The sequence below is a fragment of the Solanum verrucosum genome, unplaced genomic scaffold (genome assembly GCF_900185275.1).
Source record: "Solanum verrucosum unplaced genomic scaffold, falcon-dt-bn FXZP01000183.1, whole genome shotgun sequence".
NCBI lineage: Eukaryota > Viridiplantae > Streptophyta > Magnoliopsida > Solanales > Solanaceae > Solanum > Solanum verrucosum.
The window spans coordinates 1,654,713-1,772,885 of NW_026020430.1; the positions used below are offsets into that span (position 1 = coordinate 1,654,713).

The 118,173-nt window shown below is 31.1% G+C and overlaps 11 protein-coding genes and 1 pseudogene across 12 annotated transcripts in view; 8 read left to right on the forward strand and 4 right to left on the reverse strand.

Annotated features, from left to right (window-relative positions):
- LOC125807454 (zinc finger protein WIP3-like) overlaps positions 1 to 746 on the forward strand; it is a 3,165-nt gene extending 2,419 nt beyond the window's left edge. Inside the window, exon 2 of the mRNA XM_049487174.1 lies at positions 1 to 746. This exon is cut by the window's left edge and continues 331 nt beyond it. Within this exon, the coding sequence (XP_049343131.1) occupies positions 1 to 122 (122 nt within the window). The 3' untranslated portion in view covers positions 123 to 746.
- Positions 747 to 6,053: 5,307 nt separating this feature from the next.
- Positions 6,054 to 7,646, reverse strand: LOC125807444 (beta-1,6-galactosyltransferase GALT29A). The gene has a single exon (XM_049487160.1). The coding sequence runs from the start codon at positions 7,421 to 7,423 to the stop codon at positions 6,254 to 6,256; it is 1,170 nt and encodes a 389-aa protein (XP_049343117.1). The 5' UTR covers positions 7,424 to 7,646; the 3' UTR covers positions 6,054 to 6,253.
- Positions 7,647 to 11,531: 3,885 nt separating this feature from the next.
- On the reverse strand, positions 11,532 to 15,229 carry LOC125807449 (uncharacterized). Its single transcript, XM_049487168.1, has 5 exons — positions 14,948 to 15,229; positions 14,754 to 14,860; positions 13,185 to 13,641; positions 12,030 to 12,148; positions 11,532 to 11,916 (listed from the first exon to the last, which is right to left on the reverse strand). Exons 1-5 carry the CDS (start codon positions 15,152 to 15,154, stop codon positions 11,718 to 11,720), a joined length of 1,089 nt encoding a protein of 362 aa, XP_049343125.1. The 5' UTR covers positions 15,155 to 15,229; the 3' UTR covers positions 11,532 to 11,717.
- Positions 15,230 to 25,771: 10,542 nt separating this feature from the next.
- LOC125807434 (fatty acyl-CoA reductase 3) lies at positions 25,772 to 30,648 on the forward strand. Its single transcript, XM_049487150.1, has 10 exons — positions 25,772 to 25,956; positions 26,050 to 26,153; positions 28,271 to 28,473; positions 28,584 to 28,684; positions 28,873 to 29,065; positions 29,298 to 29,459; positions 29,538 to 29,619; positions 29,709 to 29,978; positions 30,058 to 30,185; positions 30,314 to 30,648. Exons 1-10 carry the CDS (start codon positions 25,878 to 25,880, stop codon positions 30,465 to 30,467), a joined length of 1,476 nt encoding a protein of 491 aa, XP_049343107.1. The 5' UTR covers positions 25,772 to 25,877; the 3' UTR covers positions 30,468 to 30,648.
- A 488-nt stretch (positions 30,649 to 31,136) lies between these two features.
- Positions 31,137 to 38,438, reverse strand: LOC125807428 (proteinaceous RNase P 2). Its single transcript, XM_049487143.1, has 7 exons — positions 37,902 to 38,438; positions 37,172 to 37,564; positions 36,935 to 37,036; positions 36,654 to 36,826; positions 36,191 to 36,311; positions 32,680 to 32,748; positions 31,137 to 31,666 (listed from the first exon to the last, which is right to left on the reverse strand). The coding sequence occupies exons 1-7, from the start codon at positions 38,406 to 38,408 to the stop codon at positions 31,373 to 31,375; spliced, it is 1,659 nt and encodes a 552-aa protein (XP_049343100.1). The 5' UTR covers positions 38,409 to 38,438; the 3' UTR covers positions 31,137 to 31,372.
- A 3,651-nt stretch (positions 38,439 to 42,089) lies between these two features.
- LOC125807682 (fatty acyl-CoA reductase 3-like) lies at positions 42,090 to 46,321 on the forward strand. The gene is made up of 10 exons (XM_049487417.1): positions 42,090 to 42,237; positions 42,419 to 42,522; positions 43,901 to 44,106; positions 44,197 to 44,297; positions 44,516 to 44,708; positions 44,821 to 44,982; positions 45,129 to 45,210; positions 45,568 to 45,846; positions 45,949 to 46,076; positions 46,174 to 46,321. Exons 1-10 carry the CDS (start codon positions 42,090 to 42,092, stop codon positions 46,319 to 46,321), a joined length of 1,551 nt encoding a protein of 516 aa, XP_049343374.1.
- A 2,412-nt stretch (positions 46,322 to 48,733) lies between these two features.
- LOC125807439 (fatty acyl-CoA reductase 3-like) lies at positions 48,734 to 51,802 on the forward strand. The gene is made up of 10 exons (XM_049487156.1): positions 48,734 to 48,809; positions 48,922 to 49,025; positions 49,120 to 49,319; positions 49,423 to 49,523; positions 49,799 to 49,991; positions 50,133 to 50,294; positions 50,452 to 50,533; positions 50,749 to 51,024; positions 51,319 to 51,446; positions 51,546 to 51,802. The coding sequence occupies exons 1-10, from the start codon at positions 48,734 to 48,736 to the stop codon at positions 51,691 to 51,693; spliced, it is 1,470 nt and encodes a 489-aa protein (XP_049343113.1). The 3' UTR covers positions 51,694 to 51,802.
- An 878-nt stretch (positions 51,803 to 52,680) lies between these two features.
- Positions 52,681 to 80,594, forward strand: LOC125807684 (fatty acyl-CoA reductase 3-like; annotated as a pseudogene).
- Positions 80,595 to 88,123: 7,529 nt separating this feature from the next.
- On the forward strand, positions 88,124 to 89,655 carry LOC125807791 (cytochrome P450 94C1-like). Its single transcript, XM_049487526.1, has one exon. It carries the CDS (start codon positions 88,163 to 88,165, stop codon positions 89,630 to 89,632), a length of 1,470 nt encoding a protein of 489 aa, XP_049343483.1. The 5' UTR covers positions 88,124 to 88,162; the 3' UTR covers positions 89,633 to 89,655.
- Positions 89,656 to 96,104: 6,449 nt separating this feature from the next.
- On the forward strand, positions 96,105 to 97,904 carry LOC125807897 (60S acidic ribosomal protein P2-like). The gene is made up of 3 exons (XM_049487645.1): positions 96,105 to 96,170; positions 96,272 to 96,369; positions 97,446 to 97,904. Exons 2-3 carry the CDS (start codon positions 96,282 to 96,284, stop codon positions 97,697 to 97,699), a joined length of 342 nt encoding a protein of 113 aa, XP_049343602.1. The 5' UTR covers positions 96,105 to 96,170; positions 96,272 to 96,281; the 3' UTR covers positions 97,700 to 97,904.
- A 2,611-nt stretch (positions 97,905 to 100,515) lies between these two features.
- On the forward strand, positions 100,516 to 102,846 carry LOC125807685 (uncharacterized). The gene has a single exon (XM_049487418.1). It carries the CDS (start codon positions 100,516 to 100,518, stop codon positions 102,844 to 102,846), a length of 2,331 nt encoding a protein of 776 aa, XP_049343375.1.
- Positions 102,847 to 105,441: 2,595 nt separating this feature from the next.
- LOC125807553 (peroxisome biogenesis protein 16-like) lies at positions 105,442 to 109,037 on the reverse strand. Of its 2 annotated transcripts, none has more exons than XM_049487281.1 (8): positions 108,812 to 109,037; positions 107,540 to 107,597; positions 106,993 to 107,209; positions 106,627 to 106,901; positions 106,268 to 106,536; positions 105,807 to 105,874; positions 105,638 to 105,699; positions 105,442 to 105,563 (listed from the first exon to the last, which is right to left on the reverse strand). In XM_049487281.1, the coding sequence occupies exons 1-8, from the start codon at positions 108,878 to 108,880 to the stop codon at positions 105,502 to 105,504; spliced, it is 1,080 nt and encodes a 359-aa protein (XP_049343238.1). In that variant the 5' UTR covers positions 108,881 to 109,037; the 3' UTR covers positions 105,442 to 105,501. The 2 variants fall into 2 exon arrangements, with proteins under 2 accessions (XP_049343238.1, XP_049343239.1); XM_049487282.1 differs by having other exon boundaries at positions 107,524 to 107,597; positions 108,812 to 108,946.
- Positions 109,038 to 118,173: the final 9,136 nt, after the last annotated feature.

A 118,173-nucleotide genomic window follows, 5' to 3' on the forward strand; every position in this document is an offset into this window, starting at 1 on the left:
ATATTAGGTCATTTGGTAAAGGCCATTCTCCTCACCCTTCACTTGATGGATTTCAAGATAAGTATTGCATTAATAGTAGTACTGGTGGATCTAGTGATGATGATGATGATGAAGTTAATTGAGGAATTTATTAAAATTATTCTTCAAGAGTAATTAAGAATTTCTCCCTTGCTAATTCAAATGAAATTCTTGACTACTCTTGGAGTTAACATAAGTTGGATATGTTTACTGCGTTTGAGTTTTATACATCCTCATCAGTATAAATACTTTTCACACCATCCGGTCATTCAAATCTAAAATAAGATATGTTACCTGCTACGACAGGTTAAAATGACCTGATTGTGTAAAAATTGTTTACATTGAAGAGTTATGTTACTTTTTTTTTTTTTTCTCTTTTTTTTTTGTGTGTGTGTGTGTTTGATGGATGGTGCAGCCCTGGCAATTGCTCAGCAACAAAAAAACCTCAGGAAGGGAGGGGTTTGTTGAGGAGCATTAGCATGGTGGTGATCATGAATAAGTAGTATTACTTAGATATATATGGTTTTATATATTACTTTTTTTTTTTTACTAATTTTGTGTATTTTGTAACAATAAGGGTGATGACCTTATAAAACATTAAAGTACATGAAGCAGGTGAATTTTCTCCTTGGCTGTGCTACTTAGCTAATAAGTTTATTGGAGAAAATTTATCAGCTTCATTGCTAACTTGTAATGTTTCATAGTGTAATGAGTTGAGTTTAATTGTGTCACAGATTTTTCTCGTCTAAAAGTATAAAGTGCTCGAAAGAGTCCACTTTTATTCAATAAATAATGTTATTTATTTTACTTTTATTTAATGAATTAGGTCTTCAAAAAAATAATTATCTAGATTTACACTAGTAGAGCCAAGGATAAAAACGAATGTATAACTCCATATCCTAATCATCACTATCACCACTACTACATTTTCGTTTTTAATCTTCATAAATTTATTTGATGATTTATGAACATAAAATGACTTAGGCGAATCAAAGCTTATAATCTAGTGGTATCAACGAAATTGTCAAGTGGGAAAGAGTAGTATCTTAGGTAAAGTGAAAGTCAGAACTTTTTGTCTGCATAATAGAGTTTGGGATACTACCAATTAAGTCCCAACCTGTATATATATCAGCCACTAGCTAGTGTGTACTTACTTTTTATCTTTTTCAGAATTTTCACACCTTAGTTGGGGAAGTTGAACAGATTATATATTTTCCTAGTCCAATTTAGAGGTCTCAACTAAAGAAATATATCCTCTCTTTTTTTGTGTAATTTTTACCCTATGTTAAGGGTTGAATCATATCATTAGAGTTGCTGGACCACAACTTTATGCAATAACATGATTACCCCAAAAGAAACTAACGACTGAATTGTTGATGATACAGTCTTTGCATACAAGACTTTCATTCTCCATATCAACTCCAATGGATTTTAAAAATTAAATAGTTGGCGTATATAGATAATATATATGTATAATATGTATATAACTAGTGAGTATGATCAGATATTAGGAACTTTATCATAACGATGTTGTCCGTAAATCAGATTGGATTTAATTTCACTTGATTGTCTAATGTATAGTTTATGTATATCGATTAGGAAAAACAAACCGTAAATTTGAGAGATATTTATATATACCATGTCCAAATTATCAAAGTAATAATATGTTCAATTGGAATGGGAAGACCGGAAAATGTTAATTTCTCATGGGGTGGATTTGACTAGATCAAATGAAACAAAACAAAATTGCTAAATATTAAAGTTTTTAAATTTATTTTTGGTTCTCTTTTTCTCTAAATTTGAAAATATTGGTCAAGAAGAAGGGGTTCTCCACTATGTTTTGTCGGAAGAAATATAAAAGAACCAGGTTCCCATTTCTCTAGTTTAATTAATTTCTTGGCTCGAGCTTATTGTACTGTATATTAGTAATTAATAATATTGGGTTTTTGTATACTTGGTACTAGAATTATATGTGACATTTCCTTAAAACATATGATGGAGTCGTTTGACAATACTTTTCTTCGAGAAAATTGTGTGCCAGATTACGGTGATGGATTATCTTGAACTTTTAGTTCCGCTTTAAAAAACTTTAAAAAAAATGACCTGCTTAACAAATTAATATATTGGAAAATTACCTTTTTACTATTCGAAATGTTTTAAAATTATCATTCGTTTTACTTTCAACCATTGATAACTTCCTCATTGATTGTGGTGCGCAGTGGTGAGAATGTTTCACCATTAATCGGAGGTCTCGGGTTTGAGGATAGAATTCTATTGGAAGCGCCACCACCAAATAATGAACATGAGTTTTTCCATTGTAAAATGATCCGGATTTAATCAGAAAAAAAAAAAAAAAAAAACTTCCTTATCATCAAGTAGTCTTGTGTTTGATCTTTTGATCCTATGGGAGGTCCAACGTGAATTGGAGAGTTCTGAATCCAATCTAAAACGTGTCACAATGGATATTTTATGTGTAAAAATACTTTATGAAAAGGTCCAAATTTGCCCCTTTAGTTTTTTTTCTTTTCTTTTAAAATTACTCAATGTTATACTACTTAGCTAAAATTTGGAAGCTTTATGGGAATTTTTTTTGGTTATTAAGTCAAGTAGATTACTCTACTTGTGAGTCTAGGAGACTAGGACGCAGCACCCTACGTTTCTTTATACGAAGTTCAAGTACTAGAATGTTAAGTGTGTCTTTCTTTTATACAAGTCCCTCTCAAATTCAATTGCTGATAGGAACAAATCATTTGCTTGTGGCCAAACTGTTCGCTTTTCTTTTGAATCAAAGTAGGATTTTGATTGTTGTATTTTAGTCTGTCAGAGAAGCGGTACCTTCATGCTTCACTTCTCATGCAAGCAAACCTTTCTTTTGAATCAAATTACAGAAGGTTGTGAGTGATGTATTTTAGTCAGTCGGGAAAGCGGTACCTTCATGCTTGACTTCTCATGCAAGCAAAGCCTTTCTTTTGAATCAAAGGAAGTTGTGATAGTTGTATTTTAGACGATTAGTGAAGCGGTAGCTTCATACTTAGCTTCTTTCACACTTGCTTTCGTGAGCTTAGAGCCCTTTTCGTTAGGTCCAAGAGATCTAATCCAACAAAATTCTAGCATTGAGCATAGCTAATATATATGAGCCTAAGGCTATAGAGGATCATATTATTCCATAAATATAAATAAAACGATACCTAAATATACAAATAAAGTAGATATTGATGGATTTTTGGGCTGAAAAAGCTTATTGATCCAAATGAATCATTCTTCTTAGTTCCCCACCCTTATCCTCTGTTCTTAGCAGATAAATCAACATTTTCCACCACTTCCATGAAACACTAAATCGATACAATTTTCAGATTATCAGAAGAAAAGCTCAGATTCTATCTCAAACAGCAATCGAAAGATGATAATGAAGCTAAAGAGATGCCTCATTTTTTATTATACAGAAATGAGTTGTATGTGATACAATAATGAATCTGATCAGTCTAAACTTAGAGAACTCAAATTCAATCATTCAAACTCAGAACAATTGATTCGCAAGCAAAAATTGACAGAGAACAAGAAGACGACCAGTACATATGAATCCCAATTATACTAGGATGCACTGACTCCATAGGGTCTGATACCGCATAAAATTGTCACAAAAACTGTGATGAACAGTAAATAGAAAGAGAGAGTAATATCATGGGATTGAAAGAGAAATGAGTGATTGTTTTCTTCATTCTCTTAATATCTTGTGCACAACAATCATTATGTATATACAAAGGCAAAATTGCTGCTAACTAACATAGTTGCAAGCACTCAACTCATCTATACAAACTTACACTAACTAATCTGATCTGGCACAAGTCCTTAGTCCTAACTAACTTCAACCAAATGATTTTACACATATACTTCAGCTGCTACATTTAGCTTCTTTCCTTGTGCATGAGATCTATGTAAGCTCCATCTGATACACTTGCGTGCCTGTGACCTGCATGAGGATGAAAGAAGTCTAACAGTAGTACAGAGCATTGTTATGTTTCTTAGTATACAATAATGTTTATGCATTCAGTTTGAAAGATTTGTAATCTTTTTAGATGGTCTAACGGAAGCTGCTAGATAAGGTCTCACAATTTTAGATAGGCCAGAAAGGTTTCTTTGTTTTCACTATTGCTTCAATTGGAGAAGAAATCAAGGAGTTATCACAACTTTGAGCAAAGGTTCCACAAGAAATACCTTATTGGTACCTAATGTTGGATAGATAACACCAAATACTCCGAAGAGAAGACAAAGGGAGCAAAGGTTCTATGAAGGATTAAACAAACTCATCGATTTGGGGAATTTTGTCTACATAGTTGGCTGATTTCGGCCGTATACAAAGATAATCCACTTGAATATGACAAATATGCAGTTCATGATCCAAAAAGATCTTTTAACAATGTTAAAGACAAAACTGTCTTATGGTTTTAAAGATTTTAAATTGGTCCATTAACCTTTTCCATATTCTGTTTTCTATAGGTGAGCATAAGGTTCTTGGTGGAAGTGAAGTTTGAGGAACAGGACTTAGAATACGATACAGTTGAGCCGGAGCATTCAGGACAAAACTGAATTCAAAACCAGAATAGTGTTTACATATATATTCGGCCGTCTCTTATTAGGGTTCTAAAGGGATTATAGTAGCTTTGTTTGGTTAAAGGATGCTATATGTTTGTTTTTGGTATCATACTTAAATGAGGCTGATGTATATCTGTTAAAGTTCTTGTGTAAAACTGAACAAACAATTGCAAGTATTTAGTGTTATGTAGTGGGGTGTTTCTTTCCTTCAAATATGCTCTTCCAAAATAGTAGAGTCAAATTTGTAGGAATGTGAATAGGGCATCTGTATCAAAGTTTTTTTCATGGATGACACAACCTGTTTGCTCGAGAAGTAAATAAAATAGAAAGAGAGACTAGATGCTAAAACAGAGATACAGAAGTAAAACCCTTTCATGCTTTGTCTCAACACTCGAAGAAGCCCGTGGGAGAGCATATGCTCTTGTGATTTTTCTCTTTCTTTGCCCCTTTTTTTTTTTGTGTGGGTGCTCACACTCTATACAGAGAAGTATAGAACAGCAGAACAGAGAACACAACCCAACAGATTCTTTGTCATTTCTTTAAGGCTAAGTTGTTTATGACAGGAAAATGACTTGATACTACGGAGAACAATGCAAAATGAAACATCCACTTCTCGGATTACTCCAATTTGATATCAGTTATAGACACTTTCAGAACAAGAGAAATTCTAATAAAGCAATCCTATTGTGGCCACATTCCATATACAACAAACAAAACAGAATATAGACAATTCCCATCAAAATGTAAAGCACCTACTCAGTACAAAAGACATAGTTAACAGCCAACTTAAGGACAACAGGGACAGAAGAGACAATTAGGCAACCTTCGAGAGAACAATGCACACCCAAACATAGGTATATGGTATCAAAATCCAGCATTATATGGTTGAACAGAGAAGAGTAAATGGTAGATTTTATTAGCTTATCAGCACAAATCTTTTTGGTGCATGGAATCCAACTTCTTTAACAGATCTCTACTATCTTAGAGCTGGTCTAACTTCTGCAATATAACTTTTACCTACCCTCTTAATAAAAATCCAGCAATAAATGGTTGGTCCCCATGAATGCTTTAATCAATCATTGCTCAATCTTGCCTTGTCTCTATGGAATCTTTGCAGCACATGGATCTAAGAAACGTGCTACTGATAGATTTTAGTGCTGAGTACATAAATTATCAATCAATTGGTAGCAATAAACCTTCATACTACAGTCTTTTCCAGCCAACATGAATAAGGAGACATATACCTTGACTTGAGTCTAGTTTGTACATAACAGTGTCCCAAGAACATGTTGCATAGAGTACACAACATTGCCATTGTTTGGCATTTAATATTGAAGCTAAGTACGTTTTTATTTGTGTGTCAATATGTTTTAAGAAAATCATGTAGTAGTAAAGACCAAATGGTGCAATTCATTGAACAATTTACTTAAATAACAAAGAAATACAACAAAGATTTCATTCATTGCTTGTGATTTAATTGTACAATTGAGCTGTATCCCAAACAACCTGCATAACCTACAATTACAATTTGACAACATTTTCTCCTTGTCTTACCCGTGGAAGAATACTGATACAAGATAAACAGAAAAGAGTGTACTTAACATATAATCAATCAATCTCTCACTTTAAAGGAGTGGAAAGGTCACTGGTATATAGAAACAGGAGGAAACTTGAACTTCTCCGAGATGAATGGTATTACCTGCTGTCTCTCCACCAAATCGCGGTAGAAATCATACTCCGCATCATAGTCATGTAACTTCAGCTCAGTCCTCTGATTTGTATGATAATGATGCTTAGCTGAAGCAGATTTCCCAAATCCAAAAATACTAACCTTCTCGCAAACACCTAAAGCAAGCATCACAGCTTGCAAACCAGAAGAGTAATGGAAATTAGCTCCATCATGAGCAGGAGCCCATTCTTGAAAAGGCTTCCCAGTTCCCTCCACAAATCGTTTCAACGAATAATACTTCACAATCCTAGCGCACAACATGTCAAAGCGTGGATCAGTGACAATTAATGGCACTTTGTGTGAAGAATTACACACCATGTAATCCAAGAAATGCACAGGCTGACATATATACATTACTAAAGCCACATTCACTCCATATGGATGGCAAAAACAACCTTCCCTCCTTGCACAAAGATGCAGAATGTTACTATTCACAAATGAAAGAGTAGTCTTTGAACCTACTCTATGTTCAAACCCCCTATTTCTTGCATTGTTCAGTCGAATTACAGCTTCATGACTATCAATCAACTCCCCATACTCACTCTTCAACAAAATCCCACTATTTCCTACAACAGCACATGATTTATACCTCTTCTCTGATCGTACTAAACCATTATGTCCATCAATAGGAGCCTTAACAGTACTCACCAAATCCATCATCACATCCTTAGGAAGCTTCCTATTTCTGAACCATTCTTGCAAATTCCTCCTAAAACTCTGCCAAAGGCGATAAAACTCCGGTGACCGGAGCTGCACCGATACCCCTCTAGCTGTCCTCGGACTTACATCAATACGATACTTCCCAGAAGACAGAAATGATCTATGACGGTTATGTCCTCTGAAATTCCCTTCCAATAACTCCTCAACCTCTTTCTTCAACCGCGGTTCCCCAATATCAATAGACGCATATTTCAAAAGTGTCTCATTCAGAACCGGTTTTTGAGCCTTCCCAGCAAATGGGTATTCATTTTTCAACTCAATAGAGCTATAACGAAGGGTAATTCGAAAAACAAGTGTAGCCGCCACTGCAATCAACAATAATACACTGAACAATGGCCGCATTGTCCGTTTCATCATACCCATATAGCATAATCAGATTAATTGCAGTAAAAAAAACAAAAAAGACAAGATTTTTATGAATGCTAGAGATTGTAGGTGCAAATGATATGTAAAGATCTAGAAGAAATTAAACGAGTACGATTCTGGTTCATATTGGGAAGTGAATGAAAAATCAAGAATATGAAGATTTATGAGTTGTTGGGTAGGGTTTAAATACAATAATAGATCTGTAACTTCCAAGAGATTTGAGGGGTGGTGGGGAAGAACCCTTATAGTGAGCTGAGGAAGAAGAGAGAAGAAGCCAAGAAGATGCTGATATACTTGGGGAAACTGCAATTTTTTTAGTGACAATGGGGTTTGGGTGTTTAACTGTTATGGGTTTCTGGGGGTTTTTAATTTTGTACCTGTAGTAATTAACTACTCTTAATTAAGTTTAGTTTCGCTTTAACGTTAATTACACCTGCTTTAATTCAACTACTAGTCCAGTAGTACCCAACAAAAAAAATATATCTTCCGGTCATAGTTTTAGAATGGAAAAATCTTTTTTGGTCGGAGGTCAGAATGATAAAATGATACTCCTCTGTCCCAATTTATGTGACACATTTTGGATTTTGAGATTCAAACAAGGCTATTTTTGACCGTAAGTTTTTCATATATCTTTTAAATATTTTGAATTATCAATTATTGTGACTTATAGTACTTTTTATGTAGTTTACAAATGTATAAATGTCATTTTAAAAAATTTGAAGATTTCATGAGCAAATTCTCGGTCAAACTTAAATTGTTTGACTCTCGAAAAGCGAAATGTGTCACATAAATTGGGACAGAGGGAGTATGTTATTTTATTTTTTTGAACATTTTTACTCTTTTAACTTTAATATATTTTCATCAGTTTATTTTAAAATAAAAAAGATATTATAGACTTTTTAAATTTCTGGCCAAATTCAGGCTAAATTTTCTGACCATTTAGCATTACCCGAATGGAAAAATTGTTTTCATCATTTCGAGAGCTCTGAAATCTTTCTTAGTTATATTATTTATTTATTTTACTTCTACTAGTCATAGATTTATATTTCTATTAATTGATTTATATTTCTAATAATTGATATTACGTTAAAAGTAAAATAGGAAAAAAAATAAAAAATTATATGTTAAAAATAATAAGTAAAGATTATGTTACGTTGTGCATTTCAATGTAGATACTCACAACAATTCATATTGATGTGATTAATTAAAATTTTAAACTATGATGTGATATTTATAATTAAAAAATAAACATGATATAAGATTAAATAAATTGAAGACGGCAAGTTTTGGGCGAAGTGCCTATGGATTTGCCGTCAACAACATGATATGGTGAAATTAATTTCTTGTTTCTTTGGAGAAATATATAAACTTAATTTTCAATAAATTTTTAGCAAAAATATAGTACATATAGTTTAATTTTTTTCTCATTAGGAAATTGTAGGTTTTTAAAATTAAATTCACCTTACAGTCTTACACTAAAGATTAAGTAATACAGGTTAGGTAGAATTTACTGATTTCTTATTAACCCTTGTTGCAATTTTAACTTTTCCATCGTCGAGAAATTTGAGAAAAAGGAGTTTGAATAATTTGCTTTTGTACTTATTATCACCCCAGGCGGCATGTTTGGTCATTATTTCAAATCACCTTGATTTGAAGTTGAAATTTTGTTTGAACAAGTAATTTTAATCACAAAAGTTTTTTTTTTCTCATAAACATAAAAATCCCACAATATGTAAAAAAAGATAGGAACTTTCTGATCAAAACATGTAATTTGAACTCCAAATTGCATGATCAAACGCCTACTAAGTTTTTCTTTCGTTTAAATATTCATCTTTAATGTAGCAGCATGCCTTCAACTTATTTTTTCAAAATATCACGCACAAGCAAACAGGTCATATTAATTATATTTTGTTTCGGTAGGTAATCACATGGTTGAGATGATCATCATGTTTCGTGTTAAAATAGTGTGAATTTGTGAAATGAAAACTTAGCTGGTTAACACCAAGAGCATGATGAGACAGATTTTTTTTAGAAAATTACCCTCAATTAAATATCTCATTTCGGTTTATGAAAATAAAAAAAATCTCGATAGAAAGTGTTTACATATCCTCTATTATCTGCATTTGAAATATTCGGACAGTCGAGTACGTACTAAGTACTATGAATCATATTTTCTTTATATATGCTAGATCTACGGACCATGTGCTTGTGGTTATTGGCGACAACCTTTTTGTTAGGACAGTGTAGCACTAAGAGACAAGATTTAGCTAGGTTGTTTACTGCATTTGTTTCAAATATTGTATTGTACTGGAAAATGGGAATGTTGTGAATAGAGCTATAGTTTGAAAAAGACTGAGAAACGAACTTTAATTATGGGTCAAAATGAGTAAGTGTTATATGATTACATATTTCGTAACTGAAAATAACAGTTTAATTGAAATCATAAAACCGCAGTAGATTAGAATTTAGAGCTATAAACTATTATACTACTAGTACATGGCTTTTAAGCTACTTTAGGCATTAATTAATCCACTTATGAATGAGGATCAATTTTTCTAATCCCTAGGTCCATATAGTATCCCTTCATTATAACGAAGAGATCTTTTACTTTGACACTTAATAAGTCAACACGCCACATAAATTTAGCTGATCAAAGTTTCTTTTTTCTTCATTTACCCGCATACCACTTTAGGCATAAAAGGTGGAGTTATAATTTTAAATACGATATTGACAATAATTTTGTATGAGTAGTAAAATTTATAAATGATTAATTCAAAACTCACTGGTGTCTTTTCTAGAATTTAAAGTCCATAATCTGCCCCCACGGCCTAGCTCGAGTGCAAAAGGTGGAGGATTTGTTGCTTAGGTCGCAGGTTCAAGCCCACACCATGCAAAGTGAAGCCCTGTATTTAAGTGGAGAAGGTTAGAGGGGCGGGCCCATTATCCACCGAGTTTAGAAGGCTATGATTGGTCCAAAGGGCGGGTTACTGACGGATTTCTCGGTTATCAAAAAAAAAAAAAGTCCATTTGGATGGATCATATTGCGGACTCGAATTATCACATATAATTTTGGAAGATAAAGTGTTTTTTTAACCAAAGACGAATCTGTTCTTAAGACTCACATTCGAAACTTTAATTAATGATGAAGAGGAATTTACCATCTTTGATGATAATATATAGTCAAGTCGTTAATAGTGAAGTGTAATCGTTTTTCGAAATTTTGAGCTTTAACAAAAAGTAGTATTCTTTTGATTTATTTACTTGTTTACCAAAAAAACAATTGGATGTTTGATTTTCAAATTAAAGGAACTTGTGTTTTCATTTTTTAACTTTAATCGAGCACGCTCAGCAGGAGGAATCCAATAATAATTTTTGATCCTTTCACCTATCAATTATCATTATTTTATCACTCAAAAAATACTACTGTAGTTTGTTCTGTACTACTACTTTTCAGTCAAGTGCACGCCTTTGGAATAAATAGATGATTACAGCAATGATGCAGTCAAAATTTATTTATCAATGACAATGACAATGCTTGTCTCGTCAGTTTGTTCAATTTGTAGAGTCAGATAAGATAAAATTATTCCTTCCTTAAAAATTAAATGTCTCGAAAACTAATACTGGAAGTAAGAATTTTCCTCATATCAAAACGAACGAAGAGTATGTTTAAACAAATAATTAGATATGATTTCCTATCCAAAATCAACTTGTTCGATTCTGGAATCAAGTTAATCTACAAACTATTTATGGTATGAATATGGGAACCTCCTACTCACTCACTGTTATTCCTTGTATCTCAAAGAATGCCTCTAAATTCTAATTACTAAAAGAAAAACTGGAATTAGCAATCGCTATTTCGCTCTTAGCTAACAAAAATCTGTCAGCTAAATAGGATTAGTTACAGATTTTTTGTTGTTTAACTACAAAATTTGTCTGCCACTAAAGCCAAATTCTTTTGGTAGTATATGGTAACAATTTTGCTTATGTTGATTGTTGGGGCCTCATTATCTAATTATCTGAGTAAACTGAAAGTCTTTATAATACTAAGAAGTTTATAAGCCTACTTCTCAATCAAGAACTGAGGCACTATATTCAGAGATAGCAGGGGGCTTAACTGAATTAATTCCCTTCCTAGTAAGAAAACTTATAGACAAGGGTACAACATTTTTTGTGCACTAAAATGTATCCAAAAAAAACACAAGTAATTTAATCTGCTGATCTAGCTTCAGACGAAACGAAGAATGACGTCTTACCTAAGCTCACTTTCATGAAAACAAGGCAGATATAGCAGCTATGCAACACCTACAATGTATGCGTTCCATGAATCTTGTTGTTGAAAACTTGTAACCTCTTCATATTTTATGTCTCGTCCAGCAGCAAGCCCATATGTGCTTCTAATATCTTCGCTGTCAGGCATATGTCGGATCCAGAAGTGGACTGACTGAAAACCAGATTCTTCCAAGCAGTCTTTGATCTCAGGCAGTGACCACCTATACGCAAGAAATACATTTCATGCTATTAAGTGAACAGCAGCAATAGAAAAAGTACCATAATAGAGTGAGGATGTGACCTTTTCTCTATAATAGAGGAGGAAGTGACTTACAGTCTCCAGCTATAAGAAAATGCATGGCGAATTTTCCTTTGCGGCTTGTGCAGATTAAAATGGAGGCTGATCCTCGTTTTCCGCTTAATGATGTCGAATTCAGCTTGCTCCCAAACATACTGTGAAACAGACAGCACAGTTTACAATTCAATCATTTAGTGAATGTCTCAAGGAAGTAACAGTTCTTACAAATAAAAGGGTTACTTATTACATAAGATAGCCGGCCCACAGGCTTGGTGATGGCTCACCGTCTGTATTTTCAGAGAAGGACCCCGTTCATCCAGATGCATCATAATATATCAATTTATGCCATAAAGAAACCTAATGCCAGCAATTCGCTACAAAAGCATACTTCTGGGCGTGCATGTTCTTTTCTAAGTGAAGCAATTAACCAAAGGAACTAAGCTCTAGCACATGACATCAACATTAGTAAGGATATCTTTCCTGTCCCCATTACATAACCAGTTGCAATTATATGTTAGGCCAGTTGTCAACAAGTAGTAAGCCATTTTGATGTAAATTTGTTTGTTTAAGATGACAGCCATATACAGTCTTGCCTTAAAACTCGTTTATTTAATATACAGTCTTTACCTTAAAATAAATGACAGCCAACAAAGATTATACAATTTATTTTTTCTTTGTAAAGATTATGATACTAAATTTCATGTACATGTAAGGTTTTATGTGTTTTATAATTAATAACACTGAAATAAGTTTTGCATGTCTATTACAGAGGAGGAGCTATGGGGTTGGATATGGTGGGGTTGGTGATAGCAGTCGAGGATGATAGATCATGGAGGGGTTTCCATTTTGGAACTGTTGGCTCTACTAGCGAGTTGACTAACTGTGTCATTGAAATAAATGGAGTTCTAATGCAATAAATGGTGAAAGAAATGGATCATAAGCAGGAACAACCCAAAAAATTAATGACGAAAAATGCATAGAAATGCGAGCATCCTCAGAATTGACATGTCGACATTGAAATTTTTTCATTATAGCACTGTTCCGAATTGTCTTGAAAAGGAAGTGAGAAGAAAAAATTTATATGCTGAAATCAAATAACAAAGAATATGGCAAGAAAGTGAAAATCCAGATTCTAGTACACATATTCCAATGAAAGAAGACAAAGATCATCTTTAGTTTGGATAGACATACTGTGAAGTTGGGAAATTTTCTCTGCATCCTTAGCTCATGCTCTGCTGATGTGCCTCCATATAGATCCATCACAAATATACCACCCTTCTTGTTCAGAGCACTTAAGGCATGTTTGAAGTATGAAACTAGTTCTTGGCGAGTATGAAGGCAACAACAACTGTAGTTAAAAGCACAAACTATATCTCTTGCAGGAAATTGAAAATCTTTCATCAATTTGTGATCAGGAGAATCATCTTCACTATCTCCTAGTGTTACATTTTGCATGAGATATTGAGTAGCGACGTTAACCAATTTGGCCGCAGGAGGTTGCAACACATTACCATGAAACAGAAATATTCTGGAAGAGACATCAGCACCAACTTTGTTCACATTGTTCTCCATGCACCAATCAAGTGCTTCAACGTCTAAATCTAATCCAATAGCAGTGCGCCTAGCATCACTATGGAGCCATTCAGTACTGCCAAAATGCATCAGGATAGGTGGTGTTACACAATAACAGTTGAGTTAGCTTATGAAGTTGCACAGGAAATGAGTTGTAACTATGCATTAATTATATTTTTTGATAACCATGGTGTCTGGGCCAATTTGCGCGCACCTCGACTAATTCCACGGGGTACGTGTGGTTAACTCTATCCACCATTACCAAAACTTGGATAGATGAGAAGAAATCATCTAGTGTTTGGTCTCAAGAACAAGTGTGACAAGTATGGCTAATAAGTATAAAACTATCATTAGTTCAACATGGAGACAAACTGATATAGAATTTGAGGAGTAAGCTTAAATATAAGTTTGAAAGAAATAACAATTGCAAAAATACTCTATTTCCAGAAAGAAAGACATCAATCAAGAGAATATATCATACTATATTCAGTGGGAATAAATGCTGGCTATCAACAACGTTAGTACCAAAAATTTCAAATCACTTTTTGGATAAAATGTGTTTTTGATAGGTGAAATTTAACTCCATTTGCAACATTATCAAGCTACTAGAAATTGTCACCCTACAAGTAAAATATAATTATAAAACAGACAGCCACGGAGAAGAACTAATTAAAGCAGATAATCTAAAATGACGAGCCTTCTGCTGCTGCATCACCTCAAAATCTTGGACATAAATCTAACCAGCTATCGGACAGCAGGCCAGCAGCCATGCTCTCCCTGGACTTGCAGCTTTATAATTGCTCAAATATCTAACTGAAATCAAGTCCCATAAGGACTTCAAAAGGATGACCACTCATTACCTACCATCCAGCAGCTAATTTTAGTGGCGCAAAGTACACCAAAGCCCATTTTAAATCACTAAGCTACATTAAATATTTTCAAGAATTGCATAAGAGAATGACTCAAATCTTGTAGTCTAAAGATATTAGCATGTAATTACATCAGCTTTAACTAAATCTTCAGCAATAATTTACTTGCCAAAATCCGCTCAATTTCCGGTTTCTTATATATACAAGCAACGTACAAATAGATAATGAAGAAACTTAAACATAAAGAGCATATGAGCAGCAAATAAGCTAAAATTGCCAATAATTTCCTCAAAAGTACACAGGGTAGTTCAAAGTATACCTCAAAAGAGCAGTTCCGCAGAAATCTTCCTGGAAATGAAGGGGCACCCTCCCACCTACGTACATCAAGAAGAATTTCTGCAGATAACTTATATCCCCTTTTGGTGACTGCAATAATAAAGAGACACTAATCAAGTTACTCCAGTTTGTCTAATTAGTTAAAAAGAAAAGATTTTGGCAAATGGGTATTCTTGCCTGCACAGATTGTTGGTATAATGAAAACTTTGAAGGGATATCGTTGGTTGAAATTGAAGAACTGAGATCATCTTGACTCTCTTCTTCATCTTCTTGAGTGGACTCAATAGTTGGGGCAACTGGGTATTCTGGTTCTTCCTGTTCAAGATAGTAAGCTCTATCTCTACGGTTCTGTTGGTGATTTTTCTTCTTCCCGTTCTTCCCCATTTTTCACGCCACCGTTTTTCTGCCGCCGACGAACTTTGTGGGACTAATGTAAAACCTTTGCGTTTTCATGGTCCCTTCTTTTCTTTTTCTCATTTGGAAACCTTTCTAAACTCTTTAATATGATGTTTCGACCACCTAACTTTTGAAAATTTTGTAAATTCCCTGTTAAGGTTTAATTACTAACGAAACAGTAGCAAAATAAATTTGGTGTTACTTTATTATAAGGAATATTCATTAATAATTTTAAAGGGTTCAACAATAATCCTTAAATAATAAAACTAGGGCTTAACGAGACTCTTAGATAAAACAATTCCCATTTTTTAACTTAGGGCCATATATAACCCCCTCTCATATTAGGCAAGATTTTTATTATTTGAACAATTAGAAATTGTCACTTCAATATGGGGATTAAGCATAACTGATTTATTTTTGTATTTCTTTTGATACTTGATTTTATTATGTATTGTTTGAGCTTATAAAAAATTAGCAAAAGTAATTTCTTTCTCTTTATAAAATAGGGTAAGTTTGCGTACATAGCACTCTTACATATCTATATTTATGAGATTGTAATATACTCAATATGTTGTTGTTAAATGGAGGTGTTAATTACGCTATTCTAGATAGAAAGAGATGTCCACCGTGAACTTGAGCAAATCACATACGCTTTCTCGTCAATTTTATCGATATCTAAGAAAAAAAATCTAGTGTTTGTTCCATGAAAACATTCATTTGTGTACACCTTCAATTTAAACACTCTTATCATTTAAGTATCATGAAGTTAATTTTACATTGAAGTAGTGTTTCGTCGCCCTACCAAATTGAAAGAGGTCACCATCAAACAACTATGAAAAGGAAAAAATCATTTTCTAAAATGAATACGGTAGACATTGTATTTTGTGGGATTTTAAAAAACGTCTTTAATTCGAGTAGGAACGCATTCTACAAGGTATGTTCAATTTCAATTAGATTTTTGGAGGCTACTAAATCCTAAATTCTAGTTCATGCCTATATAAAAATACGATATTCCCTTGAAAAAGTATTTCAAATATCTCGAATATTCCGCAAATTCATAGAATATTCATAAAGAAATCAAATCAAAGTCATCCTATTTCAAGAAATACGTCACTAAATGTCTTTGAATCATGGATAAATCTTATGAAAGAGGAATCAAAAGATCAACAGATTTGTACTCACAATCTCGATGAATAAAACTATGTTTCTTCATTTTTTTTTTGTGATTGTAATTTATTTTCTATCACTTTAAAATTTGTTACAAATAAATACATTATAAATAAATAAAAAATAAAGGCTTCATTCTAAAAATAATTGTTCTTTAGGCACACTTGGTTCAAAGAATACTTTGATTATTAAAGATAATTTACAAGCAAATACCCCGTAGTATATACTTGATGATGATGGAGGACAACAATCAATCTCTCCTAACGTTGAAGACTTATGTCTTATAACTCTTTTTTTATGACGTAGGTAGAATTATAAAATTTTGTTCTTAATTGGTGTATGTGCTTTGTTATTTTCAGTATACATAGTATATCATTTTCAGATGTCACTTATAATATTATATACTTAAACTGTTATTATTAAATATTATTTACACACAAGTTTTTATTTTATTGGAAAAATGAAAGGTTGGGACGATCAAAGGCATGATTATGGGATAAAGTTTTAAATTTTGCTTTATTTTATACACTCAAAAGGTAATTAGAGTTCATTCTATAAACGATGAAAAAATGATCTAAATAAAAATTGTCAGTATAAATTTTCTCAACTATATGTTACACTAGAATATTTATCCACACACAAAAATATAACTATAATCTTAAAAATAAGACAAATAACATCTTATAGATAAATACATATAGCCTGATTTTTTTCATGTATAATATATCAATAAATTGTCTTAAAATTTATCTATGCAAATGAACATATGATATATTTATTAAATAAAAAAAATATTTTATCTCATTAATATACATTATTTTATGTACTTCTATTTATACAGTACCATATATATTAGGTAAATAAGACTAATTCTATTTGAAATTTATTTTTGCTTATAATACTATTATATTGTTTTCTTGAATTTATTTTTAAAAAAATAATTAAACGTCTACAATAAAATTTAAAAAACAAATATTGAGTCCGTAAATAGACATTTTCTCATTTTTTTGGTTTCTTATTCAGTGTCTGGTACCCATATTAGAGACCAATTAAATTTGGATTCGCGCCGGAATGTCCTTCCCACATTGAACGATAAAGCAATCCCTAATAAAGACGGCTCCATATCTAAAGGAACACAAACTCAATCGAGATCTCTGATTATAGATGAAAAAGTACTTACCACTCCACCATAACCCTTGTTTATAGAGCTTTCCTCATTTAGTATATAAGAAATTATTTCTGTTGTTGTTGTTGATAAGGTGGTACGTAATGACAGTGACACCCTTTACTAAAGGGTCCATCTGCCATTACCTCTGGCCCTTTTTCTTCCTTTCTTTTTGGTTTTGGTTGCTGAATGGAAAATCAAGTTGCAAACGCTTGTAATTCAAGTGGATTGTCCTCTCTTTTTTCTTAGGGATGGTAATGGAGCGGGATGATTTAAGTTTTTTCGTGCTAAAATTTTATCTTGCTTAAATTCAGCTTCGCCTTGTTTTATTTAGTCCTAATTAACCCCGCTCTATATAGCTTCAATCAACATATTCATTTTTCTTTTCTCATTTGATGCAAAGACACTAATTTCCTTTTAAGTGATCATGAAAAACTATCAAAACATCATCAAATGGTTCTTTTCGCATGATGTTTGGGCTCCACTTAAATAATAAGCTTAGTTTGCATGATATTTGGGCTCAACAGATATATATTTATATGTGTGATACTTAATTAAGCTACAGATCACTTGATCTTTCTTACTTGAACAGTTGAAAAGTGAAATTTTCCTTAAAAATTGGATGTTGAATTGAAACTCAACACTATAAATGTCCTAATACAATACAACTAAGACAAAATAAATGACAGTCAACCTAATCAGAAAGATAACAAGTAACCTCGTGTTATTGAAGATCAAATAATGTTTATGTGGGTATTGTTTACGATAGATACAAGTATAGAAGTATTTAGAAGATTTAATCTAAAATGTATATTTGTTTAAAATTCATCCCTGTTTAATGTGAATTACTAAATAATGCATTTAAGATACAATACGTTATACGTCACAAATTAATATAAAGTAGATCGCGACATTTAATAATTTTAGGTGCTTTACTTGGGCAACTATCCAACCCGCCAAATTATCAACAAATACGTCTTACCTAATACTTATAAATATTCCTAAATTCCCACTACATTACATAACATCAACTTAGTCTAGATTTAATTGTTTGATTGACATCGATTTATACTTGACTTATTCTAAGATTTGTCCTAGTCAATTGTTAAAAAGCCTTTAATGCTATCAATTCTTTTCTTTTTTTTTCCAAATATTTTTATGAATACGCTTTTTATGTTGAAGTGTTTTGTTTGAAAATATTTATTATTTAGAAATTAAAAAAATCACACATTATTATATATGAATGTGAAAGACATTTATTGTTCAAGATGAATTATTTTTTATTATGTAGCATTGTTTTCCGAGTTAATAATGTCCTGAAATAAGACATTATCAAACTAGGCAAAAAGATATGAGATCACTGCATAGTACTTAGTAGTACTGAAAATCTTATCGCAAAGTTTTCAGTGTTTATTTTCGGACTTTTTATTACTCCCTTCATCTCTTTTTATATGTTATTTTTTTTACTTTCCATTTGCATTAAGAAATGATATAATTTTATCCTTCTATCCTTATTTAATTTTTTTGGAACTCAAGTTTTCAATCAATGAATATGAATTAATTTATTTTGATTAATTAATTTAACCAATGAACATGAATCATTTACTTAGCTTTTCTAAGTTGGTCAAATGTATGTTTTCAAAGCTAATAACTCACTAGGGTAAAAAAGGAACAATATGATCATTTATGCATTGATTTTATGAAATTACAAGTATTATGGACCAACTATTTATAGAAAATGATGACATATAAAATGAGACGGAGGGAGTATTTCATTGGAGTCTATGAATTTATCTAGAAAACTTAATGCTTGCATATTTAAGGTGCACCTTGAAAACATAAATAAAATAAAATAAAAGAGACAGTTATTCCATTAAGACTATAATTGTCAATAGTGTTTTAACTCCATTTTTAAACCTACCAAAAGAAAAGCAGTACTAGTTTATTGAAAATAAAATTAATATTTGAAGCCCTTCAATTATTCTTTGCAGTTTGCATTACTATTACCACACAATTGGTGTCCATCTAAATGTCGATGATTTTTTTTTAAAGAAATCGACTTAATTGATTAAATTAAATTATATCGAATTGATTATTAGATTTTTAAAATTAATTTTTTTATATATAAAAATTATATCTATATTGAATTACACAATAGATTTTAATTCTATAAAAATAAACCAGAAAAATATATCAAATAAATTTTTGCATACAAGTTATATTTTATAGGGAAAAATGTCTGAAATATATCTGAACTTTGGCCGAAATTGCTGTTACGATATCAAACTTTGGAAAGGACCTTTTACCCCTGCACTATTTAATAGTGTATTTTAAAGGTATTTATATACCCACGTGGACATCATAAATATTGCATAATTACAAATAGTAACGTGTCCACGTGGACATGCACATATATACATTTAAAATACACTATTAAATAGTGCAGGGGGTAAAAGGTCCTCCATAAAATTTGTTATCATAACAACAATTTCAACCAAAATTAAAATATTTTTCAAACCCTTTTCCCTATTTCATAACTAGACATTCAGATTTTTTTCTCATTTCGCCTGGGTCTGGGGTGGTGGAAACATTAATTAGCATTTAAAGTCCCAACTCTCCTAACTTTTTGTGCTATTTCTTGTCAAACTAGATTAGATTTAGGAACCGTTGATTATACTGTATGAAATCATGATATAAAATTATGGAACAAAATTAAAGTTTTGTTTAAATATGCGATTTGAACTTTTTATTTTGTATGAACATAAGAATCTCACAAGTTATAAAATTATTACTAAAATTGTTCCAATTCATTATACAATTTTACCAAATAAGTACAAGTTTATAAAATCGCATAATACACTATCACAAATATATTCTTAAGAAATATAACTTTTATTGATCAAACTTTAATTTAATAATAATAAAAAAAACATAAGTTGTGGTGTACTGTTTTTAATATAATCCTCCCACATTTGTATGAACAATCTTCTCAAGTTAAACTTTCTTTTGTCGTTTATATGTTTGAGAAGACGAACCAACATTGTTACTTTAAGTCATTTGTTGTTCAATTTGATTGGTAAATATATTTGATAAACATGTAATGAATTTGGTGAATATAATGGTAGAGTAGAAATTGAATTGAAGTAATAATAAATTCTATGTAAGTGAGAATAATCATTATATGAGATATAAATAGTTTAAAAAGTAGGAGTAGTTATATGAATTATAAATCTTATTACATATTAATAAATGATTAGTAGATGTATATGTGTGATTATTCTTTACAAAATATAAATTTATGGGTCAATTTTTGTATTTAAAAAATTTCAAACCATGATTTTTGAAGATTTGAGATTTCATCTCATGATATGAAATCATGAGATAAAATCACATCTCTAAATGTTGATTTCATCTCATAATTTCAATTGAATGGCCAAACACCTACTAATTACTGGTATTTTTAAATAGTAAGCTACAAAGATATTTTGGGTAGCAATTGTTGTAGGGTATTAGACATGTTTCTTTTTATATGATTGAAATGGATACTTAATTAAACTTAGTGACTTTTGATCCCTATTTTGATTAATTTCTTTTCGCCTTTTTCTAAGCAATTTCCCTAGGTAAAATACATCTAGGACTAGTTTTTTTATTAATAAAGAAAAAAGGGACAAGTACAATAAGGGGGTCCTGTACATTACTAATCCATAACGAACCTCTATTGATTACTTCTCACTAGTATTTATATATATATATATATATATTTTGATAACTTTGTTTTGCACTACTATAAAATAATAAAAATAGTGGGATGCATATTCATAATTCTTACATAATTTATTTTTTCATTATTCATTATCTTTTAAACAGTAGAAATATCTAGAGAATCTAATTTCTACTTATGTTTCTTCTATGACCTTTTTAAAAAAGTTATCAAAAATTAATCAAATCATATCGATATCAATGAAAATTCAAATTGAAATGCTGTGACAATTTTAAAAAGTTTAATTTTAATTTTTTTAAAAATAGATAGAACCTTTCATGCTCAATGATCAGTATATGAAGTAATTCTAAATCCATGACTCGTCTCATTTTGATCCTTTGTCTAGTTAGAAATTAGGTCTAATTAATCGTCTAGACTTTGTCCTTTATTAATTTTAGAAAATAACTGATCAAATCATAACATTGACCTCATTTTTTAAAAAGTTCAAAATTCCTTTATTAGGAAAAAAAATCCAAAAATTGCATAGAATTATTTATTCAACTCAGTCCAAATTGAGTAATCAAGTTGTTTTTTTCTTCTATAGTTAGCACGAGAATCCCTTTCAAGGCAAAACGAATTAAATTCGATCTCCAAACTTATAACCAACGCAAGAACAACGCTGTATTATTGTACAATTTGATATGAAGAAATAAAAGTACATAGTGCCAATGTATATAGTCTTACTGAACGTGGGACGTATATTAATTTTAATAAAATCACAAGAATTACGAGTAACATTTTCCTTTATTTGTTGGGCCACCTTCACCAACTTGGTAATATAGACTAATTACTACGTCCAGAGGGGATGCAACATTATAATCATGGACGAAGCTAGAAGTCAAGAGTGGCGGTATAAATCTAATAAACTTAATATCTTTATTTTAAATTTTTTAAAATTATATTTGTGATATATTTTATTTCTTGAGATTCAACTTTTTTGTTGTAATTATATTTGGATATAGGATCTTTAAATTTTTGAACATTTAATTTATATTTGTAGAAATTACGATATGAATAATTTGTTTAAACTATCGAAATTTAAATACCATCACATAACTTTATCTTTTTTAGTACTGTTTTTACATGAATTCAATACTTTCTACATAAAGTATAAATTTATATATAAAATTGACTAAAATTGCTATGAATAATATATATGAATTCACAATTTTAAATTTAATGCTAAAAAACTTTAAAATTGATAAATTCATAAAATTTAAATCTTAAATTATACTCGAACTAATTCTACTACCACTAGTCCATCACCACCCTATGATATCACTTTCGCCTTGTACTGTGTACACATGGATACATTAATTGAAACTTTAAATCTTGTATTTTTAGACACAAGTGTATAGACATACTTTCTTTGCTCATTATACTTATCACATTCAGATTTGACATGTTTATTGAAAAGATAATTATCGACACAATTATTTTATCACATTATTCACTATTAATTGATATATTTTTTTTAAATCATCTACTCCTTAATAAGAGTTTATATATAGTCTACTAAATATTTAAAGCAGACTTCAAATCACAAATTTTAATCTTTATTTTTTTTATATATTTAATCAAATGCTATATAAATAGAAATACATATCAAGCACTATGTTGGACTCCCTTTATTCTCATTTAGTTGTCAACTTGTCATGATAAAGTTGTATATATTAATTAAATAAGATCAGTTATTCGACATATTTATTCAATTTTTTCTTTTTATATATTAGTTAAGAAAATATTAATAAGAGGATAATTTGACTTATCAATTCCATTTTTTCTTTTATTTTTTATGTGGTTCGTGACTTTTAATAATAAAACAATTAATGCTACGAATTCTAAAAGTAGCTTCAAAAAAATAATTTATTTTCTCGTTACGTAATACGTACAACCATATATGTACACGATGATACAATATTATATGACCACAAAGATAATACTTAGGATCATAGGATGTATATTCAAAAATTAAAGACAGACAAAATAGGACCAAAAATATAATATGCAGAGTTATGAGCTTACCCTACTGATTAGAGGCGGTGGTTGGATCAGTGGCGGAGCTAACAATTTTAATAAGGGAATTCAAAATTTGAAGAAGTAAACACACGAACTAATCGAAGGGAATTTGACATCTACTATATATACATATAAAATAATTTTAATTATTTATAAATTGTAGTAATATTTTCCGTCGAAGCGGATTTAAATGAACCCCTAACAATATTGCTGGCTCCGCCCCTGAGTTGGATTATTTGGATTAGATATGAAAATTTTGATTGAGATTTTGGGCAAACAAAGAAAAAAGGCTAAATAAAATAATGTTTTAAAAAAGAAATATTTTTTTAAAGAAAGTGAAGAAAAATATTGTTAGATTTCATTTAGTTCTTTTTCGGAGCTGATAAATAAGATAATATTAGTAAATTTTGTTAGCTATGTGAGGCTTATAGTTACAGATTTATCATCCTATTTTGACAAATCTGTTAGGCATATGCAATAGACTCAAATGAACATCATTTGTTTATATTAAAGATTATTTGATATATTAAAGACTAAAATAAAGCAATATATATATATTAAGAACTATTTTGATTGTTTCCTCATGGCAAATAACTTTTTCACGGGACATAAGTTTATATTTTCGCATCATAATCTTTCACAAGTTATGTTTTGTGCCCTTAAAGAATTTATGTCCCTTTAGGCATATGTTTGATAGCTAAGGGCAAAAATTAAAAACCAACCCATTTAAAAGATAAAATTTTAGAATCAACTCATTTAAAGGATAAATTGATCAATTAAATATCACTCATATTGTGCAACTCCATATTGAACTTAATACTATAAGAAGTAAGAATATAGAATACTAATCTATTTGACCTTTTCTAATTTGACACATATAACATAAAATATAAGACATTGAAATTATTAAAAGAATGTAGACATAAGCCCGATATTCATAAATTTTAAAAATAGAAACCAAAAATCAATTGATAATTTAAAAAAGGCAATCAAATTTTCCAAACTACACTGACCCTACCGACTTGACAATTAATTAAATTGGAGCAACTACCACAATAACCCTCAAATTAAATATAAGTCAGAGGAGATTTAATTACTTGTGTACCTTCACGGAAACTCCACTTTTCTAAATTAAAAATAAAATAAAGATTGGATCACCAAATAAGTACTGCGTTTCAGAAAATTAAAATTGAAAGAGAAGGTAATTTTTTCTAATTAACATATGATTATCTGGAATAGTTGTACTATTTTAAATGTATATTTTCTTTTTGTATTACATATTTTTGTCCGTAGAATCACTTTCTATATTTATTATAATAATTATAAAGATGAAAAAAATAACAATTAGTTCTACTTTAATATTTTGAAATAAAAAATATTTAAAACCAATTATTTACAATTACCATGACAGCAAAATATTGAACCGGAGAGAGTACTATCTTTTCTCTTTCCTCTTTAAGATGTTGCTTTTATTTTTTTTTGGACACCAAGAAATTGTACGAAGTGGTAACTCCGCATAAATTTGAGTCAAGTAGAGCTTTACGCAACATAAATTCAATTATAAATAGGATTTAATATGGATATTGGGCAGGCGATGGACACCGGAAGGAAAAAAGAAAACTCTGCATGCAGCAGATCTTTAAATAATATTTTTCTGTATTTATTTTTATGTGAAAATAGATTATAGTTATTTATTATGCAAGATAATTGTTCGAATAACAAGTTGCGATTTCAATTTTTTTTTATTTTATATAAATGTAATATTTGACTCAAAAATTTATTGCAAAAAAAGAAGATTCGTTATTTTAAATTTTGGAAAAAAAAAAGGCTCATACTCGATATTGGAAAAATTATATTAAAGAATAGTTGGTTACTACTATTGATTTTTTGGATCAGGGAAAATTTGTAAATTATGTATTTGAAAGTTTATAATTATATGTAATCGTAAACATGTACTCATAAAAGAAAAAATATAAAGATATACAATTTATTAATGCGACGCCTTAAAATATTCTGATACCTTATTTATAAACTATATGATTTGTTCATATGATAAGATTGTATAAGCATTAAAAAAGCTTTGATAATTTTCACAATCGTAGGTATATATATATATACAACTTTAAAAATTCGAATAATAACGCAATGTAATTTCAAATCATATCCCAACAGGGTCAAACTACGCCGAATATTGATGTTGACCTCCCGCAAACAGAAAAAAATAGGGAGAAGCAAGGTGGGGAAAATCCGAAAATCTATAAATAGACACACTAAATTAGACTGAATTCATACAGTTAACTTTTCCCTGGACCATACATTGATATGTGAAAAAAAAAATATTAAAAAAATAATACTATATAGTAGCATTATTTTTTTCCAATCTACCAAAGAAATTATCAACAACTTTACTTTCGTGCACTCATTTCTATTTGTGTCATCTATGAGTGTCCCCCTTTTATTATAAAAATAAATGCACCCTATTTCTAAATTTGCTCTATTGTGCATTCTCCTGGCAACTTCTGTTTCCTTACTAATTGAAAAGTTATTTCTTGTCTTTTTATCTTATATTTCTTGATTTTTATTTCATCATACTAATACTAATGGAGTTAACAAGTGTTCTTAAGTTTCTTGAAAATCGATCCATTCTTGTTACTGGTGCTACTGGATTTCTTGCAAAAAGTAATTATTCTCTATTAATATCTTATCATTAATTTTTAATCTTAATTAATGGGGTGTTTAAAAAATTTAATTTTTTTTCCTTTTTGATTGTAGTTTTTGTGGAGAAGATACTTCGAGTACAACCAAATGTGAAGAAGCTGTATTTGCTTTTAAGAGCTCAAGATAACAACGCAGCCTTGCAGCGTTTCAACAATGAGGTACGTGCATATTTTTTTTTGGTTTTCGGCCACGTTAAGTTCGACTTATTTGAATTGATGTATGAGAATTTGACTTTAAAGGTAAAGTACTCCCTAACTACTAAAATCATATGTTTAATTTTTCATGAAAAATAAATTATTACAAGATATTTCTAACGATTTAGAAAATGGATGTTGCACTTAGTTCAACCTAAAAATAATGTTCATGAGATGATAATTATTCAACACCATGTAAAGGAGAATGAGACCATCGATCGGATGCAGAATTTCAAGAAGTGGATTCAGAATTTAAATTTGTTATATTTAACTTTTGAATTTATACCATTGAGCCTAATATTACTATAACCGTGGAGTGGTTTTTTGCAAAAAAAAATAGCGAAAAATATAGTAAAATGTCGGAGAAGTGAAATATTTGAGATCACAAAACGATTTTGCGAATAGGCTAAATATGAAAGCTTTTGAAATTATAAGTTCAAAACATTTTTTGCTTTAATTATGTTGAAAATGTTGTGATCACGAAATGATTGCTTGCGAATAGGCTAAATATGAAAACTTTTGAAATTATAAGTTCAAAACAAATTTTGCTTTAATTATGTTGAAAATGTTGTGATTTGAACTAATTGACTATACACTACATTCTCTCCTCTTCCTCCTCGTACTAGTTTTAATATAGATTTGTTGAAAAGATTACACAAAATTATTATCATTTTAATTTCCAACGTACCATTTCTTTTTCAATTAGAAATTTATGATCGTTGCTAGATGAAAACCTAAAACATTGCAAACTACATTAGTATTATTTGGTAAATATTTATTCGTACGCAGAAGTTATATATATCAAATTATATTAATTTAATTAAATGATTTAATGTGGTGAAAATTCATGTTATAATCATGATAAATGCTAAAAGTCGGTATATAAACACTTGTTATAAATTACCTTGGTATTTACTTATATAAATATCGAATACAGATAAATTTAAGTATTTAACACGAAGCAAGAAATGTAAAGAATCAAATGAAATATTCGTTTAATTTGAACTTTAAGAAAAGAAACTATTTTTAATAAAAAGGAATATCTAGTTATTACTCGGATTTTGAGGGTTGCCGTACTATATATATTTTTCATCAATTTCCTTTTATTTATTTCATCTTCTATTTTTTCTTGTGGTGCTACCAAGTTATCACCTAACTGGACGGACATTCATTTAATTAAATTTATTATATTCGTACAACAAGTCACAATACTTATCATAAGTTCGATTTGATCTTTTAAGTTATTCTCATTTTATGTAATGTTTCTTTTCTTCTTATTTTTTTGCATTTAACAATTGAAATATTGTTTAGTGAGGCATACGTATTTTACAATTTGAAGTTATATTTGGCATAATTGGAAGGACTATACCCTTATTTTGCGTTGGTCTTTGACATATACTTTACTATTTTTATTGTTACAAAACATGTAAGTCAAAGACCAACACAAAATAAGGGTATAAGTGCCCTGTCAATTTCTTCTCTTTGTGAGAGCCTATTTCACGAATTAAAGGACAAACCCCTTAAATATTTTTTTGACTTCCTTTGCCTCGCTCTTCAACAAAAAAAGGATTTTATGGTAACTATTTAATGCCAATAATATAATTGTCGATATGTTATATTTAACGACAATAATACAGTTGTTGCTATATTATATTTAGTGGCAATAATATAATATGAGTATGTATAATCATTACTTTATACAGTTGTCGATAAAGATTTTAACGAATCTGAATGCAATGACATTAACTCAAATGTTTTGCGGCAATAAATAGAACAAATTTTTTTTTACACTAAATATCTCTTTTGTTGTGTAGTGTGAGAAAGTTCGGAAACAATTGGAAAAATAAGAATATGATAAAATAAAATTAAAAAAGGATGAAAAAGGTAAAGTCCATTAGTACATGGTACAATTACTAAACGCAAAATTAAATAAGAATATGATAAAATAAAATAAAAAAAGGATGAAAAAGGTAAAGTCCATTAGTACATGGTACAATTACTAAACGCAAAATTAAATGGTATAGTAATATTTCTCTAGTACTTATTTGTATACATCAATTTCATCTTTTAATGATGAACAGGCAGTGGCAAAGGACTTGTTCAAGCTTCTAAGGGAAAAACATGGGGCAAATTTGAACAGTTTTATTTCAGAAAGGACCACGATTATACCTGGTGATATCACATTTGAAAACTTGGGGGTGAAAGACAGTAATTTGCTGGAAGAAATGTGGAGGGAAGTAGATGTTGTTGTTAACCTAGCTGCAACTACAAATTTCGATGAAAGGTCCGAATAACTAACTGTTCATAATAAGTGAAATACGATGTACAATTTGTTTTATAACGTATATCTAAATGCAAATTGATCACTGTTTTATTTTCTTCTTCAATTTTTAGGTATGATGTATCCTTGGGACTAAATACATTTGGAGCTATAAACGTTCTCAACTTTGCCAAAAAGTGTAGTAAATTAAAGGTTCTTCTTCACGTATCAACTGGTAATTGGTACCTTCTATTATTATTATTATTTTTACCAAATAATGATGTGATATTACTGAGGAACGTCTTTATTAGAATATTTTTGCTTCTCCATTGGGGCAATTAGCAATAATTTTTCTATGGACTTCCGAAATTATAATAACTCTTCTTCATGGTTGATTTTTATTTTGTATTTGTATTTGTTTAGCATATGTATCAGGGGAAAAAAGAGGGTTAATATTGGAAACACCCTATAATTTGGGTGAGACTTTGAATGGTACATCAGGACTAGATATTTATACAGAGAAGAAAGTTATGGAGGAAACATTGAAACAGCTCAGACTTGAGGGTTCTTCTCAAGAATCTATAACATCAGCCATGAAGGAGCTTGGCCTTCAAAGGTATTGTATTAATTTACTTGCACCCCGTATTTATATCAATCCAATGAATACAAGACACATATTATGCTCCTCACTAAACCATAGTTATGATTTAGTTATTGGCACCTTATAACATGAGATTGCTATAGAAACACAAAAACTTCAAATCCTGAATTTGTCTCGTCTGTTGTCACAAGATGAGATATATGTAAATTTGTGATGATAATAACAAGTGGAGCTTTGTTTTATGAAGAGCAAGGAAGTATGGATGGCCAAACCCCTATGTATTCACAAAGGCATTGGCTGAGATGATATTGGGAGACTTGAAAGAAGATGTACCTCTTGTCATTTTTCGTCCTACCATTGTTACTAGTACTCTCCAAGACCCTTTCCCAGGTTGGGTTGAAGGCATAAGGTATACATATTCAAATACTATATAGCTACCATATGGTTGAATGATTTTTATGTTTACACAAAAATGGTTGTTCTACAGAACCATTGATAGTTTAGCCGTTGGATATGGTAAAGGAAAACTCACATGCTTCCTCGGAGATCCTGAAGCCATCATTGATATAGTAAGTAGTAATATAATGATCTTCTCATTATAGCTGAGCATTCAACAACAGATAATGTTGAAATGTAAAACTTAATTATGTGCATGCAGATTCCAGCAGATATGGTGGTGAATGCAATGATAGTAACAATGATGGCTCATGCAGATCAAAGAGGAAGTCAAATAATATACCATGTTGGAACATCAGTTTCAAATCCAGTAACATTCGCATGTCCTCAGGATAGTGCCTTCCGTTACTTCAAAGAGCATCCATGGATTGACAAGCAAGGAAAACCAGTCATTGTTGGCAAAGTTAATGTTTTGAGTAGCATGGATAGCTTTGGCAGATACATGGCCCTTCATTACATGCTTCCTTTAAAGGTTTGTTCGAAACACAGTGATAAATGAACTATGTTCCTCCTCCTAATATTTTATTTAAACATCAAGTGTTGTTCTACAGGGATTAGAAATACTTAACACAATACTCTGCCAATTCTTTCAAGACAAATATTCAGAGCTTGACAGGAAAATCAAGTTTGTGATGCGGTTGATAGATCTTTATCAGCCTTATTTATTCTTCAAGGGAGTGTAAGTAAACTACTTACTTCTATAAGATCTAATTTACATACACAGTTTAGTATATAGAAGCTAAACTCGTCTTTATATTTTGTATGTAATATAATCAATCCCTCTCACCATGTAAAATTTTGTGACAGATATGATGACATGAACACAGAAAAGTTACGCAGAGCAGCCAAGGAGTCAGGAATTGAAACAGATGTGTTCAATTTTAATCCCAAGAGCATCAACTGGGAAGACTATTTTCTGAACACTCACATTCCTGGAGTGGTAAAATATGTATTCAAGTGAATGAAGTAGAAAAGAAATTTGTTATTTCCTAATAAATAATTGACATTTCTATGTGGGTGGTTATTAAGTACCATATATCCTTTGTTGCTTATTATTTTCAGTGTATCCATTTTAATTTGTTGTTCCTCTACAAGACTCTGTATTTCAATTGGAAGCACAAATATATGAAATTCTTTCCCAAGCTGTCTTCTTCTTTATGTGTCTTGTCTACAACCTCTTCAGAAACACCAGCACCAAGCGACGGACAGATGACTAACCTCAACATAGAAAAACTTGGGATGCCAAATTGCAAACACCACGACTAACCATCATTTTATAACTACCAACTATTTATTTCATATGTAAACAAAAATTTATAGTTGATATTATTACTCTTACCAACTTTTAAACCATTTATATCATATAATCATTACTCTAACCAACCAAATTTATGGTTGATATTATTACTCTTACAAATCTTTAAATCATTTATAGCTGATATTATTACTCTTACCAACCAAATTCAATCAATAAATGTTTGTGTTTTTTTTTAGAATAGTTTTGTGATAGTGTCATAAACTTCTGTTGTGAAGCTTGTTTGGTATAAAGAATTGGGGAAATTTTGATAGTTTTTACAAGTTCAGGATTTTTATGTTTATGAGCAAAAAATACAACTAAGAAATCCAAAGTGCATGCCCAAATAAAACTTCAACGTTATCTCATATGATTTCAGATCATAATTTCATCTTACATGGACAGAAAATCCCTTAACGTGTTCATTTGAGGAACATGCCGACCAGTAGATCTCCTCCAATTCATTAATTTAAAAAGAAAAAGAAAATGCTCCGCAACAAAACAGTTGAGCAACTTGACCAGGTAATGCATGCAGTTTGTAAGGTTCTGGAAAAGGTATCACCTTCAAATCTTCAAGATTGTAGACTGGAGTGAGATGGAGTTGGAGAAGGGGACCTCTCTTTCCTCTTACCAGCCAAACCAGAACATTTATTTAAGCTCCCGCCATTCTGACTTGTAAAACTACCTGAATGGCAAGAGGCTGCAATTTGATCAAGTTCACTAACTTGAGAAGCTTCAACTACGCTTGCATGTTGTTTATTGTCGGATTCACATGAAGCTTGTCTGGTGATGCAGAGCCAAGTCCTTGAAGACTCCTCAACCACCTCACCTGCCAGAGGCACATGCCATGACTCATTCTCGGATTCCTGAAATAGACATAGTAATATGGATGTAAATATCCAAAGACTAAAATACTAGAAAATTATCACATTAACTGAAAGCTGAAATTATAGATAGACATGTAACTACGAATCAATCAATAGGTCATAATAGATCTATTTTTTTAGTATAAGTTCATAATAGATCATTTTTGGTTTACCAGTCCAAACAATTTAAAGTTATGTCACGCAGAAACTTGTGATGGGATATCCAATATGTTGTAAGATGCAAGTTAAGGAAAAAGATCAAGCTCCCAAGAATAGACAGAAGTATTAATGCGCTTATGTGAGGTAACAATGGTTAGACATCTTGATCATTTTAACTCACTAATCAGCAACAAAAAAAAAAATCCGTCACCTTTATATTTTTTTGGTAAAAATACAATAAAAAACTGTATGGCTTCATCTGCATGATGTAACCCTTTCAAACCATTCTATCAAGCATCAATCACGTTGTTGGCTAGATCATGGCAGTGAGAACCTATATATATATGCTATAGATATCTCTTAGTTTTTTTTTATGACAAGGGAAACCCGCAGCCGCTACCCTTTGAGTGCGCACAGGGTAAAACCCCCGCTCCTATGCAATAGCTCGCAAACCACATAGGAGAGGTAACCCGCACTAGGCAAGCCCGGTGCGACGAGCTCGACCCAGAAGGCAAACCTCTTGCTTTCGCTGGCAAGGGGTTTCGAACTTGAGACCTCCAACATGGAAGTCCCAAGCCCAAACCACTGGGCCACCCCGAAGGGTATCTCTTAGTTTATCATCTGACATCAAGATCAGATGAAACCCAACATGCTCAATTTGTTCTTTCCCAAAATACCAAGAAAATACATATTGACATTAACTGAAAAATTGGAGACACGAAGAAAAAACATAATTGAGATGCTGACATAGTAATTAGTATTCGACAGTCATTTGTATAGTCAACTATGAACAAGAAACAAATTTCAAGGAAAGATCGCAGTTTAAAAGGGAATGAGAGCAAAACAGAATATACCTGAATGACAACAGAATATGTGGGTGGCATCAGAAGCTTAATCTCCCCTTTAACAAAAGTGTACTTGACCTACAATATTACCAAGATACATCAACTTGTCAAAATTATTTCTTTTTTTCCACGTTTATAATGAAGAAACATCATCTAATTAATCACCAAGACTGAAACACCATACAACAATTTACCACTAACTATAAGCATTATAAGAGGAGAGCGCATAAAAAGCCTACAAACAAATTATGAATAAAAGAGAGCCTAGAGACACACCCACCTAAAGGGTAATGAATGAATAAGTGCCTGAAACAGTTTTTGAAGTTTTTATGACATAGATAAGACCTTATCCAACAATCATTCATATGATCATTCATTGGTGAGTAAATGCTCCTGTTTTAGCCATTAAAGTGAACTTTTGACACTAAAGTTATCAAAAGACTGAAACTTAGTTGGCTAGCATTTGTCATACTCTCAGCTAAAACAGTAACCTAGTACTTGGAGACATTTTCACCTAAAGTAAAAGGTTTGGTCACCTCAACTGAATGAGGTGTAACCCAGCGAAAAAGAAAATGACCAAACCAGATGTGATTAATAATCTACCCAAGTAGAAATAAAAAGACTACTTTTTTTTAGAATTGTAAGAATGTCTTATGCATAAGAGCACAAACATAGTGCCAAAATTACAAACAACTCAGTTTTTCAATGTTCTATTTTTACAAACAAATAGAAAAACTACTCGGTGACAATTTGGAAGAAGCATGTTTGGAAAGGATTCTAAAATTAGCTTATTTTGGAAAGCATTTTTTTTCAAAAAAGTACTTTTATTGAGAAATAGTTTGTGTTTGGCCAAAAAATTAAAAAGGCTTGAGCATCAAATTAGTGTTTGGCAAAGATTCTTCTTTTTTGTGTATTCTGCTACATTCTGTTTATATGTGTTACTCTTGAGGATCATAACTCACAGGAACCTCAGCAGCATGATCCGCATAAGAACATACTGTTTATATGTGTTACTCTTGAGGATCATAACTCACAGGAACCTCAGCAGCATGATCCGCATAAGAACATAAGCTAATACACCACTTTACATGAAAATACGGATCAAAATTAATTGGCTCAAATAACTAATGTGTCTGCAAATAGCCTAATCATGCCACCAAATAAAGTTCTTTTGTTGACTTAGTCTATGAAAATGTTTTTGATAAACTTTTTCATTTCATTCGGCAAATTTATTTCATAAATAGTTTCTTATAAAAATTAAATATACAAATAAATATTTAATACTTAACCATTTTTATTTTATATCAAATAAATATCGTTCTTAAGGATTAAAATATTTTTTTTAAATATAATTTCTATCGTAGCAAATAAATATTTTTTGTATATTATTCAAAATTAGGAAACTTAAATAATTAATTAGTTACTAATTCATACAAATTTTATTTTAAGAATGACCAATTTTGTCAAAGAAGTTAATCTTGCAAACTGATTATTTTCAATTTAATTAATTCTTGCTATTTAATAAAGAGGTTGTAGCTTCTTTTTTTGACATAGGCAACTGTTTAAAGGGGTTGTAATTTAAATAGGCTAATTTGAGCAAAAACTTGGCAATCCAAAGTCCCATATAATCAGCCAATCCATGTGTGCCACGTAGGAAGCACATGGGTTGTGCGTTTCTTCATCTTTAATTTCAACCCTTCAATTCGATCTAATAGTCCTCATTAATTCAGCTTTTTACCCTTCATTTATATATATATATTGAGAATATTTCTTTTAAAAAAAAAAATTCCTGATTGTCCGATCAAACGGCCCAAATTAAATCAAACAATTTTTTCCTATAATCAATACACCTACCGACCCCTATACTCTCATTCTTCCCCAAAAAGAAACTCGTTCCTCTTTCTTCTCCAAACCCACACCCCTAATCTTTTCTACCTTTCCCATACCCCTAAATTCCTCCTTTCCCAAAAAAAAGATACACATCCATGTCCTACTCCCTCTTCCTTCAAATCGCCGCCCGTCACCTTGCCGCTCCCTCTCTTTTTCTTCTACCATCATCGGCAGGATTTTCGCGAAACCACAACTTTCCGATTAAATCAAGAAAAGGTGAGATTTTTTCAGCAAGATTGAGTTGTCTGATCGTTTGATCTGACGGTCAATATTAATCAGGAATTAAAAACAAGAAATATTATATATATGTAAAAAACTGAATTAATTAGGACCATTAGATCAAATTAAAGGGCTGAGATTAAAGATGAAGAAACACACAATCCATGTGTTTCCTACGTAACACACATGGTTTGACCGATTTTAGGGGACTTGGATTGCCAAGTTTTTGCTTAAATAGCTTATTTAAACTATAACACATTTCTTTATTAAATAACAATAATTAATTAAATTGAAAAAAAAAATCACTTTGCAAGATTAACTTATTTGACAAAATTGGTAATTCTTAAAATAAAATTGTATGAATTAGTAACTTATTAATTTTTTAAGCTTCTTAATTTTGAATAATATACAAAAAATATTTATTTGCAACGATAGAAATTCTATTTAATAAAAAAATTGATTTAACCATTAAGAATGATATTTACTTGATATAAATTTAAAAAATGGTAAAGTAGTAAATATTTATTTATATATTTAATTTTTATAAGAAACAATATTTATAAAATAAATTTGCCAAATGAAATGAAAAAGTTTATCAAAAATATATTCATATTGTTTCCATAAAATTTTTGTTATTTTTTATTATTATTACTCACGGAAGCTTAATTAATTAAATATGGAGAGCCAAAATTGAGTGTCAACAATAAGACTTCCTGTTAATTTGATTATGAATTACATTAACCTAATATTATTGATGAAGAATAAAAAAGAAAATGCAAGGCACCATGAAATATTTTCTGATCCCTTTTATTTGTCTGAAATTATAGATAACAATTCATTTTTGCCATCGAAGGTGGTTTGAGATAAATTTAATATTTTCACATTATTTTCAATACCAAGAACACAAGGATTTTAAAGACAGTTTATTACTTGTGAATTGATAGCATTTTTTATTTTTTTTTATGACAAGGGAAACCCGTAGCCGCTACCCTTTGGGTGCGCACAGGGTAAAACCCCCGCTCCTATGCAATAGCTCGCAAACCACATAGGTGAGGTAACCCGCACTAGGAAAGCCTGGTGCGACGAGCTCAACCCAGAAGGCAAACCTCTTGCTTTCGCTAGCAAGGGGATTCGAACTTGAGACCTCCAACATGAAAGTCCCAAGCCCAAACCACTGGGCCACCCCGAAGGGTGTGAATTGATAGCCTTTTTCAAAAGGAAGAAGAAGGAAGTAAAATGTAATTCACAATCCAAATCCTCAATTTCAATCAATCTATCATCTGAAGATGGAGTTCAATCATAGGAAAAATATGAAAACAAAAGTTACAAAAAAGTATATTTCAAGAATGCATAAAAATATGACTGTAAAGAATGAAACTATTATTAGAACAAATTCTTTAAGCAATTGAACCTGATGTCTTTCTTTCCATCGGGCAAAAAAGCTACTACCCAGGAGCTCAAAGATGTGATCTCTCATTTCATCATTTGTCACGAGCAAACACTTACGTTTCACTGCTGCATAAAGCCAGTACCTATATCATATTGCACGATGTCACACAGTATAGATTAACTGAGTATCCTCCAGGAAAATAATATTCAAATCATATGACCAGTTAAATGGATAAGAAAAAGAGGTATTTTATCACTTCCGGGGTAAAAAGTTCAGTGTTTCAAAATTATCACAGGAGCAACAAGGAAAGCAAGATAAATGATGACTACAAGAGGTCTCAACAATGTGGAAAGGATCAAGGTAATGGAAATCAAAAGTAATATAACACTGCTATATTCAAATTTTCTTTGATCATTAGAATATTTTTTAAAAAAAACTAGTGTAAGGGAGAAAGAGAGAAGTTCAAACGGTCTTCAGTTTTTACCAATCATCATTGGATCCAAAGGGTGTTCCGTAAAGTATCTTTTCATTTATCCACTCTTCAAGCAACTCTCTATAGCCAGCATTCTCAAGAAGTGTACGAACACGCTTTTTGTGTAATATAACCAGTGGCCACTTGTTGCTCCTGCTATGCAATTCCTTCACAACAGCAACAAGCTGCTCTATTGCAATACAGGATCGAACATTAGTCAAGTTGCTGCTTTAACAACATTAAATGGAAAAACCAAATGAAAGGCAATAAATAACAAACTTAATATTATCAACCTGTGCAATACTAAAGCCTCCCTCGGCAAAATTCTGCTGAAATAGCCCAACATTTGCTGCATCCACAACAACATCATAATCTGAATGCTTTTCCAACCAGTCCTAAACAATTCTTGGAGAAGTTAGGAAAAAAAAAACTCAGAAAAATACTTGAGGGACGCAGCATATATGTCGCATTTGAATAGAATAGTTGTGGCAAATCACATACAAAGAAATACCTAAAGATAACTTCCTCACCTGAAATTCCTTAAAATTGGAATGGACTTCCCTTTCCATAGCCAAAGAAGCAACTGACTCTGCAAATCTTTCTGTCTCTGCTCTGTCAATATCAACACAAACCAACTGTTCCCCACAAGTTAGACACCTCCCATCTGGAGCTATTTGGGACCTCTGTGCAAGCCATTTACCCTTTCCTAGCCATCCAAGACCATGCCACCCTCCACCATTTTGTAAAATTGTTTCTTTCACCTGACCCATATCCCAGTTGAATAACCCCACCTTAGTTGCCATTTCCCCTCCAAACCAACTCTGTATGATTTCTGCTGTCGTGTCACTTACGCTCCTGATTGACATTCTCAGTTTATGTAAATACTGATAGACCTTCTCTTCCCTTTCTTTCTCCACACTCACCTATAAGGTAAAAGTTCAATCAACAATTATGCCTCAATCCCAGATAGTCGGGTCATCATTAGGAATCCCAAATCTACATACTACAACTCGTTGAACTATTGATCAATTGACAAATTGGACTTCCCCGCAAACAAAACACATGGTGCATTTTTATTTGAGTAGTACAAATTTGCCCCCTCCCCACAACATAATAGCAAAAGTGCTGGCAACTCAAATCACTGAAAAAAGACTACATCTTGAACCACAAACTAAACAAAGTACAATTGAAATTACCTAAACACTCATCAATAAGTTAATTAGCAATAACTAGAACAATACAGAGACAAAAAGAACTCACCTTTAACAACCCAGCAAGCTCAGCTTCCTCAAGTTGCAACCCAAGAGACCGCATGTGTTCTTCCACTTGATAGGCCTTATCAGCCTCACCCATCTTACAAAAACAAAACAAAGCCGGTCCATAAGTCCTTAACTTCCCACAATTCCCCACCCCTTTAGCCAACTCAAATGCTCTATCACCATCGTCAGTTGCTGCCGCCAGCCGAGCAACAGCCGTGACAGTTGCCTCATTAGGGGTTATATTACACGAACCCATATGTTCAAAAACTCGAAACCCAAATTGAATAGCGTCATTTTTCGTTGATGGGTCTGAAAAGGAGTTGGAGCAGATGTAAAGAAAAGAATTGAAATGGTTATTGGAAAGGCGGATTATTGAGGGTTCTGAAATAGCGGATTCGTATAAGGAGATGGCTGTAGAAAGATCTTTCGTTTTCGAGCAATTGTCTAGGCTTAACCGGAATTGACCTTCTGGGGTTAGGTTTTTCTTCTTGTTTTTGGCTTTGTCCATTTTCCGGCAGTAATGGCGGCTGCGGCTGCAGAAGAAATAGTAGCTACACCTGAGTTTGGGTTTTGGAGTATAATTCGAGGGTTTAGTAATAGGAAAAATCTTTTTGTATTTTATCTATTATTTTAAATATTTTTATCCATTTAACTTTAATACATTTTAACTAAAAAAATAAAAATAAAATATTAATTTATTTTAAAATAAAAAAATAAAAAAAGATTATAATTTTTTAAATTTTCTGATCAAATTGTGTGATCTTAGTAATATATCAATGTTAAATACATTGCTTAATTGTCTTTAAGGGTCCAAATTTAATTAATTAATTTTTTTTTTAAAAAAAGGCTCTTAGAAAGACCTTTTATGTGGGCTATTTTCAATTTTTTCATACGTTAATACAAAATAATATAAAACTAAATATAAATTTGTAAAAGCATTACAAAATTTTGGATCAACTATTTCTTTTTGTCATATTTTATTGATATTACAAAAGAAATGAAAACTTTTTAACTGTGTGTTTATTTTAAAGGCATAATACATAAATTGGTCCTTAAACTTGGCTTCGAATTTTAAGTATGACCTCTAACTTTCAAAGTGCACAAGTAGGCACTTCAACTATCCAATTCTTAAACAAAAAAACACGCGAATCCAACCTGGCATAACGCGTGATTGAGATGCAATTCAGGCGCGTCAGGGGTATTTTTCGAGGCCCACAACAGTAAAAAAAAAAAGCGGAAATGACAATGACAATTTTACCCTTAATGAATCCCTTTTAAATATATCTTTATTTTTTTCAAATCAAAATCCCATTTTTCTTCTTCTTCTTCCTAATTCTAGTACTCAAGCTTTTTTTCTCTTTTTGTGCACAATTTCTGGTCGTTTTTTATGTGATGGCTTCTAATTTTTTTTGTCATTGTGTAAAAAGAACTATAATGAAGATTTCTTGGTCTGCAAATAATTCAGGTATAAAAAAAAGTGAATTTACATTCATGGTGACAGCTTCTACCAAAAATAAACTTTCAAAAAACAAAAATTAACATAACCAGACTAAATTGAGGAAGAACAACACATAAACATCCAAAAGATAAGAACTTTGACCACAAATCTTCACAATTTTACTTTGATTTGCAAAGAAATTAGGGCTAGGGCTCCGCTGATGTTGAGTGAAAATCGAGCAAATTGGGAAAAGAAAAAACGACCCTACCCTTTTGTATTTTAATTTCTTCTTTTTTTTAAATTATAAAATACGTGTAATTTTTTAATTACGTGGCAGTCACTGAGTGGCTCAATAAGCCACGTAGGAGCGTTTGTATATCACACAATTTGGTTGTTGGATTCGCGTGTTTTTTTTGTTTAAGAATTGGATAGTTAAAGTGCCTACTTGTGCACTATGAAAGTTAGAGGTCATACTTAAAATTTAAAGCTAAGTTTAGGGTCTAATTTATGTATTATGCCTATTTTAAAGAAAGAAATCTTTATATGGTAAAACTCAAAACTAGGTCGATAATGAGTTCTTTTCTCTAAAGTTTTGTACTTGCATATCATTTTTTTATAGGAGAGTTTAATATTGTACTACATGTCCAATTCATACATTATATGTTGCACTCTCATCACTAAATTTGTGCCTTGTTATCATTTGAATTTTATAAAAAAGTTTTAAGGAAATTTTAATATATTTGACTTAAGGTCATCAAATTTGATGAGTTGTTCCTGATTGGTTAATATTGATCAGTATTATTGCTCTGATTTTGTTTTTGAAATAATCCATTTAAAAATAAATTTATAATTAGCTTTTGTTGAAAGCTAAAATATAATTTACGCTATCATACAAAAATAAGATCGGATATTTATATGTATAATTTATATAAATTTCATAGTGTTAAGAGGTAACTGCATTACTTCCCTACTCCTTTTCAAATTACAAAAATCCCTTAAAATTTATGAATTTTGAATACATCACTAAACTTTCAGATACATCAGTGGACATTCGGATACATAGGTGAGGGATGTATCAGAGAAAGGATAGGACATCCGGATATATCAGCATACATACAGATCGATAGGTGAGGACGTATCAGAGAGGGGATAGGACATCAGGATACATCTAGACACATAGGTGAGGAATGTATCAGAGAAGGGACGGATGTATCCGAGAGGAGGATAGAGATGTATCAACTAGAGAAGAGTGATGTATCCGATAGAGGATTTTTGAAATTTTTTTAAATGATAGCAAATTTTAGATATTATGAAAAATAAGATGTGTATTTAATTAATTTTTCCTATTTTGATTCTCTAATACAAATATATATTACTATTTTAGAAAAATAAATACTTTTTGACTTTTTGGAAGGGTAAGTATACACAACCATTTGAATCTTTTGTTCATTTTGTGTAATGAAAGTTTGGCTAAGCTACGGTTTGGCCAAAATACTTTTAGGCCACGCCAAACTACTCTTTGTCCTAGACTAGATTGGTCACAATATATACTAGTCTTGAATTTCTCTTCTTTTCTTCTTTATTTCTTAACTTTTGGTTTATTTTTTTATCATCTGCCATGAACTTTTTTATTTGAAAGCTAAAAACTTGTAAAAGAGAAAAAGAAGAGTTGGAACTTAAATATTAATATCACACATTTTAGAGATATAAATTATCAACATTAATAGTACAAACAAAAACTTGAGTTATTTTTCTTTTTTTTTTTTCTTTCCTTAAAATATGCACTTGCTCAAAATATATCACATAATCTTGACACAAATAAATTCTTTTATTGCGTAGCTTAATATTTCACTACCCAATAAATTTTTAGAGAAAAAAATTAGGCAATGACATAATATCCACATGGACTGCATCCTTGAAAAATTAACCCTTCAAATTTTAGACCTCCTAACAAAAATGTGTGTGGGGTTAATCCACCAGAAATTATTTCTAAAAATAAACTAAATTCTTCATCTTAAATATTATGCAATTAACGGTATAAAAATAATTAACATTTTTGATCTTGATCTCCTAAATTACTGATAATTATTTTAGAACAATTTTTTGAAGCTAAAGTGATCGATATGTTTATCTGAGATAAAGAAATAATTTTTTTTGTAATCAATATGCTTTCTCTGACAAAGAATTACGAACTTGAACCTTCAACAAGAAAATTTCAAATCCAAACCACCAAGACACCCAAAGGGTATGGAAATAATTAAACTCTAGTAATCAGCTGAGTCACATGACTAAACACAGTAACAAGGGTGGTATTGCCTAGGTAATAATATAAAAAGACGTGTTAAAGAAGCAAATTAAAGTAATTAATGAGGGGCTTAAACACTTAGGCAAGGGTGAATCAAAGTTTAAAATCAAATGAAATTTGAATTCAACATAACTGTAATTTTAGTATTTTTCCGTTGGTTTTTACTTGTCATATTTGATCTTGACACACCCATTTATCAATAATAGTTGATTAATTATTTTATTTATAAAATAAAGAATTGTGATATATACTGTCATTTTCATGACTGACATATAATCAAAGTCTGTTGCAAATTTTACTGACATTAATAAATTCGATCATAATATCATCACAAATCAATTAGGAAATATTGTAATAAATTTATCCATCACAATTATTCCAATTGATAAATTTGTCTTTTTTTCTTCTTCTGGTAATAATAACGTACTCCACCTACTTTCCTTGGAATGCTCAACTTCCTCTATATAACAAGTCCAAAGATCCATATTATCAAGTACAAGAAACTAAATAAATTGTTGTCATCTGAATTGATTGAGGAGTTCATGGAAGGCAAGACTATTTTGATTACCGGTGCTACCGGTTTCCTCGCAAAGCGTACTTTCTTTCTCTTATTCTTTTCGTTATTTCATATTATATGACATATTTCTTTAAGTGTAAAATGTCATATCTATTTTTAGTATAAGGATCAAGTAAAATAAAACAGAGGATACTATATTAGTTCTTTCGAACTACTAATTAACATTGCATTTGTTTTTGATTAAATATACTTACATAGTTGTTATGGAGAAGATACTTCGTATTCAACCAAATGTGAGAAAACTATACCTTCTCATTAGAGCTCCCGACAATAACTCTGCCAAAGAACGCTTCACTAGTGAGGTAAGAACAACTTCATTTAAATGTGCTATACATGTCAATGTTATGCATGCAATCATGGGCGGAGCTACCCTTGCCCGAGGGGTGTCAAGCGACACCCCTTCGTCGGAAAATTATGTTGTCTAGGTAGGCTAAATTTTGATTTTATTCTATATATATTATAGTTGGCACTCTTTAAAACAAGATGAAGAGTTAGCTTAGTGGTTGAGGGGCCGCAGAATATCTCCTTAATCTTTGTTCTTGAACGTCAGGGGTTCGAACCTGGTTGGGATTTCTTATTTTTATAACGTCTTTTTTTATTAAAATTAAGACTTCAAGAAGCGTCTTTTGTTTTAAAATTTTAGAAAACTGAAGCTTTTTTTTTCCCGCCAATTTTTGAGCGATTGACTTAAATAAAGTTGACTTTACTATTTTATTTTTTAAAAGAAAAAATGTACTTTATAGATTAAACAAATCCCTAATTTCAAAAATTAAAGGGTTTGAGGAGGAAGAGCCCAAAAAAATCATTTTTGTTCGCTGCCTTCGATGTGACTCTTCGTCGGGAGTCGCCAAACGATTCTGATGATGTAATTATTTTTTGCTTTCATTAGTAAAATTTATTTTGTTGAATTTTATGTGTACTTACTACTTTGTATTTTGACACCCCACAATGTAAATTCTGGCTCCGCCACTGCATGCAATTACAATAAACCATAGGAGTACTTTTAGGCTAAAGGAGTAGATATTGATGTTTGAGCAAAACTAAAAGTAACCGTCAAAAATTGTGATCGAATAGATAGAGTCTCGTCTTCGAGTTATGAGAATTTAAAAATTCAATAAAAATGCCTTTCCCCTTTAATAGTTTTACCGGACAAGCGGACACAAAATCAAATTAGTTTGGACCTTAAAGTAAATATCGAATGAAATTTTCTTTTTTACTACTATAAACATTATTCCTTTTGTCTCGTTTTACACGACACTATTTTAATTTGGAAAGTCAAATAATTTTATTGTTGATGACTATGAGTTTATGAATAAATTAAAAATATTTTTAATCAAATTAGTATTGTTATATATAATCACTAAAAAGGCGAAAAACTTTATTAGTCTGGTTTACTAATTAAACAAATTATAAGATTATCAATAAATATGGTAAGAGATGGACAAATTAGGTTATGACTCATTATTTTGTCCGTTTTAACTCAGCTCAAGTAATGGAAAAGTTGTAGTATATATTATATGGGTATAAAGTATATACATAACCTATACATTTTGCACATGTTTTGCAAACTAGATGATCCAATGGTTCAGACTCATTAATTATTTATGTTAACTGACCAACTCATATTAATATGTTTATATTCAACTCAACTCGTTTATTTGACATTTCTAATTTACACAGGTCATGATGTCTGAATTATTCAATGTTGCAAGGGAAAAGATTGGTAGTGAAAACCTCAAATCTCTCATGGAGGAAAAAGTGTTTGCAATTTCAGGTGATATTTCATACGAAAATTTGGGAATTAAAAACTCCAAATTAAGAGAGGAAATGCACAAAGAAATAGATATAATAATAAACTCAGCTGCAGTGACCAATTTTTATGAGAGGTATATATACTAAGATGAATTTAAAATAATTTTTTTACAATTTCTCTCATTTTTTTCATCTAATTTTTCATTTATATTTTATTTGAATAGATACGATATTGCAATGAATGTCAACGTGGTTGGTGCCATGAATGTCCTTAAATTTGCCAAGAGTTGTATAAAATTAAAGATGCTTCTTCATGTGTCTACCGGTGAGTAATATAATTAATAGCTATCAATTTGCTTATTATTTATCTCCGGTTTAATAGAATAGTAGTTGGCCTAAAGTTGAATTTTGTAAAGTGACTTTAAATATAATTAATAGGATCTTTAATTTTTATATATATTAATTTAGATATATTATTTTATAAGTGATGTGATTATATTATATATTGTTGTTGCATAAAAACTTACTCTCTCTTTTTTATAGCTTATGTTTGTGGTAAAGCGATAGGAATTTTACCAGAAAAACCATTTGATATGGGTGAGACACTTAGTGAAAATACTTATTTGGATATTGATGTGGAACGAGGCGTGATAGCAAACAAATTAAAGGAACTTGAAACTCTAAATGCGACACCAAAGGAAGTTACAATAGCCATGAAAGAACTTGGCATGCAAAGGTCATTACAATATGCTATATATATATACTAGTTCTCGAACAAATTCTGATGTTTTTATTATTCTTATCATCAATTCACAACATTGATATAAAATTTTAATTGAAATAACTAGGGCAAGATTACATGGATGGCCAAACATATATAGCTTTACAAAAGCAATGGGAGAGATGATTTTGGGACATTTGAAGGAGAATTCACAGGTTGTTATCATACGTCCAACGATTATAACTAGTACCTACAAAGAGCCATTCCCCGGATGGATTGAAGGAGTGAGGTAACTGAATACTAGTAGATACAATCATATTGTTTGTTTTAGATTGTTGATTATATAATCAAGCAAATTATAACGTGTTTCTTCATCATTGTATATCCTTAGCTTGTCTCTTACATATATATTATAGTATTTTGTAATTATAACAGAACAGTGGATTCATTTATTGTTGCTTATGGAAAAGGTGTACTGAAATTCTACTATGGTAATCCTGACTCAAAACTTGATGTGGTAAGTAATTTTTATGTTTTCCTCTCCATTTTACGGTGTAGAATTTTTATAAGGCGTCATAACACTCTTTTTAAAAAACTTGCTAGTCTAGAAGTCTGTTAGTCCATCTCCTGGATCAACCTTCCATCACGATCATCAAATACATCTTCTAATTTTCCCCACTAGCTACCTGTCACGAAGATCCTCTCGACCATAGAAAATTAGTTGATAGAAAGAGCAAATAGAGTTTCATTAAAGCTTCGTGCGATACTTGACAACTTACTCACTAATCTTTCAAGATCGTGGCGGGACATGACATACCACACTGCAATAGTACATTGGCTTTGATTTTTTTTCTTCTTCTTATATTACATACAGATTCCAGGTGACGTGGTGGTGAATTCAATCGTTGCCGCGATTATAGCACATGAAAATCAATATTCTGAAGATGTAGTTATTTACCACATCAGTTCTTCTTCAAGAGATGACCCTCTAAAAAATTCAGATGTAATGTCTTCCACATTTCACTACTTCACGAAAAATCCATGGGCTAATAAAGATGGGAAAATTATCAAAGTGGAAACTCCATTGCGTCCATTTAGCAGCATCGATAGCTTCCACAAACACATTTCAACTCATTATTTGCCACTGTTAAAGGTTAGTAATATATTTTTTTTAAAAAAATTAGACTTTGCAATATATATACACACGATTTCAATAATAATACTAATTATCTCATGTGTTTAAATGCGAATTCAGATGTTAAAGTTTGTGAATATAGTGTCATGTCATTTCTTTGACAAAACGTATAAGAATATGGAAAGGAAGATGAATACGGCTATACGTTTATCTCAATTGTACGAACCCTACGTGTTTTTCTATGGAAGGTATGTACGTATGATTATTACACTATTAAGTAACATGTTCTCTCTTTTGACGTGCATTTTCTTCGATATTAATGCTAATTAAACACATATTTTACAGCTTCGATGATGTTAATACTGAAAAATTAAGATTGAGAATGAAGGAAATCAACATGGATGAAGTGCTCAATTTTGACCCTCGTTCTATCAAATGGGAAGATTACTTAATGAATATTCACATTCCTGGAGTTGTGAAGTACTTGTTCTAGGGATCTTATTTAAGCTTATGTTTTACATTAAATTTTAACTGAATAACTGTAAAAGTGAAAAGGAAGTCAATTGGCATGAGCCTCTGAGCCCCCAGTTGGATTGGACCAGAAATAAAGTTATTAATGGACAAATTTATGAACATTTCAGTTGGATCAATTAACACTTCACATTGCAGCCCAAGTCAACTTGGGCTGTAGGAAGAGATTTTGGAATATAAATTGCTACTTTTTTTTTTTTTGCTTTCCGGTATCTGCATTGAAGGAGGGAAACACTTCAATTTTTTCGGACTCGAATTCAAAATCTCTAATTAAGAAAAATTCACTCCACCATATTCTTTGGGAGTAAATACTTGCAACTAAAAATACATATTCCACAAAAAAACAGGCAAATGAAATTAATAAGAATTTTCATTCACAGAATTGAAGACAAGGTTTTATTAATCAATCTCATAATTAGTATTCTTGTCTTGAAAAAAAATCAAAAGCACTTATTTTTAGGAGAATCTATTTTACTTTTTTTAGCTTTTGCTTAAGAATCGAATTGAACAATTGTTTTTACTATATTTTATAAAGTATAACCAAACACCTTCATCAGCTCTAAAAAAAAAGTACTTTTTTTGAAAGTAAATACTTCTCATTATTGAGAAGTTTGGCCAAGCAATTATTATATATTCCACGTTTCTAATTTATTACTATTCTTTTATGTATTATAGGTTTGGTTAGCTAAGGGTTTGGCCAAAATATGTTTAGGCCATGCTAAGCTACTCTTTATCTAGAGTACTAGATGGTGAAATTAGCTATATGAATTTCTCTTCCTTATTTATTTCTTAGCTTTTGATTTTCACTACTTTTACTATCAATCTTTTTATGGATACCTACGTCACAAGTAATCTGACAGTACAACATTTTAAGGATATCAATCATAGGCTATTGTTTGTACACATGATTTATGATTTGCAGGCTACCTCATTTCAATTCGATTCATTTCAGTTCAACTAACTTTTTCACAAATCAATAACACATAATTTATTAATTTAGTTTATTTTAGTCCGTTCAAACTCAATCTAATCCGCTTTTTTAATACCTCTTATACCAAATAGTGCTTTGTGCGTTGTCAGTTTAATTTGGGTTCATACATACCATATTCAATCGAAGAAAAATCATTTTCTTCTGTTCAATTTGTCAGGTCCTCTCATTGAGGCTATTTGGTTGTTACTTGTTAGAATTATTTCTCTTCCGTATTTATTGAGAAGATCATGCTATTTAATAGCTATAACCGAATCAAAGTTTAAAGTCAAGAGAATTGAATTCAAAATAATTGTAATCTTATTATATATAGCAGATACATCTGAATATTTGTGTATCTATGGAGTATGGACCCAAAAAAAAAAATATGTCTATGATTTCTAATATGTAGAACCTAGGGAAGTAGATAGATATCAACGTAAACCTGCATTAAATGGATTAATTTTAGCATAAGATAAAGGCAGAGGTATATTTGTGTTCAATTTTTTTTCAAGACGTAATTGTAACCGGGAAAAATCCTTTTGATCAGAATGGTAAAATAACATATTTCACACTATTTTATGTTACCTTTTTGAACATTTTTACCCTTTTAACTTTAATACCTTTTAATTAAAAAATGGAAAAAAATTCAATTTATTTCAAAATAAAAAGGATATTATAAACTTTTTAAATTTCTGACCAAATTCTGAGGCTGTCCCAACAATCAGGGGTGTATTTCTTGGAAGACTCAATTCATTAGATAAGCCTAGTGCATAATCACTGATAGGATCATTCCTGAAATTAACAATAATTAATGGGCACACTTTGAAGCAAGTTGATCCTAGAAGACTAACTTCATAGCTCACTTAGATCAATCAGTTCAAGCATTGACAAACCCGGGGCTTTCACGAGTTCACGTGAATTTATGCTTCTCTTCCGAGATTATAGTAGTGTTATGAGATTAGAAACTAAAATCTTATATATTTTTCTTCTTCTCCTTTTTTCTTTTTAAAATTGGATAACACCTTTCTAAGTGATTCTTGCTAGCACTTTCGGTAATAGTGCATTGCATCCTCTCGAAATCCTTAATATCTCTTTGCTCTATAAACCTTTTGTACAAGAATCCCTCTTTTTGTTATATTTATAGCTTTCATTTTATGACGGAAAAAAAAAGGCTTCTACGTGTCTTGCATGAGTGAAAAACACGCGAACAATTAATTGTGTAAAAAATGTCAAAAGGATACAAATTAATTCAAGTGTCTAAGAGAAAATTGATACTAACTTCAAGAAGCTGACATGGTTCCGCCTATATAATAAGTACAAAAATCCATACATCAATTACAAGTTGCACTTTCATAGAACGAAATTGTAGTCATCTGAATTAGCCAAAAATAGTTAATCTCCCTAATGGAATCACGTACAATTGAGCAGTTCCAAGGCAAGACTATTTTGATTACCGGTGCTACCGGTTTCCTTTCAAAGCGTACTCTCTCTTCTCTCTTGTTATATCAAATCTGTTTAATTAAAGTACTAATTACTTAATTCCTCGGAATTAACTAAAGTTGCATTTGTTTTGATAATATTGACATATGCAGTTCTTGTGGAGAAGATACTTCGTATTCAACCAAATGTGAAGAAACTCTACCTTCTCATTAGAGCTTCTGACTACAACTCTGCCAGAAAACGCTTCACTAATGAGGTAATTAAGACGAGTTTCTTTTAAATTATATTTGATTGTTTAAATATATTTTACATCGCTAGTGAAAAGAAATTAAACTAACACGTACGTATAGGTCATGATATCTGAATTATTCAGTATTATAAGGGAAAAAATGGGTAGTGTGTACTTTTGCTCTCTCGTGGAGGAGAAAGTGTTTGCAATTTCAGGTGATATTTCACAAGAAGATATGGGAATTATAAATTCTCAATTGAGAAACGAGATGTACAATGAAATTGATATAATCATAAACTCAGCTTCAACCTTTGATGAAAGGTACAAATATAAAATTGTTAATATAGTTTTCAAGTTTTTTTTTAAAAATAATTAAAATAATTTTATTTTCTCTAATACTTCATTTAAATTTTGTTTAATATAGATATGATATTGCAATGAATGTCAATGTGGTGGGTGCCATGAATGTCCTCAAGTTTGCAAAGAATTGTACAAAAGTGAAAATGCTTCTTCATGTATCTACCGGTAAAGTTAATAGTACTGTTTAGTCAATTTGGTTATCAATTTTAGATTGGTTAAATTAAATATGTCAAAATGAATTGAGTTAATAAATAGGAGATTATTAACCTGTCCAAACTTAAACGAATTTTGCAGGTGGTCTTGTTTTGATGGGCTAATTTTGCTGCCCCAATTTATCAAATATATATACTAACATTATAATATTTTTTTTTGCATGATATCAATTTTATCGAATTAATAATTATCTTACATATTTTTTAAATTCTTCATTTTATATACAGCTTATGTTTGCAGCAAAACAACAGAAATTGTACGTGAAAAACCATTAGTTATGGGTGAAACATTTAACGAAAACTCTTATTTGGATATGGATGTGGAAAGAAGAGTGATATCAAACAAATTAAAGGAACTTGAAACTCAAAATAAAACACCAAAGGAAGTGACAACAACGATGAAAGAACTTGGCATTCAAAGGTTATTACTCCTAGATGATATATATATATATATATGAGATAAATTCAACAAAAGAAGTGCAACAAATTCTTAAGTTCATTATTCTCGTAAAATTGAAAATATTAGTATACAACTTACTCGAAATAATTGATACATAATTAGGGCAAAGTTACATGGATGGCTATACACATATAGCTTCACAAAAGCAATGGGAGAGATGATTTTGGGACACTTGAAGGAGAATTTACAGCTTGTTTTCATACGTCCAACAATTATAACTAGTACCTATAAAGAACCATTTCCAGGATGGATTGAAGGTGTAAGGTAACTAAATACTTATAGACACAACATTACTTTTCAATTTAGGTTGTTAAAAACATAATTAAACAAATTAAATCGTGTTATTGGTTTAATTTAATAAGATATATATATATCTTTTATACTATCTTTTATCTCTTCTTATATTGTTTTCTAATAACAGAACATTGGATGCATTTATTTTGGCTTATGGAAAAGGTGTTTTGAATTTCTTCTATGGTAATCCTAACTCAAAACTTGATACGGTAATTAAGTTATTTAATTTCCTACTTTTATAATTAATTTCAACTTGGTGATTATACCTCTATTTTAAGGCAATTTTTTACCTTTTAATTCCATCTATAAAATATAAAGGCCAAAGTAAATATATGAATAGCTCCTAAAGTTGATGCATTCTCTTTTTCTTTTAGACATTTCAACTGACAATTAAATATTTGACATATGCCTAAACGCTATACAGATTCCAGGTGATCTGGTGGTGAACGCAATTTTTGCAGCGATTTTAGCACATGAAAATAATCAATGTTCTCAACAAGTGCTTATTTATCACATCAGCTCTTCTTCAAGAGGCCCTCCAAGAAATTCAGATATAAAACATTTCATGTTTCACTACTTCACAAAGAATCCATGGATTAACAAAGATGGGAAAACTATCAAAGTGACAAAGCCTATATTATTTAGCAATATATCAAGCTTTCGAAGACACATTTCAATTCATTATTCCCTGCTGTTAAAGGTTTATTTTTCATATTAGTTGTTTACCTTTATTTAGTATCGTCCTTAATAATCATTTGGTTTATTATTAACAAAAATAATTGCACAATAAAATTTTGTACAAGTCATTTAACGTTTGATTTGTCATATGTATAAGAAAAAATCATATACCTTAATGTGGAGCTTGATAATCTTTATATAACTAGTATGTGAACAAAAATTGACGATACTTTTAAATTGTAATTATCAAATTATTTAGATTTTTTTCAAGTTGTCTTTCAATTGTATTGCTAATTCATGTTTTTAAATGTTTCAGATGCTAAAGTTTGTGAACCTAGTGTCATTTCATCGATTTGACAAAACATATGAAAATATGAAAATGAAGATGTGTAAGGCTATACGTCTATCTGAATTATACGAACCCTACATGTTTTTTTATGAAAGGTATGCATACGTTGTAACTTTTATTTTGTTCAATATTTAGCATTACATTCTATAACTAATAATCCAAGAATATTAATGCTAAACAATTATTTTTTTCAGCTTCGATGATGTTAATACTGAAAAATTAAGAATGACAGTGAAGGAAATCAACTTGGATGAAGTGCTTAATTTTGATCCACGATGCATTAATTGGGAGGATTACTTTATGAATACTCACATTCCTGGATCTGTGAGATATCTGTTTTAGGGATTATATATAAGCTTTTTCTATATGTATGCTTAATTATAAGATTTACTTTAGCGCTTTGATAATTAAGAAGGTTGTTTAATTTATGTGTACTCGTCATATATTTTCAATCAGGGGCGGAATTAGCATATATAATGCGTGTTTTTGGAAATCTAATAATTTTTGTGCGAATCTTGTATTTGTTTTTTTTTTATATTAATAATGTTAAGAATAGATAGTATTGAAGCTTATAATTAATGTCAACAAAAGGAATTGGAGTAGTACTTGTAATTTAATCAAATGTACATAAGAATGATTTTTTCATTCTTCTTTATATGTTTTGATTTGATTTTTTTCATTCGCCGGAAAAATTTGAGAGACTCTGTCTCTGATCTGATTTTTTTCCCAATGAATTCTCATATTTCCTTTTAGAACTAATAATTTTAATTTTAAATAAAATGTGTTTTGGTGGAAGAGAGGGGGGGAGAGAGAAAGAGAGTGACGATCAGGTGGATTTCCATCTTTTCCGTCGAGGTGGCGATGATAATTTTGAGATCTTGAAAAAAAAAAAAAAAAAAAAATTTTGTAGATGAATGTATGATTCTTTTTTATTTTTTTCAATGTATGGTTCTTTTTGTTTTATTCAAAATCAGTAGCATTATTATGTTTTTGTAAGATTTTCTCAAATTAATGTGGTGGTGGTTTGATGAATGGTGGTTGAAATTGAAAGAGAAGGAGGGAAGAAAAAAGAAGGGAAAAAAATGTTTTCCACGCTCTCAAAATTTTATTAACTTTTTTCAACTTTGAATAATTTACTTATTTTGAAGTATGAACTATAGAGGCCGTTACTGTTTTTTCTTAAGAAATATGTAAAGGAGGAATACGTCAAATAATTTGAGACAAAAGGGAGTACTAATTCACTGTTGTCATGTTCAATATAAAAGCAAGTCTTTTTGTTGTTATGGCTGTATACATAATTTCTGAAGCCAAAAACAAGTGTATAAGAAAATGAGTTCTCTTATTGCTACTTGTTGTAAAAAGCATGACCAAATTGCTATAGTTATGGTTCCATTCCAAGTTCAAGGACACCTCAATCAATTCCTCCATCTCTCTCGTCTTATTTCATCATACAATATACCAATTCATTATCTTGGTTTTACTACACAAATTACTCAGGCTAAGGCTCGAATCCATGGTTGGGATTTAGCCACTGCTGCTAATTACATTCATTTCCAGGAATTCCCAACCCCATCTTCTTTTATGTCCTCTTCCGAAAAAAATATGTCAAAACTCATAGTATCAATACTCGATGCATCTTTAACGTTGCGCGAGCCTGTGACTGCATTTATCAAGAATCTTTCGAGCACAACTCGTAGAGTTGTGGTCATTTATGATTCCATGATGGCTTACACTGTTCAAGACACTGTAAAAATTGTGGATGCCTATTGTTTCCATGCTATCTCTGCTTTTAGCAATAGTTCTCTATTTTGGGATGTCATCAAAAACCGCCTCCATCTCCCTTAATTCGTTTCAAAATTGGCTAAGAAATTTCTACTCCCATCTGGTGCTTACATTCCTGAAGGACTTCCAACTTTGAAAAGTAGTTTCACACCTGAATTCGCAGAATATCTGCGGTTACAATACAGTTGTAACAAATTCAGCTCCGGGAACTTATATGATACTTGCAAAGTTCTCGAGGGTCCTTATCTCGAGACACTTGCAAGATTCAATAAGTTACTCAGAATTCACAAGCAATGGGCTGTTGGCCCATTCAATCCAGTGACTATATCAGGGATAACTCATCACGAATGTTTAGAGTGGCTAGACAAACAATCTCCAAATTCAGTGATTCTTGTTTCTTTTGGAACAACAACCTCCTTATCTACTGAACAAATTAAAGAGATCGCGATCGGATTGGAGAAAAGTCAGCACAAGTTCATTTGGGTAGTGAGAGATGCTACAAAAGGAGAAGGGGAAGTCCAAATCCCAATAGGGTATGAAAACAGAGTAAAAGAAAAGGGAATTATCGTTAAAGATTGGGCGCCCCAATTGGAAATATTGGCACATACATCGACTGGTGGGTTCATGAGTCACTGTGGGTGGAATTCGTGCATGGAGAGCATTACTATGGGAGTGCCAATAGCAACATGGCCTATGCAATTTGATCAGCCAAGAAATGCGGTTTTTGTGACAGATGTTCTTAAAATTGGAGTTGTTGTGAAGCATTGGGATCGTCGTGATGACATAATTGATTCAACCACAATTAAAAACTGTGTTAAAAAATTAATGGCTTCTACAGAAGGAGATGAGATGAGAATGCGTGCCATTGAATTTGGTAAAAAAGTGAGAGAATCAATGAACAATGGTGGAAATCATCAAATGGAGATGGATTCTTTCATTGTTCATATTACTAGATAGATTACAAGCTGCTTCTGTTTCATCATCACACGTCTTTCTTTTCCTAATTAATAAAAGTCGGAAAGTCACCCTACTAAGAGTTGTTTTCAGAGAACCTTGCTCAACTTTGTTTTTATAATTATTGATATTTCACGTAAAAAGTATGTAATGACCTGGAAAGTCATTTAAATTTTTTTATAAAATTATCATTTTACCCATCTCGATAGTTGCCCTGAGTCACTTTTGATCAGTTTGTGAAGTTGGTTGGAAATTTTGAACTATTTGTTTAACTACGGTTACTTAGTTGATGGATATTTATTAAATAATTAATTTATTTAGTTGGGGTTAATGGGTCAGGTCCATAATTTACTTGGTACCCTTTATCACTTGACCCGTGTATATAAATAAAATTAGTGAGATTTAATCTTTCTAATTATTTTAGAAAATAAAAATAAAGAGAATAGGGAGAAACCCTAAGCGGCATCAATGAGCAGCGAGTGCTCTTCCTTCACGTAAGTATTTTGGCTGAGCTTTTATATATGATTGTTGTTTTTATACATAATTTCTAGTGAAAGAGTTTACACTAAATTGTCCCATTAGTTAACTAATATTTCCCACTAATAATCACATGCATGTGGCGTCAGTGCGACAGTCTTCTTAATGGTGGAAGGAAAAAGAGTGAACACTTAATTGTGTATGCTATTAGAATTGGGTCTTAAGGGGACAAAATGTGAGTGGCAAGTTATTACATATTGATACCAATTGATGAACGAATATAGGTTAGACATTTTTTATTGGCTTATGTCGTATTTTAATGATTATTATAACTGCAATGTTAGTTGTGAAAGAAAGTAAGAAAAATGAATAGGAAAAGTTGAAACAAAGTCAGTGGCGTATGTATTGAAGTTGGGTAGGAATATGGTTGATTTCTAATGCCTAATCATTGGCCAATGAGACCTAATCATTGGACAATGGCCTAATCATTGGATGTGACTAATAGTTTAGTGAATTAATGCTTATAGTTGAACATTAGAAATATGTTAATCTGCAAATTGTTTTGAGGCACATCACTAATAGTTGACATTAGTTAATGTGTAGTTATCACATTATGATTTAAGTTTTGATATATTAAGATGTGAAATTGAATATTGGGTATATTATATTATATGAAAACTCTCAAGGTTGTAGTGTTTGGAGAAATTATGACTTAACCTTAGACTTGAAATTTAGGAAATATGAGATTTGACCTATTGGTTGGAATCAATACTTAGGAACTTGATTATAAATTGAGTGAGTTTTTGGGTCTAGGCTAAACCTATAGTAAAATGGGTGTTGCTAGTTTCAAAATCTTATTGTGAATATGTACTTGATTAGATTTGCATTGATTTGGAAGCTCAGCGAAAGGGAAAGGCTGAAGTCCCAGAGTGATTGTTCGATTATTTGAGGCAAGTTGATTTCTAAACCCTTGTTAAGTGTATGGAATTCGTGTATTTCCTTGTGATATGTGTTTGGGGGTAATGAGATTTGGTGATGGGTTGACTTGTACATATTGATTATTTTCTAATGATGAAAAAGGGGTAATAAAAGGCAATGTGTTTAATTGTTGATGTGTGAAGTTCTCTATGTACTTGATTGTGTGATTGTGTTACATGGTTATTGAGGATTTTGAGGGGATCGAAACTACTATTTTTATAAGACAACATAGACTTACTAGGCATTTATCAGCAATTTCTATGAAGATTGGGTTTTACTATTTTTATAATTAGTTAGGTATACAATTAGCTAGGGTGATAAAAGTTAAATTAGATTAAAGGGAGGTTATTATTATTTCTATTCCAAAACAAATTATGTGCAGCACAAATCCTTAAAGGAGAGAACGACAAGACTATCGCAGGTAAACAAATTTCTATTGAAATCTATTCCTTGTCAATGTTGATGGTTGCATGAATATAGTATTATTATTATTTAGTTGAAAGGAGATTTGAAATTGGAAAATTGGTTTATGTGCAACATCGGTTTATTGAATTGGGTGTATTAAATTGTTAAGTAGTGGTCTTTCGTAATGATTGTAAACTAATTAAAGTTCATATTGGCAGGATAATGTTAAGGGGTATGAATGGATGGTTGTTTGGTTTTTTTTTAAATTCAAGTAACTGTATGTAACTTGATGACAATTTTGGGGTTTCGTATTTTATTGTTATAGTTGCTTTAAGAAATCAAGTGTTGATACTACTTTTTTTTATATATAACTAAATATATGAAACTAAGTCAGTTGATGTTTTAGTTCTAGGCTATACAATAGCATATTATTATATATTGAGTTGGACAGAAATGGTGTTTGGATTATTATTATTATTATCAATTTTTGTCTTACATTGGCCATATGTGTGGCATCAATTTTCGATTGGGATAAAACAGTGGGCAAAAATCATGAAATAATTATAAACTGGTAATTATGGACAAATAAGGTTCTGGATATTTCTTTGTATGCAGGTTAAGTATGGGTCACGTGTGATTTAGGTAGATTTTGGTTTATTTTCTTTAGTTGTCATATTATGATTCAAGTTTGATATATTGAGATATTTGATTAAACACCGAGTGTATTATATTATATGAAAGCTATTATGGTTATAGTGTTTGGGGAAATTATGACTTAACCCTAGGCTTGAATTTGAGAAATATGAGAGTTGATATGTTAATTGACATCGAGCTTAAGAACTTGATTATAAACTTGGGTGGATTTTTGGGTCAAAGCTAAACACATAGTAATATGAGTATTGTTAGTTTTGGAATCTTACTGTGGTCATTTATTTGAATAGATTGCTTTGAGTTGGAAGTTCAACGAAAAGGAAAGGCTCAAGTTCCGGAGTGAATTCTTGATTGATTGAGGCAAGTAGATTTCTAAACCCTTGTTAAGTGTATGGAATTAATGTATTTCCTTGTAATATGTGTTTAGGGTAATGAGGCTTGGTGATGGGTTGACTTGTCCACATTGATTAATTCTAATGATGAAAAAGGGATAATAAAAGGCAATATGATTAATTGTTTGTGTGATGTGTTGAGAATTGTTTGAAAGGCTTGTTGAATCATTGTTGATGTTGTATCCTGATTGTCTTGTTGTGAATTGTGCAATGTTATGAAAATGGTCATCTCCTCATTATCTGTGTGAACATGTCATTTGCATTGTTCTGAGACATGGTTGTGACAAGTGTTATGTGCATTGAGAAAGAATAAGAAAATAAAGAGGATGTACCATTTCGAGAGACGTATCGCGCGCCGCGATGGATATTATATTTCGAGGGACGTGTCACGCGCCGCAACAAATACTATATTTCGAGGGACGTATCGCGCGCCGCGATGGTTACTATTATCGAGGGTCGTATCGCGCGCCGCGATGGATGCATGGACAGATATATCCCCCATGGGTCCCGAACTGAGAGACAGCAGGTGTGTATCATTAGGTCAGACATGCATCACTATACTTGACATTACATTTCATTGCATTGCACTTCTTTATTATTGGTGAACTTGATATTGTGTGTAGCTGATCTTGTGAGTGCCTTTCTATGGAACTTGTGACTGATGAATATTGAGCTTGTTGTTGAAGATATGCAATTGTTAGAGTGTTGTAGTTGAGGATATGAAACTATTGTTGTTGTTGAGGATATGAAATTGTTAGAGTGTTGTGTTGAGCTATGTGCTTTGTAAATTGTGAACTGTTAGGTTGGGCTGGTTTTATACATAATGTAGTTATGAAGGTTTGGTTGGGGTGTAAGGAGTACTTATATTCTATCCCCTTAGCTCCTGTTTAGAGATTTACTTGCTGAGTACCGCGTGGTTTGGTACTCACCCCTTGCTTCTACAAATTTTTGTAGGTTACGAGCCTGGATTTTTGTGGTACTTGTTATTCTCTTCTTTTCCGAGGCTTCTGGGAGATTTGTAAGGTAGTCGTTTGTCTTCTCAGCGATCCTTCTTACTCCTGTTTATGATCTTGTTCTACTCTAGAAACAAAGTCATATGAGACTTGTATTTTTCTTTTGATTCAATTGTAATACTTTAGAGGCTTGTATACGTGACAACCAGATTTTGGGGTATATTTGAGTTTATTATAAAAATTCCGCATTTTATTGTAATGGTTGAGTTTTAGGCTGACTTGTCTTGGTGGGTTAAGACGAGTGACATCACGTCCATTTTTGGGTCGTGACTCCATTCATCTGGCTCCATTTCTCGATTTTTAGCCACCCACAATCAACCAGTATGATCCCTATTACAATATTACAATTACTCGATTCATCAAACCTCACATGATCTTCACAATACTCCATTAAAGTCAACACTCCTAGTATTAACAAACATCATAACTACACTAGCCATTTACCTTTCTTTCAAACTGTCACTAGTATCAAAGTCTTCTTAGCAAACACATTGTATCCTCTAAAAATTTCAAAATATGGCTCCCTCTCTTTCCATTTAAGCATTACATGACAAATATGGGTCACACCCAAGACTAATAGCACAAATTTCAAATCTAATAATACTTTTTCATCGAGGTACCATAATTGGATCACACCTAATGTCAACTTCACGCAATCATACACATGCCAAGTTTCAACTACTATTCAAATAATCATATACCTTACGCCAAAACTTAGAGAAATTCTTTGTCACCCCAATAATTCTATATACTATGAGCACATAACCTCTATTTACTATCAAGTGCCTATGTAACACATCATAGTAGTCTATGTTGTCTTATAAAAATAGTAGTTTCGATCCCCTCAAAATCCTCAATAACTATGTATACCTGTAGGTCCATACTTTTCCATATCCACAAGTCACCTACCATAATTTGAACAATTTAGACCACATAACAACACATAATCTTACACACCTCACAATTTTTCACTCAAATCAAAACCCAATCTTCATAGAAATTGCTGATAAATGCCTAGTAAGTCTATACCGAACTAATTCACAACCATAGTCATATTAGAACTTATAAATGAAAAACCATACATCCTCCAACTTTGAACTAAGAGTCTATATGAGAGGTCTTATTCCTCCACATTGATTAATTCTAATGATGAAAAAGGGATAATAAAAGGCAATGTGATCAATTATTTGTGTGATGTGTTGAGAGTTGTTTGAAAGGCTTGTTGAATCATTGTTGATGTTGTATCCTGATTGGCTTGTTGTGAATTGTGCAATGTTATGAAAATGGTCATCTCTTCATTATATGTGTGAACATGTCATTTGCATTATTCTGAGACAAGGTTGTGACAAGTGTTATGTGTATTGAGAAAGAAAAAGAAAATAAAGATGATGTACCATTTCAAGGGACGTATCGCGCGCCGCGATGGATACTATATTTCGAGGGACGTGTCGCGCGCCGCGACGGATACTATATTTTGAGGGATGTATCGCGCGCCGCGATGGTTACTATTATCGAGGGTCGTATCGCACGCCGCGATGGATGCATGGTCATATATGTCCCCCATGGGTCCCGGACTGAGAGACAGCGGGTGTGTATCATTAGGTCAGACATACATCACTATACTTGACATTGCATTGCACTTCTTTATTATTGGTGAACTTGATCTTGTGTGTTGCTGATCTTGTGTGTTGCTGATCTTGTGAGTGTCTTTTTATGGAACTTGTGACTTATGAATATTGAGCTTGTTGTTGAAGATATGCAATTGTTAGAGTGTTGTTGTTGAGGATATGAAACTATTGTTGTTGTTGAGGATATGAAATTGTTAGAGTGTTGTGTTGAGCTATGTGCTTTGTAAATTGTGAACTGTTAGATTGGGCTGGTTTTATACAGATTATAGTTGTGAATGTTCGGTTGGGGTGTAAGGAGTACTTGTATTCTATCACCTTAGCTCATGTTTAGAGGTTTACTTGCTGAGTACCGTATGGTTTGGTACTCACCCCTTGCTTCTACAATTTTTTGTAGGTTACGAGCCTGGATTTTTGTGGTACTTGTTATTCTCTTCTTTTCCGAGGCTTCTGGGAGATTTGTAAGGTAGTTGTTTGTCTTCTCAACAATCCTTCTTACTCCTGTTTATGATCTTGTTCTACTCTACAAACAATGTCATATGAGACTTGTATTTTTCTTTTGATTCAATTGTAATACTTTAGAGGCTTGTACACGTGACAACCAGATTTTAGGGGTATATTTGAGTTTATTATAAAAATTTCCGCATTTTATTGTAATTGTTGAGTTTTAGGCTAACTTGTTTTGGTGGGTTAAGACGAGTGCCATCACGTCCATTTTTGGGTCGTGAAAAATAAAAGGCAATGTGTTTAATTGTTGATGTGTGATGTTTGAGACTGGGTTGAAAGGCTTGTTGAATCATTGTTGATGTTGTATCACGGTTGTATTGTTGTGAATTGTATATTGTTATGAAAATGGTCATCTCCTCATTATTTGTGTGAACATGTCATTTGCATTGGTTTTGAGACATGGTTGTGATAAGAGGATTTACCATTTCGAGGGACGTATCGCGCGCCGTAATGGATATTATATTTCGATAGAAATATCGCGCACCGCGATGGATACTTTATATTGAGGAACGTATCGCGTGCCGCGATGGATGCATGGACAGATATGTCCACCATGGGTCCCGGACAGAGAGACAACGGGTGTATGTGACGACCCGCTAGGTCGTTTTGAAAACTAGGACTATTTTGACTCTTTTTGAAAAAAATAATAATTTAAATGGGTATTTTAAACTATTCGGTAACTATGAGTATCTAGTTGATGATTTTTTTTGTTAAATGAGTATTATAGTAGAATAGTTAGTGGGTCAGAATAGTTACCACTTGACCCATGTATTGAATTTAACTTAGGGAGAATTTTCACTTAATACCTAATTATATTTTGGAAAAAAAAGAAAACAAGAGGAATACAGGAGAAACTCTCCAGCGGCAACGAACGAAAAGGGCAAAAACAATAAATTTGGATCTCCAGGTAAGGAAAGAAAAAAATAGCTACAACATACTATTGTCGTTTATGTATGTATTGAATGATTAGATATTATATTTGGTTTATGGGGTAGGCATATGGGGTAGAAATTGTTGTCAAGGAATCACTGCTAGGTTAATAATTAACCATTAATGACTATTGACCAATGGTATAGTTTTCGGTTGATAGATCAAATAAATTTTTGGAGTTTAGTGTTACTGTACACGTGATGGTTGTTGATGTGGGGGTAATTAATTGTTAGCTATAGGAAATTAAATTAATTCTTGGCAAAACAAAGATAGTGTTATTGGAAATATGGGTACTTCCATTTTGTTAAGGTTACGGGCTGCGGAAGATTTGATTTTTATTATGGAAACTATCTGTAACGTTTTGGACATGGGAAGAGATGGTTATGGCTAATTCTGGTGATCATTAGACTAGGGATAAACTTTGGGTAATAGGTATTAGGAGTTTGTGATAAATGACTAATGATCTGGAAGTTCATTTTCTCGAGTTTGTATTGAAATTTAACTTTTAATAACATTGGTATATATATATATATATATATATATATATATATAATTACATTAAGTAAGGGTTGTATTGTATTGTACAAATATTATTAGATTGATGACACTTTGGGAAATCGAGACTTAACCTAGGCTTAAGAATATGAGACTTGACATGTATAGATAACACTAAGAATTCATGAACATGATTTTATATTTTGATGAGTTTTGAGTTAGGATAGACATATAGCATATGTGTGTCTATGGGTTTTGGTTACTTATAAATATTGCATAATTGGTAGATTGGGAACGTGCTGAAGCTTTACGAAAGGAAAAGGCGAAATATTGAGGATTCGTGACACGTGTTCGGCATTCAATGTATGTTAAGACTTTTAGATTTCATGGGAGGACGTTTTCCTAATTTAAAGATTAATAATCGAATGTACAATGGGTAAGGGCGAAAGATGAGGGTCTCGTACCAATGGTGTGCCGAGCATTGGTACGAGTACCGGGGTTATAAAGGGAAAGTTTATTACTATAGAATGAGGATTTTAATCCGAGAATGCCAAAGCATATAGGCATTAGCTGATATATTATGGACTGATTATTTTGTATGATTGTGTTCTTATTTGAACTTGTATACTTGTGATGGTTGAAGTGGTTATGTATTATGCTGATATTTGATTGATTGAGATGTATCATCATCCCCTTTATTTGAGATTATATTGTGCACATGCATTGACATGAGATTGAGTATAAGTTGGGCACGTGGAGATCGTCCGTGCTGTGGATGGTGAGATGTTAAGATTTTATTTTGGGCACGTGGAGACCGTCCGTGCAAAAATTGTTTGATTTTATGATAGTGCATTGAAATTGTCCGCACAGACACGTGGAGATCGTCCGTGTCGGTATATGGACCTCGCGAGTCCCCCATGTGTCATGAACTCTCGATGTATTTTCGAGGAGTATCATGTATATACGATTGAGATAGTACTTGGCATTCTGAGACATATTATTTCATGGTGTCACATTGCACTACATCTCATTACATCATTTATTATTGTTGATTACGTGCTTTATTGGTGGTTGTACAGTATGTAAAGTTTGTTTATCCTTATTTTGATGAAACTCGACTGGTAAGCGTACTATAGACTTGTATAAGTAAAAGACTTATTTTTATTATTTAAACTCCTGTCACTATTTCTTCGTTGTCGATCTATGAGATATACTGGATACACGTGGTTTCGTACTCATACTACACTTGTTGCACTCTTTTGTGGTGCATATTTGATTTCGAGTACGAGCACATCTCATGGATCTTTTTGAGTCCGAGCTTGGAGTATCTTGGAGTTGTGGTGAGCTGATTGGCTGTTCCGTGGCCCATACCTCCTTCTACTTTTTATTTATTCTGTTATTTTAGTATTCAAACAGAATACCCCTTATGTTTGGAGTTGTCATTTAGTTTCAGACTTGTATCATATTTAGAGGCTCTTGTACTTATGACACCAATTCTTGGGTAGTATTTTAGCTTTCCGCATTTCATATTTATAAAGAACTTAGTGTTGAAAATTTTACTCGTTGTTTACCTTTTTACCTCATTAGTTAATCATACTTGGTAAATATGTTGGGTTGGCTTACCTATTGGTTGGGAACATAAGTGTCATCACGACTTGTGAATTTGGGTCGTGACAGTATCACTAGGTCAGACATGCATCACTATACTTGACATTGCATTGCTCATATTTATCATCGGTGAACTCGATATTGTGTTTTGCTGATCTTGTGAGTGCCTTTCTGTGGAATTTCGATTGATGAATATTGAGCTTGTTGTTGAGGATATATAATTGTTAGAGTGTTGTTGTTGAGCTGTGTGCTATGTTAATTGTGAACTGTTAGGTTGGGCTGGTTTTATGCGGGTTGTAGTTGTGGAGGTTCGGTTGGGGTGTAAGGAGTACCCGTATTCTATCCCCTTAGCTTGTGTTTAGAGGTTTACTTGCTGAGTACCATGTGGTTTGGTACTCACCCCTTGCTTCTACAATTTTTTGTAGGTTACTATCCCGGAGCTTTGTGATATATTCTCTTCTTTTCCGAGGCTTCTTAGAGATTTGTGAGGTAGCTGCTTGTCAACTCAGCAGACCTTCTTACTCTTGCTTATGATTTTGTTCTACTCTAGAAACAATGTCATATGAGACTTGTATTTTTCTTTTGATTCAATTGTAATACTTTAGAGGCTTGTACACGTGACAACCAGATTTTGGGGGTATTTTTGAGTTTATTATAAATTTTTTTGCATTTTATTGTATTGGTTGAGTTTTAGGCTGAGTTGTCTTGGTGGGTTAAAACGAGTGTCATCACGTCCATTTTTGGGTCGTGACAAAGTAAGTCAACCAATTTAATTGTTTTCATTAAATTTGTTGAAATACAATTTTTTTTTAAAATTAATTTTAAAAAATAATAAGATATATATTTTAATTATTTTTATTAAATTTTATTGAAACACTTACTTGGATCTATGAAATACCTGCTTTAGGGATTATATTTAGGAAAAATGGTATAAAACAACAAACTATTAATTCAAATTAAATATTATAACCACAGTTTGATTTAATTGTAACCCGTTGCAAACTGTTGCCATTCACCTCTCTCCCTGAAATTCTCGTTCGCCACTCTCGTTTTGTCGCTGGCAGTCTCTCCATCGCTTCTCTCACTTTTATACAAACACAAATGTATAAAATGTGTTTGTGTTTGTATAAAGTGAGAGAAAACTGTATATATACATATCTTTTTCGTTCGTCTCTCTCCCCCAGAGTGTAGCGACCCTAAAAATAGATAGGTGAAACTAGAGCCTAACGTATGAATTTTTAAAGTTTAAGTATAAATTGGAAGTAGTCACTTTTGGAAAAAAAGTTCTGAATCTGGAAATTGGCTAAGTTCAAAACCTGGAAATTTGGTTAAGTGTGGGAAATCAGTGAGTTTTTGGCCAACTTTGAGCAGTCATAACTCCTAGCTCAGGATGATCCAGGAGTAGTTCCAGTTATGTTTGGAAAGCCCTTGGAACGATCTTTCCAACGCCACCGAGTTTGCTCGATTCCGAGTTCGTATGAGTGAGTTATTCCCTTTGAAAGTTGGGCAGTTGGCAAGGAGTCCGTCCGGAAATTTAAGGGCATTTTGGTCATTTCACAAATCTTTTCTTTTGAGGTTATATTATTGTGTTAGGCTGATTGTGGATCATTTTTGATCCATTTTAAAAGAGTAAGAGTTAGGGTTCTTGAGTGAAGAAGAGAAGAAGAGAGGAAGAAGAAGAAGAAGAAATTGGAGCTAGGGTTGAAGATTTTGAGTTCTTTCTTTTTCAATTTTTCGTGGGATTTAAACTTAGAGGTATGGTGACCCTTGATCCTTGATGACTTTTTCTTTCAAGGAGTCCAATCAAAAGGATTTCAAAAGTGTTTCAAAGAACAAAAATCTCAAATTCTAATCTAAACATGGGTTCATTGGCAAAACGTTTTCTAAGCCATTATATTGATGAATTAATATTTTTTTTAAGATGATTTCGTATGGAATTCCTTGAAGAACTCATGTTTTCCCTAAATTCCTAAATTTGCTTATGAAGTGGGTCTTTTGCTTATGATTCGAAGTTTATGAAATTGTGTTTGGATTGGATTGTATTAGTGACTCTTATGATTTTCTACATCTATCTATGATGAATTGATGATGTATGGATGAATTGAAAGTTGTGGCCTTATGGGCAAGTTATGGATGAATTCTCTTGTGGTAAGTAAAATGGTTGGGACTTGAGTGTTGTTGATTATGGCTTTGGAGGATGGTAAGTTGGCTTAATCTCTTATTATGGATAAAATTGTTCTTGCTTAGTTTGATCCACTTATGGTGGAGGTGTTTAATTATGGAATGTATTATGAACATGGACTTGAATGCATTATCTATTGAATTAAAGTGTTATCAAGTTATGAAATGTTATTGTACTATGTGAAGGTATTCTTATGGTTATAAGGTGATCTTGTACAAAGTGTTATTGTATTGTATATTATATATATAAATGAGGCTATATGTAAAGTCCTATATGAAGCTATATGTAAAGTTTTATGTGAAGCTTTATGTGTGAAGGTATGATGTGAATGAATTTATGTGATCTTGTGATGATCCTATGTAAAGTGGATAGCATTGTGATTTAAAGTATGATTTTTCTCATGATGTATATATGAAATGATGTTGGATTATGAAGTATCCTTAGATGATAATGTTGTGACTTGGTTGGTAGACTAAAGTGTCTCTCCTTGTTACTTAAAGTCTTGAATGCATGAATGTGTGAAGTGGGCTAGAACTAAGAAATGGTGCCCTTTCTATAAATGCTAAAAGAGGAATTCTAGGCCAAGACTTGAATCGGCAAAACTAAGAAATGGTGCCCTTTCATAAGTCTAGCTTTCCTAAGTAAATGTATAACCTTGAAGGATGGGCCTTAGGGCGAAGTTCCCTTCTTGAGTGAGATGATAGACTTAGAGATGGATGGAGCCGGAACGGCGTGAAAATCCTTATCTAAGAAAGTCAAATGAGCTATCCTTATGAACCTTGATCGGCCATGACTTAGAGATGGGGCCTTTCTTGGGAAGAGGTACTATGAGTTGGTTGAACTAGAAAAGGAACCCTCTCTAAGTACATATGTGATTGAATACTCTATAGAAAACAAGGCTAGCACCGAGTGGATGTGGTTAGGAAGGTGGCCTAGTTGAGTATGAGATTAGGCACAATGAACTTCCTTGGACATCCCCTAAACCATGTGCCTACATGAGTTGCTAACTAGTTCTACCTTTGGCAAGTAGAACAACCTCCACGGAGTAGGATAGACTCTGGATTCCATGCCTAGCTAGTATGGTCTATGTCGGTTATGCCTATTCCCATCATGTGGGATGTGCACTCTAGTTATTGGATAGGTTCTACAACGTGTAGGTAGTAGTATGGGATGCTATCTACATATGGCACGAGTAGGCTTTGAAAATACTAAAGTGAGTTCCCTAAGTCTAACGACTATTATGTGAAAGTCCCCTTATGTGCTTGAATGTCTCCTAAATGGTTTCTTAAAGAATGTTGGTCTATTGATGTTATGTTATAAAGGAAGTGTCCTTATCTAAGGTAATCTTGAGGAACACTTAAGTGTGCTTGAAGAGGTTGTATGGGCGGTCACTTCTTGTCTCACTCAAGTGTGTCTTAAGGTTATATTAGGTAGAGGTCCTACGGTAATGAAATGGCGTGTGTTCTTTTAAAGTTAAGCATGGGTTGTATATGAATATATGTTGAGTATGTATATGGTTGGCTATGGTTTTATATGTGAACATTGACTTGTATTATGTCTCTTATACTTGGGAAGTGAAGGTTTTATCAAAATAATATGAAAGCATTTATTCCTTGTAAATGTCCGTTTTGGCATGTTTTTGCATGGTCTCCATACTTAGTACTTAATTGTGCTAATTGCATATTTCTCTATTTTCTACAAATGTAGGTTCCGGAAAGTAAGCGGGTTCTATAGTAAGCTTGGAACTTGAAGTTCTTCCAAGATCTTGTGGTATGTCCTCATATGTCGAGGACAAGACTTTTTTATTCTAGTTTTATGATAAGGTTCTTGTAATAGACTTAATAGACTTCTTTTGATTGTAAAGGGCCGTGTCCCTAGTATGTTTTCACGTTTATGTCTAAGATGGCTAAGAGACTTAGTATTCCGCTTGTGTACTTTTGAATGATGTTTTAAAAGTGACCTTTGAGTCTTATGGGATTTTATTTAAAGAGTTTTTAATTCCGCACTATTTTACATATCTAATGTGATGAATGCTAAGGGCTTGTATGAGACCTCCGAGAGGTCGAATACGCATGTTACGACTTGGGGGTGCTCTCGGGTCGTGACACAGAGAATCTCATTCACCGCTCTCATTCACCACTCTCACTCTATACAAACACAAATGTATAGTTTGTGTTTGTGTTTGTAGAAAGCGAGAGAAAATTGTATATACAAATACAAATACATATATTTTCGTCCTATATACTTATAATTATACAAATACAGATCTTCCCCTGCCCAATTTTCTTTTGTCTTTCTCTCTTTCTCGCTTTATACAAACACATATTATACAATTTATTATTTTGTATATGTATACCAAAACAGATTATACACTTGATCTTCTGTATATGTATACCAAAATATACTTATTAATAGCCATAACAAACATAAAGTTTGTTATGGAGCGCAATTATACAAACTATAGTTATAATATACAAATATGATTTTTATGTTTGCTAAACCTAAAATTTACTCTTAAATTTAAGCTTTTATATATGTACTTAATTATAAGATTTACTTTAGCGCTTTGATTAGAAGGCTGTTTAATTTATGTGTACTCGCTATATGTTTTCAATCATGGGCGGATTTAGCAGGTATAATGTGTCTTTTCATGAACCCAATAACTTTTGCACGAATTTTGTATTTGTATTGAATAATATAGTAACTGTAGATATCACATTCGAGTTTCCCTCCAATGTGAGACTTTTTGACACAAACTCAAATTTTATCAGACTCCAATGCGAATATCGAATATTTGGAAACAAAATTCATGGTTCTTGTTGTTAATGAATATTAATGGAATATAAAGTAATCTGAATGTATAGTCTGGATTGTGATATAAAACTCTGATTTTTAATTGATAGTTAGATAATAAAGGAATATATTTAATGTGATAGAAAATATGATTATTAGTTGATAGTTAACATGATTAACAACAAAATGAAAGCACATTAACACATTTATAGGCATACATATTATTAATTAGATATTGAACTCTCAAGCAAAGAAAAATTTTAGCGTCTAAACCTTAAGATAATAAAACGCGGTTAATTTGAGTCTAAGTTGTCTTTGATGAAGCTAATTCTGGCAACGTTGAAACTTTTGCCTAATTTTTGGTGGCCGCTCCCTATTGCGTGTCATGTTTTTTTTTTAGTCACATAATTCCCTAAATGATCACCCAAGTTTAGGGAATTTCCCTAAAATATCATTTATGTTTCATTTAGGACCAAAATATCACTCAACTATCACTATTTTCCTCCAAATATACTTAAGACTTCAAAAGTTTCACTCTCTCCTAGTTGACATGCCATGTCATTGAAGTTTTTTTTTTAAAGAATAAACTTATTTAATTCATCAATCTCATTTAACTAAAATAGTGATCTTATTATTTTCTAAAAAGTATATATTAATTTATTAAGAAGAAATTTTCATGCTTAAGAATCTTTTATCTTATTTTTTTGTGCTATGAAGAATAGTTTTTTAAAACTTACTATAATGTCTTCAATTTTGAATACTTATAAACACATATATTCAAAATATATTGATATATAAATCACTCATGAATGTCAACTTACATCAATTAATCATATGTTATATAATCAGTGGCGGACCCAGGATTTTCGTTCAGGGGGTTCGAAAAATAAAAGTATAAACGTGAAATAAGCCTTTGGAAATGGAAACCTTGAATTCTTATGGGTTTAAAACCAAACTTTTAGCACATTTTTTAAAGTAAAAAAAAAAAACTAAAAAAACAGAACTGAAAATAAAAAATAAAAAACTGAAACTGAATAAGAAAAAAATAAAACGCTTTCACTAGGATTCGAACCAGTGACGTACATCATAATTTTGGGGTTACTTGCCACTGCGTCATCAGTTTCTCTTTGCTATTGAGGGGGTTCAAAATGTATATATTTACAGAAATACAGAAAATTTACCTTATATATACCGTGTAATTTTTTGCCGAGGGGGTTCGGGTGAACCCCCTGGATACAACGTGGTCCGCCCCTGTATATAATGGATCAATAATATTAAAATACAATTAACTATTAAAAAATAATTAATTGGGTACTTTGAAATCCATACTTACAATATCTTTTTTTTAAAAAGAAAATAGAAAGTGAATAATATTTATATTAGAAAATAAAATTTTGGTCTTTATTTATTAGTATATTAATCTCATATAATGTGTATATTATTTGAATTAAAATAGACAATTCAATTAAATATTGCTTGTATTTCATGAATTTGGGATGAAATAAGAATATGTATTGGTGTTTAATTGTATTATAAGTTAAAATATAATATAATATAATATAGCAATAAAAGAATAAAATAAAAAATTAAATAATAATTTTCTCTTTCTTACTAACTCTTTTGTCAACCTTACAAATTTATTTGAATACTTTTATAAAAAAAAATTGCTTATAATTTTCAAATAATTTACTTAGGGATTTTGAAAATTATCAAGTAATTATTGCACACAAAGTTTTTTTCTTTGAATTTTGTTTGGTAAAAAAATATAAGAAATTAGTTTTTTTTTTTTTTTATTTTATAATCTTCATAAATTCTCATGTAACTTATATATTTGTTTTTTAGAGACATAAGTTTGATGACTTAAATAAGTCTATTATTTTTTAAGTGATGATTTCAGAACATGATATATCAACTAGAATAGAAGGAGACATTTTAGATATTTAATATTTATTTATTTTTTGGATAAAAAATAGTAATAATATTATTCACTTTCTATTTTTTTTCAAGAAAAAAAATATTGTAAGCATGAATTTCAAAATACATAATTGATTTTATTGTAATAGTTAATTGACATTTAATATTATTGATTCATTATAAAATTTATGATTAATTGATGTAAGTTAGCATTCATGAGTGATTTGTGTATCGATTTTTTTTAATGTATATGTTTATAAGTATTCAAAATTGATGATAATATAATGCGTTTTAAAAACTTATTCTTCATAACATAAAAAAAAATAAAAAGTTTAATTATAATAAAAGATTCTATAAGTATGAAGGTTTATTCTTAATAAACTAGTGTGTATATATATATATATATATATATATATATTATTTATTTTAAAATAAAATAATATGATCATTATTTTAGTTAAATGGGTTTAATGAATCAAATTAGTTTATTATAAAAAAAGACTTTAATGACATGTCATGCCAACTAGGAGAGAGTGATGCTTTTGAAGTGTCAAGTATATTTGGAGGAAAATAGTGATAATTGAGTGATATTTTGGTCCTAAATGAAACATAAATGATATTTCATGGCAATTTCCTAAACTTGGGTGACCATCTAGGGAATTGACTCCTTAAGAAATCACTCTTCTAGCTTGTTTGCTAAATACTACTAGTACTTTTAGGCCATACTAAGCTACTTTTTATCTAGACTAGATGGTGAAATTGGCTATATGAATATCTCTTAATTATTTATTTTTGAACTTCTGATTTTCACTCACATGCTACACAAACTTTTAATATCAAACATTTTAGAGATATCAACTTATCAAAGTATCTAACAGTACATGACAAGGTTATTATATTTTTTGACATTATAATACTTCTCTTTTTTAACATTAAGTTAATTAGTGGCTACGTACAACGAATTCAAAACTTGAAGTATTTTAGTTTTTCTTTTCTTCTTTTAAGTTCCTGTACTATAGAAGAAGTTTCATTTTACTAGCCCACATAATTAGAAAAAAGATTTGCAAATGAATGTCCACTTGGACCACAACTTTGAAATATTAGTCCTTCAAATCTAGACCTCCCAACCCAAAATAAGCTATGTAGACAGTACATATCAATTTAGAGGTGGCAAATTAATAAAAACAAATGGGAAAATTTTCAAAATGTCAATATTTAGACATTTAATAGGTTTTCTTAGTTACACTTTCAATACTTATCTAAAATATCAATATTTTAGTTTGTTATGCATTTGATTTATATATTTTTTATTTGTTTGATTTTTAAGATTACAATTATTTAGAAAGGAGAAAATCAAGGGAGAATATTTTTTTAAAAAGGAACATATAACTTAAAATTCTCATCAGTTACAATTTCAAAAAAAATCCCTTTTTCATTCGATTGGATAAACTTTCCTTTTTATTATGTTTTCATTATAATTGTATTCCAATAATTTTTACATTTTATGTGCTCACTTTACCATTCAAATTAAAATTGATTTTTCTACTTTCATAGTGAAAACTACAAATTGTATTTCAGTGATCACAATTGTATTACATGACTATCAAATATATTTTTCTTTTATTTGTATTACGAAAATATTACCGATTGTATCTCAATATAATCTAATCATTACATATGAATATGATTTATGAAAGGATACAAGATTCTGGGGAAAAAAATAGCATACATGGTGGAAATAATACAATCTATTGAGGAAGGATATAATATTCTAAAAAAAAAATACAAATTGACTATGAAAGAAATAAGGATACAAGATTCTGGAAAACAAATAACATACATAGTTAAAATAATACAATCTGTTGAGGAAGGATACAATATTCTAAAAAAATACAAATTGACTGTTGAAAAAATAGGATACATATATGCTTAAGAAATACAAATCCATTTGACATACCTATTTGAATGACTACAAACTAAAAAAGAAATACAATGTTCTTAATAAAAATACAAATGATGAGTAAAAGAAAAACAATTATTGACAAACAAAAATTAATATGAATACAATTTTGCAACCTTCTTCTCTGACCCTCTCTTTCTTCCTCCTTCCTCCTACTATGTTCCTTTTTCCCGATTTTTTTCACCAAACTCAAATCTGAATTTGTATTCACTTGTGCATTAGTAACCCTATAAGCAAAATTTGAAATTATTAAATATGAATATATAAAAAAATCAAACAATATATTATGTATGCATGCTAATGTAGATTACTACAAATTACAATCTACTAAATCTAAAATATGAAAACAAAATCACAAAAAAATAGAACAATAGTGTTTAAAATACTAAAAGTCCGAAATGCATAAATATTTGATGAGTATGTTAACACACTCACATAAAAATAAAAAAAATGACAAAAAATTTGTAATACATACAATCCAAAATTCAACATAATTTGTAATTTTGAAAACAAAATCTCATGAAATCTCGCAAAATAAATGATGACTTCGAAAATACCTTTATCAATTGAGAGATTTCTTGAATTAATTGATAGATCTGAACAAATTGGAATGAACTTGAATAATTAGTTTTTCTTCAACAATGAGGGAGAGAATAATGGTGAAAATATGATGAAAGAGAAAAAAATGAGAAAACGTGAATGATGCGGACAATGGTGAAAACTGAAAAGTTGATGAAAGAGAAAATTTAAAAAACGTGAAATATGAAAAATAAATTTAATAGTATTAAAGCCTAGGAAGAAGTGTAAATGGAAAGTGGATGTATTTCATGTTGGACTGTTTTGAGAAATAAAAGGAAAGACAAATAATAATATTTGGATAGAAATTATTTTCTAAAATATTGACATATTGACATTTTAAATAATTATTTTAAAATGTAGATATTTTTATTAATTAAGTTAGGGATTGTGACTAGTTTGCTTATTTTCCCAAAACAAAATTAGTTTAATTTTTTCAAGTTTGGGCCCATTAACGACACTTTTATTTATTAGCTCAAACTTCTTTTAATTTGACTCAATTCAGCTTATAAAATTTACTAGATAATGTTGCCCGTGCTATGCACGGGCCCAATAATATAAATGGTATGTTTTGGGGCTAATAACCGAGTTTTTGAAACGATTGTTTGCGTGGATAAAGGAATAAGTTTTTTTTATCACAAACCTATACTTTCTTTGACGCTATTTAAGGCATAATAAGACTACCCACATACAACATTTTGTAAATATTTTATGTTGTCAATTATCATGATTTATAGTATTTTTACGATAGATCCACTTCAAGAATCAGTGGAATTTTTTGTATTTTTTCCAAAACATATTTTATGTTGTCAATTATCATGATTTATAATATTTTTACGCAATTTTTAAATATAAAAAAAATAAGACAAATAAATTAAAATGGACCCAATATATGTTATTTTTGTTGTCTCAATTTATGTGACACAAATGAAATTTGGAGAGTCATCCAAATTTTCATATTTTTTTTAAAAAATGTTTTAAGTTATTAATTATTGTGATTTATAATATTTTTATGTAACTTTGAAATAACGTATAGTACTGGTCACTTTGTCCTAATTTATGTGATATGGATAAAATTACAAAATTAACCCTTTTAAAATGACTTTCAGATATTTTAAGTTGTTAATTATTATTATTTATAATACTTTTTTTGTAATTTTAAAATGATATGTGTTATTTTTTCTGTCCCAATATATGCGAGCCTGATAGAATTCTGAGAGTCAACCTATTTTATTATATAACTTTTAAATATTTTAAATTGGTAATTATTGTAATTTTTAATGCTTTTTAAGTCATTTGTAAATGATATATGTTGCTTCCTTGATTAGGACTTTTCCATTTGACATATATATATTATTTTAAAAGGGAGTTTATGCCCAAGTTCTACTATATTTATTATATATTATACTTGGGCATAAACTCCCTTTTAAAAGTCCCACAAGTATAATATATAATATTCAAGATTGGGAAAAGTCCCAATCTTGAATATTATATATTATACTTGGCCCTAAACTCTCTTTTATAATATAGTAAAATATTGACATGTGGTTCAAATTGAGCAATGTAATTTTTTGTCAGATAACAGTTTTTACATTAACATATTTGATAAATTTCAAAACGTATGATGGCTAAATATAGTATTTAAGTTTAGGATAAATTATACATAATATTTATGTGTGTTTATTGAGAAAATCAATTCATTGAGGGGTGTAATGTATAAATATTGAATAAATAGAGTATATTTATTTATTTATTTTCTATATATTATAAGAGAGAGTTTGAGACAGTTTCAACATGTCAGTTTTCTGACATTAAATTAAAGTTTGGAGGTATTAAAGTCCTTTAAAAAAATTGCAAGATAAGTTTGCTTTAAAATATTATAACTTTTGCATTGTTATTTGAACCTAAGTCAGAACTCTTAAAAAGATCCTCCTTTTTCTATTTAATTACTCCCTCCGTCCACAATTGTTTGACAGCCAGGTATACTAAAAATAGATGTCCAAAATTAATTGTCAATTTAAACAATCAAGAAATAATTAGTCATTTTTTTCCAATTTTGCCCTTAATGATAGTGTAGTTCAATTGAAAAGTTATGTGGACTTTTGGTATTCTTGGTAATGTAGGGTTATATTAGTCAAATTACACCTTGTATTAAATTTTCCTTGAGGGATGTGCATGACCTTATCCTGACAAACAATTGTGGACGGAGAGAGTACAAACTATGCCCTGGCCATGGTGAATATGATGGGTCCCACTTACTTTCTATTTGCCATAAATGTTATTAAAGTCTTGCAAAAGATTTTGCAAGATAAACTTGCTTCAAAAAGTTGTATTTCTTTCTTTGTTTTTTGTACCTTAGCAAGAGCTTTAAGAAAAGTCCAATTTTTTTTATTTAATTACAAATCCTGCCCTGTCATTGAAGAATATGATGAACCTCACTTTTCTATTTGCCATAAGTATTATAAGACGTGAGCTTTGGTCCACTTCCGTTTTTTCCCTCTTCCATTTGGCATAAATTTCATAGATACTTTCTCTGTTTTTATTTATTTGTCAAATATATTTAACAAATCAAGAAAAAAATCTTTTTCTCCTATTATACCTTTAATTTATTAACATTAAATTAATATTTTTTTAAAATGTAGTGAGTAAATATGTTTAAAACGTTACCAATTAATAAGAGTAAAATGATAAACTCATTATAACAATCATTATTTTCTTAAGTGGTGTGTCAAGTCAAAATTTCACAAGTCAAAAGGCTCGGAGGGAGTACATACTTCATCCGTCTTTTACTTGTCCATTATTTACAAATAATTTTTTTTTTATTGTCAATTTTCATTTATTAGGAATAATTTTTTTAAAAAAATTATATTATATTTTTTTAATGAATATATAAGTCCAAATGTGACAAGTAAAAATGAGATGACATAACATATAATAAGAAGAGATGGTAGAAAGGATAAATAATAAGAAGAATCAATTATAGGAATCAAGGAAAATGTTATCCTCTTATTGGCTGAGAGTTTTCTCGAAAATCAATTCATATCCACTAATTATAATTAATAAAGTAAATAGTAAATGTTATCTTTAATTTGACTCTTATAATAATAAAATAATATTTTACTTGTTTATTTTAATAAATTAAGAAAATTCATTATTTTTTCCTGACTTTATGATTATCGTTAAGTAATTCTATAAAATACTAATAGTCAAGTTAAACTCCTAGATAATTGAGAGACTAAAATTATATTAATTAGTAGAGTATGCACATTTTCTTTATTTTTATCCTAATAACGAAAATTTATTAATTTGATTCTTATAATAATAAAATAATATTCTACTTGTTTATTTTAATAAATTAAGAAAATTCATTATTTTTGCCTGACTTTATCATTATCATTAAGTAATTCTATAAAATACTAATAGTCAAGTTAAACTCCTAGATAATTGAGAGTCTAAAATTAAATTAATTAGTAGAGTATGCACATTTTCTTTATTTTTATCCTAATTGTTATTTTAACAATGATATATTAATAATAAATTTTAAAATATAATTAATAAAACTATTCCGTAATATGTTTTTTAGTAAAAAAAACTAAAAATAAGAACATTGATGACTATTGAAAAAATGTATCATCTTTCGCTAATATATAAAGAGTAATACTCTAAATGTGTATAAAGTGTCGCTTTAAGTATCTGATGGTATAATGTTTCCATGAGTATAATAATTTATTATTTGACAATCAACATTTATTCATGGATCGAGAGCGTATTCAATTTTTAGTATGCAATACTATGAGTATATGATTAATAATTACTTAGGATGTGTTTGTTAAGATTAAAAATATTATTTAAGAAATGATTTCTAGGAAAATAAATATGTTTCTTATATATTTTCTTGTTTTTGATAGGTTGGCAAAAATTATTATCCTAAAAGCATTTTTATATAATTTAGACAAATACTATAAGAGGTGAAGGTAGAGGGTAGGATGTGTGTCGTGGTGGGGATGAAGATAGGGGGAGCTCCATATTATGGGGTAAAGATGAGGTGTGGTTGAAAACGGAGGAAGACATTATCAATGTAGAATATCATGTGTAACTTCTTCTTTTCATACGTCTATTATAGAAATCATTTCCCCATTTTAAAAGGAAAAAAAAATATTTTCTAGAGAAAATATATTGCAAAGATTTTAGCTGATCAAATATAGAAAAATTAATATTTTACATAACCAACACCACCTTACATCCATCAAATTTCTTTTCTTCAATTTCACGTAAAAAAAAACTTAACAAAAAAATAAATAATACTTAATAATATTGGGCCCTGCTGGCATGGGCAATTGCTTTCTAGTTTATATATATATATATGACAGTGATTCAAATTTTAAGAAATACCTTATATACTACGTAATATTTTTCTCGAGGAAATTGGAATGAATACCCTCACCCTTTATAGAACCTAGGGTAGAAGATAGATAATAACGTAAACATGTGTTAAATGGATTAATTTTAGCAAAAGACAATAATTTATTCAAAAAAAAATTTCGAGACGTAATTGTAATTGAGGTTATCCCTACACTATATTTATTTTCTCCGTAAACCTTTTGTATAGGAATTTATCTTCTGTTATTTTAGCCTCCATTATCAAATATATAAGATATGTTATCTCTTAGGATTATAGGATATATAACAATAACTAGATAGTATAAAAAAAAAGAAATATTCTTCGCATACATAAGTTAAGCTCAATATTAGATTTAACTTATATTCATCGAAATCATACAATTTATATATATATCACATATTTTCCGTCACAAATAGAACATGGACTAAAATTGGATGTATAAGTCTGTCACAAAGTTATATTTTATTTCAAAAATAAATCGTAACAAAAAATATAATAATATCCATAATACTAAATAGTTAATTCATTAATAATTTAATGAAAATTGTATCACTAAACGTAGCCATCTCAGGAAAATTTAAATAGCTCAATTGGTTGGCTATATGAACTCTCACCTTATTGGTGAGTATTCGATTCCCACACTTATCATAATAACCACTTACCTTACATGTTTCATTATCCGCTATATATAAGTGCTACTTTGCAAGGATCCATACATCAATTACAAGTTGTACTTTCACAGTACTTAATTTTGGTCTTCTAAATTAGCCACACAAAAAAAGAAGCTTAGGCGATGGAATCACGTACAATATAATAGAGCAGTTCCACGGCAAGTTTATTTTGATTAACGGTGCTACCGGTTTCCTTGCAAAGAGTACTCTCTCTCGACCTCGATCTACTATCTCCATATATCGATTTGTTTAATTAAATTAAAGTACTAATTAATTAGTTCCTTATAATTAACTTAATTTCATTTGTTTATACAAAATGTACATAGTTCTTGTGGAGAAGATACTTCGAGTTCAACCAAATGTGAAGAAACTCTACCTTCTCATAAGAGCTTCAGACAACAACTCTGTTAGACAACGCTTTACCAATGAGGTAATTAAGCTTATAAGGACCAATTTAGTTTGTGATTCCATTTCGTTTTTATTTGATCGATAATATAGATCATTTAATTGCAAGCATTTTTTTTTATTTTACTTTTTTACTCGCTCATTTAACACTCCTAATTCACACAGGTCGTAAAGTCTGGATTATTTAATGTTATAAGGGAAAGGATGGGTACAATATATCTCAGCTCTCTGGTGGAGGACAAGGTGCTACCAATTTCAGGTGACATTTAAAAAAAAAATATGGGAATTAAAAACTCTCAATTGAGAGAGCATATGTTCAAAGAAATTGATATAATCATAAACTCTGCTGCTACCACCAACTTTGATGAGAGGTACATATTTATACAAATTAATATATTTTTCTAGTTTATTTATAAAAAATATTTGTACACTTCTTTTCTTTTTTGCTAATTTTTCATTTCAATTCTGTTTGAATAGATATGATATCGCAATGAATATAAATGTAGTCGGGGCCAAGAATGTCCTCAAGTTTGCTAAGAGTTGTAAAAAAGTAAAAATGCTTCTTCATGTATCTACCGGTGAGTTTATGATTTTTCATCTCCGTTCTTATACAAATATTTTAATATATATCATCAATGCATGAAACATAAACTCTTGTACTTTTATATACAGCTTATGTTTGCGGCAAATCAACAGGAATTTTATCAGAAAAATCTTTTGTTATGGGTGAGACGCTCAACAAAAACTCTTATTTGGATATGGATAAGGAAAGGAGCGTGATAGCAATCAAATTTAAGGAACTTAGAGCTAAAAATGCGACAGCAAAAGAATTGACAATAGCTATGAAAGAACTCGGCCTACAAAGGTTATTACAAGATATATGTTCATGAAGTCATATATAAAAAAGAAATTAAATTCATAATATATACTTGTAGCATTTACAACAATGCATATGGTGTTAGAAAAAACATAAATCCGCTACTTCTAGAAATGCTTAGTCAGTTTCTTTCATTATACAAAAAAAATTGTTTCATTTAAAATTCAATAAGTAGACTTACTCTATTAAATGGGCTAGGCCTTAAAGGACGCTAAAGATTTCTTCTCCAACCAATCCCATTATATTACAACTATCCTAACATAACATATGGTATGAAATTTGATCTTAATAATTAATTAGGGCAAGGTTACATGGATGGCAAAACACATATTCTTTCACAAAAGCAATGGGAGAGATGGTTTTGGGACATTTGAAGGAGAATCTACAAATTGTTATCATACGTCCAACGATTATAACTAGTACCTACAAAGAGCCATTTCCTGGATGGATTGAAGGAGTGAAGTAAGTGTTATAATCGTCATTGCGCATATTTTACATATATTCTCCTCTTTTACTTTTATGTTATTTTTCTAATAACAACAGAACAGTGGATTCATTTCTTTTAGCTTATGGAAAAGGTGCACTGAAGTTCTACTATGGTGATCCTTACTCAAAACTTGATGTGGTAATAAGTGATTTTCCTACTTCTACTCGTAACTCATGATCATGAGCATCAAATACACCTCCTTAGGGACTAAACGTACTCGTTGAGGTTTGATCCACCAACGTACTTCATCATGAGTTTGACTCTGATTAATTCTTATTACTTACAGATTCCAGGGGATATGGTGGTGAACACAATCCTTGCCGCGGTTATAGCACATGAAAATCAATATTCTCAAGAAGTAGTTATTTATCACAGCAGCTCATCTTTGAACAATCCTCTAAAAATTTCAGACTTAATGCTTTACGCGTTTCACTACTTCACGAAAAATCCATGGGCTAATAAAGATGGGAAAACAATCAAAGTGAAGGCTCCTATGCGTCCATTTAGCAGCATGGCTAGTTATCGCAAACACATTTCAACTCATTATTTGCCATTGTTAAAGGTTGCAAAAAGTTTGTGTTATATTCGACACAATAAAAATCCATACATGATTATTTAAATTCTCCATAACTAGTACGTGAACGAAATTGATCGCTTTTTTTTTTTTCAAGCTACACTTTCAAATGCTAACTCAATCATGTTTTTAAATGCTTCAGATGTTAAAGTTTGTGAATCAAGTGTCATGTCATTGCTGCTTTGAAAAAACCTATATACTTATGAAAAAGAAGATATATAAGGCTATACGTCTGACTGAACTATACGAACCCTACGTGTTTTTCTATGGAAGGTATGTGTACGTACGTTATAATTAAGTTGCATACTCTATATATTTTCTCTCGTAATTCCAAGTGTATATTTTACAGTTTTGATGAGGTTAATACTGAAAAATTAAGATTGGCAATGAAGGAAATCAACATGGATGAAATGCTTAATTTTGACCCACGTTGCATCAAATGGGAGGATTACTTTATGAATGCTCAAATTCCTGGTGCTGTGAAGTACCTGTTCTAAGGAGTATGCTTAAGCTTTTAATTTGTGTGTACTTGTTATGCAATATTTTCGTGTATAAATTTAATAAAAGTGATATTAATTTGGGTTTATTATTTGAACCGACTTTCAATTTCAATATTTTCTCAAATGTTATATTATGAAGTTTTGATGATTTAACAAACTGTGGGATCCTACGTGAGACTGAGAGTTCCAGACAAAATGAAATGGATAGCTATAAAGTTGCCACCACTTGCACAACTGCAGTGGTTGGTCCGCGACAATAGAGGAACAGAGCCCTCAGCCAATGGCGTTGCACTAGGTTGTTTGTCCATCTTATTATTAGTCATTTTGACAAAGGACAAACCTAGTTTTTGCATTCGGGAATTTTCCAAGCAAAAGTCATTCTCTCTCAAGGAAAATATTCACATACTCACCAAGGAACCTGATCGAGCGATCTATTGTCGTCTTTTAGTTGATCATATGAGATTATTATCTTGCACTCTAAGTTGTAAGATCTATTCCTGTGTTATAAAGGAATCAAATCATTTCAGCGTTTTAAGCGTTGTTTGAAGTTGAGTTGTAGCTAGAGTTAGCTATATTAAGTTCTTGAAGTATATATCAACTAGGGTTAGTTGGTGTACTAGTGGGCAATAGAGTTATTGCATGCTTTGTTTCTACGTAACAGAGGTGTTACAAAGGGACGTGAATAAGAGTTCAATTCCTAGGTTGCAAGAGCTTGTAATCTGAACCTTGACTCGTTTGAAGTAATAGAATTGTTGTTGAAATCTGATGAGACATATCGTGGTTTTCTCCTTTCTTGAGCAGAAAATTTTCCACGTGTTTACGTGTTCGTTATTTTTAAATTTTACTTTCCGCATGTTCTTGCTATGTCTTGTGGTGGACGCATATTAGCCATCACCTATGTAGTAAAAACGTTTTACAGTCTGATGTTTAACGCTTAACGAAAGAAAGACAACAAAAATATTTTCTAGCCAGTCTTTCACTCAAATTATTGTAGAAGAATTGCATTTTTTAGTTTTTGTTAATGAGGCAGACTATATGCTAAATTTCGCAAACATTAACATAGAGAAGGGAACTGGGCCTATTAGCCCAATTAACTTACCATTTCTCTAGTGATGTATAAAGTTCACATATATCTATTTTAGCGTTAATAATTGAAAAATAGTCACATATTCACAAATAATTAAAAATTAAATTATCCCTTTTTAATACTCATAACATAAAATTTCAACATAAATATCTCACACTTAAAAAAGTGTAAAAAATCCCCTTGTCAGCTTTTTTGCTCTTTTTTTTAAAACTCCACGACTTATTTGTTGGAAGTTCGAATTCCATCATTTTTTCATCAAATTCACCGATTTTTTTCATGATCAACCCTAACAGGGTAAAATGATAATTTATTATGTCAATTATTTTCCTTTTTAATAGATTTGTTAAATAAAAAATAAACAAGTAAATAGGGACCGTGGGAGTGCGTCACAAAAAAAGTAAAACCATGGGGTGGGTGTCACTATTTAAAAAACGAAAAGAAATCAGAATGCTGATGAGGAATTGAATATTCATTTGTCATTATAAGAGAGTGGAAAGAATCAAATCAAGATCATATCAACATCGATATGCTTCACATATCTAGCTGGAAAAAATGAGAAATTCTTTCGATTGTGAAATTATCTCATGAGATTAGATAGTAAATCAAGAATACTTCAAATATCTATCCGTAAAAAAATGTAATGGGATAGTTGAGATCTCTCATTTCTATAATTAAAGATTTGGGATCTGACAGACTTAAAAGTATCATCATATATCTAATATTTAAAAGTTTTCGCGTGCTTACTTGATCTTCATATTTTAAACTCCTTTTTATAAAATTCTAATTTCGCCATAACTTTTCACAAGAAATATATGTAAAAATTCAATAAAATTATAAAAAATTGTAAATATAATGAGTTGATACTAACAAAAAAAATTAATATTAAAATTATAAAATTTGAATCTCGAATATATCGTCTTGGTTCTGATTGGGCAAATTAACTTTTCGAGCTCGTGAGTTGGCGCTGATTCAACAGGTGCATTGAACCTCGCATAACATATTGTGCATGTAATTATCAAAGCTAATATCTTTTATTAACAATTGGCTTAACTCTTCTTCCTGCATGTATTCCTCTTTAATTACATTATAATCTGTCACATGAGAAATTAAATAAAAGAAAAATAGACTAAAATAGAATAAAAGAAAAGGAAATAAACGGATAAGTCAAAAAGAAAAAGTATGGGGATGGGGAGATCACTATTTAAAAAATAAAAGAAATCAGAAAGGTGATGAAATTAGAAAGAATCAGATCAGTATCATATCAACATCGATATCCTTCACATACCAAGCTGGAAAAAAGGAGACAAAAAAATTACATGGGAAGTATCTCATGAGATTATATATATAGTATACCAAATATATATATTAATATATATACTTGGCTCCCTAAGCATATATCTATATATAAAAAATTTAATGGGATAGATAAGATCTCTCCATGTCCTAAAAGATTTCGTGTTTGAGCCGTTAAATATCATGTATCTGCCCATCAAGGATGTAGTAGAATGTATAATATCTTTCCATCTTATAACTAAAGATTTGGGAATTGAGTGCCGGAAATAGAGAAATTCTTGATAACAAAACACTTCCAATTAATATTTATTTTCTCACAAAGTCACCTTTTTTCTTGATTTTAATTTTTTTTTCCGACAATTGAAATAATTAATAATTATTACTTGAGAAATCAACTCATGTTATATAATATAAATTTAAATTAATCAAGTCAGTGATTATCGAATACCAATAAATAACAACAATAAAATATCGATCATAAATCTTGCTTACTCATTTTTAAGTGGCTTCTCACATCATACAAGAATATAATGTATACGTACATATATATATATATATACAAGGTGAATCGTATCTCAATTATTAGTGAATCCAATTAATAAAATAAACAATATACTAGTAGTTGAAAATTATGTCATACATGAACTAATCAATTTCATAACTTTTTAAGTGCATCAACTACAACATTGATCGACAGACAGACCACTGCAGTTAGTGAATTAATCATGTATATCTTTATTGTTATCCAATCAAAGTAAGTTAAATTTGTCTCAAAGTTGCATTGTCGACATCATGATATATATGTTATTTTTTTCAGAAAAGAAATAAAAATCAATACAGCTTATTTACAAAATAAAATAAGAAGATACTCCGTACATAACATATACAATATATTAAAATCCACTTAAACACTTCTTTCCACTTATGGTCCCCTTGTTAAAGCACATTTTTTCAGTATAAAGCATAACACTATTATTATATTATATTAAGAGTGATATTTCATCCCAAAGCACAATTCACGATTCTTCAACATTAGTAGGCCCGTTACAAAAAGACCATGATATAAATCCACTTAACTCTATAAAAGAAATAGAAAAAGGATAAATTAAGAAAAAAACTATATAATTTGATATACATCACTATCATATATCATATATACTATTACTATTTATACTTTTAAAACATGACGTATTTTACCACTTTTTTTTTTGGTAAGTATGCATTTTATTACCAAATAAAAGTTTACCGCTCAAAAAAAAAAAAAACTATTCCGACTAGATCGAACCCAACTAATAACTTTTCATCTCCTAACCATCTATCGACTACTTTACCACTAATTAAGATAACTCTACGTATCTTACACTTAGATACATGGATTTTTGCTATCAGATACACTAAAATAAAGAGAGAGACGAGTGAGATTGGGGAGGGAGGCGAACGAGATTCGTATAAATCACATATACATGTATATCACACTAGATACGTGTATCTATAATTCTATATGTATCTGGAGTGATCCATATATATTTGAGATACCAGATACATGAGAGAGTGACGAGCGAGATTTGCTATGTATCCCAAATACATGCGATTTCACTTGGATAAAATTTATCTAGAACAAATTATACCTAAATTTGATCCCACGTATCCGAAATACATGTATCTACACGTATTTGGAGGCATCAAAATTTAGTAAAGTAAGTAATATTACAAACTAAAGTATATTTAAATAATTAGTACCTTTCTAAGCTAATGAAATTTATATAATATTACAAACTAAAGTATATCTAAACTATTTTATCATATGTATTCATGTTTACACCCAACTAATAAATAGAAGACAACTTTCTTAATTTTAATATTTGATTAGTAAGATTAAATTATTGAGTTCAGTGTGAATGGATGTGAGTAGAAAAATCAAAGACTTGATGTCCACAGCCCACAACAATATATATATATATATATATATATAAGAACAAAAAGTAGTATATATCCAACTTGTTGATTCTCTTTTAGTTATCACAATCAAATTGTATAGTCTCAGTGGATATTTTACAATTAGTTGCAACTTACGACCTTTACTTGTTATTAGGCCAATTTGTTCTCAAATAAAGTTAAAACCTAAGTATACAAAATTTTATCCTATGTTCAAAACGTGATTGCAATTTGCAAACGCATGTCACTGAGTACGTACGTACTTGTTAAAAAGGTAAATAAGTAGTTTCGCACTTACTATGCGTGCATTGCGTTTGGTACGAAGGACAATATTTTTTTATAAGTAGTTTCACACTTATTGTGTGTTTCTTATGAAGAAAAATATTTTTCTAAAATAGTGGGATAAAGAAAAGAGCATTTCCATAATGCAATAAACAAAAACTAAGATATATAAGGTCATTTGATACGTGGGATAAAATAAATAAAATTATTTTATGGATTGAAAGCTTCTATCTTCTATGTGGGATGAATAGTATGTAATTCCATTATTTTAGTACAAATAACGAGAAACGATAATTTTTAAATTAGCTAACATCTTAAAGTAAACATAAGATGAAATTAATTTCAAATTTTATCTCGAGATTATTATTTCTATTTCCCGAAGCTGTACTGAACTAAACGGCAAGTAGGCATGTCATGTCTGAAGCTGTACTGAACTAAGCGGCAAGTAGGCATGTCATGTCCTGTCACACTGAGGAAAAAGATAAAACGTACATAGCACTAATTGAGAGGTGAGCAAGTGTATCTTTTTCGTGCATGTACCTCACTAGTTGACACACCCCGCCTATTGTTTCGTTTTTTTTTACCTGAGAACCTACTAAAGTGAATTAAATTCTACCCCTTTTACGTCCCTTTGTTTTTTGGTTTCCCATACGGTGTTCGATACCCACATTAGAGCTCGACTAAATTCAGATTCGCATAGGAAAGTTTCACAGTGGGGGTAAAGCGCTCCCTAACAAAGGTGACTCCGTACCCAAGGAGGCTCGAACCTGAGACCTCTTGGTTAAGGATGAAGGAGTACTTACCACTCCACCACAACCCTTATTGGTCTTTTACGTCCTTTTTTCTAAACTTAGAAAACGTGGTTGCTAAAATTAAGAAGAGAGCCATTTCTAATATTTGGAAGTATGCTACCATATTTACTGATTCTTTCTATAATTTGAATTTTGAAATAATTATATATTGTCTCACTAATTAATAATTTTAAGTCAGAAACATCTAGATATATGTATTTTGCTATCAGATATATTCTGAAATATTGATATATAGGGAGAGGGGTGATCAAGGGAGAAAGGCGAGCGAGAGAGGAGAGAGGTAAGCAAGAGAGTCAGTGTATCTCAAGTACATGCGAATCATGCTTGAATATAGTGAATCTAGAATAAATTAACCTAATTTGACCTCATGTATCCAAGATACATGTATCCGAAGACCGAAATCTGGCAAGATGGTAACTTCGAAAACACACAAGAAGAAGCCACGAAATTAGATCCTAAACTAGTGAAATTTATATTGTTGTATTCTTGTATTTATGAAAGACTGAGACTCTCCTTTAGCTTAATACGACATATAAATAAATTAATATAAAACATACAACAATAACATAGCCAGCATAATTTCAAATCAAAATTTATATAAGACATAAACTAAAATAATCTTCTTGAACTTCAAGATAAGTACTAGTTAGCTAGCATATCAATGACAATTGACAATCATATGTCAACTACAATTTTGAACCTTACAGACACTAAGTATCACTTTTCAAGGAAACATGTTTGGCCATGAGATATTTTATTCCTTTGTATAAATTGACAAGAAGATATCGAAGACAATGCAACTAGACATGTTCAACATATATATGGATAAGTGTTAAAATGAACTAATTATTCTTGAGACAACTACATTATTTTTTGTCCATCAAAGTGACAATCTGTCTTACAAAAGTTGCATACATTATTATTATATATACATATGTTTGTTCATGTACCAGTTACACTTGCCGACGTCGTCTTGTCATATGTAACTTGCCCATGTTGCCGACATGGGCGACATTACTTATGTCTGTTTTTATTTGTATATTTACTCCATGTCTATGTCAAATTAATTATATTTTTTCACCTTTAATTAGATATTTCTAACTAATTTTAACAATATGAATCTTGTACTTATATGAAAATGTCAATATATAACACCTTAGATTAAAAATAGTTTTTTCTAAAACTTCAGTCTTAACCAATGAATAAAACAAGAAAAATGCGACTAGTACTAATTTGTTTTAGTCGGAATAAATTACTTACTAATTCTTTAAGTCGCTGAAAACAACTTATATGAATATTAAATTGCATCTTAGCTTCACAGGTGTCATAGCATAATTATACTATAATGATATACTTATAAAACTATTTTGTCAAATAATTTGCGGCACACAACGTACACACACGCACTTTATACGTAATGCTATATTAATTGGAATGCACTAATTAATTTTTAATCAATAATTGCTTCCATTACACAGTGTAAGTGCGTAACTACAAAGGACTATCAAATTTAGTTCATCTAAAATAAAATTACAAATTAAAGAAATAATTCTCCGGAGATGATTAAGGAATATTAAAATGTTGAAAACAGCTAATGATCCATTATTAGCCACAAATTTCTATAATTAGACCTTTAATAATCAATAATGATCCAAATAGAGCATGTGTTATAATAGACAATATACACGACAAATTACAGTTAATAACTTTTGTTTCGTATTTCCTCCCTCTCAATTTATACGACTCACTAATTCTAAAAATATAACATATTTCTATGTTTTGTAACAATATAATTTTAAAATACATATTTTACTATTAATGAAATAATTTATGACCATTATAAATATTTTTTTTTTAATTTTATGTGAAATCAAACTATATCAGACGAATTGAAATGAGAGCGAACATATATTTATTAGCGCACGCATAACTCGTGTGGTGTCCCCCCTTCACGTCGCTGTCCTTTATGTTCATCCACTAGCTGTAACGTAATGTCCTTTTCTAAAACTTAAACAAGTACTCTAACTAATTGATAGTAAAAAAAAAAAGGTGTGCCACTAACACAAAAAAAATAAAATAAAAAACCAAAAACTGTGTGTACGTAGATATCTGGTTTTCTAGAAAAGTAGGATTGAAAATCCCATAAATATCATCCTCCTCTTCATTATAAATAACAACACCCTCTATTCACTTCTACTCATTCACTCACATTTACATAAATTCTTCAAGTCATCATATATAGAAATGGCTACTATTCTTTTTTTCTTGATTTTGGCTATTTCTCTACTTGTGTTATCAATTCTCTTTTTTCTTTCTAGACTTAAACCTTATTGTGAGTGTGAGATTTGCAAAGGCTATTTGAACTCTACATGGTCTTTAGAGTTCAAAAATCTTTGTGATTGGTACTCTTATCTACTCAAAAAGTCACCAAGTGGTACAATTCATGTACACGTTCTTGGAAATGTCATTACAGCAAATCCAAACAACGTTGAATACATGCTCAAAACAAATTTCGATAATTTCCCTAAAGGGAAACAATTTTCTACGATCCTCGGCGATTTATTAGGCCGAGGAATTTTCGCCGTAGACGGCGAAATGTGGAAGTTTCAACGGAAGATGGCAAGTTTAGAACTCGGAAGCGTATCGATACGTTCGTACGCTTTCGATATCGTCAGTGACGAAATTAGAAACCGGTTGATTCCGCTTTTGAAAAGTAACATCCACACCGTTGTGGACTTACAAGATGTTTTACGACGTTTTTCTTTTGATAGTATTTGTAAATTTTCTTTTGGTATGGATCCTGGTTGTTTAAAATTATCATTACCAGATTCAGATCTTCAAGAGTCATTTGATTTAGCTTCGAAATTGTCAGCTGAAAGAGCTATGACAGTTTCACCTTTAGTTTGGAAAATTAAAAGAGGTTTGAATATTGGATCAGAAAAGAAGCTAAAAGAAGCAATTAAAAAAGTTGATATTCTTGCTGAAGAGGTAATAATTCAGAAAAGAAAAAACGATTTTTCTTCCCAAAATGACCTTTTGTCTAGGTTCATGAGGAATATGGATGATGATAAACTCCTTAGGGACATTATCGTCAGTTTTCTTTTAGCAGGAAGAGACACAGTTGCTTCCGGACTGACTACTTTTTTTTGGCTACTAGCACAACATCCACGTGTCATTGATGAAATTCGAGCTGAGTCGAGTCGAGTCATGGTAAGAAGAGAAAAGGAAACTTTAGCTAGTTTTGAAGAAATTCGCGAAATGCATTATTTGACTGCAGCTATACATGAGAGTATTAGGCTATTTCCACCGGTTCAATTTGATTCCAAGTTTTGTCAAGAAGACGATACTCTCCCTGATGGTACGTTTGTGGCTAAAGGGACAAGGGTGACATATCATCCATATGCAATGGGGAGGATGGAGGGTATTTGGGGTAAAGATTGTCTCGAATTCAACCCAGAAAGATGGTTGGAAGACGGAGTTTTTAAGGCACAATGTCCTTTTAAATACCCAGTTTTTCAAGGTGGGGTTAGAGTTTGTTTGGGTAAAGATTTATCTATTGTGGAGATGAAGAGTGTTGCTTTGGCTTTGATTAGGCAATTTGACTTTCAAGTTCACGTGGCTACTAAAGAGCAGGCACCAAAGTTCATGCCGGGATTGACAGCCACCGTGAGAGGCGGACTTCCCATCATGGTTCAAGAAAGACGAGAACAATAGACAGGGACGAATTCAGGATTTAGAGTCAGAGTCAGATGTTTCTATGATTATAGTGAAATTCAGTAGAATTTAATAGCTTTTGTAATTAATTATTAGTAGTTCAGACTTCTATCTATAGTTAGTGTTTTAGACTATGTGTATATAGACTACTTACGTCAAAAGAGTACTTCTGATCTAATAAAAGAAATGTTTAAAAGATAATTGGGTATATTTGACACTTTTTTTTTTTTTTTTGTTATCTTGATATATGCCAAATGCAAACTTAATAGAATTATTAAAGTGCAGGTTCAACGTAATCTAGCTAGTAACTTTGATCTAATCTCGTACATATGTTTGAGAGTTCATTGTTTATATAGTTAATAAATTTCAGAACTCATAAACTTCAAATCAAAAATTCATAAGTTTCAATCATGAATTTACGAAAAACTGTTATGAAAGTTACATTCTTAAAATTTGACGAGTCAAAGTATTTGTAGTAAGAATGTGACTCCCTTGTAATTGTTAACATGCTTTTAAGGACAAGTACGAACACCATGACAAATATTAGAGCTTATTCACGAAGCATTCAATCAAGTGAACCATCAAATATTTTTACATAATAGGGGTCAAACACGTAATATTAGATCAATTCTAAAAAAGATTGTATATAAAACATCTAATTTGGCGGATAGACTATGAGTTCACGAACACCATAAATTGCCTTATGAATCCTTCCATGTGCTTAACCCAGTTTAATATTAGCTTGGGTGAGCATGGACTTGTTGCAGAAAGATTCTTAGAAAACCTAGGAGTATTATCTTGTTATTAATGAAGACTCTGCTTGTTTAATTTTTCTATAAACAAGATTCGTGATCCACTTTAAGTGGCTTTCAATTAGCTAATTGACCTTATTAGCAGCCACATGAATAACATGATATGTAGGAATGATCATAATCAACTTCTTATTCTAATTTTAAAACTCGATAGAATATTTAAAGGAATGGACCACAAATTATTTTGAAAAGAAAAAATGTTAAGAGAAGCGAAAAATTTAATAGCTATTTTCTAAAGGTCATTTTTTGTATTTAATTTAACATGATGTTAAAGCAAGATTCATTACGTTTTTTTATTTTAATGTTACACTGTTTATATTAAATTGTTCGTGCATTATATGTCCAGTCTCAGTGTGAGTGAAAGATATTTTAGGGGACCCTAGATTACTTGTGTATATTAATTATTCAAGCTTTAAATCTTAAAAGACTTTCCAAGGTTCTAGCTTCGTCAAGAAGCATAAAAGGTTTAATTAACTAGAAGATTGAAATAATAAATTGTGTCGGTTATATTCTTAAAATAGCAGTCAATGTTCGAGTTGTCGTGATATATTGGCCATGTTAATTAAATTATTTTTAATATATAATTTAACAGGGGAATAATTTGATCAATTAAGAATATTGAATTCCCATGCATCTTCTTCCATCAGAATCTAGAATGGTCGCAGCTAGGGTGACACAATGGTTAAAATTTACGGTTATTTTTTAAGTCAATCTATTTAGAATAAGTTGGATATTCAATTATTTTTAAAATAAATCAAATATAGATTAATTCATATTATTTTATATATCTATCATCTTTGTTAAACAAAATTTTCTTGACCATGTCAATTTTTATCGGAGATTAATCAAAGATTTTATGAAAATTACTAATCCCACAAGTAAACTGCCGGAGAAGGAGTCTAATCATATAGGAATCTCTAAAAGAGAAAAAAAAAACTTGTAATTTGAGATTTCTTTTTTGAATCATTTTACAATGGATTATACAAATTCCACATTATTCATTTGTTAATTGATGTTTTTAACCATATGAAATATGAATGAGTTAAATGTTTTATCCGTTTTTACCTAACTCAATTTGATCCGCTCATATTCAATCTAACACTCCACTTAGCCACCCCTAATTGCAGCTCTAAAAAATGTGATTAACCCTTTTTAAATTCTTAATTGTTTTTGTCAGACACATTTTGTTGGTTAAATAATAGAAGGCATGTGGTATTAATCTCCACTAATTATGCTGCAAGAATAGAAATAATTTAAATAGACCATTAAGAGAGGAATATATCCATGTGACTTTTTTCATCAATAGATGAAAATGTCAAAGAAGCTTTCTATCAAATTTCAAGGGTAAAAGTTTGAGTCGTATTTTTGTTTTTATTTTTTAGGCTTAATACATACTCCTTCTATCCCTAATTACTTGTTCATTTTTTCTTTTATAGTTGTCCCTAATTACTTGTCCATTTTGACAAATCAAAAAAGGACAAAATAATTTTACCTATTATACCCTTAATTAATTACTTTGAAAAATGTACAATTTCTTGAAAATCTTAAATTTTTAATTCATCCACTTCATAATTAATAGGGGTAAAATGATAAATTCACTATGTCAATAATTGTTTTCTTAATAGGTGTGTCAATTCAAAAGTGAACAAGTAATTAGGAACAGAGGAAGTACGTAACAAATCGTGATCGATACGTTAAGCATTTTTTATACTGTCAATAAAGAAAAATCTTACATCGTTAGTTATTTGTATTCATTTACGTATATTACTTTTGTTAAGACATTTTTTATTTCAAGAAGCTGTGATAGTAATTATTATAAGGGGAGAAAAAACTTACATTGAGGCTTGAGCTATTGACTGATCGTTATTGCTGAAATTCTGTGTATTTTTTCGGACAAAAAATCATTTTTAATCAAATTATTCTTCGCTTATAATTTGTTTGCCTAATATCATTTGAAACATTTTCCTAAAAAGAATATATCATACAACAAAATAACAAATAATGTCCTACCATGGCACACATCCACTCAGTTGTTCACAATTTTTTAAACTTTATTTTCATATTTTCTAATTTAGGTAGCTAATCATTTAATTATATATAATTGTGTATAATTAATGCATAATTCATTTTGTTTGAAATGGCAAAATAGTACATAGTAGTGCATGGTAATAGTACATTGTGAGGCTTATTTTTTTTACTTTTGTTTGTGTTTTTCTTTTTCTTTTCAAATATAATATATATATATATATAACTAGACAAGAAATAATTTTTAGAAAAAAAAATACTAATGTAACTAAATTTTAAAAGAAAATATATTTTTATAATCTTTATTCTCTTTTGCAAATGAAAATAAAAAATTTATCTAAAATCTGACTCTATTTTTCTTAAAACATTTTTACAAAATTTAACCACCTAAAAATTATGTAAAAATTGAAACATCAAAATAAAGCTTAAACTTTATTTGTTGTAATTTATTTTATAATTTGTTTCTTTCGAAGGAATGAACTTGTCCTTCTTGATACTTTATTATATGTGATATATATTATGCTGTATCATGAAATCAATCTTCTATATATGTCATACTCTATAGAGATATCATATAGGAATAAGAAGTTTTTACTTTTGAAGGAATGAATTATCAATTATCTTTTTATGATATTTTCTATTACTATATGACATATATCGTATGAGGATTATAGAAGATTTGAGTAATATTTTTCTGAAAGAATGAATTTGACATCTATAATGTTATGACAATATTATATAATATATATCAATTTGTTATCATAGAGGGCTAAGTAATTTTTTGAAGAATTGTTCAACTTAGCCCAATTGATAAGCTTTGATATCACCATGATGTAAACAAGTTTATGGGCTAGCCACTTTATGACTAACTTTTAGAAAATAATTAGTGAAATTTATTTTTAAAAGCTTTTTATTTTTTGAAACACCATAAAAATGTCATGGTCATCAAATTTAAACTAAGTGAAATATTTGAAATGCTATCATGAAATTCTATCTTTAAAAAACGTTTTTGTCACAGTATCTTGAATTTCGTCTATTTTTAATACAAAATTCATAACAATGTTACAAATTTCAAATTGACTACTATCTTTTATTTAAAAACTTCAAGAGGTTACTTTAATTACAATTTAAACGTCTAAAAATTGATATATATTTTTTTAATTTTACCTCGTGACCATGATTAACTCATCTCACTTTCCAATTGTATAATAACGTGTCACCAAATTTATATTCCATGCACCAAACATTATTGAAACATAATTTTAAAAAAAACAAAGATTTGTTCTACATGACATTAAATATATTTTACTTCAAAATTGAATTTTATAATCTTACTAATACAAAAAGGATGTTTATAAAATAAATGATAATAACGAAGTTGTTAAGCATTAACATCTTATTGAACACATTTTAAACACTAACATCGGATGTGCTTAGCATGTAACGTATTGAATTATAATTGAGGGACAAAAGTAAACCGTTGTGTGCTTAAGTATTCGATTTGGTAAAACAAATATTTCTATTAATATTATATACTTTTGGAATAAGCCACATTTAGTATTATTTAAGTAATTGTATAATCAAAAGACTCCAAGAAGTATTTTTTTTTATGGCTGAACGAGACTGCTGCCTTTTTTTTCTCTTCCCAACTAAGGTCAATTTTAAATACTTCAAGAAGTTTTCTCATATATTCTAATTTTTGATAAATAAATAGAGAATATTGTCCTTAGATCAAACCTCTCAATAACATCATTATTTGTTTTATAATTTTTTATGGCTATAATACAATATTGTTATAGAAAACATATGGTATATATAGACTATATCATAACATAAAAAAGTTATTCCACACAAAAATGTGACTATTACATTAAAATATTTTTATAGAGAAAAATTATTGTAGAGAGATTTGACGGTATATATAATCTACGCAATCACTACGTGGGGTGATGGCATGGGGTTTGGCCAATGATCGGGTGTTTAGGAAGGGGAAAAAATAATCAACATAAAATATCAGTTATGAAACTTTTTTTCACTTTTCACTGCTTCATTTTTTTGTTAGTTTGTTTTTGAAGAAAAATATTTTTCAAAATATTATAATTAATCGAATATAAAAAAAATTTGATCGTACTAAACACACCCATTTCATGAGAATATACCACTGTGCAGTGGATTTTACTCTATATTCACAAGAGAAAAGATGCCCTATCTGTTCATTTTTACTTGTCCACTATATTATTTTGGAATGTCTAACAATATTTATCTCAGTTTATAAATGAATGAATAATGTTTAAATGACTTGTATTTAATAGGAGTGCTTTGATAAAATTATTTCTATTATTTAGTGCTTCATAATATCTATGTCAAGTCAATAATGGACAACTATTAATCAGAGAGAATAATTTATAGAAGAAGTTGAGGCAAGTTATCCACCTAACTTGTTACACTTTGGTGAGCAGATGTTAATGTAGCTAAAATTTATAAAATAGCCACTTGTAAACTCATGTAAGAAATAGTTAATTTCACTTTTAATGTGGTTAAAATGTGAATATTGTTGAGGTAAGTAATGAACCTATTTTCAAACTATTATAATGGCTATTTTTTCAAAAAAGAATATTGCAAAGTGACCGATTAATGCTATTTTCCCTTTCAATGTGGGTGCTCTTAATTAAAATGTTACTCAAAGAATAGGTGGACCAAATTTTGTAGAGAAATTTTCGAAATAGCAAACATAATAGATATAGTAAGGCTCTATAGCCATAGTTTCGATAAATGTGCTCTATAGTTATAGTTCCGTTTGTTATGGAGGCTGCAGTTTGTATATTTCTGTCATTTTGTATATTTCGTTTGCAAATACACAAATAGAGTAAGTATATAATTTTTTTGTATTTGTACATTTAAGAATTTTTCAAAACTCCGTTTGTATATTTTTCTTGCCAATATACAAACAAGGTAATTTATTATTAATTTTTCATAAATCATATACAAATAGTTAGGGTAAACATATACAAAATTCTGGATTTATACAATCAAGAACCGAATTATACAAATTCTAGATGTATACAAATCAGACGAATTATACAAATTAGGCAAATAACAAAAATTGGTAAAATTATAGCCGTGAATTATAATTTTTTTAAACTATAGCTATAGTATCTAATATAGGCTAAATGTTTGTCATTCTGCATAATTTTGGGAAAATCACTTACGTGTACACTTTTTAAAAAATATTTATGACATTTGTCAACATTATTTTTTTAACCATATATAACAATTTGGCTGAATAGCAGTATCGCTAAAAGTTGCTAATGACAACACTTTTTGCTAAGTTTAAAGAAACATAATTGTTTTAAGTAAGTATTGCTAAAAGTTGACAAAAATGATAATAAATTAAAAGTATACTTAAAGTGGTAATTATTAAATAAAAGACCTTCACTTATGTAATTTTTCCCATAATAATAATGTTCCCAATTTTGTAACTAAGCCCAATTGGATATTTTTGTAGATTGTCCAATGTTTTATAGGGCCTGGGCCTTCAAAGAAAAATAAAGACAATTACACCAAATGGGCCCTTAAATTTGTAACCCACGCCGCTCAAAACCCTAGCTATATAATCTTATCATTCCTTGTTTCTTCATAAACCCTAGGAGCAGCACTGAAGGTCCGCCATTTGAAGGCTTAATTTGCTCAAAATCTCCAAAGTACTTTCTCCCTCTCAATTTTCTATTTGTTCGTAGTTTATTTTCTGCTCTTTCAACGATTTATATCTAAATGTGTTGTTTGTTGTATTAATTTTGAACAGAAAAGAGAAAATGAAGGTTATCGCCGCTTACTTGTTGGCCGTCTTGGGTGGCAACACCTGCCCTACAGAGAAGGATTTGAAGAAAATCCTTGCATCAGGTACGACCTTCAAGTTTTTTACTTTTCTGTATATATACATATTCCCGTCTTACGGATTTATTGCATATGGATCCGGAATGTGTTACCATTTCTACATCACTCTATAGCCACTGATCCGTGAAGTAATTTATTAGTATGTGTATGTAGTTGGTTTATCTGCCTAAATTACTTGTACGTCTATCCGAAGTAACAAATTATGCATTACATTCTGTCGATTTTCCTAGAGAGATTTAGCTCAATTGCTAGAGATTAGAGATTATTAGCTATTATGAGAGAAGTACCAGCTTATAATATGACAATTTGACTTGTGATTGTATTAGGGGTAGCTATTGTAGGAATGGTGAAAAAATTAGATTGATAGAAATTTTTCAGAACTTGGAATTTTGGAAGTTATATACTAGTTCATATTAGTGAACTAGCGTTAAATATTTTGGGATCTAGGGAACGCCCTTGAATGTATAGTTGTGTAAATTGGGACTGAAGAGTAGTTAGGGGTTATGGAACTGCATGAAGTTAAACTCGTTCCTTGCCTTCGTTCAAGTTACCAGGTTTAGTAGTGGCTATTATTACTATGGGTAACATTTTGGTTTCATTAGCCTCTAGTATTGTTTTCGGTTTTCATGGTTCTCTAAGTAAGTTTAAGTTGGACTACAATGATGCCTATTTAAGTTTATCCATCTTGTGCCCTGACCTGCTTGACCTGTCTGGAGGGAAAGTATACTGTAATACTTGCTTCTTTTTTTTGTATTAAGAACCTTGCAGTAATTGATTCAACTTCAAATGTCTAAAGTTGATGCAATATATAATTACCTTGATGCTATTGAATATTGTTCTATATGGGTTTTCTCTCTGAAGTATCTTAAACTGATTATGTGTAATTTAGTTGATCCTACTGAACTAGTAGATATTGAATGGGATTGCACTGTTTCTATGTATTGTCTTGTATGTAACTGGCTATATGCTATTAGGTTCATGCTCCCATAATAAACTGTGCTGGCTTGTTATTCTTTACTGTGATACATGTCTGCTGGTTTTAGTGGTTCATTTTGAATTAACACTCTACATACATGCTGCAGTTGGAGCTGAGGCTGATGATGATAGGATTCAACTTCTTCTCTCTCAAGTTGAGGGCAAAGATATCACTGAGTTGATTGCTGCCGGCAGAGAAAAGTTGGCTTCAGTACCTGCTGGTGGAGGTGCTGCTTGTGCAGTTGCTGCACCTGGTGGTGGCGGTGCTGCTGCACCTGCTGCTGCGGAGAAGAAGGAAGAAAAGAAAGTTGAAGAAAAAGAGGAGTCAGATGATGACATGGGCTTCAGTCTTTTCGATTAGAAGAAGTCGAAGAATTCAGTTTATGAAGTGTTGTCCCCTTTTCCATTTGTTGTTCCCCTTGAGTGTATTTTAGGAAGTTTATTGTCTACTTACAGATTTTGCTTGAACTTAGAATTTTCATGGAAAACATTGGTAAACAGTTGAAATTATAATATGTATTTCAAATGTTCAACTTGGTTCAATATATCTATCCCTTTTTATCTTACGTTATTAAAACATTTCATTATACATATGTTGTGTGGTTTGAGTTTTTAGTCTTAGATGTCGAAACCTTGATCGGCGCTAGAGCTTTGACTATCATATTTTTAATCAAGATTTGATTTTCTCTTTGGTATGTGGTATTGCATACATTAAATTTGTGTATTTCATGATATTTGTTATTTTATCATTATAGTAAAGTTGGCTTATTATTATCTCTTAACATCCTCAATACCAAACAACCTTATATTCGGTTTTGAGGTTTCATCGCCATCTTTTCTCAGTCCAAATGCATGTGTGTATACATGTTTATGTAACCGATTATCTCTTTTTTGTATTTTTGTTTTATTCTTAAAAAAATAAACAGATGAAGGAGTGTTAAGAGAACACGGACAATACGAATGGATTCTTGAATTTGATAACTTTATATTAAAATAACGTTTTACTATCTCAATTTACTTGCTTCAATAAACATAATTTGATTCATTTAGGGGTCGTTTGGTAGAGTGTATAAGAATAATGTTGAATATGATGTATTAGTAATGCAAGCATTAGTAATGCTTGCATTAGTTATGCTTGCATTATTTCTTATACATTGTTTGGTTTGATGTATTGGAAATAGCAAGTCTTGTATAAAGACTATTAAAAAAATATTTGTTTACAAAAATACCCACACATTCTTTTACAAAAATAATAATAATAATAATAATAATTATTATTATTATTATTATTATTATTATTAATAGAGTGTAGTTTTGTCATTAGTTAATCTAATGCATGCATTAAAACCATTGCATTGCTAATACCTAGAAATTCATGGTATTAGCAATACACACTTTAATACACAATAGAGTGTATAACTAATGCAAGCATTAGTTATACATAGGTTGGAAAAGAGTACCAAACAAGGTACTAGTAATACACAGTGCTAATGCATGCGTTATTTTTCCTAATACACTCTACCAAACGACCACTTAGAGTGTGTATTCCATGGTATTAGTTATTTAAAAAGTAATTTTCTTTTGACTTATTTTTATGTTCGGTATGTCAATAAAAAAAGAGAAAATGATCAAATGAGCCACCAATCTATTATCGAATTTTCAACTACACACTTATACTTCACGGAGGTCCTATTATCCCCCTAAACTATTTAAAAATAAAATTATTACCTCATTAAAAAGTCACAACCACATTTAAGTTGATCAGTGAAATTCATGCGTTTGACACATGTAACTTTTTATATTTTTTTTATTATGTTACCTTTTTAATTGACATTTCTTTCCTTTCTCTTCCTCCTTTTTCTTTAAATCCGTGAACACATCAATGTCATTTTTTCTTTTTTTCTTCCCTTTTTTAAATTCTTTTTTTATTAAATCTAAAATTATTATTAAATTTATGGTCATGGAATAGGTGCATAAATGATAAGATTTAATGTCAATTTAATTGACCTAAAAAATAAATTGTCCGTCAGAATCTTTTCCGATGAGGAAATTTTGAGAACATTTTTTTTTAGAGATTCCATCATTATTAAGTTGTTTGAATGAATTTTGTTAACTGGAAAAGTTTGTTACAATAGCTTCAAAATAGCATTTCAGTGGAGTTTTAATGACTATTAGTTGATTTTGAAAATGGGTGTAAAGTAATTTACTTAATAGATTTTGATTATGGAGAGTGGGAAGGAGATTTCCAGATCGTGATGGTGAAATTTGATGGCTGACATGAATGCTCTACTAAGTTGCTAAGAAGAAGAAAAGAAATTAGCGATGAGATAGTTGTCTTGGATGAAATTTATCCAAGCTTTTTGTGTTATTTCCATGGCAGATCTATGTGATGAGAGTTATATAGCTGATAATTTCATAGGAGTTTCAAGTTTGGTGTGATTGAGGTTGGCTTCAACTATGTACCTCGATTTTCCAGCATCAATGCGGCGGCGTTGGACCGTCGCTTGGAGTTCTGAGGAAGAAAGGAGCTTAGTTTACAAATTGTTCTGTAGCTTTTTTTTTGTTTTGATTTTTCAATTACTTTGGGTGTTTTAATTTGACTTCCTTTTTATTAATTTTTTTTAAAAAAATAAACAAATTAAGGGGAAAAAAGTGAAAAGAATATTAAAAATAAAGTTTTAATATTTATTTTTGGTCTTCACTCTCTTTGAGAGAGTGAAATACACTCACTTTGCCACGTAGGCATTTAGGAAGGTAATAATTTTAATTTTAAATAGTTCAGAGGGGTAATAGGACCCCGTAAAGTATAAGTATGTAATTAAAAATTCGGTAATAGGTTGGGGGCTCATTTAGCCATTTTCTCATAAAAAAAAGTACTAATATTCTAAACATATCATGGGTTAAAATAAGGTATGCTTGAGAGCGGAGAAGACACAATTAATGTATAATTTACCAATTATGAAATTTATTTTTACTATTTTCATTAGTCTTTTTTAAATATAGTACTAATATTTAACCAACTAAACGTGGAAAACGTTGGAAAATATGCTTTCTACTCCTTAGTCCTTATCAAACAAGGCTTTGGTAGCATCAATCACAATTCCAAAAAGAAAAAGGAAAGGGTTAACAGTACCAATTCTCGGTAAAGAATTATTCACTTCTCCTCCGCTGAATACGATGGATACTTCCGCCACAGCGACGCCGGTGTCGCAGCCACCGTTGGCCACCCAATTGCAACCATCACATTGTCAGGTATCGATAACTGCCGACAATCTCCGCACGTTCTCCGATTCCCTCACCGCTTTCCAACAATGCTTCAATGATCTACAACGACACATTAATTCAATACAAACCTCAATCAACACTATGCTGCTACCCCCTCAACCTTTACCTGCCTCATCATCATCACCAGCAGTTGCAACCCCAGCCTCAGCCCCGGCCCCGGAGCCAGAACCATCTTGGGAATCTGACCCCTCTGAAGACCTAGAAGAAGAAGAAGAAGTCCAGCAAGAGGAGAAGGAAGTGGAGGGAGGCGAGGGCGAAGGTGAAGACGAAGGCGAGGAAGTGAATTCGCTTCACGTAGAACTGAAATTGCCTCCTTCAGAACTGAAATCGCCTCTTTCAGAACTGAAATCGCCCCGTTCAGAGTTAGAAATCTTCTGCGAAACGATGGACCATTGTGGTTTGCGGAAGTATATGACAACACATATTTCAAATTTTCGTGGACTGCGTGAAGAAGTCTGTAAGGCATTGAGACTTTCGCCCAATCCTGCAACCCTTGTATTTAATTGTATCGGTAAGTTTTATATTACAGCGGGCAAGAAGTTTGCTAATGAATCACCTTTGGGACGGGGAAGGAAGGCTAAAGTATTGCTTTTGGAGTGCTTCTTGTTAATGATAGGAATCTGTGACAAGGGAGTTGAGATTGAGAATTGGGTGAAGGAAGAGGCAGAGCAAACAGCTTTAGCATGGTTGGAGAGGATGAAGTCTGAAGGAGGAGGAAAGCTTCAAGAAATTGATGCCCGAGGTTTGCTCTTCTTTATTGGGGGTTTCGGGATTCCAGATCAATTTACAAATGCGAATATCAGAACTTTGCTTCAGGTAAGTAACCTTAAGTGGAGTTTTGATGCACTCAAAAGATCAAACGCTCTCATGGCGAAGCTTCCAGAAATAATAGAGGAAATGGTGGCGAACAAGGCAGTAATTAAAGCTGTTCATATTGTCTATAGTGTTGGAATGCAGGACAAATTTAACCCTAGGACACTTTTAACAACATTTATAAGAGAGTCCAAAAAATTATTTGACAACATGAATGGATCACAAAGTGCACATCAAGGGAATATTGTAGCAAAAGGGAAGTACTTAGGTGATCTGAGATCGATCATCAAATGTTTGAGAAATCACGAGGTTGATCCTTCAAAAGTTCTTCCCGGATGGGAAATCAGTAAGAGAATAGCGAGTTTGGAGAAAGAAATTGCTGAATTCAATAAGCAGATACCTGATAAGAAGATAGCACATGGATCGCATAAGAGAAAAAAGGATGGAACTGTGTGGTTGAGCAACAAAGAAGTGAAACACTCACATTCTTCAAATCCATGGCCGCCACAACATCAAAGAGTTGCTAGTAATGTCATTAGCAATAACACCTTGTTTGAAGGTGGTGGAACTGCTGGCCACAATTATGGTTATTTTATGCCACCTTTGGTATTGCATGGACCTGTTGCGGGCTCAATTCATGAAAATGTTGGTTATTCACTGGCAGGACCTGTGAGAGGTGTGGCCATTGGTGGACCTGGAGCAGGTATATCAGCAAGTGCTACTAGTATTCATGCAGGCATGGATATTGTCCTGCAAGGAGTTCCATTTGCTGGAGGTCATCGAGGGAATCGAGTTGATAGCATACCCGGGCAAATAGGTAGTCATACTGGTCAATTTTATGGATCCACTTATAGGCCATCAACGCCAAACACCATAGCCGGTGATACTTATAGGCCTGCACCATTCATGGAAAGCTCAAAGGGCTTGCCAAACACCATACCTGGTGATTCTAGTAGGACACCCCCGTACTTGGAAGTCTCTCCGGGGTTGCCAAACACCATACCTAGTAATGCTTATAGGCCTGCACCATACATGGAAAGCTCTAAGGGTTTGCCAAACACCATACCTGGTGATTCTAATAGGACACCACCGTACTTGGAAGTCTCTCCGGGGTTACCAAACACCATACCCAGTAATGCTTATAGGCCTGCACCATACATGGAAAGCTCTAAGGGTTTGCCAAACACCATACCTGGTGATTCTAATAGGACACCACCGTACTTGGAAGTCTCTCCGGGGTTACCAAACACCATACCCAGTAATGCTTATAGGCCTGTTCCATACATGGAAAGCTCTAAGGGTTTGCCAAACACCATACCTGGTGATGCTAATAGGCCATCGCCAAAACTGGAAGGCTCTATGGAGTTGCCGAACACTATAAATGGTGATGCTTATAGGCCACCACCATAATTGGAAGGCTCTATGGGGTTGCCAAACACTAAGCCTCCACCACATCAGTTTGTTAATACTGTTCCAGCGACTGAACTAAACCAACGCAGTGGCTCAAAGGCAGTTGATGCTCATCCTTCGTCCTCCTTGTACAAGCAGAGATAGTTTTGAGCTGGGCATTACTTTCTCCCTAGTTTCCATTTCTGTAGTATATAAAGCCAGTCTAGAACTGATTTCGCAGTCTCAGGAATGTTTGTGTTTCATTAGCGTCTTTTTTCTTGTAACTTTGACACTTTTCTTGTGGTTTGTTATTTTTCCTGAATGATATGTTCGTATATCTATGTAGCAAGTGATATCTTGGTAATTCATGGAAGATGATTAGAAACATGTTTTTTAAGAAGGAACCACATACTCAACATCTTTTCCTTCTCTAAGCTTACGGGATGATAGGATGGAGTGTTGGATATCTATATATTGCTCATTCTCATCCCTCTTTTCTTCTGATTTGAAAGAGTAAATTGTTTATACTAGCATGGCAATGTTCTGTACAAGATTGGAAAGGTAGTATAGCCCCTTCTCCTGTCTCTTCTGTCTCATCATTGTTTTTTCTACTCAGATTTTCTTGTTCGTGGGAGTTTAGAATAGTAATTATCTGTACTTATATATGTCTCCTTTGCTTATGAACATTGTTTCAATAGTGATAGCTTTCTGGAAGTTGAACACATTTTGTATTCTGTGGATTGCAGACCCTGTGATGACCCACATGCATTGTCTCGATGTTTCACTTTTATGAACTGGTTAAACTATTTGATAATATATTTGTATAAAGTATTCGGTATATGCTATTTGCTAATAGCAGAATATAGTGAATGCTTGTGCATGAAATCGAGAAGAAACTTTTGTTCTCTTGCTAGCATTGAAGATTACCAAATATTTATCTGCTATTCTTCCCCATGGGCCACCCCTCCTCCCAAGCAAAATCCAGCTCTCTGATTGAATTTCTTTTAGCCTTGAGAGACTTATAAAAAGATAGTAGCTTGATTTCCCATCTAGATTTTCCTTTATATGACAGGATCATCCACCAGGTCTCTTCCAAACAGTAGTTTAGACTTCCTTTTCATGATCTTATTCTATTTGGTTGAAGGCTGTTGTAGCTGGGCCTGGAAATGAACTCAGCCTGCCTGTACATGTTAACGAAACTGCATAACACATATTTGGCTTCTACTTGTGTACAATAATTCATTTTGTACGAAAGTACTATCTTTGTAGAAGAGCTCATTTAGAAGTGTATGTCGGATTTTCTTTTGTTATCCTTGGCATAGACGAACAGATCATGTTATTTTCATTTCTTAATTCAATCATGTCTGCCCACCAGTTTTACAGGTCTTAGATGTATCTTCTTTATTTCCTCACCAAAACAGAGGACAGACATAAAGTTGGGTGGCATCACCAATGATGAAGTGAAAGGCCTTTACAGTTCCTCCTTTCGTATATGTACATCAGTATTCTTTACCAATTCTCTTATGTCAATTTTTATTTACATGGCACTTGATGTTGGACATATTGGTTGCCAAGTCTACTAATGTGCTTTTTTCTGTAATATTTTTGCTTTATTTGGAGATGGAAATTTGGTGGAATGTGGAATCAAGTTTGTTGAGAAGTGAAAGTTCAAACAGGATGAGGTTGCAAGGAGAATATGAAATAATCTCTAGACTTTCAAGTTAGTTAGACTGAAGCATGAAGCTCATGATGAATTTGCTTATATTACCTTCATACAGATTTCAGATAAATAATGTTGGCCTACCTATTCGAAAATTCTTAATTAATGTGCTGCTTTCTTGCAGGAAGATTCCAAGGAAAACTGCATTTGGAGGAAAAGATGCAAAAGTTCAAGGATAAGTTCCTTCTCTAAGGAAGAAAGAGAGTGCCACAACTATTATTTTAGTTCGGAAATTCCTTGGGGGTTACAGCCAGAAGATAGAGAGACCAGTGCCTGGCCTGCTACTGCTTCAGATGGATAATACGACGTTCCTACTCTCCTTCCTTCTTGCCATTTCCTCTTAAAGCTCTGTTCATTCTTCAACCCCAGGCCAAAGAAATATTACAACAGTTATCGTTATGTTGACTTATCACCAACTAAATGCATGTTAAAGTACTCTGTATACACACAAATGTGAAATTCTTTAATTTGTTCCAATGTAAATTGTTGTGGATTAGATTGATTTGTTTTACAAGTAAGTGTGCATCTTTTCACAATGGAGCTGCTATAGATTAAGATTGTTGATGAATATGCAATTTGTTGTAAAAATTGAGTATTTCAATTCAAGCACTTGAGGAGGACTTGTACATACATGGCATCCACTAAGATGTAACTGTTGAATCATTCATTTCAGTAATGATTTATGATAAAGGTTAAATCTACTTTGACAATATCAGAGAAACCCTGGTAGATATCGCTGCTTCCCCCTTTAATATCGCGAAAAGAGTTTCTTGGAAACTAGATGACTATACAAAAAAGGAACATTGACAATTTTGGAACATACTTTGCATAAGCCTGCCAAGGCAACATAGATGTATAGTGAACTCTCCCCAAATCCTCAAGAAAAGGAATAAAGAAAAGAGACTGCAAATGTCTAGATGTAGACGCTTCAAATTTCTCCTGATAGCTTACCCCTGTTATGAACCAGATATGTACGTGTAACGCGTTTGGACTCCAATAAGAATTTCAATTATTTTTTCTGCATTTCAAGATCAGATATTGTCAAGATATTGCAAGGGAAAAGCCAAACTCTGTAAATATCTTCAAACATACCTGCAACAAATCCAAGAATGGGAATGGGTTGCACTAGCCTTTGAGTGCTTTCAAGTTTTTGCCTGCAATAACTGATGGCATTAGCACCATTCTACTTGATTTCGACTTCGCGTTGAATGGATTAGTTAGTATCAGAAGCATATGTAACAAGAAGAAAACACATAATTACCTGGTATACTTGGTAAAAAGTGGATCTCGCATGAGGTACAACGCCCATAACATTCTTCGTCTTTTTAACTGCATAAGAGTGTTGAACAAAATCATCTTATTTCAGCATGCAAAATATAAATTTTAACAGGATTCACTACCATTGGTAGGTAAATTCTGCACAGAAGAAGTGTGGGGTGCATGGTTGCCTGATGATGGAGGATTGCATAAGAAAAAACCAGAGGGAAAATATTCCACCGATATGATTAAAGACAGAAACAAGGCACAGTCCAGTTCAAGAAAGAATCAACACCTAACAAGAGTCTAGAATCAGATCCTAACACGGGAAAATTGAGAAAAAAGTTGAAGAAGAAATGATGTTATTCCAAGGAGGCATCAACTGCTAAGTCTAGGGTCAGTACAAGTGAACTGAGATTCCGTAAGAGGAGAAAGAAAATTGCTGAAATACTGAAGTATCCTAACCTCATCCTTCTCAGAGTCAGAAAACTGAAGTTGCTGATTTTTCCCGCTATGTTGAGACATCAATGTAACTGAGAGAATGCTATTTCCGATGAGGTCCACAGCCAGTGACACGCACCAGGGAAACCACGACCTTGTTCCATATTTCCTCATCAATAGTACATAAACAAGAGGCCTAATGATGAACAAAATCTCTCCCGTCACGAAGAAGCCTCCAGGAACACCTTTCTCAGATAAGAAAGTCCATAGATTAGGTCTCTCAGCTAGTTTACCTACAAAGACATTTTTAAAAAAATTTAAAAGGCAAGTGAGAAAAACAATCAAATCACCTGAATTTAGCTCAGAACAAAAAAAACAATTACTTGGAGGTTCCATTATTGCTTGTGGATGTTGCATTGTAGCTTTCTTGCCAAAACTGCTTAAGGCAGATATTGCCCTGTCTTCAAGATTCCCAGAGTTTTGCGCATGAAGTGTTTTTGTGATACCAGACTCTTCATTCCCTGTAGGCTTACCAAGCTGCCTCTTCGTTTTTTGAAGACTAAAAGAATCAGAATCATTTTCTCCATTTTCAGTTTCCCCTCCTTCTAAAAGCATTTTGTACCCAGTCTTCCTGAAGATAACCAGCCTAATACAAACCCTGAAAAGGAAAACAAACAGTGCAAAGATTTAGTCGTGAAGTACCAAACATATCTTTTGGAGAGTATGAATAAGTTAGCTGGGACACTTACTTGACAGCCTCAGTTATGGCAATCAAATTCCATTTGTTCTTTTCACCATAAATTTGCTCAGCCACAACCTCAATTGATGTTTCCAAGTCTTTCAGCAAGGTAAGGCACAATGATAAAGGGATAAAAGAAGACTCTGCACATCTCGTATGCACCTCGGTTGGACTTGTTTCTATTATGTATTCATTCACGGTAGAAATCATTCCTACAAGGGATGACACTGCAAGGAATAGACAGCTCAGCGAAAAAAGGGGATAAAAACCATAGGAAGGAAAGTGAAAAATGCTAAAATAAAAGCCTTCCTGTCCTCTCAAGTAATTCCTTATTCATATTTTTCATTAGGTAATACTCCATAGGAAATGAGACATTAAGGAAGGAGAACTTTTACAATAAAGCCAATACTATTAAAGTTGCTAATTTTTTACACGAGAAAGACAATATGGAAAAGAGTGATCCCAATTCAAAAGAGAGGAAATCAGCTTTGAAAGATATTCTAAACTGTCCTAAAAGCAGAAAAAAGAAGCCTATTGTTACCAAAGTTTCACAAAACCTGCTTCTGGCCCGATTTCTGATTCAGCAAACTCATCTGGGAGGAACCACGTTAAATTCTGAACATACAGAAAATGACGAGGAAACAGTTAGTACATACATATTCTGCTGACAACTACATTTTATCTCTGTCAAGTATGAAGAAGCTGTGTATGCAACAACCAAGACTTGAAGGAATAAGTACTGTAAATAATTTTAGAGATAGAAAATGGCAAAGGCGTCGACTATATGAGGGAGAACAACAAAACTATGATATCTTTTAATTTGGCGGAAATGTGACAAGGTAAAATCTCAAGCAATGATACCTTTCATCTAGTTTTTCCGCAAAAGTAATGACATGAGAAAAATGTCATTGGCAAATGTATGTCTTAATGTAAACAAGGAACTCCTACTAAGAGTAAACAAAGGGAAAAAAAAAAGAAGCTGAAGTGGGTATTGCAAGCACACTGGGAAAATTGTTCTAGGCTTGTATAGAATGTTGCTGTCTCTCCATTTCTCACTGAATTTTTCATTTTTGGGGAAGTATTTTTCGTAGAAAACGATTTACATCATACCAAACACAAAATATTCAAATATATTTTCCATTTTACCCAAATAATTGTATTTTCTGCAGCTAGCTGACCACCCTAACTATACATGTAAAATTACTTCTAACACCCTTTGAATGGATTGCTAAAAGGAAAGACTATCTTTCTTAAAACTGATGGTGTCTAAGCTTGTGCGCACCTCAACTATTTTACCAGGTTACCAACATTCTCCAACTAGTACTGATGTTCGGGGTAACTTGCCCATTCGAGCTTCACTAGCAGCTGGGTTCACAGAGCAAAGAAGCCTCAAGAAACCATTTACTAACATTATTCGAGTATTTGTCAAACTATAGCCTACACCCTCAAATTCAAATTACTATAAGTATCCCTATTATCCTGGTGCAAAAAAGTCAACATCTACGAGATCGACACACTATTATGTGTAAGTTCCCCTGATGAGATTTTCCAACATGCCAACAATCCTTAGTTTCATTTACCAAACATTTGAAATCCAAACTGCTGAGAAGTATGTCATCGTTTTCGGTTAAGCTCAAACAAACACAAAACTACTCAAAGTTACAAACTTTGAAAGGAAAAAAAAAACCATTTAGGCACAGAAATGAATTTTATAAACTACACTCATCCACCATATTAAAAATTAAGTCCAATTTCATTCTTGTTTTCACACCATAAACAAGCAGAGAGCTTTAAATTGAAAAAAAAAAGAAAAGAGAAAGGGCTCTTACATTGGCAATAGAATCCAATTGACGCACAAAATCTTTATTCCTCCTAATCCATCTCTTATAAACCTCCATAGCACCAAAAGGGTTTTCAGATCAAACCCAGATGTGAAAAGAAATCACCCACCTCTGAAATTAAATGCACCTTTCAGTTAATACAGTAATATATATATGGCCTATGGGTCGAGAAAGACAAAAAAGGAATTGAAGAACAAAACAAAGAAATTTGGTATTAACATATTCATCAATCAATTTGATAGGGGTAAAGTGTTTTCACGATCCCACAAGAATCTCTAGAAAAAAAATCAAGAATTGACATTCATATAAAATGCGAGAGCAACACAACAAATGAAAAATGCCACGAGAAACACACACTCTTAACACTTTGGTGACGGGTCACTGACTCACTGCACTGTGCACTATTATAATTGGAGTTGGTATCTGAAAAGCTCATTTAATTTTGTTAATTTATCTAGTAAAGTCATTAAACTTTATTTTATATCAATAAAATTATTCAATTTAGATGTTTATATCAAAAAAATTACTCTATCAAATTTATTATTAAAAAATATTGACATGACAAAATAAATTATTTTTTAATGCCATGTTAGAAAATTCATTAAGAGATTTTTACGGAAAATACTTTTATGATATTACTTTATATTCAAAAAAAAATAATCAAATTTCAGAAATTATTCTTCAACACAAGTTTGAATTATTTTTTTTAAGTTTCAACATAAGCTAACTATACGGTGGAGTTAAAAAGGAAAAAACGGTGGAGTAGTGCTAAAACAAGAAGCTTCAGTAATAATGGAACACTTTGAAGAAATGACTCTAACGAATTTCAGAAAAGAGGTTTGCCTGATTCTTTTTATTGATTAAAATAGACATGTTTTCAAATGATTTGTCAAATATGTTAAGAGAAATCAAAATCCAACATCACCGCCCGCCGGCCAAAAATTTAATGTTTGCTTCTACCGCTACCTAGGGGTGTTTATGGTTCAATTTGGATCGGTTATTGGTTAAAACCAAATCCAAACCACAATTAATCGGTTTTTAAATTTCTAAAACCAAACCAAATCAAATCAAAAAAATAACCGTCGGTTTGGTTATTGTTGTTTTGGTTCGATTTGGTTCAATTTTTTTGGTTATTTCGGTTTGAAAGTATATAGTTTTTTGAGGGCATATGCATCTCGATAGACACAAATTCATAGTACATAAACAATCAGAAAAGCTATTGTAAATTTTATTAAGCAATACTAGTCATAGAACAATTGAAACATGATTAAAAAAACTCATTACCCTGTTAAAAGACTTATATCTAAAAAGAGAAAGTAATGTATATATGTAGTGGAAAATCAATATTAGCAGAGTTGTCTTGGATAAATATATAACATATTGAATCTTGCATGTTTTGACAACTGAGAATTTTTCTTAATAAATCAAAAAAAAAAAAAAAAAATCAGTGCTCCAAATGTAAAAATCACTTAAATAATAAATTTTTGGTTGAGTTAGAATTAAGATTTTAATATTTGGGCTGAAATTTAAGTGTTGGGCTTAAGAAAATAATAAAGTTAAAGACTTAAGTTAATTAAAATTTAATAAACTGTTTATATTTTATTTATGAATAATATATAAATAATTATAAAATTTATATATATATAATTTAACGGTTTGGTTTGGTAATTTTTGCGGATATTCTTTTGTAAAACCAAAATCAAACCAAATAGTATCGGTTTTCAAAATTCAAAATCCAAACCTAACCAAATCCAACCAAATATCAATTTTTTTAATCGATTTAATTCGGATTGCGATTCGATTTGATTGTTTAACCATAACCACGAACAGCCCTACCGCTACCAATCTCTGTAGCCTGAATCACAATTCCACCGAACAAGCCAACATCATCCAAACACTTACGCTTTTCTAGTTGAAAATAACACCAATTAATCTTTGTAGCATGAATCTCCATTATCTTTAATTTATTAATTCCATATAAAAAAATAATTTATTTTATCATGTCAATATTTTTTTTAATAATAGATTTATTTGAGTGATTTTATTGATACAAACGATAAGTTGAGTGATTTTATTGATATAAATGTCTAAGTTAAGTGATTTTATTGATACAAAATAAAGTTTAATGACTTTACTAGATAAATACTCAAAGTTGAGTGACCTTTTGAGATATTTAACTCTTATAATTATCACTCTATTTAACGAAACGTGACAAATAATAATAAATATAGAGAATATACAAGAAAAAACTATTTCAAAAGATATTTTCTATTTTATACTTAATATAATAATTCTTTTACATGATAAGTTAAAAATTGTAAATATCATTAATTTAAGATTATAATAATTAAAAGTCTTTTTTATTTATTAAATTTTGTGTCTAGACAAACTAAGACATTTAATTAACACTAAGTGAGTAGTAAAAAAAATAAAATATTATGTAATCTATCAGTATTAACTAAATTACATAATTTATAATATGTAAATATATAGCACAATACATTATTTAATATTATTTATATACTGTATATTATATAGTATTAAATTTGAATTTATATTGAGTTAATTTTCCTATTTCATGGAAGCAAGAAAAAGAAATTGAAAAACAAATATGTAAACAACATAAAGGAAGTCAAGTTTTATTAGGTGTAAGTTATGAATTAAGATTTATATTTTAGTGAAATTCCATAGATGGGGTGTCTTCTATTTCAGTGAAATTTTCATGCTTAATTATGAATGTTTTCCTTTTTAACGCATTTCATAGAGATATTTTAGGAATATCAAAAGTTGTACATAATGTAATTAAAAAATTTAAAATTAGAATAAATTATATTTATGTAATTTTCTAAAAGTAGATGTAACTTTTTAAAAAGTTATATTGGTATAATCTTCTCTTCTTTTTTAAAAGGCTTAAGTCATCTACCGCCCCTTAAAGTTGTCCACATAATTCACTTAGACACCTCAACTAGGACTAGTACCTATTAAACACCTCTACCCTCTCGAATTTGAACCATTTAGACACTTTTTATCGACGTGGCACAAAAAGTGTAATTCACATCTTGGTGAGCGCGTGAAATTAATATTTTAACATTTTTCCTTTTCCTTTTAAATCTTTTCTTTTATTTTCTCATTATTTTTTTTAACAATAACAATCTTTTTTATTTTTCTTCTCTTCCAAGACCATACACCTGCTGCAACCACTTTTCTTCACAAATTAATCGCCATTTTTTTTACAAATTTCCTGCTTTTTTTTTTTTTTAATCTTCTTATCATTGTCTACTTCCATCATCTTTTTTCTGGAAAAAGATGGAGATCACCATCCTTAATTTTTTGTCGGAAAAGTGGAGATGTCTTCTTTGCCGGAAAAAATGGAAACCATCTACATCTTTTTTGCCGGAAAAAATGAAAAATCATTATTCAAATATTTTCTCGCTCCCTCTTCACCTCTCCCCTCAGACACCACCTTGACCCACACCCCTTCTTCCTCACAAATAGAAGAAGAAACAGAAAAAACAAAAAAAAACAATTTTGAAATCAAAATAAACAAAGGAAGAATGGATCTTTTAAGAAAACACTATCAATTTAAATGGAAATGAGAAAGAAGGCATGAAGAGAAATAAAAATGATAAATTCATACGTTATATATGTTAAAATCTCTAATTTTTCTAAATCGAGAATTATCAATGGTGGAATGGAAAGAGAAAGAGAAGAAAGGGAGAGGCTTGCGGTGGGGTGGGGTGGGGTGCGGGGGTTGGGGGGTGAGGGGTGTATAATTTCTTTCCTTTTTTTAGGTTTTTTTTTTTCAAGTTTAAAGTCTTTTCCTTTAAGATTTTGACTTGTTTATATTTAAAATATATTTTTATAATTATTTTAAATTAAAATGCCACATGTCTTTATTTGATTTGCTATTTTGCCACATCATATGCATGTGTATTACACGCACTTTCTTTTTTGACTAACTGCCAGAAAAGTGTTCAATCGGTATTTATTTTTTAAGATTGAAGTGTCTAATAGGAAAGAAGGTTAGTTGAGGTGTCTAAGTGAATTATGTGGACAACTTTAAGGGGCCGTAGATGACTTAAGCCTTTTTAAAATTATGAAAAGAAGTACTAAGGGCATCTCCAACCATGTTCTCTAATTCACTCTCTAAATATAGAGTTTTCTATTTTTTCAGACAATCAACTCCAATTCAATTCTCTATTTTACTCTCAAAAAAAGAGTCTTTTTCTCTCTCCTCAATATTATATTATTATTTCTATTTCATTCTTATTTTCTTATTTCATAATATAAATCCCTTCTTTCTTTTTTTCGAAATAATCACTTTTATATAATTTTCCTGTAATATAATTTTTGTTTTGTCAAATTCTTTTTTTAATATAAAATTATATTTTATTCTAAATTTCTAAATAACATAAATTAGAAGCAAATATTATATAGTATACAATTAATGAACAATTCAAATAAAAGTGAAATCATTAATGAAATATAAGTATACAAGCATTACATAAATACCTAACTTTCAAGATTATTACGTTGCTCACAATAAATGTTCTATTAACACACATTATGAAGTTGAAAATGAGCATTTTTATCCGTAAGTTTTTTTATGTCTAGCGAAAAATTGTTCAAATCGAAAATTTTCACCTACCACCATTTTTGTCGTTGCAATTGGAGCCTCTATGACATCTTGAATTGGTGCATTAAGATTACGACCATCCTCGATTATCATGATGTGCAATATAATACATGTAGTCATTATATCATGTAGCACTTTTTTTTTTCAAAAGCGTGATTGTCCTACGATAATTGCAAAACGTGACTGCAAACCTCCGAATGTACGTTCAACATCTTTTCGGCTCGATTCTTGTTTCATCGTGTAATATTTCTTCTTTTGAGAACGTGGATTACGAATAGTTTGAACAATTGTAGACCATTTAAAATTGTGCATTCTTTATAGTGAAAATTAATAATAAAATCAAATTATATTAAATTGACAAAAAAAAATTAAAAATGAAATATTATTAATTCGGAATGAAAGTAATATATATTAAATAATATATATTTTTAAAAATATTATATTACATTTAAGAAGAATTACAAATATTAGAGATTTAATTCATAGCTTTATATGAAAAATAATATGTTAATTACAAAATAATAATATAATAATGAAAAAGTAAAATTGAGAGTGATTTACGTTTTTTTCTTTTTGGTGTTGAAGTATAGGTTACGTTACCCCTTGTGTCTTTAACATGCTATTTTATAAGGGAAAATTGTATATAATAGCAAATTATTAATTCAAATTAAATTTTATAGCTATAATTTACTTTATTTCCAATTCGCAGTTACTGTTTCATATAATTTGCTATAGCAATTTCTCCGAGCGAAAGGACAAGAAAATGGTTGCTTCTTTGGCTGCTGTTACAAAACTGGCGGGATTCAGAAATAGAGTATACAAGAAAATGGCGTCTGCTTCAGGCATATAGTTGTATATAAAAAAGGGAAAGGGGTCAAAAATACCCCTCAACTTTGTTTTATTGGTTGATTATGCCCTTACCGTTAAAATAGAGTTATTTTTACCCTTACCGTTACTATTTTCACCATTTTTACCCCTCAATTGGATGGAAAACTCAAATCAACTAAAATTACCCAATTTCAATTAAATGACCCGATTTTGTCTTTTTAATTCGAACCCGACCCATTTATACCAAACTAAAATCCCAAATCAAGCTCCGGCAACCCAAAACCACCATTCATTTTCTCCCTTTTCTGGCGAAACACCACCGAAACAACCTCCAAACGACCACCTGAAACCACCACTCAAAAAGCCCCAAAAACCAGAAACGACACCAAGCAAAAAACATTAACAAACCCATTTTCCTCAACTTTCTGGTGACCACAACAAGACATTTCTTCTCCATTTCCGGCCAGTTCCAAGCTGGAACAACATTAAACAAACCACCCACCGCTGAAATCATTCAAACAGCCGCGAAATCGTTTTGAAACAGTTCTCAAACACCACCCTCTCCATGCCAAAATTCGGTGGTAAAACCACACTTCAGCCCACCAAAACCCAGACCTCCATCACCCAAGCTAAAACAACCAGCAAATGACCACCAGACCACCAGTTCTCCGACCTCCAAACAACCAACCAACAAAACCCCACCGGAAAACAACTGAAGCATCGCTAACAAATCAAACCAACAACACAATCAGGCGAGCATCAAGGCTCGAAAACAACAGCCACAACTTCATATCCGGCTAGGCTCAACAAGCAAGCAATATCACAGTTTCAGATCTGCTCGGAGGAAAGCAAAATCCGATAATTGAACGAGCTCCAAGATCCGACAACACTAATGTGCTAATTTTAACTGATTGTGTGATCATTGCTACATTTTGACTCATTTAACTTCAAAACATTTGCTGCCAATTTTAGTAGCATGTGTTTCAATGAGAAAAGAGATGGAGAAGATTAGAGAGATAGGTTTGGGGTTTTAATTTGATATAATGGGTCGGGTTCGAATTAAAAGAGAAAATCGGGTCATTTAATTGAAATTGGGTAATTTTAGTTGATTTGGGTTTTCCATCCAATTGAGGGGTAAAAATGGTGAAAATAGTAACGGTAGGGGTAAAAATAACTCCATTTTAACGGTAAGGACATAGTCAACCAATAAAACAAAGTTAAGGGGTATTTTTGACCCTTTTCCTTATAAAAAAGGAAAATTTATTTTTTTTCATGAATTTTCATATACATATACAGATTCAACTAATACAAATTTTTATTTATATACATATTACACATATATACATATACAATTGAAAAGCACAACAAAAAGAACATATATGTCACGACCCAAAAATGGACGTGATGACACTCGTCTTAACCCAACCAAGACAAGTCAGCCTAAAACTCAACCATTACAATAAAATGCGGAACTTTTTTATACTAAACTCAAATATATCCCCAAAATCTGGTTGTCACGTGTACAAGCCTCTAAAGTATTACAATTAAATCAAAAGAAAAATACAAGTCTCATATGACATTGTTTCTAGAGTAGAACAAGATCATAAACAGGAGTAAGAAGGATCGCTGAGAAGACAAACAACTACCTTACAAATCTCCCAGAAGCCTTGGAAAAGAAGAGAATGACAAGTACCACAAAAATTCAGGCTCGTAACCTACAAAAATTTGTAGAAGCAAGGGGTGAGTACCAAACCACACGGTACTCAGCAAGTAAACCTCTAAACACGAGCTAAGGGGATAGAACACAAGTACTCCTTACACCCCAACCGAACCTTCATAACTACAATATGTATAAAACCAACCCAACCTAATAGTTCACAATTTACAAGCACATATCTCAACAACAACATTCTAACAATTGCATAGCTTCAACAATACGCACAATATTCATCAGTCACAAGTTTCATAGAAAGGCACTTGCAAGATCAGCAACACACAAGATCAAGTTCACCAATAATAAAGAAATGCAATGCAATGAAATGCAATGTCAAGTATAGTGATGCATGTCTGACCTAATGATACACACCCGCTGTCTCTCAGTCCGGGACCCATGGGGGACATATCTGTCCATGCATCCATCGCGGCGCGCGATACGACCCTCGATAATAGTAACCATCGCGGCGCGCGATACGTCCCTCGAAATGGTACATCCTCTTTATTTTCTTATTCTTTCTCAATGCACATAACACTTGTCACAACCATGTCTCAGAACAATGCAAATGACATGTTCACACAAATAATGAGGAGATGACCATTTTCATAACATTGCACAATTCACAACAACACAATCAGGATACAACATCAACAATGATTCAACAAGCCTTTCAAACAATTCTCAACACATCACACAAACAATTGATCACATTGCCTTTTATTATCCCTTTCTCATCATTAGAATTAATCAATGTGGACAAGTCAACCCATCACCAAGCCTCATTACCCTAAACACATATTACAAGGAAATACATGAATTCCATACACTTAACAAGGGTTTAGAAATCCACTTGCCTCAAATAATCAAGAATTCACTCTGGCACTTGAGCCTTCCACTTTCGTTGAGCTCCCAAATAAATGCAATCTATTCACATTAATAATCACGATAAGATTTCGAAAGTAACAACACTCATATTACTATAGGTCTAACCTAGACCCAAAAACTCACTCCATCTATAATCAAGTTCCTAACCTTGATACCAATAACATGTCAACTCTTTCAATTTTCTCCAAATTTCAAGTCTAGGGTTAAGTTACAATTTCTCCATCTATCATCAACCTAATGATATTCATATAATTCGGTAACCCAATATTTAGTTACCTACCTCAATATACTAAATATTTAATTTATAATATGATAATTAAAATAGAAACAACTAACTGTGAAATCTACTGGTCATGCAAATTCATGGCAGAACCATGAAAAACACACGGAAAACCCAACACTTATCTATTCATGACAATGATTACATAATTTCACTATAACAATCATACCCACCTTGATTTTCAATTCAAATTTCCTTTCTGTTCAACCCCAACAATGTACTGACACAATTTTGTCTCTTTTCTTTTAAAAACAAACAATTTCCAACCATATCCCTTAACAATAACATCACCCTAAGATATACACATATATATATACAATTTTATAAAGAATCTTGATTAGAACTAACCTGAATCACTCGAATTTTCCTGCTTCTTTGTTTTCTGTCGCACGTCTAGGTTGGTTTTTCTTCCGCCTCTTTTTTTTTTTCTTTAAACTAATTACGTATTAAAAGTAATAATTCCTACTAACCTATTTTAACATTTTAGACTTGGGCCATTATTTTTAATAATAAACAAATTGCCCGCAAATTAATTAACTATAGATAAATGATTATTCAAATTATTAAAAATGACCTTTTGGGTCCGGGTCATTACAATATACTTATACAAATTACAGTGAGTGAGAGAGATTTGATATACAAACGTTTTATTTCAATTCAATTGTATATAAATTCAAATTTTATGCAGATATACTGTTGACACCAAATTTTGTACCTCCACAATATAAATTAATCATTTCGAGTTTCTTCAATTTCAAATGATTTAAAATAATTAGTTTTATAAAGTTTCAAAATCTCTCTCTCTCTCTCTCTATATATATATATGATAATAATTATAGTTTGCAAGTTATTCTAAATAGCTTGTCACTTTTTGTAATTTTAAATTAACATATATGTTTTATATAATTTTGTATATAATTAGTATATTTTATAAACATTTCGAAAATCTTCACAATTTTTTTTTTAATTTTAGTGAGTATTTTAATTAATTTTGTCTAAATTAATAG

What these genes read in the sequence shown, in the direction of transcription:
- LOC125807444 (XM_049487160.1), bottom strand. Translation starts at nt 7,423, where the DNA reads ATGGGTATGATGAAACGGACAATGCGGCCATTGTTCAGTGTATTATTG.
- LOC125807682 (XM_049487417.1), top strand. Translation starts at nt 42,090, where the DNA reads ATGCTCAACTTCCTCTATATAACAAGTCCAAAGATCCATATTATCAAG. An exon ending in GGATGGATTGAAGGAGTGAG is followed by an intron (nt 44,983 to 45,128) that starts GTAACTGAATAC and finishes TAATTATAACAG; the next exon opens with AACAGTGGATTCATTTATTG. An exon ending in ATTATTTGCCACTGTTAAAG is followed by an intron (nt 45,847 to 45,948) that starts GTTAGTAATATA and finishes ATGCGAATTCAG; the next exon opens with ATGTTAAAGTTTGTGAATAT.
- LOC125807897 (XM_049487645.1), top strand. Translation starts at nt 96,282, where the DNA reads ATGAAGGTTATCGCCGCTTACTTGTTGGCCGTCTTGGGTGGCAACACC. An exon ending in GAAGAAAATCCTTGCATCAG is followed by an intron (nt 96,370 to 97,445) that starts GTACGACCTTCA and finishes TACATGCTGCAG; the next exon opens with TTGGAGCTGAGGCTGATGAT.
- LOC125807439 (XM_049487156.1), top strand. Translation starts at nt 48,734, where the DNA reads ATGGAATCACGTACAATTGAGCAGTTCCAAGGCAAGACTATTTTGATT. An exon ending in TACCGGTTTCCTTTCAAAGC is followed by an intron (nt 48,810 to 48,921) that starts GTACTCTCTCTT and finishes TGACATATGCAG; the next exon opens with TTCTTGTGGAGAAGATACTT. An exon ending in GCTTCTTCATGTATCTACCG is followed by an intron (nt 49,524 to 49,798) that starts GTAAAGTTAATA and finishes TTTTATATACAG; the next exon opens with CTTATGTTTGCAGCAAAACA.
- LOC125807685 (XM_049487418.1), top strand. Translation starts at nt 100,516, where the DNA reads ATGGATACTTCCGCCACAGCGACGCCGGTGTCGCAGCCACCGTTGGCC.
- LOC125807428 (XM_049487143.1), bottom strand. Translation starts at nt 38,408, where the DNA reads ATGGACAAAGCCAAAAACAAGAAGAAAAACCTAACCCCAGAAGGTCAA. An exon ending in CCAATTTTAAGGAATTTCAG is followed by an intron (nt 37,037 to 37,171) that starts GTGAGGAAGTTA and finishes AGAATTGTTTAG; the next exon opens with GACTGGTTGGAAAAGCATTC. An exon ending in TTTGGATCCAATGATGATTG is followed by an intron (nt 36,312 to 36,653) that starts GTAAAAACTGAA and finishes AATATGATATAG; the next exon opens with GTACTGGCTTTATGCAGCAG.
- LOC125807449 (XM_049487168.1), bottom strand. Translation starts at nt 15,154, where the DNA reads ATGGGGAAGAACGGGAAGAAGAAAAATCACCAACAGAACCGTAGAGAT. An exon ending in TATACCAACAATCTGTGCAG is followed by an intron (nt 14,861 to 14,947) that starts GCAAGAATACCC and finishes TTATTATTGCAG; the next exon opens with TCACCAAAAGGGGATATAAG. An exon ending in TTTTCTTATAGCTGGAGACT is followed by an intron (nt 11,917 to 12,029) that starts GTAAGTCACTTC and finishes TCTTGCGTATAG; the next exon opens with GTGGTCACTGCCTGAGATCA.
- LOC125807434 (XM_049487150.1), top strand. Translation starts at nt 25,878, where the DNA reads ATGGAGTTAACAAGTGTTCTTAAGTTTCTTGAAAATCGATCCATTCTT. An exon ending in ACTACAAATTTCGATGAAAG is followed by an intron (nt 28,474 to 28,583) that starts GTCCGAATAACT and finishes TTCAATTTTTAG; the next exon opens with GTATGATGTATCCTTGGGAC. An exon ending in TCTTCTTCACGTATCAACTG is followed by an intron (nt 28,685 to 28,872) that starts GTAATTGGTACC and finishes GTATTTGTTTAG; the next exon opens with CATATGTATCAGGGGAAAAA.
- LOC125807791 (XM_049487526.1), top strand. Translation starts at nt 88,163, where the DNA reads ATGGCTACTATTCTTTTTTTCTTGATTTTGGCTATTTCTCTACTTGTG.
- LOC125807553 (XM_049487281.1), bottom strand. Translation starts at nt 108,880, where the DNA reads ATGGAGGTTTATAAGAGATGGATTAGGAGGAATAAAGATTTTGTGCGT. An exon ending in AGCAATAATGGAACCTCCAA is followed by an intron (nt 106,537 to 106,626) that starts GTAATTGTTTTT and finishes ATGTCTTTGTAG; the next exon opens with GTAAACTAGCTGAGAGACCT. An exon ending in CTTTTTACCAAGTATACCAG is followed by an intron (nt 105,700 to 105,806) that starts GTAATTATGTGT and finishes CAGTTATTGCAG; the next exon opens with GCAAAAACTTGAAAGCACTC.